At 43.2% G+C, this 144179-nt stretch overlaps 2 protein-coding genes across 2 annotated transcripts; one reads left to right on the plus strand and one right to left on the minus strand.

Annotated features, from left to right (window-relative positions):
- The first annotated feature begins 13631 nt into the window (after positions 1-13631).
- On the plus strand, positions 13632-50102 carry LOC129825174 (patched domain-containing protein 1). The gene is made up of 3 exons (XM_055885055.1): positions 13632-14511; positions 16967-17447; positions 37481-50102. The coding sequence occupies exons 1-3, from the start codon at positions 13912-13914 to the stop codon at positions 39160-39162; spliced, it is 2763 nt and encodes a 920-aa protein (XP_055741030.1). The 5' UTR covers positions 13632-13911; the 3' UTR covers positions 39163-50102.
- An 11480-nt stretch (positions 50103-61582) lies between these two features.
- Positions 61583-100228, minus strand: LOC129825175 (opsin-5-like). The gene is made up of 6 exons (XM_055885056.1): positions 99072-100228; positions 74152-74271; positions 72675-72845; positions 67346-67680; positions 66368-66612; positions 61583-65876 (listed from the first exon to the last, which is right to left on the minus strand). The coding sequence occupies exons 1-6, from the start codon at positions 99202-99204 to the stop codon at positions 65810-65812; spliced, it is 1071 nt and encodes a 356-aa protein (XP_055741031.1). The 5' UTR covers positions 99205-100228; the 3' UTR covers positions 61583-65809.
- Between the last annotated feature and the right edge of the window lie 43951 nt (positions 100229-144179).

Below are 144179 nucleotides of genomic sequence, written 5' to 3' on the forward strand. Positions count from 1 at the left end.
CGGGCGGCTCTAGCGGCTCCTGTCTGGCGGGCGGCTCTAGCGGCTCCTGTCTGGCGGGCGGCTCTAGCGGCTCCTGTCTGGCGGGCGGCTCTAGCGGCTCCTGTCTGGCGGGCGGCTCTGTAGGCTCATGGCAGACGGGCGGCTTTGCAGGCTCATGGCAGACGGGCGGCTTTGCAGGCTCATGGCAGACGGATGGCTCAGACGGCGCTGGGGAGACGGATGGCTCAGACGGCGCTGGGGAGACGGATGGCTCAGACGGCGCTGGGGAGACGGATGGCTCAGACGGCGCTGGGGAGACGGATGGCTCAGACGGCGCTGGGGAGACGGATGGCTCAGACGGCGCTGGGGAGACGGATGGCTCAGACGGCGCTGGGGAGACGGATGGCTCAGATGGCGCTGGGGAGACGGGCAGTTCAGGCATCGCTGTGCAGACGGCAGACTCCTGCCGGCTGAGGCGCACTGTAGGCCTGGTGCGTGGTGCCGGGACTGGTGGCACCGGGCTGGGGACACGCATCTCAGGGCTAGTGCGGGGAGCAGCAACAGGACGCACACGACTCTGGGGACACACAGGAGGCTTGGTGCGTGGTTTAGGCACTGGTGGTAAAGGGCTGGAGACACGCACCATATGGCTAGTGCGTGGAGGAGGCACTGGTGGTACTGGGTTGGGGCGGGGAGGTGGCGCCGGAAATACCGGACCGTGCAGGCGTACTGGCTCCCTTGAGCGCCGAGCCTGCCCAACCTTACCTGGTTGTATGCTCCCCGTCGCCTGACCAGTGCGGGGAGGTGGAATAACCCGCACCGGCCTATGTAGGTGAACCGGGGACACCATGCGTAAGGCTGGTGCCATGTACGCCGGCCCGAGGAGACGCACTGGTGACCAGATGCGTTGGGCCAGCTTCATGACATACGGCTCAACGCTCAGTCTAGCCCGGCCGATACGTGGAGCTGAAATGTACCGAACCGGGCTATGCACGCGTACAGGAGACACCGTGCGCTCTACTGCGTAACACGGTGTCTGCCCGTACTCTCGCTCTCCACGGTAAGTACAGGGAGTAGGCGCAGGTTTCCTACCTGACTTCGCCACACTCCCTTTAAGGCCCCCCCCAAGAAATTTTTGGGTTGTACTCACGGGCTTCCAGCCTTGTCTCCGTGCTGCCTCCTCATATCGCCTCCTCTCGGCTTTAGCTGCCTCCAGCTCTTCACGAGGAAGGCGATATTCTCCCGGTTGTGCCCACGGCCCCTTACCATCCAGTATCTCCTCCCATGTCCAAGAATCCTGTGTAGGTGGGTCCTGTTGCCGCTTTCCATGCCGCTTGGTCCTGTATTGGTGAGTAGTTCTGTCACGATCGTGTGGAGGATTGACGGACCAAAACGCAGCTTTAGGAAAATAAGCCATCTCCTTTTTATTTAACGAAAAAGGCAAAACGAAACAAAAACACTTAAACACTAAACAAAACAAGAAAACGATCGTGAAGCTAAACAACGATGTGCACACACTGGCTACAAACGTATCACATAGACAACTACTCACAACAAATGAAAGCCTATGGCTACCCTAAATAAGGCTCCCAATCAGAGACAACCGAAATCAGCTGTCTCTAATTGGGAACTCATTCAGGTAACCATAGACTCTCCTAGATAACTAAACATACATAGACAACGCTAGACACCTGAACTCAACACAAACCCATACACTACACCCAATAACCCCTTTACCATAGAAACACCCAAAACCAACAAAACACAAACATTTCCCATGTCACACCCTGACCTAACTAAAATAATAAAGAAAACAAAGAATACTAAGGCCAGGGCGTGACATTGAAACATAGCTTGACCTTATCACTGTTCAAACAGGATGTGCTGCAGTCACAGCTTAAGGTATTAGAGGTTTTAAATGTCAAAGCATTACCTCTGTTTGTCATGCTGCAGACCACATGGAGATTTGTGTTTGAACAAGTGCACACGCATATATCAACAAAACCATTGTGACGTACTGTACAGTATGCTTGGCAAGGCCAACCACCCTCTTGACAGTGACTGTCATCTTTCATAGAACTCCACAACAAAGGAGAGCAATCCGTAATTCAGTGGTTAAACGTGTATACACTCTCTCTCTCTCTCTTTCTCTCTCTCTCTCTGTGTCTGGGGCTGTTGATGAATAGGGGTGATTAGTTGTGAGAGGCAATGTGAGAGCCTTAATAGCAGTTTGCAGGATTACAAGCCATCACAAGGGTGGAAGACGATCACTGAGGCAGAAAATAACTTTCATAAAGAGTCTACATTTAAATAATACACACCACATACAAACAAGACCTGATAGGCCCAGGGTGCTGTAGTGGGTTTCGTAAAAACAATTTCAACATGGACAGCGAGGAACAAATTAAACCCCAATGCTGGTTCCCAACAAGAAATATAAATCAGAAAAAATCATTGCCATTGTAACGAATGTTCTCCTCCTCGTCTGAGGAGGAGCAGGGATCAGACCAAAACGCAGCTGGTGATGAATACATGTTGAATTTATTTAAACAAGACGAACACGAAACACACTTAATAAATTACAAAACAACGTAGACAGACCTGAACATGAGAACTTATAGAACACAAAGAACGCACGAACAGGAACCGACTAAAACAAACGAAACAGTCCCGTGTGGTAACAACACTGACACGGAAGACAATCACCCACAAACAAATGGTGTGAACAGCCTACCTTTATATGGTTCTCAATCAGAGGAAACGTCAAACACCTGTCCCTGATTGAGAACCATATAAGGCTAATTACCAATGAACCTAAACATAGAAACACACAACATAGACTGCCCACCCAGCTCACGTCCTGACCATACTAAACAAAGACAAAATAAAGGAAATAAGGTCAGGAACGTGACAGTAACCCCCCCACCCCCTCAAGGTGCGGACTCCGGCCGCAAAACCTGAACCTATAGGGGAGGGTCTGGGTGGGCATCTGTCCACGGTGGCGGCTCTGGCTCAGGATGTTTTCCCCACCCCACCATAGTCAATCCCCGCTTCCGTAGCCTCCTCCCAATGGCCACCCTCCAAATTAACCCACCTGGATAAAGGGGCAGCTCCGGACTGAGGGGCAGCTCCGGACTGAGGGGCAGCTCCGGACTGAGGGACAGCTCCGGACTGAGGGACAGCTCCGGACTGAGGGACAGCTCCGGACTGAGGGACAGCTCCGGACTGAGGGACAGCTCCGGACTGTCTAACGGCTCTGGCTGGTCATGGCTTGCTGACGGCTCTGGCTGGTCATGGCTGGCTGACGGCTCTGGCTGCTCATGGCTTGCTGACGGCTCTGGCTGCTCATGGCTGGCTGACGGCTCTGGCTGCTCATGGCTGGCGGACGGCTCTGGCTGCTCATGGCTGGCGGACGGCTCTGGCTGCTCATGGCTGGCGGACGGCTCTGGCTGCTCATGGCTGGCGGACGGCTCTGGCAACTCATGGCTGGCAGACGGCTCTAGCGGCTCATGGCTGGCGGACGGCTCTAGCGGCTCCTGTCTGGCGGACGGCTCTAGCGGCTCCTGTCTGGCGAACGGCTCTAGCGGCTCCTGTCTGGCGGACGGCTCTAGCGGCTCCAGTCTGGCGGACGGCTCTAGCGGCTCCTGTCTGGCGGACGGCTCTAGAGGCTCCTGTCTGGCGGACGGCTCTGAAGGCTCCTCACTGACGGACGGCTCTGAACGCTCAGGACAGACGGGCGGCTTTGAAGGCTCAGGAGAGACGGGCGGCTTTGAAGGCTCAGGACAGACGGGCGGCTTTGAAGGCTCAGGACAGACGGGCGGCTTTGAAGGCTCAGGACAGACGGGCGGCTTTGAAGGCTCAGGACAGACGGGCGGCTTTGAAGGCTCCGGACAGACGGGTGGCTTTGAAGGCTCAGGACAGATGGGCGGCTTTGAAGGCTCAGTTGGGCAGACGGGCAGCGCAGTCGGCGCTTGGCAGACGGACAGCTCAGACGGCGTTTGGCAGACGGGCAGTTCAGGCGCCGCTGGGCAGACGTCAGACTCTGGCCGGCAGAGGCGCACTGCAGGCCTGGTGCGTGGTGCCGGAACTGGAGGTACCAGGCTAAGGACACGCACCTTAAGGCTAGTGCGGGGAGCAGCAACAGGACGCACAGGACTCTGGAGACGCACAGGAGGCTTGGTGCGTGGTGCCGGAACTGGTGGTACCGGGCTGGAGACACGCACCATAGGGCTAGTGCGTGGAGGAGGAACAGGGCTCTGGAGACGCACAGGAGGCTTGGTGCGTGGTGCCGGAACTGGTGGTACCGGGCTGGAGACATGCACCATAGGGCTAGTGCGTGGAGGAGGAACAGGGCTCTGGAGACGCACAGGAAGCCTGGTGCATGGTGTTGGCACTGGTGGTACTGGGCTGGGGCGCGGAGGTGGCGCCGGATATACCGGACCGTGCAGGCTTACTGGCTCCCTTGAGCACCGAGCCTGCCCAACCTTACCTGGTTGTATGCTCCCCGTAGCCCGACCAGTGCGGGGAGGTGGAATAACCCGCACTGGGCTGTGTTGGCGAACCGGGGACACCATGCGTAAGGCTGGTGCCATGTATGCCGGCCCGAGGAGACGCACTGGAGACCAGACGCGTTGAGCCGGCTTCATGGCACCTGGCTCAATGCCCAATCTAGCCCTACCAGTGCGGGGAGGTGGAATAACCCGCACCGGGCTATGCACACGTACAGGAGACACCGTGCGCTTTATCGCATAACACGGTGTTTGCCCGTACTCTCGCTCTCCACGATAAGATCGGGAAGTGGGCGCAGGTCTCCTACCAGACTTCGCCACACTACCCTTTACCCCCCCCCCCCCCCCCCCCCCCCCCCCCAACAAATGTTTGGGCTTGAGTCACAGGCTTCCGTGCTAGCCGCGTACCTTCATAACGCCGGTTCCTCTCTCCGGTTGCCTCTGCTCTCCTAGCTGCCCCCTGTTCCCATGGGAGGCGATCTTTTCCAGCCAGGATCTCCTCCCAAGTGTAGCAACCCTTGCCGTCCAAAACCCCCTCCCATGTCCATTCCTCCTTCGTGCGCTGCTGCTGCTTTCTCCACCGCTGCTTGGTCCTTGGTTGGTGGGTGATTCTGTAACGAATGTTCTCCTTCTCGTCCGAGGAGGAGCAGGGATCAGACCAAAACGCAGCTGGTGATGAATACATGTTGAATTTATTTAAACAAGACGAACACGAAACACACTTGATAAATTACAAAACAACAAAACAATGTAGACAGACCTGAACATGACAACTTATAGAACACAAAGAACGCACAAACAGGAACCAACTAAAACAACACTGACACGGAAGACAATCACCCACAAACAAACGGTGTGAACAGCCTACCTTTATATGGTTCTCAATCAGAGGAAACGTCAAACACCTGTCCCTGATTGAGAACCATATAAGGCTAATTACCAATGAACCTAAACTTAGAAACACATAAAATAGACTGCCCACCCAGCTCACGTCCTGACCATACTAAACAAAGACAAAATAAAGGATGTCACGCCCTGGCCTTAGTATTCTTTGTTTTCTTTATTATTTTAGTGAGGTCAGGGTGTGACATGGGGAATGTTTGTGTTTTGTCGGTTTTGGGTGATTATATGGTAAAGGGGGTGTTGGGTGTAGTGTATGGGTTTGTGTTGAGTGCATGTGTCTAGCTGTGTTTATGTTGGTTTAGTTTTCTAGGAGAGTCTATGGTTGCCTGAATGAGTTCCCAATTAGAGACAGCTGATTTCTGTTGTCTCTGATTGGGAGCCATATTTAGGGTAGCCATAGGCTTTCATTTGATGTGGGTAATTGTCTATGTTATACGTTTGTAGCCTGTGTGTGCACTTCGTTCTTAGCTTCACGATCGTTTTCTTGTTTTGTTTAGTGTATAAGTGTTTTTGTTTCGTTTTGCCTTCGTATTCATTAAAAGGAATATGGTTTATTTTCCTACTGCTGCGTTTTGGTCCATCAATCCTCCACACGATCGTGACAGAATTACCCACCAATACAGGACCAAGCGGCATGTAAAGCGGCAACAGGACCCACCTACACAGGATTCTTGGACATGGGAGGAGATACTGGATGGTAAGGGGCCGTGGGCACAACCGGGAGAATATCGCCTTCCTCGTGAAGAGCTGGAGGCAGCTAAAGCCGAGAGGAGGCGATATGAGGAGGCAGCACGGAGACAAGGCTGGAAGCCCGTGAGTACAACCCAAAAATTTCTTGGGGGGGCCTTAAAGGGAGTGTGGCGAAGTCAGGTAGGACACCTGCGCCTACTCCCTGTACTTACCGTGGAGAGCGAGAGTACGGGCAGACACCGTGTTACGCAGTAGAGCGCACGGTGTCTCCTGTACGCGTGCATAGCCCGGTTCGGTACATTCCAGCTCCACGTATCGGCCGGGCTAGACTGAGCGTTGAGCCGTATGTCATGAAGCCGGCCCAACGCATCTGGTCACCAGTGCGTCTCCTCGGGCCGGCGTACATGGCACCAGCCTTACGCATGGTGTCCCCGGTTCGCCTACATAGCCCGGTGCGGGTTTTTCCACCTCCCTGCACTGGTCAGGCGACGGGGAGCATACAACCAGGTAAGGTTGAGCAGGCTCGGCGCTCAAGGGAGCCAGTACGCCTGCACGGTCTGGTATTTCCGCCGCCACCTCCCCGCCCCAACCCAGTACCACCAGTGCCTCCTCCACGCACTAGCCCTATGGTGCGTGTCTCCAGCCCTTTACCACCAGTGCCTAAACCACGCACCAAGCCTCCTGTGTGTCCCCAGAGTCCTGTGCGTCCTGTTGTTGCTCCCCGCACTAGCCCTGAGATGCGTGTCCCCAGCCCGGTACCACCAGTCCCGGCACCACGCACCAGGCCTACAGTGCGCCTCAGCCGGCAAGAGTCTGCCGTCTGCACAGCGATGCCTGAACTGCCCGTCTGCCAAGCGCCATCTGAGCCATCCGTCTACCCAGCGCCATCTGAGCCATCCGTCTACCCAGCGCCATCTGAGCCATCCGTCTACCCAGCGCCATCTGAGCCATCCGTCTGCCCCGAGCCATCAGAGCCGCCCGTCTGTCCCGAGCCGTCAGAGCCGTTCGTCAGTCAGGAGCCGCTAGAGCCATTCGTCAGACAGGATCTGCCAGAGCCGCCAACCAGACAGGATCTGCCAGAGCCGCCAACCAGACAGGATCTGCCAGAGCCGCCAACCAGACAGGATCTGCCAGAGCCGCCAACCAGACAGGATCTGCCAGAGCCGTCAGCCATCCATGAGCAGCCAGATCCGTCAGCCAGCCATGAGCAGCCAGATCCGTCAGCCAGCCATGAGCAGCCAGATCCGTCAGCCAGCCATGAGCAGCCAGATCCGTCAGCCAGCCATGAGCAGCCAGATCCGTCAGCCAGCCATGAGCAGCCAGATCCGTCAGCCAGCCATGAGCAGCCAGATCCGTCAGCCAGCCATGAGCAGCCAGATCCGTTAGCCAGCCATGAGCAGCCAGATCCGTCAGCCAGCCATGGGCCGTCCCTCAGTCCGGAGCTGCCGTCCCTCAGTCCGGAGCTGCCGTCCCTCAGTCCGGAGCTGCCGTCCCTCAGTCCGGAGCTGCAGTCTCTCAGTCCGGAGCTGCAGTCCCTCAGTCCGGAGCTGCCGTTCCTCAGTCCGGAGCTGCCCCTTATCCTGGTGCTGCCCCTTATCCTGGTGCTCTCCCTTACCCTGGTACTGCCCCTTACCCTGGTACTGCCCCTTACCCTGGTACTGCCCCTTACCCTGGTACTGCCCCTTAGTCCGGAGCTGCCCCTTAGTCCGGAGCTGCCCCTTAGTCCGGAACTGCCCCTTAATGCAGTGGGGTTAATGTGGAGGGGGGGGTCATTTGGAGGAAGCTAAGGAGGCGGTTAGGGACTGTGGTGGGGTGGGGACCACGACCAGTGCCGGAGCCGCCACCGTGGAAGGAAGCCCACCCAGACCCTCCCCTAGACTGTGTAATGGTGCGCCCGGAGTTCGCACCTTAAGGGGGGGGTTATGTCACGCCCTGGCCTTAGTATTCTTTGTTTTCTTTATTATTTTAGTTAGGTCAGGGTGTGACATGGGGAATGTTTGTGTTTTGGCGGTTTTGGGTGATTATATGGTAAAGGGGGTGTTGGGTGTAGTGTATGGGTTTGTGTTGAGTGCATGTGTCTAGCTGTGTTTATGTTGGTTTAGTTTTCTAGGAGAGTCTATGGTTGCCTGAATGAGTTCCCAATTAGAGACAGCTGATTTCTGTTGTCTCTGATTGGGAGCCATATTTAGGGTAGCCATAGGCTTTCATTTGATGTGGGTAATTGTCTATGTTATACGTTTGTAGCCTGTGTGTGCACTTCGTTCTTAGCTTCACGATCGTTTTCTTGTTTTGTTTAGTGTATAAGTGTTTTTGTTTCGTTTTGCCTTCGTATTCATTAAAAGGAATATGGCTTATTTTCCTACTGCTGCGTTTTGGTCCATCAATCCTCCACACGATCGTGACAAAGGAAATAAGGTCAGGAACGTGACAGCCATGTTTCAAATCAAAACCAGCAGTCACTGGTGAGATCAGTGTGTCAGTGTGGTATTCAAAACTCCACAGCTGAAACAAAATAACACTGTCCATAGAAAGTTTATGGAAGAAAAACTGAGCACTGTGAAAGAGGTAAAAAATATATACTATAATAACTGCATGTTTACAACAACATTGGTTGGCTTGACTGTCATCTGTATGCTATGTATTTAAGAAATGCATAACTTATGCAAGGCTTACGATCATTCAAATCAATTGTTATTTGTCACATACTTTGTAAACAGCAGATGTCGACGAACAGTGAAATGCTTACTTAGGGACCCTTCCCAACAATGCAGAGAGAAAGAAAATAGAGAAATAATAGAAAAGTAAAAAAAGTAATAATAAAAGTAATAATAAATACACGAGTAACGATGAATTGGCAACATGCACAGATGTTGTGACTTTACTTTCATTAATCTGATGACTGTTATTTATTTAATCAAATAACTATGTTTTTTAATGTTTATATTTATTTAACCTTTATTTAACTAGGCAAGTCAGTTATGAACAAATTCTTATTTTAATTGTTACCCGATTAAATGAATCATGTAACAATTAACTCATTAATATATATAATAAAGTCAGCTCTTGATCTTCTGAGGCTTCTCAGAGAGAGAGAGAGAGAGAGAGAGAGATTCACACAAATCAATGCATATTATTATCGTGTATATATTTCAGAACTATCCTCACAGTAGTCAAATAGTTTTGCCGAACCGCCGCCCGTTTGGAATAAGAAATCATGAATGTATCTACGTGTGACTGCCTTTGTTTTCTGTTTATCTCTGTCGGGAACAAGCCCACCTTAGGAAGGTTGTTGGCCTTTCAGCAGCAAGATTGTATGGCTCTGACTGTCCGAAAGGGGTCCCCCCTTTCTTGTCTTCCACTGTTGTTCACTCTGGAAGATAGCTAGCCAGCCGTGTCAACGGTTCCCATTATGTGATGAGCATAGTAGGATAGTCTCACTTAGATCAGCTAATCAGCTGTCTCAGTGATTGTCTGAGAGGGGAGTTTGTTTTCTACCTTGTGTTGGTATTCAGGATTCGGACCACAATGGACATGAGCTGCAGCTCACCGTCTTTCTGGTCTTAAGGAAGGAGAGTTTATTTCTTCACCTCATGTTGAGGTTCAAAGTTCAAACCACTTCAAACGTGTAGCTCCTGCCTCACATATCCTGGTCTCTGAGATTCAGTGTTTAAACCACTTTAGACGTGGGCTGCAACTCCCCGACTTTTCTGGTCTGAAATGTTAACTCTCAGCCAGTCCTTTTAAGCACTCTGGTCGAAAAGGATGGTCCCATCATGCTGAAACACTCTTCTGACCTCACTCGGGGCATGGCTACTTACTATGCACAAAGTTATGTAAAACTATTTTATCTTATGGCTCATAAAATCATGTACTTATCTTAACAATAATAATTTCTTCATTTTTCATATTACTTGCACATTGTATTGGATGGAAACTTGACAGATAAAGTGGACATACTTTCCAAGTTACAGTATTTCGTCCATACCATATTTAATGGCATCACAAAATAAAAAACAATATGACATTTGTTTTCTACAGCTCTCCACTGACCATTCCACACATTCTTATGTTTAAATTATTGTTTCCAGTATTCACGTTTGACCGCGTTAAAGTTTCGGGCAGGAAAACTGTCTGTGGAACAAAGGCACATTGCGATGCGCATTTGAAGAGGGAGCGAGAGAGTCTTCTTCTACCTTAATTTACAACAGGGTGTGGATGTGTTAAAACCCCCACACCAGTTCCCTCCTCCCCTCTCCTGTGGGTGAGAGAAGGTCTGGTTACTGTCAGCCATTGCCAAGCTGATCTGACCCATTCTGATCCTCATAGGACAGTACCTGAGTACCTGTGCCTAGTCAATGTGTAGGGGTACAAGGTAATTGAGGAAGATACACAATATATATAAAAGTATGTGGACACCCCTTCAAATGAGTGGATTAAGCTATTTCTTCCGCAACCGTTGCTGACAGGTGTATAAAATTGAGCAAACAGCCATGCAATCTCCATAGACAAACATTGGCAGTAGAAGGGCCTTAATGAAGAGCTCAGTGACTTTCAACGTGGCACCGTCATAGGATGCCACCTTTTCAACAAACCAGTTCGTTAAATTTCTGCCCTGCTAGAGCTGCCCTGGGCAACTGTAAGTGCTGTTATTATGAAGTGGAAACGTCTAGGAGCAACAATGGCTCAGCCGCGAAGTGGTTGGCCACACAAGCTCACAGAACGGGACCGCAGAGTGCTGAAGCACGTAGCACTTACAAATCGTCTGTCCTTGGTTGTAACACTCACTACCGACTTACAAACTGCCTCTGGATGCAATGTCAACATAATAACTGTTTGTTGGGAGCTTTATGAAATGGGTTTCCATGACCGAGCAGCCACACACAAGCCTAAGATCTCCATGAGCAATGTCAAGCTTTGGCTGGACTGGTGTAAAGCTCGCCACCATTGGACTCTGGAGCAGCGGAAACTCGTTCTCTGAAGTGATGAATTACACTTCACCATCTGGCAGTTCAACGGACTAATCTAAGTTTGGCGTATGCCAAGAGAACGCTACCTGCCCCAATGCATAGTGACAAATGTAGAGTTTGGTGGAGGAGGAATAATGGTCTGGGGCTGTTTTTCATGGTTCGGGCTAGGCCCCATAGTTCCAGTGAAAGGAAATCTTAACGCTACAGCATACAATTACATTCTAGAAGATTCTGTGCTTCCAACTTTGTGGCAACAGTTTGGGGAAGGCCCTTTCTTGTTTTAGCATGACAATGCCCCCATGCACAAAGCGAGGTACATACAGAAATGGTTTGTCGAGATTGGTGTGGTAGAACTTGACTGGCCTGCACAGAGCCCTGACCTCAACCCCATCGAACACCTTTGGGATGAATTGGAACACCAACTGCGAGCCAGGCCTAATCGCCCAACATCAGTGCCTGACCTCACTAATGCTTTTGTGGCTGATTGGATGCAAGACCCCTCAGAAGAAGCTGTTCAGTGTTCTTTTGGTTCCAAACTTGATGCATCAGTACCGCTTGCTGTGAAGAGAGAAAAGTCTATGACTTGGGTGATTGGAGTCTTTGACAATTTTTTGGGCCTTCCTCTGACACTGCCTGGTATTGAGGTCCTGGATGGCAGGAAGCTCGGCACCACTAATGTACTGACTCTACGACCTACCCCCTGTAGCGCCTTGTAGTCGGATGTCAAGCAGTGTCCATACCAAGCAGTGATGTAGCCATGTCAACATAATAACTGTTTGTTGGGAGCTTTATGAAATGGGTTTCCATGACCGAGCAGCCACACACAAGCCTAAGATCACCATGAGCAATGCCAAGCTTCGGCTGGACTGGTGTAAAGCTTGGCTCTCAATGGTGCAGATGTAGAACATTTTGAGGATCTGAGGTTCTGAGCGCCCATGAGAAATCTTTTCAGCCTCCTGAGAGGGAAGAGGCATTGTCATGAATGTATTGTTGTGTGTGGACCATGATAGATCTTCCGTGGACACCGAGGAACTTGAAGCTCTCAAACCAAGCTCTTCATCCAATGCAGATCAGCATGCAGCAAAACCTACTGTTCTACAATAAGGTTTCTTTCTTTCTAGAGTAATTGGAGAACTTACTTTACTAGCTTTGTTGGTGACTTAATTTCTTCCCTGACGTTATTATGATTATTTATTTGAGGTATGCCGTATATGACTTCATTGCCATGATGGATGTCTTGCTGCACTTTCAATGCCATGCTTGTTTTTATGTGCACTTTGGAGAATGCATCACCATAATTAGATCATTTCTCTTATAAGTGAGCTGAATGAAAAGTCATTAGTGTGAAGCAACGCAGACTGGAGGATTGTGTTACACTCTTTCACAACACCATTCATCAGAAAGCGTCACAAACTCAATTCATTAGTTTGTTGACGTGGTGTGACTGGCATTGAGTGAAGGGAGAGTTAGTTAACATTAGCCTACAGGTATTACATTGCATATTTGATCATATTGCAGTAACCAGGGTGGTCTCAGCATTAAGCCTCCACTTCATCCACTTGTCTTGAGATGTTTCCCTTTCACTTATAATAACAGCAGTGTGCATGTGACCATCCCACAGACCTGGTGGATTTTTAAAGAAAACCCTTGGCACATATTTAAAGGCAAGTGATCTGGTCAATCACTGAGGAGAGCAATAGTGAATCCGTTCTCCAAGGAGAGGGCACACTTCACAGTGCACAAGGGAACAAACATGACTATATTAGGCAACAATTTTGTCAATGTGTCTTTTGAATGTATGTATCCTAGTGGAGGTAGTTGCAGCTAGCGTCATGCAAGGATGCAGAGTTCATAGGGTGCCTTCCAGGTTATTCTAGGCGTCTCCCTCTCTATAGGCCCCTTTCCATGTATCCTGGCCTGGGACTCTCCAGTGTCAAGTGACTGTCGCTGTCCACGCTGTTCTGGTGCTGAAAATACGCCTCAATGGGGCTGAATTGGTTGTTTGTTTATTTACTGCCAATGAAACCCAACAGATAAAAGTGAGCTATAGATAGCCTGCTGTAACCCGATGGTATCATTGACAGTATTGTCCCAGATTGTGTGGCTGGTGTAAACAAGTGTTGTATTGAGAGGCAATCCAGCATTGTCTGTACTTTACTTTGCTCCTGTAAGTCACTCTGAATAAGAGCTTCTGCTAAATGACTAAAATGTAAATATAAACTTCCTGAGGTGAAAAAAGTACTTAATCAGCAATCTCCCCATGACTTTGAAAGGCTTTGAAGGACATGCTGTCTCCCCCTCTCACGAGGCTAATTCATTAGCTAGTGTTAAATTTGAGCAAGACTATGTGATTTATCAAATACACCCACGTATAAAATACATCTAGCATAGCCTAGGCTACTGGCTATTTAGCTTTAAGCGCAACAGTATGGTTCTCATTCATGAGGTATTGGGAGTGATTTCAGGAAGTGCATTTGGCCATTGTGCAACCAGTGAATATTTCACGACTCTTATGGCCATTGCGCGTGTTCCTAAAATAACCCACCATCAGCATTTCTCCATCTTCCCCCTTCAACCAGCACATGGTTACAGTCAAGTAGGCGGCACCGATAGTGTAGTTAGAACTTGGTATGCAAGCACATCAGACAGCCGCAGGTTGCTGCTATTGCAGCAGGAGCAATAGGACTAGTCACGGATCTGAGGTTAATAAGTGGGAGAAATGGCTTGAGATTAAACCCCCAAAAAAGCAACGAGAGATGAGCAATATCTGACAGTCTTGTTGGAAATTGCTGCAGTGCTCTTTTTCCAGGTGTAGTGTATTATCATACAGATTGAATAAACTGGTTAACGGAGTCTCATGTCACATGTGCTTCATAGGAAGAAACGGGGCATCTGCAAGCTGGATCTGGAGGAGGATGCTGCGGCAAATGATACACAGAGGGCTCAAAGCTTCTTTCTACTGGCTGGGCTTATTTGTTAGTAGGCATCCGGTTTTTTTCCTAACCGTTCCCGCAGTCTTAACCATCATTTTCGGATCTACAGTGCTGAGCAGATTCAAGCCCGAAACGGACCTCGAGATACTGGTTGCCCCGACCCACAGCTTTGCTAAAGTAGAGCGGAGTCTTGCGAACAGCCTTTTCCCCATCGACCAGTCAAAAAACAAGCTGTATTCCGACCTGCACACCCCCGGCAGATATGGCAGACTGATTCTACTGGCTAAGTCTGGGGGAAATATATTGGAGCTAGCCGACCAGGTCCTGCAGGTTCACAAGCAGGTGTTGGATTTGAGTGTTAATTACAAGGGATTCAATTACACTTTCGCTCATCTCTGTGTCCTGAGCCATCAGGATAAGCGATGCATCTTGGATGATATAATTACGATATTCGAAGATATCCGTTTAGCTATTCTGTCGAATTATACTTTCTCGAAGGTGCCCGTGAGCTATCCAAATACAACCTTAAAGGTAAGAAGGCGAGAATTCGGTTTTATTATAGTAAAATGATAGGCTACAATGTTTATGTTGGCCGCAAGCATCAATTACCGATTTTAGTGTCAGAGAACGTGACTGACACGCTGTGTTATTTAAAAAAAAGAAGAATTACTTGGATTAGCAGTGGGACAATGTTTCTGTAATGAGACCATAACCCACTGTCTGAAACCTGCAATAATTTCTCAATGAACGCAATAGTTGTATTCACTAAGCCTATTATGTAGGCTGCTGATGTCTTCATTTCAGGGAGTCAAGGCAAGGAAACACTCAGAATAGATTGATTGAATTGCCGGTGTGTAGGCTAGTTGTTAGCTGCAGGTTGTGAATTGGCGGCACAGCCCTGCACTGCTCCAGTATACAGGGAATGTCCCCCTTCCTATTCTGATGCAGTGTCTTTCTCCCTCTCCTGCACATATATAATGACATAGCTGATAGACTAGTATGGGCCTGCATCCCGTCTTCCCCTGTAAAATATTGTTATGCCTCCTAAATGTATGCTGTGATTGCAGCCCTCTGCAGATGTATGGCTAGGCTGCTAGGCTACCTCTGCCCATGTCATTTTAAACAGTAGGTTATAAATTAGGTTTATATTTTAATCAGCTGTTACACAGTTACAACAGGTAGCCTAATTTTACAACAGGTGACCAGATCTGTTGCTAGTAACATGGCACTTTGAGCCCATTAAATTAATGAGTGTAGATAGAGCCTTAGGTAATAATCTACCTTGAGTGAGAGTCATTATGCTGGGTAACATGAGTAGCCTAGTCACTGAGTGGAAAACTGTACTGTACTAAATAATGCTTTTGCTACACAGAGCATCTTAAATTGCAAGGCACATGTCTAGCTACTGTGTCTCCTCCAATATGAGCATTTCTAGTGTGAGCTAGCTAATCCTCCTGCACAAGGCCTAGCTGTGTAATGCACTTGGGCCTGCTCTGTTCATTCATACTGGGCTATCCCTAAATCACTTCTAGACAGCACATCCTACTACTGTTCATTCCTCTGCATCCAAGGCCACGGTCTCCATGCATTACTATTGCAGCTAGTTGCCTGATTCCCTATATGTCTCTGGCCCTTGTGCACCCTTTGCCACCAAACCCTTTCACCTCATCGGGGTAAAAGGCTTCCGTTTTAAAAGTTGGAATATACTGACCATATACTGACCTTCTTTTCAACCCCGCTTTGGAAGATACTTCCATGGCGCCATGCGTTGTGTGGTGTCGTCTGCATCATTGATATTCCCCGTCTGTCTGAGCTGAATGTCTTGACACATTTGTTGCTCTTCATTCAGTGCTGTGATATCAGCTGGTGGCTTTATTCATGTGCTTACTAGTCTGATGCTAAAACAAGCCACGTCACTGTACTACCAACGTTTACATCGCTGGTCGGTATGTCAGACTTTCATGTCGTCTGCTTGTTAGAGGAGTCTTTGTGGTGTGGGGTTGGCTATAATGTCCAGGCCCACTGTTTTAACAAGCTCTTACTGATTACCCCATCTACATGATAATGATAGGGAATGAATGGCAGTAATACCAGGCAATTCCCTGTTCTGCTGACAGTGCAAGTGATATTTAATGACAATACCCCATGGAATCATTCATTTTCTGACGTTAGAGTTGTACAATCAACATCAAGTATTGTATTGAAGCGATCCAGGATTGTCTGTACAGTACAGTAGCCTGCAGATTACAAATAGTGATCAAATCAGACCATCTAGGGCCCTTGTCCGAATTGAACAAACAATGCTCTATTACATTTGCATAATTTCACAATTGGCTGACAAGTTAACTGTTCCCCCACTTGTCTATGAGATCCATCTTCTCTGGAGGACAGTTAAGTGGTGTCCTATATCTCATCTCCACATATCAGTCACCTTCTGGGGGAATGAATATCACTGCATCCCTATACTAGTGGCGCACCGATCTGATAGGACAAAATATGCCTTTCTAAAAACAACTAGGCAGCCAGTGATTGGTTTAATGTATGTCTTATTCAACAGTGTTTTAGGAATCATACAGTACAGTGCATGTGCTCTGATTCTGTAGTAGCTGTAGTAATCAGACATGTTCAGGCATGATTCCCAGATACACAATTTACTATAGTATAAATGATGGGAATAGTTTATCATAGTGCAATTTTACTATTGCTTAGTAAATATGATATTATAACATTATTTATCTTACCGTAAAATGTATTAAATGTGTCATTATCTCTCCTGCAGGGAATTCATGCATTATGTAATGGTTGATTGATGGGTCACAGTGTTCAAATCATTCACAAGGTAATCATAATCCAAAAACATAACCGACTGTTGGTATTTCAGGCGACAGAAACCAAACAGCATATCTCCAGCTATGCTCTGTAGGTACTTGAGATTCCTCTGTCAGTGTGTCTGATAGTATCCTGTCTGCTGTGCTCCATCTCCCAGGACGGTCGTGTGTCTTTCATCGGCCACCAGCTGGGTGGAGTGGCCTTCTCGCCCAACAGCCGAGACCAGCAGGTGAAGTTTGCCCGGGCCGTCCAGATCACCTACTACCTCCGCAATCATGGCCCGGTGGTTCAGGACGTCATCGCAGAGAAATGGGAGAATGCCTTCTGCGCCCTCATCACGCGCCTGTCCACGCTCAGCGAGGACCTGCACATCCAGTCTCTCACCTCCTTCAGCCTGTGGAGGGATTTCCACCAGACGGGCGTGCTGGCTAAAGGGGAGGTACTGGTCAGCATGGTGCTCCTCCTGCTGGCAGCCACCATCTCCAGCTCCATGAGGGACTGCCTGAGGGGGAAGCCCTTCCTGGGTCTACTGGGTGTGCTCACCATAGCCATCGCCAACGTGACTGCAGCTGGCATCTTCTTCATCTCCGACGGGAAGTTTAACTCCACGCTGCTGGGGATCCCCTTCTTTTCCATGGGTGAGTCTGGAGCTGCTTAGTCTTATCAGGGGAAGGCATGTTGCTGATTGGGGAGAGGATTAGGGTAATTGGCTGCTGTGGGCTTCCTCGAAGAGGGCCACCCCTTCCTCCACTGATTGTTTTCAGTTTGTTTTGGTGGGAGTGTGTTGAATTGTGTTTGTGTGTGTGTATGTGTGTGTGTATGTGTGTGTGTGTGTGTATATGTGTGTGTGTATGTGTGTGTGTATGTGTGTGTATATGTGTGTATATGTGTGTGTGTGCCTGCCCTGCATATATGTGAGTGTATCTAACATCATTACAACAATGCTCGATATTTCCCAAATAATCATCAGATAAATGTTTTAATCAACTATTAAATCACAATTAAATTCATTGTATTACGTATGTTACAAAGCACTACTGTACATCATCTAATGGCTGCAATAAAAAAGCCTGATTATTTATTTTTTGTATGAAAACTTTGAACTGAGTTATGATAATCTTAACAATCACAAATTGCAGGCTACTTATAACATTTATATTTTCTAAATAGATAAACTCTTTATGAAAGTGCATCTACAAACATCTCCATCTTAATTGTCCCATTGTCTGTGGAGGGTAATACAAGTTTCCTGGCAGAGTTTTTACTCAAACCATTCTAAGCCACAGTATCACAAGGCGATCTCCTGTGTATATGTGGTTTTCTGCCATATACAGTAACCTATTTTCCCAGTCTGAAAGGTTCAGAAGTCCGTCAATCCCTGGAGCCTGACTAAACTACTCTGACGTAAATAAAGTAAGAAGCAGGAACAGGAGGCAGAGGCATCTTGGTGACCTGCAGGTTGTGTCTCACCAGGGAAAGGGAGGAGGAGAGACAGAGTCAGGGAGGAATGGCGGGAGGATAGACATAGGCAGGGAGGAACTTAATTAAAGGGGCAATCTGCAGTTGCTACAACCATTTTTTGTACTTATAAATTAATGATATGTACCCATTTATTCATGAAGAAAATAACTTATTAATGTCTCATGAGCTTAGTTCAACTGTTGTACCCCATCAGAACTCAAAATATAAGCTTGTTTTACTCCAATGTTAGTTAACAATGTAATTTTAAACAAACACTATGCAGCTTTAAAACATGGTTAAAACTAATGTTGATATTGTGGATGGTCAGTCCTTGCATCCATAGCTCAGTCTATTAATTTGAGAGTAGTTACATTTCTCCAGCCCCATCCCTCAGCTTTTACCGAAATAGAGAGCGCTTTGTTATTGTTTCAACTGCTAATTGCTGCTTTAAATCACTAAATACATGTGACAGGTCCTCTGAGACTAAAGATTTCCACCACCAGGGATGACACTGTAGTTTCTCACAAAGTAAACAAAGACTGTACTTGACTCCATCCTTGTACAAAATTTGTTTTGTAGTTATCCTCGAAATGAATGCAACATGATTATTGCCAGACTCAAAGTCCAAATGATATTTTAGTTCTGTGATGTTAAATCATCTGACGAATTGTACTTAACCAATCAACGATAATCTTTTTGGACTGGGCCAACCCCCATGAGGGCAGTCGACTCTCACCACATGTCAGTGGACAACTGTAAGATGAGACAGACGGACAATCTTAACACAGTGCACCTTTTCATGTATTTTACCAACTATGTCCAACTGGGATGTCATCTTAGTGAAGCCAATTACTGTATCGCTGAGCTTGTCAGTTCTCGTCTCCCTGGGTAGATAGTTAACTGGAGGAAAAGAGGGAGAGAGAAGGCTTTGTGCCAGGACTCATGAAACGTACATGGCACCACTGGCAGGGTACTGCCTGTTGTTCTCTCCACCAAATGAGCTGTGGACATTCACCTTACCTACTGTACTGTAACTCACACACTATTCACTTTGCTGTAAATGAGTACTTACTTTCTGCAGTTCTTCTGAACCCACTGTTTTACAACATGTGTTATTCTTTGTCCTAGAAAGATTTCACTCTCACTACTAAAACATAAATCATTGTCAACAAATTGTTTTAAAGGACCAAATTAAAAAGTGTTGACGCTGTGTGTATGCTTAGCAGAATGGTTTTGCAGGCAGGCACGGTGGCCTTTGTGGGAGTTTTACTCCATTTAAAAGTAATTGATCCTGTTTTGTGACTACTGAACACTACCCTTGAAGAACTGGTAAAAGCCTACACCTAGTATCTAAACCATGCCTCCTAAATCTTGTCCACAGTCAGATCAATCACAGTGAATGCTCTACAGGAAGTCCTTTCTGATTTACAGAGTTTGCATTTTCCTTTCTGGAAAACATCATTCTGGAGGAATTGATTTTATCCCACAGGCTAAGACGAATAGTGACACTGGACACGGCTGGTTACAGGCACACAATGTGGTGAACACTGGTCCTCTGAGACCCAGCTGGCCGCTGATGGACTGGAACACTGATGACACGTTCATTAATATTATTGTCATGAGCGTAGGATGATGATGATTATGGATGTGACAATTTCTCAGCCATTATGATTAAGGCCATAGTATCATGACACAAGGCGAGACCCAGATGCAGACACAGGAGGCAGATGGTTGGAGTCTTACAATATTTTTTAATCCAATAAGGCAAGAGAATGGTCGTGAACAGGCAAAAGGGTCAAAACCAGTTCAGAGTCCAAAAGGTACCGAAGGACAGGCAGAATCAAGGTCAGGGCAGGCAGGATGATCAGGCAGGCGGGAAAGTAGTCCAGTCAGGCAGGGGTCAAAACCGGGAAGACTATCAAAAGAGAATAGCAAAAGGAGTACGGGGAAAACACGCTGGTTGACTTGACTAAACATACAAGACGAACTGGCACAGAGAGACAGGAAACACAGGGATAAATACACTGGGGAGAATAAGCAACACCTGGAGGGGGTGGAGACAATCACAGGAACAGGGGAAACAGATCAGGGCGTGACACATAGGGAATACAATATTCTTTAGGGCTTGATTAGCAAGAACCTTTGAATTGTACTCAGATTAGTGTCCAGGAACAGTCCTATCAGAGAGTGATTGCAGCAGATATGAGAAACATTCTGAGAGAACTCCACAGTGAATCAATGTCAGGATGAGGGGATGATTTTATTTTAGTGTATGTCAATGCAGACAGTTGTTCCATGTACAGTATACAGTATGGTCGATTTAGAACCGTTTTAATTTTCGAGTGGCGACACTGAAGATACAAGATACGTATATATATTTTGTTGGCAAAAGTCTGTCCACCAGGACCAATGAGAATGGAGAAGGAAGCGGTGGGAAATGCTACAACTGATGTGTTTGGTACCTAATGAGCACACTGAATAATAAGCATGAGTGGAAGTGGGATTTACAGAGAAGAGGGAATAAGTAAACACTGTAGTATAGCTGGTTGAGGATTGATTTTCATTAGTAGTGTGTTGGTTATTATCATTCATGATCAAAAAGTCCATGGAATGAATGGATAATGTCGATACACCACTGAAGAAGAAATCACCACATTTACTCATTCCACGTAACACATTGATTCCTAAGAGCAGTCAAAGCAATATAATGTAGGTTCACAGGCAGCTGATGCACTTCTTGGGCCTGTTTGTCACCACTGTTGCGTCACAGACAAGTCATTTGTATTCAGTGCTGTCACGTTCCTGACCTTATTTCCTTTGTTTTGTCTTTGTTTAGTATGGTCAGGGCGTGAGTTGGGGTGGGCATTCTATGTTATGTGTTTCTATGTTGGGTTCATTTTCAATTAGCCTGTTTTCGTTCGTTTGTTCACGTCGTTTATTTGTTTTGTATTTTGTCAAGTGTGTTTTTCGTCTTCGTTGCTTTATTAAAAGATATGTATTCAACCACGCTGCGTTTTGGTCCGATCCATGCTCCTCTTCAGACGAGGAGGAAGACGAGCGTTACAAGTGCTGTGCTGCTGCTGCCACCAACCTTGAGTCAATGGCCTCAGATAGGGTATGTGTGATACAGACAGACACTTGGTGGGTGTGGCACGCTACCAGAGACAGTCCAGATAGCTCCTCCTCAGTACGTCAGCTCATTGATCCAACTCATTACTGTTATTGGCCTTAGACTGAGGAGGATTGTGTGCTATATGCACACAAACATGGATGCACGTAGACCCATTGCCTCCAGGACACATACATTGCAATTTTGTTTAAATACATACATAAGGGCGCTCCAGCCTGTGACGCCTCCACATATGATTTAAGAAAATCATCAATGATAACACAATGAAGCTTATAAGCTTATTTACATTGTGGTCCAATACATTTTGTTCAAAACATACACTTTCCGATCCAATAAATTGACATCTTTCGGAGAGTAAAAGTGAGAGAGCCTTTCTGTGTGTGGTCACACATGCACACATGCTCACACATGCACTACCCACTCGCACATGCACGAGCACACTAGCAGGCAGCCCCTGTCCTGTTTAAAATTGTAAACATGACAGGGGCTGTGTGGTCATGGCAAACATGTTCAAGTTGCTCCGGGAAGGAATATGACAGTGTCCCCCCCAATCAGTGAGCGAGACCACACACAGGCATGCTCTCTCACTCTTTCTCTCACAAACACAACCACACACACAGAGAGAGAGAGAGATTCACACAAATCAATGCACCTCGTAGAGCAGACCGAAAGATGTAAATGTATTGGATCGGAAAGTGTATGTGTTGAACAAAATGTATTGATCTGCTCCTGCTCAAAGGAGAGAGAAAAATATTCAGGGAGACATTAAAGCCATTCTGATAGAGCTACTTATCGCTAATGTCCTCAAGCATGACATATAGCATGTCATTAAAAACTTCTTAAGGCTAGGTGTCCCGCTAGCGACAACTTCCGGTGAAACTGGAGGGTGTGCAACTCAAATAAATAATCATAAAAATTATGGATTTTAAACATTTAGGTACATACAAGTGTCTTATATCGGATAAAAGTTTAAATTCTTGTTAATCTAACTGCACTGTCCAATTTACAGTAGGCTTTACAGCGAGAGCATGTGTAACGGTAGTCATATTCCTCGGACGAGGAGAGGCGAGACGGATGGGACCAATACGCGGAGTGGTTAGTGTTCATAATGATTTAATAACAAAACTGAACACTGAATTACAAAACAAATAAACGAAGTGCAGAAACCTATACAGTACCGTGTGGTAAAAAACACAAACACGGAAACAAACACCCACAAAACACACGTGAAACCCAGGCTGCCTAAGTATGATTCTCAATCAGGGACAACGATTGACAGCTGCCTCTGATTGAGAATCATACCAGGCCGAACACAAAAATCCCAACATAGAAAATCAACCATAGACAAACCCATCCAACTCACGCCCGGACCAACTAAAATAAATACAAGTCAAAGGAAAACAGGTCAGGAACGTGACAGAACCCCCCCCCCCCTTAAGGTGCGAACTCCGGGCGCACCACCATAAATTCTAGGGGAGGGTCTGGGTGGGCGTCTGTCCACGGTGGCGGCTCTGGCGCGGGACGTGGACCCCACCTTAACAATGTCTTTGTCCGCCTCCTTACTCGCCCCCGTGGCCTCCTCCTAACAACCACCCTCCATGTACGCAGCACCGGACTGAGGGGCAGCTCCGGACTGAGGGGCAGCTCCGGACTGAGGGGCGGATCCTGGCTGGCTGGCTCTGGCGGATCCTGGCTGGCGGATCCTGGCTGGCTGGCTCTGGCGGATCCTGGCTGGCTGGCTCTGGCGGATCCTGGCTGGCTGGCGGATCCTGGCTGGCTGGCGGATCCTGGCTGGCTGGCTCTGGCGGATCCTGGCTGGCTGGCTCTGGCGGATCCTGGCTAGCTGGCTCTGGCGGATCCTGGCTGGCTGGCTCTGGCGGATCCTGGCTGGACGGCTCTGGCTGGTCCTGGCTGGACGGCTCTGGCTGGTCCTGGCTGGACGGCTCTGGCTGGTCCTGGCTGGAAGGCTCTGGCTGGACGGCTCTGGCGGATCCTGGCTGGACGGCTCTGGCGGATCCTGGCTGGACGGCTCTGGCTGGTCTTGGCTGGACGGCTCTAGCTGGTCCTGGCTGGACGGCTCTGGCGGATCCTGGCTGGCTGGCTCTGACGGCTCCTGGCTGGCTGGCTCTGGCTGCTCCTGTTTGGCGGAAGGCTCTGGCTGCTCCTGTCTGGCGGAAGGCTCTGGCTGCTCCTGTCTGGCGGAAGGCTCTGGCTGCTCCTGTCTGGCGGAAGGCTCTGGCTGCTCCTGTCTAGCGGAAGGCTCTGGCTGCTCCTGTCTGGCGGGTGGCTCTGACGGCTCGGGACAGACGGGCAGCTCTGACGGCTCGGAACAGACGCACAGCGTTGGGCAGGCAGGCAGCTCAGACAGCGCTGGGCAGGCAGGCAGTTCAGACAGCGCTGGGCAGGCAGACAGTTCAGACAGCGCTGGGCAGGCAGGCAGTTCAGACAGCGCTGGGCAGGCAGGCACACCTGTAGGGAGGAGACGGAGAGACAGCCTGGTGCGTGGGGCTGCCACAGGACCCACCAGGCTGGAGAGACCTACAGGAGGCTTGATGTTAAGAAGAGGCACCTGAAGGACCGGGCTGTGGGGGAGCACTGGAGCTCTGGTGCGCAGCCTTGGCACCACTCCCCCAGGCTGGAATACTACTCCAGCCCGTACCCTCCAGAGTGCAGGCACAGGTTGAACCGGGCTGTGGATGAGCACTGGAGATCTAGTGCCTACTACGCGCACCTCTCCCTTAGGCTCCACTCCCACATTTGCCCGTTACGAGCGGAGCGTAGGCATAGGACGCACTGCACCCTCCCAGCGCCCCGGAGACACAGCACGCAGAGTCGGCGCAGGATACCCTGGACCGAAACTGCGTACCGGAGACCAGACGCGCTGAGCAGGCACAATACGCCCCGGCTGGATGCCCACACTCACATGACACTTTCGGGGGCCTGCCTTATAGCGCACCGGGCTATGGGCACGCACTGGCGACACCGTGCACTTAACCGCATAACACAGTGCCTGACCAGTAACATGTTGCTTATGATAAGCACGAGGAGTGCGCTTCCTCCAGCTCAGCTTTGGGGCGGCGATACTCCCCATCCTGTGTCCAGGGTCCTTCAACCATAGACAAACCCACCCAACTCACGCCCTGACCAACTAAAATAAATACAAGACAAAGGAAAACAGGTCAGGAACGTGACAGCATGCCATGCGATTGTTTGAGGACGGCGGCCCACATCAACATATTTTCCACCGGCACAGGATTCATAAATTCACAAATAGCGATTAAATATTCACTTGCTTTTTGAAAATCTTCCTCTGATTTGTCATCCAAAGGGCCCCAGCTATAACATGTAGTGTCGTTTTGTTAGATAAAACCCTTCTTTATATTCCAAAAGTCTGTTTAGTTGACGCCATTGATTTGAGTAATCCACTCGTTCAACATGCCAAGATAGGAATCCGAAAATGTACCCCTAAACTTTGTTTCATAAAGTCAAAATATGTTTCTATTTAATCCTCAGATACCCTAAAATGTAATTATACTATAATGTTTCAAACGGAAAGAAGTATGTTCAATAGGAAAGCGATATTATCAGGTGCGTGTCCTCTGTCGCGTGCATACACGAATTTCCAAGTCTGTATCCCTGTAGAAAAACTCATATTTCTTCCTCATTTTGGAAGAAACAAGCCTGAAACCTTGAACAAAGACTACTGGCATCCAGTGGAAGCTATAAGAATTGCATACTGGGAGCTAGAATGAATGATTTCCCTATGCGGTCCATTGGAAGAGCATAGGCTCAAAAACAAACAAATCTGGTTGGTTTTTCTTTGGATTTCCTCCTACCATATCTATTGTGTTATAATCTCCTACATTATTTTAACATTTCTACAAACTTCAGAGTGTTTTCTTTCAAATGGTACCAATTATATGCATATCCTGGCTTCAGGGCCTGAGCAACAGGCAGTTTACTTTGGGCACGTCAGTCAGGCGGAAATTGAGAAAAATAGACCCTAGCCTGAAGAAGTTTTTAAGCTAGCGGCTATTTAATATCCCATTGCCGTGTTGGGCAGGACGCAGGGAGATTTCTTGGCAATGCAGCAGCTAGTATGGCATTTCCATGTTCATCCAGGCAGAGAGAGGAACCACTCATCGTGCAAGTCAAATCAAACTGTATTTGTCACATGCGCTGAATACATGTGTAGACCATACCGTGAAATACATACTTACAATCCCTTAACCAATAGTTGAATACAGGTAGATGATGGGTAGATGACGCCTACTTTCCTCTATCTGAACTTTTGCCCATACTATAGCCATACTAGGCCTATGTTTTGCCCATACTATAGCCATACTAGGCCTATGTTTTGCCCATACTATAGCCATACTAGGCCTATGTTTTGCCCATACTATAGCCATACTAGGCCTATGTTTTGCCCATACTATAGCCATACTAGGCCTATGTTTTGCCCATACTATAGCCATACTAGGCCTATGTTTTGCCCATACTATAGCCATACTAGGCCTATGTTTTGCCCATACTATAGCCATACTAGGCCTATGTTTTGCCCATACTATAGCCATACTAGGCCTATGTTTTGCCCATACTATAGCCATACTAGGCCTATGTTTTGCCCATACTATAGCCATACTAGGCCTATGTTTTGCCCATACTATAGCCATACTAGGCCTATGTTTTGCCCATACTATAGCCATACTAGGCCTATGTTTTGCCCATACTATAGCCATACTAGGCCTATGTTTTGCCCAGATTCATTCACGTCATCTATCTTGTCTTTGGTTTTATGCCTGTATAAAGACATAATGAACAAACATCAAGCATCTCTTTTCTGTATTTTCTCACCATTTACTCCAGTTTAAAGCAGTAAGAATTAGCTTGATGCTGTTTTAAGTGATCTGCCTTGTGGTAAATAAGCAGACGAGTATCGACTGAGGAGGAAGACACTAAAGATGAGAATCAATGCGGTGGTATGTTAGGGTAATCCATCTTTAATTGAACAATCAGCAGGAAATGTACTTTGACTTGACAGATGTGTTCCTGCCAGGGCTGTATTTCCTTCTTTTGGCCTCCCAAGCCAGGTCGCTCCAGTTCATGATAAGATCTAGAACAGCCACCATGCATTTATGTCTAGACGCCAATTTATGCTATTATTTTCTAGACAAATACTGTGTTGATACTGCAAGGTTTATAGTCTATTTAATCAGCAACAACAAAAATGATATAACTGTGAGAATGTTTCCAACAAGTCATCTTGAATCCCACAGGGTTATTTAGCTTTTTGTGGTAAAACATACCTTGAAGATATGTCTGAATAGGTCCTTTATTTGGTTCCATTTCTGAAGTGGAATCATAAAGACTCTCCCCCCACTGCAGTCATGTATGATGTCTGAGAGAGCAAGTGTCAATAAAACTTTACAGCAAAACTGCATCCAATAAGTTGTTCTTGAATTTATGTGACCCAAACACTGTTTTGCAGTACAGAGTAAACTAAAGTGCCCATAACTGGAGAAACTGTTTTGAGTGTTTTGGAGCATTATTCTTTTGGTGTAATATTGGTAAATGTACCAACATTTTTACTCAGAGTTTTAAATCAGGATGATGCTTGGCTGATATTGTCACGGCTATTGACATGGTAACTGTAATGCCATTTTATGGGCTGATAGGCAATAGTTGGATGTTGAAGGTGCTTCTTTGTTTCATTGTGAAATCATCAGATGGAAGCCACACATGCACGCACAAGCACACTCCCTCTCACTCACACTCACTCACTCTTACAAATCAACTGTCTTTCTGGATTGGTGTATGACTGGAATCAAATTACAGACATCAAATCCAATAGAAACCAATATACCTTGTGTTCCCTCAGGAACGTCATAACCCTGCACAATACGGAGATATGTTCTAACTGCACACAAACATACAGACCTACAGAGTACAGAGGGTTTCTTCTCCTCCTTTGAATTTCTAGTGCAGCCACCATGAACACAAGGTTTTAACAATTCATGCTAATTCGTTTTCTTCCAGGAAGATAAACCTTCAAAATGCAAATGAAAGCATTTGCTGTTCCATACCCGCAGGAATGTTTCCGGATCTGTTTCTGCCAAACGGGACTCCTGCCAGTTTTACCGTAAAAACATACAGTTGAAGTCGGAAGTTTACATACACTTGGGTTGAAGTCATTAAAACTCGTTTTTCAACCACTCCACAAATTTCTTGTTAACAAACTATAGTTTTGGCAAGTCGGTTAGGACATCTACTTCGTGATTTTTCCAACAATTGTTTGCAGACAGATTATTTCACTTATAATTCACTGTATCACAATTCCAGTGGGTCAGAAGTTTACGTACACTAAGTTGACTGTGCCTTTAAACAGCTTGGAAAACTCCAGAAAATAATGTCATGGCTTTAGAAGCTTCCTATAGAATAATTTACACAATCTGAGTCAATTGGAGGTGTACCAAGACCTCAGAAAAACATTGTAGACCTCCACAAGTCTGGTTCATCCTTGGGAGCAATTTCCAAACACCTGAAGGTACCACGTTCATCTGTACAAACAATAGTACGCATGTATAAACACCATGGGACCAAGCAGCCGTCATACCACTCAGGAAGAAGACATGTTCTGTCTCCTAGAGATGAATGTACTTTGGTGAAAACGTGCAAATCAATCACAGAACAATAGCGAAGGACCTTGTGAAGATGCTGGAGGAAACAGGTACAAAAGTATCTATATCCACAGTAAAACGAGTCCTATATTGACATAACCTGAAAGGCCACTCAGCAAAGAAGAAGCCACTGCGCCATAACCGCTATAAAAAAGCCAGACTACGGTTTGCAACTGCACATGGGGACGAAGATCATACTTTTTGGAGAAATGTCCTCTGGTCTGATGAAACAAAAATAGAACTGTTTGGGCATAATTATCATCGTTACGTTTAGCGGAAAAAGGAGGAGGCTTGCAAGCCGAAGAACACCATCCCAACCGTGAAGCACGGGTGTGGCAGCATCATGTTGTGGGGGTAGATGGCATCATGAGGAAGGACAATTATATGGATATATTGAAGCAACATCTCAAGACATCAGTCAGGAAGTTAAAGCTTGGTCGCAAATGGGTCTTCCAAATGGACAATGACCCCAAGCATACATCCAAAGTTGTGGCAAAATGGCTTAAGGACAATGAAGTCAAGGTATTGTAGTGGCATTCAGAAATTCCTGACCTCAATCCTATAGAACATTTTTGGGCAGAACTGAAAAATTGTGTGCGAGCAAGGAGGCCTACAAACCTGACTCAGTTTCACCAGCTCTGTCAGGAGGAATGGGCCAAAATTCACCCAACTTATTGTGGGAAGCTTGTGGAAGGCTACCCGACACGTTTGACCCAAGTTAAACCATTTAAAGGCAATGCTACCAAATACTAATTGAGTGAATGTAAACTTCTGACCCACTGGGAATGTGATGAAAGAAATAAAAGCTGAAATAAATAATTCTCTCTACTATTATTCTGACATTTCACATTCTTAAAATAAAGTGATGATCCTAACTGACCTAAGACAGGGAATTTTTACTAGGATTAAATGTCTGGAATTGTGAAAAACTGAGATTAAATGTATTTGGCTAAGGTGTATGTAAACTTCTGACTTCAACTGTAACTGGCTTTACCAGAGCGAGCCTGCTATTGTGTGAGCTCACATTTGTAATAATAATTTATCACCCTTAATGAAACTCAGACACAAGTCAAAGTAATTGATTTAGAGTGATATGGATATGGGTCACAGAACTATGAAATGGGTGTGATCCATCCAGAGAAATAATGAATATATAATGTACCTATGTTTGACAGATACATGTAGATATGCATAGACATAGAACCAACCATTCTGTTCCATACAGTATTTCATGTTATAAAGCAGTTCTATTGATCTTACTGAGCCTGCTTCCGATGAACATAGAACTAATTAACTGATTACACTAACCTCTTTTCCATCCATAGTTTTTATGCGAGTAAAGTCATATTGTATATAAAAACAAATCTCGACAGCTGTAATGGAAACAGGAAGTTTCGGTGTAATTTTATAAATGTCAACAGATAATTTGTTTATTCGACATGGTGGGATCTTTTTGTGTCGGTAAAATTAATTATTGGGGAAATGGCGGTGGGAACGCCTTTAAGTAAATATTGATATAATAACCATTATCTCGAAGTACATTTGGAGTTACCCGATGATATGTTGTGTGGTCCTCCCACTACGACTCGGGAAGCCATGCAGTTTATTAGGCAACAGATGGAATAATTTATGATGAACTTCACAGCGTGGTGAAAGTGCAAGGTGATGAACGTGATGCTGTTTTCCAATAAATATTGAGGGTCTTATTCTGGTGACATGGTGATCGATGCTTCACTGCTGTTTGACAAGTAAAAATATTCTCGCTCTTGTCCAGAGCACCTAACAAATCAACGCTATTGGACATTATTCTAACGAATACCCCTCACAAATACACATGGACTGGGATATTCTGTAATGATGTCAGTGATCGCTGTGTTAGAAATAAAAAAATGACCAAAGCCAAACCCTGTTATATTTTTAAAAGACATTTTCGACAGTATGATGAGCAAGCGTTCTTACATGATCTGTACCATAATAATGACAGACTAAGTCTGATTCCCCATGTTGACACTGCCTGGGACTATTTTTATATAAAATTTGTGTCGATTTGTGATAAGCATGCCCCTGTGAAGAAATGTAGAATCAGTGGAAGGGACAATCCCTGGTTTTCAGATAACTTGGCAGAATTGATTAGAAAGAGAAATATCTCTTGGGCTCAAGCTAGACATACAAATGTTCCTGTTGACTGGGCCTCCTTCAGAGCGCTAAGAAACAAATGCACAGGATTGATCAGGAAGTCCAAATCAGATGACTATTTAAATGCAGTCACAAAGAACCTAAACAATCCTACCAAGTTCTGGAAGCTAATCAAATCAGTGTCAGGTTCTAATGTATCCTCTGGCCTTCCTGACCATTTAATGATGGATTCTAATGAAGTGAAGGATAAAGCCAATATTTTAGGGTTTTTTAACAAGCACTTCATATCTGCTGGTTCAGTTGTTGATAATGGTGGGGCCCAGGCCTCTTATTGTCAGCTCTGTTATAGGGGTTTTTAACAAGCACTTCATATCTGCTGGTTCAGTTGTTGATAATGGTGGGGCCCAGGCCTCTAATGTCAGCTCTGTTATAGGGGTTTTTAACAAGCACTTCATATCTGCTGGTTCAGTTGTTGATAATGGTGGGGCCCAGGCCTCTAATGTCAGCTCTGTTATAGGGGTTTTTAACAAGCACTTCATATCTGCTGGTTCAGTTGTTGATAATGGTGGGGCCCAGGCCTCTTATTGTCAGCTCTGTTATAGGGGTTTTTAACAAGCACTTCATATCTGCTGGTTCAGTTGTTGATAATGGTGGGGCCCAGGCCTCTAATGTCAGCTCTGTTATAGGGGTTTTTAACAAGCACTTCATATCTGCTGGTTCAGTTGTTGATAATGGTGGGGCCCAGGCCTCTAATGTCAGCTCTGTTATAGGGGGTTTTAACAAGCACTTCATATCTGCTGGTTCAGTTGTTGATAATGGTGGGGCCCAGGCCTCTAATGTCAGCTCTGTTATAGGGTTTTTTAACAAGCACTTCATATCTGCTGGTTCAGTTGTTGATAATGGTGGGGCCCAGGCCTCTAATGTCAGCTCTGTTATAGGGTTTTTTAACAAGCACTTCATATCTGCTGGTTCAGTTGTTGATAATGGTGGGGCCAAGGCCTCTAATGTAAGCTCTGTTACAGTCAACTATGATATAGGCCCTCATGTGAACCATTTTAACTTTGAGCCTGTTTCTTATTCTGAGGTCTATAAAGCACTAAAGGCAATAAACACAAAAACATCTGCAGGTCCAGACAACCTGGACCCCTACCTCTTAAAGATAGCAGATGGTATTATTACTGAACCTGTGGCTCACATTTTCAACTTGAGTCTCTTGACTAATTCCATACCCCTCCCAGTGCTAAAGGGTGGAGATCCCTCAGATGCTAATAACTATTGTACCATCTCTAAACTCCCTATCCTGGCCAGTCTATGAATCCCTAGTGAACTCACAGTTAAAAAAATGTCTTCATTGAAAAGAACATACTGAGCAGGGTTCCGTCTGGCTTTAGATCGGGGCACAGCACCACAACTGCAGCTATGGCAGTGGCAAACTACATCATTAATGCACTTCATAAAAAGCAACATTGTGCTGCTCTGTTTGTGGATTTATCAAAGGCCTTTGAGTCAGTTGACCATTAATTGTTGCTAGCTAGACTCAGAAACATTGGTCTCAATGAAGGGGCAGTAAATTCGTTTAGGAACTATCTTTCTGACAGAACACAATGTGTATATACTGACAATCACAAGTCTAGCTTTCTTGAGATTAATAGAGGTGTGCCCCAGGGTTCCATTTTAGCTCCTGTGTTGTTCTCAATTTTTCTTAATGATTTGGGAAATGGGGTGCAACCAGCAAAGTTGCATCTATATGCAGATGATACAGTCATATATTCATGTCCACCTTCTCTGGTTCAGGCTGTTGAAGAGCTCCAGACTGCTTTTCAGTCACTGCAGGCCTCCCTTTATGGTCTCAAACTGGTCTTGAATGTACAAAAAACTAAATTCATGACCTTTACCAGAGCTAGAACTCTGCCAGAGAACGTTAGCATTGTCACATCTGGTGGCTTACCCATTGAAAAAGGGTCATCCTACAAATACCTAGGTATTTGGTTGGATGACAAATTGTCCTTTAAAGTTCATGTGGATGATCTTGTGACAAAGCTTAAATTGAAAATGGGTTTTTATTTTCGGAATAAGGCTTGCTTCCCGCTTATGGCTAGAAAGAAGCTTGTTCAGGCCACATTTCTCTCTGTAATTGATTATGGTGACTTGTTGTATATGCATGCAACCTCCTCCGTCTTACAGAGACTGGACTCTGTTTATCATGCATCCTTGCGCTTTATTACAAATGCCAAGTCACTCACCCACCATTGCACCTTGTACCAAATGGTAGGTTGGACCTCACTTTATATGCACAGAAAGATACATTTGTATGTGTTCATCTACAAAGCCCTTTTGGGTAAACTCCCTCTTTACCTCTGTAGTCTGGTCTCCTTCACCACCAGCAGTTACCATACCTGGTCTGCTAGGTGTTGCTACTTAAAGTCCCCAGGACATTCACAGTATTAGGCAAGACTGCCTTCTCTTCTTGTGCACCAGACGCATGGAACAGTTAAAAATATTGATGGGAGACTGTTACAGAGGAGTGTCAATGCTTTTGTTAGGCTGCATCATGTTGTATTGTATTGTTGTATGTTTTAATTCTGTAATGTATTGATTGTTGCTGCCTTCTTGGCCAGGTCTCCCTTGAAAAGGAGACTCTGGGTCTCAATGGGCATTTCCTGGTTAAATAAAGGTCAAATAAAATAATCATCTCATCATGTAGACTAGACAACCCGCACAGCCTACTGGCAATTCATTTTTTTGTTCAACCTTTATTTATACAGGTTTTTCTCATTGAGATAACATTTATTTTTCAACAGAGACCTGGTCCAATAACAGCAGGGGGAACAAAGTTTCAGACAAAACAACTTACATGCACTAACACAACATTAAACAAAACTATAGACACACATACAGTACAGGGGACAGTATTTATTCCCTTCCAATTAATTCCTTTTATTTGTCCCCCATTTTAACTCTGTAACAGTAATTTATGATTTCCCATGTATTCCTGAAGTATCAAACATTCAGTTCTATCTTCCCCATCCACACAGGGACACACTCCTAAAGACACGTCACACTCCTGTTGGAAATATCAAGATTCACGGCTGAAACTGAAAGTTTACAGTAGAGCAAACTCTGCCACTTTTGGCAGACAGAAACAACATAAAAGAGCCACGAAACAAACTTGTCTCTGATTCTGTTTGTACAGTATATCATACATTTGTCAAAGGTATTTGAAGATGATTGATGTTCCAAGTGCAGTGAAATCTTTATTTACACAAGGTGGCTCTGTTAGTCAGCAGATTTTTTTATTTTACTAGGCAAGCCAGTTAAGAACAAATTCTTATTTTCAATGACAGCCTAGGAACAGTGGGTTAACTGCCTTGTTCAGGGGCAGAACGACAGATTGTTACCTTGTCAGCTCGGGGATTTGATCTTGCAACCTTTCGTTTTTTATATCTTTCAAATATTTTCCAACATGCTGCAGGTTTAAGGAGTAGCCTGATAGTACCTGTGTGTGTGTGTGTGTGTGTGTGTGTGTGTGTGTGTGTGTGTGTGTGTGTGTGTGTGTGTGTGTGTGTGTGTGTGTGTGTGTGTGTGTGTGTGTGTGTGTGTGTGTGTGTGTGTGTGTGTGTGTGTGTGTGTGTGTATGTTTGTGTGTCTCACATCCCTCCACTTCTGACCGTTAGTGTTGAGTTTCTCCAGATGGCTGGGCATTCCCTCTCCATGCCTCAGGGCAGGCAGTGAGTGGATGTGAATGTGCTGTACTGTGCTGCTGGCAACACATGTGATGCCCATGTGTAGGTTAGCTAGGCTGCCGCTGTGTTTGTAGGTCTGTCTTCATGGCTTCCCTCTATCACTCATACAGTACTGTAGGCTTCACTCATTGCATCTGTAATCCGCTGCAGAGGGATTAGCTCACCTACAGAGAGAACAAATGCTGCTAACTAGGCCAGGGTTTGGACAAAAGGCATATTTTGGAGTAGACAGCACTGGGAAATCTGTAGCCTCATGAAAGACATGCCTCAAAAGTCTAGCAAGAGCTAGTTTGTTGTTCTGAGGGAAATAGAATGATACAAAAATATTTAAAAGCAGGTTATTATCTAAACACCTCATTGTATTAGAAATGTTGTCAAGATATTACATTTGACATTAGTTTACTTCGATATTAGTAAGCTATACTCCGCAAAGACGCATTCTCTATTACATACTACTCATCTGTCTTTTTACTCACAAAAAAAATCCAATATTTGCTCTGTCACATTACCTGTGACAAATGTATGTGGTTTATAAATCCCTTTCCTCATCTGAGATTGATGTGTTTTCTGCCTGTGTGCCACTGAAGTTTTAGAGCTGTAATTTGGTTTAATGACTCAGGCTCGGGGTTGCGGTCTCCCTACTTCCAATAAGGGTTTCAGTTCCTCAGTGTCGTGCCTGAAATGGTCCACCAGAGGCCTTTGACAAACTGCCCTCTTAAGCTCAATGGAACGTTGTACCTGGGAGCTGCGGTGGACATGAAGTACAACCTTTCACCTAACCGCCTGCCTCCTCTTGAGACACCGTTGGCCACAGCCTCATGGCACGCCGCATCTGAGATCATTCCCCAGGTGTTGTCCTCCGTCCGTCTGGAACACAATTTACAGCATCATAAAATGTTTCCCTCCTCCTGAGAGAGTGCGGCAGGTGTGCCCCCCTAGCCTATTGCTCATGGCTCTAAACGTCCTGAGATGTGTGGCTGTCCTGTCGGTTACAAAGTGTCTTGACTGTTTGGCTAAGGGTTGTCCGTCCGTATGGCGATAGGACAATCGTTAAGATGAGATTGTGAAGGATCAAGAGGCACTGGTTTTGTTTGATTGGCAGATTGATCTGAGTTGAAGCAATGCTAGGCCTTAACCTCAGCCCATTCTGTATGAGCTGCCAACAGTATGGATCTACAGCGCATGAGGGTTTATGGCTGGGAAGGCCAGTGGACTGCAAATTGAACATTCTGAGCATAACATTCTCTGTCTAGAGGAAAGCTTTGAACAGTCCTGTTTTCAGACCTCATGTTTGATTGAGGAGTTTGGATTCTTTCAGACATTGCATTTCAGACATTGTGTGCATATTGGATGTGAGAGTGTCTCCTCAACTGTTTGAGGTTGCTCTGCTTGAATGAGTATCACACTCGTGAATATGTTGTTTCTGAAAGTGCTCTCACCCCTTAATTTGAATTCTGTTCAATTCCCTGTTTTACATAGTGGTTTCTTGTTAAAGTAGCAGAATTCTAAAAAGTAAACCTCAAAGTAATCAAGGTGAAACTGTAATCTTCCAAGTGTGTGTTCATTAAACAGTATTATATCAATACGATCAAGTTTTTGCCCAGAGGCAAAAATTGATTGAACATATTCCCCAAACTACAGTCTTGTTCTTCACTTGTTTCATAACTCTACCTATACAGAATGATTAGATCAAAGAAAGAACTATGCCCATGTGCTCAATTATATAATTATATATGATCTTTCGACCCAAATTCCTGGCGAGTTACCAGCTTCCATAGCCCTGCATTCTCTGCCTCAAACAGTAAAGACAGATAACACCATACCTCAGAGAGATCAAGCATCTTCATTACTGGGGGAGTGTATCTCCTTCCCTCCCCCTCCTCTCTCCCTGGTGCTTCCCTCCCATGTGTTGCTGCATCACAGGCATCCACAGTGTATTCCCACTAGCTCCCTTCACACACAGCAGCCACAGTGAGCAGGCAGGCGGAGTGTCAGAGGGAGGCAGAGCAGCAGACTTGTATGAATCAATCAGCCAGCAGTGCTCCTGACCTTGGCCAGCCCGGCACTCAGCCATGATTAGAATATGCAACAGGGATTCATACAGCCACGTGGGACACATCTGTATCACGCCGAGAGTGCCTCCTGGCGTCGCATGGCGTCTAGTCCTCTTTATCCAGATCCTCTCCCTGCTTATGGCCAGCTTCACATCTTACATTAGCTAACAAATGCAGCGTTATAGCAGCATCTGAAGGGAGTGATAACATACTGTATTTATCTCTGTGGAAAGGGTCCTACATGGAACCCAAACGGGTTCTACCTGGAACCAAAAGGGTTCTACCTGGAACCAAAAAAGGTTCTTCAAACGGTTCTCTTATGGGGACAGCCAAAGGACCTTTTTAGGTTCTAGATAGCACCTTTTTTTCTAAGAGTGTAGAGTTTCATGATAATGGCCCTGTCAGGGGTTCGGTGGAATGGAATGAGAGGAGCTTTGTTATTGGCTGTGTGTGGAGGCTAATTCATTCCCCTTTTTCTTGCACACATCTTAGTCTGCACAAAGTGAGTGGAAACCCTGTCCCAGTCTTCCTTTATGAAGTCTTTATGTTTTACATCAACATGGTGACATCAGACCAAGGCTTTGGTAATGGAGATATTATCTGGGGATATTTTACCAGATGGGCCCAACATTATTATCCATTCCCCACCGGTGACTCATAAATCACATCCATGTAACCCAGGGCTTTTCCAATCATACACAGAAATGCCAGATATGTAGAACATGGAAATCATGGGTACCATCCTTAGTGAATAATGTTAGTAAACTGCTGCATATACTGTCGTGCAAAATTCCCACACACCATCTAAATGAACTGACACTAACTAATTGACTTGTACCGCAGCTTAATAAAACTAAAAGCAAGCCAAGTAAATCCACCTGACTCATTATATTGGCCTAATCCTTTATAGTTAATTAACTTTTTTTCATTGAGTCAAATGAGTCTAAATTTATGACGCCGTCGAGAGTGAGGAACCAACCAGGCAGATTTTTCAGGAAATCTTTAAAACAGTGTGGACACTGCAGACGAGCCAAATCCACAACTCCCACTGAAATATTTAGGAGATGGAGGAGCGTTAAATTTATTCAAATGTTTCAAAGCCAACACATTCATGGCAGGCAACTCCCAGCCAGAAATATGTCAAAATATGGGTGTGTGTGTAATATTTGTGTGTGTGTGTGTGTGTGTGTGTGTGTGTGTGTGTGCGCCTGTGTGCGCCTGTGTGCGCCTGTGTGTGTGTGTGCGCCTGTGTGGGTGAATATGGAGAATATGCCCCTGAGTGCGTCTATTCATGTCTATTTTTATAGCTCATGAGCAATCCCACAGATTTAACTCACATGCATTTTTACAAGGCATGTGCTGTATTATATTAATTTTAAAATGTTACCATACTTATACACAGATCATGAGTACCGTACTGTGTATTCACTGGCATTGGCATTAACAAAGTATGTGTTCCTGTCATTTCAGGTCATGGAACCAAAGGAGTGTTTGAGCTCCTGGCGGGCTGGAGAAGAACTCGAGAGAGCCTTCCCTTCAAGGAGCGCGTGGCAGACGCCTTCGCCGACGTGATGGTGTGCTATACCATGACCAGTTCCCTCTACATCATCACCTTTGGCATGGGTGCCAGCCCCTTCACCAACATCGAGTCGGTGAAGATCTTCTGCCAGAGCATGTGCGTGGCTGTCCTGGTCAACTACTTCTACGTGTTCTCCTTCTACGGTTCCTGCTTGGTGTTCGCTGGTCAGCTGGAGCAGAACCGCTACCACAGTGTGTTCTGCTGTAAGATCCCCTCAGTGGAGTACCTGGACCGCCAGCCCACCTGGTTCAAGACCATGATGAGCGACGGCCATGACCACGTCACTCACCACGAGGTCTTGCCCTACCACAACCACTTCATCCAGCACTTCCTGAGGGAGCACTACACGGAGTGGATCACCAACACCTACGTCAAGCCCTTCGTGGTCATCCTCTACCTGATCTACGCCTCCTTCTCCTTCATGGGATGTTTACAAATCAGTGATGGATCCAACATCGTCAACCTCCTTGCCAGCAACACGCCCAGTGTGTCCTACGCCACGACCCAGCAGAAGTACTTCAGTAACTACAGCCCCGTGATCGGCTTCTACATCTATGAACCCATCGAGTACTGGAACTCCACGGTGCAGGAGCACCTCACAACGCTGAGCCATGGCTTCAACAAGATCTCCTGGATGGATAACTACTTTCAGTATCTGAAGGTGGTGAATGTGAGCGCCTCGACCAAAAGTGATTTCATCACCATCCTGCAGGGCTCCTTCCTGCGCAGCCCGGAGTATCAGCACTTCATGGAGGACATCATTCTGTCCAAGACAGATGGGGATGAAATGGAGATCATTGCTTCCAGGATGTACCTGGTGGCACGGACCACGGAGAAGACCAGGGAGGAAGTGGTGGAGCTGCTGGAGAGGCTCCGCCCACTCTCGCTCATCAACAACATCAAGTTCATCGTCTTCAACCCCACCTTCGTCTTCATGGACCGTTACAGCTCCTCCGTAGTGTCGCCCATCCTCACCTCAGCTTTCAGTGTGCTCACCATCCTCATCCTCACCTTCTTCTTAGTCATCAACCCTCTGGGGAACTTCTGGTTGATCCTGACCGTCACCTCTGTAGAGCTGGGGGTCCTGGGCCTCATGACCCTCTGGAATGTACACATGGACAGCATCTCTATCCTGTGCCTTATTTATACTCTAAACTTTGCCATGGATCACTGTGCACCCCACCTGTATACCTTCGTACTGGCCACGGAGCACACCAGGACCCAGTGCATTAAGATCTCGCTGGAGGAGCACGGGGCGGCCATTTTGCAAAATGCCTGCTGTTTCGTTATCGGGATGTTGCCCTTGGTGTTTGTGCCTTCCAATCTGACCTACACACTGTTCAAGTGCTCGCTCCTCACCGCAGGCTGCACAGTGCTGCACTGTTTCGTTATCCTGCCTGTGTTTCTAACGTTTTTCCCCCCATCCAAAAAAAGGCACAAGAAGAAGAAACGGGCCAAACGGAAAGAGAGAGAGAGGGAGCGGGAGATGATGGAGAGGGAGAGAGTGAGGGAAAGGGAGGAGATAGAGTGCATTGAAGTCAGGGAGAACCCTGATCATGTGACTAACGTCTGAGAGGCCGTGTGTCTGTGAGCGGCGAACGTTGAGCGTCAGCAGGACGGTCTTCAGTGATTGGTGGATGAGGTGTTGGAAGCCTTTCCTAAAGTGAAGGTGGCCATGTGGTGTAGCACCTCACAGGGCCCAAGGGGTTAGAGCTGACCGCTCCTCAGAGGGAGGAGGGAGAGATAGGCTAGCAGCCATGACCCAGCCAGACAGCCAGCAGCCATGCTGTCCAGAGTAGAAACCAGACCAGATCAGACCCATAGATCAGCTACGCCTTCAAACTGGATGGGACAGTGTATATTATCTGCACAGTCTGCTCATGGTTCCCTCTGCTGTTCATACAGACACATGCACACAGCCAGGATGCAACTACAAACGCCTACATTCACTTACAGTGTTATGTGTATGTGAATAATACATCTTATTTTAACAATTGTAAATCTACAGTACCTTGAGCAAAGCATGCTAGCATGACAATGAGAGACATGTCTACCTCCAGGATGGTTGTCAAAGTTATCTAAATTGTTTTCTACCATTTGTCATAGTAAATCTGGCCATTCACTGGCATATATGACCACCCTTATAGTATGATTAGTTTGATGAATGACAGGCAGAAGGATCTATACATTAGAATTTGTTTGAGAGTACACAGAGATAATGAATACCAACAGTACATTCCATTCTGTCTTTTCGGTGAACACCCAGGCGAACAGCTGAACTGGACAGATGGCATACACTGTGTCCATTATTAAGAATTATCTTGCACAGTACAATTGTCAAGGTACATTTTAAAGGAAGACAAGTATATCTGCTTTATTTCTGTTTTCACATCTGTTCTTAGCCAACAATTACAGTGGAACTGCAGCAAGGTACGTCATTTAATAGAGTCATGCATGTTCTAGAAATCCTAGCAGAATGAACTAGGGCCTCTTTAAAGCAGTAAAACCAAAAGGATGGAGTACTGCAGAGGTTGAAGATTGTATTGCCATAATAACTGGGCTCGGATATGGGGTCATCTGAACATCATGGTTGACGAGGCATGGTTAGTGTTTAACACATTTCAGTGTCACATGTTTTATTGGCCCATGATTATGGGTCATGAACAAAATAAATGATTGGGTGGGTTAGAAACGACAGGCTACATGTTAGGTCATCATTTAATCAGAGATACTGTATATTAGCTCTTTTTGTTTTTGTGAAATTCTATGGTGCCAAATAATTAGAGGGAAAAACAACTTTTGGGTGCAGATAAAACACTTGATTTGTTTTGTAAATGTGGACATTCTGTCAAATGAAATCTGGAAGTAAAAGACGTCTTATTGGTTCTAACCTCAAAGCAATGTCATACATCACAATTATTCTAGTTTAAGCAACCATTGGTATTCATATTCCAGTGGCTTTTATGGCCCCATGCTTGATGTACTTTAGAACTTTCCAGAGAATATCAACGTTCTCCTCCAGTAGCCTCTCTACGATCCAGAGTGGCCAAAATGTAGACCCTCTCCCCTGGGGAAAACCAAGCGCATTAACTAGCTACGTCTGGATAAGATCTCTGTAAGGGCTGAGAAGCACACTCTCAAGGTCAGATTGCAGGAGATAGTCATCACTGACCTCTGACACAATCTTAGAGTGGCTTGTGGCATGTTACAGAGTGCCTCTCATGTAAAAGGATGTGGCTGTCCTTCGGTTATGCTTATTTGAAAGTCATGACTGTGAGAAAGCATTGCTTTCTTTATATGATGCTTGAAAGGTTTGAGTTACTCCTCAAAAAGGACAGATAAAGCTAGCAGGGCAGCTGAAGCAGATTTGTGTGTGTTTGGACCAAAAGTTAGAGAAGCTTACATGAGAAAAATGGTTAGTAGAATTAACCATCATGAAAGCATCATGTTGTAGTAGAAGAGTGGTTTATACTTCAGTATGATAGTGCGCTAGTTATCAAGATAATGCCTTTAACTGCACATGGGCTTTCCCATTCCTCCGTTAGTGAAATAAATGCAATTACAGGGGTCCTCCATCATTAAACAATCACCCTCCTTACAAAATTCTTTGTCTCAGAGTTATTAGCAAAGAATGAATCTCTCATGTTAAAAATGTTGACAAGTTAAACCCCTCGTTTCATTCTCAAATCTCTTGTCTGTGGGGATGATTAATCATAAGCATTGAAACCTAAATAGCAAGAGAGAATCTGGTACCTTTGAACCAGACATAGTTTAGTGAGTGGTACAGGCTAGCTACAACACCTGTAGCTGTTGGTATCTCTGCATTTTGTAAAAGCCATGTCATGTATGTATAGCAAGAAAGCATGAACATTTAATATAATGGGAACAAAATGCCAATTGAAATCATTGACTTCCCAAAATGACTGTACGCATGGCACTGTAATGTATGTATGCATGTATTTAATTTTTGTACATTTCGTCTGTGTATCCTCATTTTGCTACTCTGTAGTAACCTATTTCAATGCATATTCTATAACATCTTGTGCAAAAAAAAAGAACTTAATGTCCTTTATGTTCAACAAGACAAAAGCCAGAGAATCATATGATGACATGTAATATAATTGTATATGATTTTTTTGTAAGATTTTATAAGAAAAATAGGAAAAAACTCTATAATATAAGATTTTTTTTAAGCTGAAATGTTATTATAAAAAAGCAATAAAGAAAAAAAAGGTTGAACACAGTAGGCCAGTAATAAACTGTGGAATGGCAGCAGTATAGAGAATAGGTCGACCCATCGCACACTGCACTGGACATACATGTTTGTTGTCCTTCAACAAATGTAACATCTTTTCTATGGGGAGACTTCTTTGTTTGTTTATTTGTTTGTTTGTCTATTCCTCACTACCTGGCCATTATATTACAGGGAAATATTACAGCCTCTTTTTACTACACCACAATTTTATCTGGCTTGGTTAGTCTACCGGAATAGTTTGCAAAATAACAAACATTAACGACAAAGTATTTACATTTTATACGCTGAAAATGTCTAAGACTGAGCTTAAAGGCTTGCCGTGCTGTTATGACCCATATGTACATAACTTCTGTTGAATATTCAGATTACAATATGATTATACATGATCCATGAACATGCTTAACCCTACAATAACTTTCATTGCTTTTTTGCAAGACTCTCATGATACAGGATAGTCGATTCATATTTTCAAATACTCTGCTTGCTGTGGTTACTTTGTACAAGTCATCTCAGATGAAGCTATGTTTAATGCTGTCTTTCTGAGTCTACTGTGTGTTCAAACGTGCGACCAATCATCACTTGTCTAACAACTTCACTGTCTGCTCCGCTGAGAAAGTCAGTACCTCCACCAATGTTTAATTTGTCATCATTAAGTATTCAATATCCAAAATACACTACGTGGCTGTCCAGTGTCCAAATCCTCTCGATCTCCAAACTCCCTTGCTTATGGTTTTATTTATCCCTTAAAGCAGGCTGTCTGATGCAGTCATTTGTTGGTGCTTACTGTGTGTGTGGTAGGGTGTAATTTTGAGTTTGGCGTTTGGACAGAACGTGGTCGTTTGAGGACATCGGTGAAGACGTCATTATCTGAGGTTTGGTATTGATCACTGTGGTGTCTGATGCTCTGTGTGTCAATATAAAAACCCAAACACTGTTATTGAGTAGCAGGTGATAGCAGGCTACTTTAACATTCCACCACACTTTGTTATACTAAGGATAGGCATCAAACCTGCTGCAGTTGGGCTCATGATTCTAGCTTATATTACTTGCCAGGAAAACACTGCAATAAGATGTGTGAAACAACCATTGAACATGATGACTGGATTAGAATATTGAAAGATGCATAGGAAAGTCAGAGTAACCCAAGCAGCAGGTGAATTAATGTCTGCCCCTCGATCATACACAAGGTTAGTTACGTTTGCATGTTCAGGTATACAACAACACAGTGCAATACGATTATGCAATTATAAACTGCAGTTGACTACGCTGTATTACTGTTATAACAGCAAGAACACATTTATTCTGTATTGTTAGGTATCCATTTCCTCATTGGTTGTAACCCCGACAGTGGAGGCTGCTGAGGGGAGGACTGTTTATCATACTGGCTGGAATGGAGCAAATGGAATGGCAACAAACTATGTGTTTGATGTATTTGATACCATTCCACTGATTCCGCTCCAGCCATTACCACGAGCCCGTCCTCCCCAATTAAGGTGCCACCAACCTCCTGTGAACCCAGCCAATGTATTTTCTGCTCATTCATCAATACTGTAGTCATCCCCTTTTTTACATTTGCAATTTCGTACAGCATTTCTACACCACATGTCAATGTCAACAATTGAGTACTGCAGTAGGATTTCCCCCCTTAGAATAAGCAAAAGACTGAAAACGGAACTGTCTCATAACGACTTGTGTGTGCTAGGCCAGTTTAAATACAACGCTACTAACACAGTGAACATGCATGTCAGCCATCTTTCAGACAGTACAAAGTGCTCAGTGTTAAAGATAGAAAGTGAATGACTTGATGATTTATTTGGAGTCTGGATTAGGTTTAAAAACGCTAATGTCTGAGGCTATGTACGTGTCATCATAAGCTTGAAATAACATGTCTTTGTGCACGTCATAAGCTCTACATAAGGCTGTGGGGTCCAGGATAGATGCACACCATTTATCTACAATAGAATGACTTTTGATTTGTCAGAATGGTTTGGTTGCATTACTTTACTTTTCAATGCTTTATGTGTCTTTTATGCAAAATAACTGTTTGGATTCTGGTGAATGGTTTGTCGGTGCTGTTGTGATCCTGTCAGACAGAGTTGAAAACTGGTGGTGGGTTGAGCTGACTGTACATCAATCCATACATGGTATTTGGAGTTTGATTGTGACCAAGGTTGAATGTTATGTTGGAAATGCTGTACATAGATAGGATACATAGAATGTAGGCCCTGAATCAAGCAGCTAGTGTAAGGATGTGGTTATGACAACAATTTGTGTTTGTGTACTATAGTTAACACACCCCCTAATCCCTAAAATTACACTTAATTCACTTTGCATACACCAACTGTGACCACTATGCTGCTATGAGGCTTATGGTGAAAACAGATGACATTGCATGAGGAGTAATCACAGCTTTGTTTAAGTGCACATCAGTGTAGGCTCCTCAGAGGAGGAAGGGGAGGACCATCCTCCTCAGTGAATTTCATGAAAATATAAATTGTGAAACATTAAAAAAGTACTGCTTTTTAGATAAAACTATACTAAATAATATCACGTCACCAAATAATTGATTAAAACAAACTATTTTGCAGTGGAGGTCTACAGTAGCCTCAACAGCACTCTGCAGGGTAGCACCATGGTGTAGCCGGATGACAGCTAGCTTCCTTCCTCCTCTGAGTACAGTGACTTTAATATAAAACCTAGGAGGTTAATGGTTCTCATCCCCTTCCATATACGTACACTAATTATGACAACTTCCAGAGGATGTCCTCCAACCTATCAGAGCTGTTGCAGTAATAACTGACATGTTGTTGACCCAATCAAAGGATCAGAGAATTAATCTAATTGTGAAAGCATAATCTACAGCTATCTAGCACTGCAGTGCATATAATGTGGTGAGTTTTTGGCTCAAAGAGAGAGAAAGACGATAGTTGAACAGTTTTGAACAAATTAATTTCTTAAAAAATAAAGGAGAAGCAAGAGAGAGAGAGAGAGAGAGAGATGGCTAGCTAGCTACATTTCATAGTATTTTTCTTTCACTTTGAATTACCTAGCTAGCGAATGCAGCTAGCTAGTTTAGCCTACTCAAGCAGAGCTGGCTATGGCTATCCAACACTGGAACTCTTCTAAGTCAAGAGTAATGGAAAGTAGATCAGCTTCAATATTTCAGATAAATTATAGCTTACATCAATGTAACACATATGGAATCATGTAGTAACCAAACAAGGGTTTAAACAAGTCAAAATATATTTTATATTTGAGATTCTTCAAAGTAGCCACCGTTTGCCTTGATGACAGCTTCTTGGCATTCCTTCAACCAGCTCCATGAGGTAGTCACCAGGAATGCATTTCACTTGGTAAAAGACCAAGTCCATATTATGGCAAGAACAGCTCAAATTAGCAATGAGAGATGACAGTCCATCACTACAGTCCATCATTGACTGACATGAAGGTCAGTCAATACAGAAAATCTCAAGAACTTTGAAAGTTTCTTCAAGTGCAGTCGCAAAAACCATCAAGTGCTATGATGAAACTGTCTCCTTTATGGGGACCGCCACAGGAAATGAAGACCCAAAGTTACCTCTGCTGTAGAGGATAAGTTAATTAGAGTTACCAGCCTCAGAAATTGCAGCCCAAATAAATGCTTCACAGAGTTCAAGTAACAGACACATCTCAACATCAACTGTTTAGAGGAGAATCAGGCCTTCATGGTCGAATTGCTGCAAAGAAACCACTACTAAAGGACACCAATAATAAGAAGAGACTTGCTTGGACTAAGAAACTTGAGCAATTGACATTAGACCAGTGGAAATCTGTCCTTTGATCTGATGAGTACAAATTTGAGATTTTGTGTTCCAACCGCCATGTCTTTGTGAGACGCAGAGTAGGTGAACTGATGATCTCCACATGTGTGATTCCCACCGTGAAGCATGGAGGAGGAGGTGTGATGTTGGGGGGGTGCTTTGCTAGTGACATTGTCAGTGATATATTTAGATTTCAAGGCACACTTAACCAGCATGACATCTGGTTTGCGCTTAGTAGGATTATCATTTGTTTTTCAACAGGACAATGACCCAACACATCTCCAGGCTGTGTAAGGGCTATTTGACCAAGAAGGAGTGATGGAGTGCTGCATCAGTTGACCTGGCCTCCACAATCACCTGAGCTCAACCCAATTGATATGGTTTGGGATGAGATGGACCACAGAGTGAAGGAAAAGTTCTCAGTATATGTGCGAACTCCTTCAAGACTTTTAGAAAAGCATTCCAGGGGAAGCTGGTTGAGGAAATGCCAAGAGTGTGGAAATCTGTCATCAAGGCAAAGGGTGGCTACTTTGAGGAATCTCAAATATATTTTGATTTGTTTAACTCTTTTTTGGTTATTACATGATCCCATATGTGTTATTTCATAGTTTTGATGTCTTCCCTATTCTTGTACAATGTAGAAAATAGTAAAAAAAGAAAGAAAAACCCTTGAATGAGTAGTTGTGTCCAAACTTATGACTGGTACTGTATATATATATATTTTCCTTTATTATTTTCCCCTAACCCTACCAACCCTAGCCTAATTGGAGTAAACTAGTGAACATCACCACTTAGGCTTCTACTTCCAACTTATACATACTATATACATTTTACGGACACAATTTATTTTACAATAGTTATAATTGTTTTGTTTTGAATCCCATCCTTCAGATTCCCTCAACCCTATTTGACATATTTTTTAAATTGCTGTTTCACAAAAGTTCTGAACCTATTTATATTTTACAGGGACAGTATATTTTACAAATCCATTTTTGATTTGCCATATATTTTTCAACTGTGCTGTGATGTTTCACAAAAGTTCTGAACCTTTCTATTCTCATAGTTTCTACAGATTGTAAATTAAAGATCTTTTTTTTTTGCTAAAAGTATTATTATATTATTGATCGATTGACTATGACTTTTCAAATCACCCAGCAGTGCTATTTACAGACTTAGCTCCAGGTAAATGTTGCAAATATTTAGCCATTCCTGGACCTGCCACCGAAAACAAGTTACATATGGGCAGTACCGAAACAAATGATATAATGATTCTGTCTCTTCACAGCTAAATCTGCAGAGTTGGGATGGTTGTATCCCCCATATACAGTGTATAACATTCTATTGGTTGCAAGAAGTTTTGAGTTCGGTGTCATTTTGCATAAACCATGTACCGTGGAATCGGTACATCGGAAATCCTTCCCAACTATATGGCACAACTGTCAGTTTAGGTTCTTAAATTAAACTGGTATACTTTTTTATGTATCACAATTTTCTTTAACCAATTTTGATCTTTAATGCAGGGCCGACAAACAAGTTCCTTACTTTATCCCCCTTCCACTTCCCTCTTCCATTTTTGCGGTAATGCTGCAATTAGTTGGTTGTAATTTTGGGTAGAACAGACATTTCCATATATTTTTGTTAGCTGCATGTGTGACATAACTGAACCAGTCCTATGATATCATTTACAAAGATTATACTTTATTTTAAAAAAAAATATCAATTAGTATATTTGAGTAACCATAATATATGTTGTATTATTTGAAATTGCAACCAACTTTAGAAATAGCGATATTTTGGAGATAACTGAAAGTGAGAGGTTGTAATCTGAATAAAAGGAAAAAGGCCATTCTTGACTATGAGGTGAGACATTCTTACTCATCTGCTAGAGAACCAGCTTGGATTTAAGTACAACTTTTCTATGACTGAAGCCTTTAGTAAAAGTTCTAATGCTTTAATATTTCCTAATTTCTGTCCTCTTAATTCATATGCATTATATAAATAGGCCATTTTAATTTTGTGTGGCTTGCTGTTCCAAATAAAATTGAATATATTATCAAGGTAAGATTTTGGTTTTATACATTTATTGCCACTGGGGCCTGCCGGTGTAACTGCTAAACTGCTTGCTGTACATTGTATTGCATTATCGTAGCGGGTTTATTAACGCGTTAGTTATAGTAGCTAGCTATGTTGACTATGACGTTAGCTAAAATGGCAGCAACGATGTATGCTGTGTGTAGCTGCTAGCATTCCACAAGCCAAGGGGAAAAGTGAGATGAGGAGAGCACGTAGATGCGAGAAGGAATTGTACAAAGAGCAAATTGTCATGGTGTTTGTATATGGCTGCTATGAAAGTGAACTGTTTGAGGTTATCAGGGGTGTATTCATTCCACCGATTCTGTTGAAAAACGTTTCTTAAATGGAAGCACACGGAAGGGAACGGGGATAAACATACCTGAATTTCTCCAATAGAAACTCTCGTTTGCAACTGTTGGACTAATGATTACACCCTAGATCAGCTAGATGCAGACAAGAGTGTGCAATGCAGCATTGAATGTGTCACTGTCTGTCACCTTGAATACACAAATATTTATCTTAACCTGTGCACCTACATTGTAAACTTTAATTCGTAGCCTAGGTTGTACAGTAGCAACCTCATGATGGGTATATGGAAAATTTGAGTATCATGTAGTAGCCTAAACCTATTGATGTTACAGTCATCTAATATGCTATAATAGAAATAAGGCCATGCTCATTAAAAAGGATTGTCCTCTCTCATTTTAAACGGCACCGACCGCCAATGTTTAAGCTAAATCACTTAGCATATTTTGTCTTAACCATTGTATATAGGGACAACGTTTCTCCATGTGTAATCACCCCAAATGTAATCCATGTACTGTAATGTAAATGCAAATGTGGTCAGTCATCCATTAGGTCTTCCCATGGCTCAGAGACAATCGGCCCGGCGTACAGAGAATTATGGAGGGAGGAGGGAGGCACAGGGGTGTGAAGTGAACAATACCACAGGAACACTGGCTAGTGACCCTGTGACTACCACAATGTTCTTTTGCCCTCAGTAGCATAGACAAGGGAGCCCTCAGACCAGGCCATTAGTGTTGAAATGTAGAACTATCATTTCTGATGCTCTACCCAGCTCCTCAGTGGCTGACTGAATAGGCTTTTCTAGGCTCCAGTGCTGTGGTAGCAAGCTGGCAGGGCTGACAGCAATCCTCTCTCTCTCTCTTTTTCCTTATCTTGTGGCAGCAGGAGAATATTTAAAAGATTCAGAGAACTGGAGAGGTAAGCCCTCATTTTAATCTCAAACGATTTTAGCAGCTAGCGCAGGAAGGAAACTGTGATAGTCATTACAGAAGATGACTGCAAGCTGTCTGATTGCTGCAACAGCAGAAGGACTCTCAACCAGCAACGTTTACTCCTCATGTTGGAGAGTTGAATCCAAACACCCAGAGTTTCCACACTCATTTTTTAAATCTCCATAGACTACCTGAGAGGAAAAGTTGGCAGAATGAAGGGTGGTTTGTGTCATGTATTTGATTTGTGTCTTTACTGTTCTGTATGCTGAGAGGGATATTCTTGGCTCCTGTTTTTGATTCTGCTGAGGCTTATGTGTGCTGCGTCTCTGGCTCTCCTTCCCTCGTCACCGGCCTGTCTGTTGGACTGCTTGGGCCCGGTGTGGCTACTGCTGCCCGCAGGTGGCTAATTCAATTAACTGTTCCCATCACACTCTAGTGGTGGTAAAATTCTTCAACCAAGTTACAGTGATTTCTTCCCCCTCACTTCTGCCACTTTCTTTCTTCGGGGGATGTCAAACCAGCTGAACACTGTGTTTTGGGGCAGAGTATTGACTGTTTAGTATGAGTGAGCCTTGTTGTGGTCAGACAATGTTCTGATTTATGTTTCACTGTGGCTGGATGATGACAGTGTTTAGAGTGAGTTGATTTTGAACTTTTGTTGCAAGCGTGCTCATTCACCTGCTCTCAAAGACCACATTCGGTACGGTTGTATCTTCAATGATATATCTACTTAAGCAAAATACTACAAATGGTCATAGCACCAAATGAACTACAGTCTTCCATAAATGCAGAAATCACCGTAATAAATGGTCTCTAGGACAGTATCGTACATCTCAGCTGACGTTCTCTAGACAAAAGTTTAGCTATGCAGGTGTCTAGCTGAATTTAAGTAATCCAACTCCAGGAACATCTTTACATTTGAATTGTAACGTATAACAACCTGACCAGCCAAAAATAAAACCATAGTGAATTGATTATGTAAAGGAATGTTTCAGTGTGAATTTATTAGAAGTATGCTTTTGAATGCTATTCATATTTTCATTGTAAACTATTTTCTACTGCCTGCTATGTTGAAGCTATAAATAGTATGCATATGTGACATTTTTATATGACCAAAACATTTTAATTAAAACCTTTGTCTATTTAACTGACTGTGATTCTTTACTCACAACCTAACTAAAGTGAAAATGTTTAATCTTCATTTATTATTTGATGAATCTTCATTTAGTATTAGCCAACAATGTTTTCATATATTATACAGCAGGCAACAAGGTCCCGCGTGCGCTCATTAAGCCCTATTTATATCTGCTTCTAACTTGCGTCCTTTGTCCTGATCTTGTCCACATTCTGATTGTGCCCACATTTTTAGTCAGGTGTAGACAATCAAAAGACACATTGTGGTCTGATTGTGATCAGATCAACCTGCCCACCTCCGGAGGTGGTCAGACACGCATTGTGTCTGTATATCTTACAGGTGTAGACAGATCTGGACAGAGAAACCATTTAAATCATACTTTTCTGCACTCTAAAATCATCGACAGGTGGCGCCACTGACTAATTACATCCATATGTGTCTTACATTAAATAAATAAACCATATTTTGAATTAATATCTGTGAAATAATTTGCATAAAGGAAGGGACCAGGAAATCTGGTCACAATGCAGACACAGTAGATGGATAACAGACACATTTTAATACCATGTGTAGACACATTTCTGGAAATATGGGTACAATCAGAATGTAGACAAGAGCAAGACAAAGGTCCCATGTTAGTACCAGGTATAAACAGGGATTGAGTAATTGGCCCTGATTCTCAGCACAATTACAGTTTGACTCACCCGTCTGCCTTTTTATAACATTACAGGCCACCCAAAACATTTTTTAAACTATTTCAGCTGAACACATTTCCACTTTACTAGGAGATCGGTCTCTGTTTCAGACTGGAGCTGTATCAGAAAATAACTCTGCTCTTCTGAACAACTCACGCATGCACCTAAGCACGCACATATTCATGCACACACACACACGCAGGCACATACATACGCAAGCAGGCATGCACACACACACACCCCCATTGAAACCCCAGAGTCTCTGTGTCCTTGTTTCTTCAATATGTGGTTCAAACCATTACGTTTGTCTGTCCATCCTGGGAATGTGATGTCATGTGATTTGTATTTGTATTTATTTGTGTTTATTAAGGATCCCCATAAGTTCCTGAGGTTCAAACAAGATTAAGGCAATTGCATCACACATGCAACACATTATTACACCACTCTACCTGTCACGGTGTGCGCTACTGGTGGAGAAGTCAGGTGCAGGAGAGCAGAGAGTTGTGAACAGGCACACACTTTATTAAGGCAGAGGCAAATAAAACAGACAGACGCCAGTGCGTCAAAACCTCAAGCCAAAGGTAAAAGGTTTATGCGCGAAACAATCACAAAAATGTGGCAAATGTTGTACAATAAACATCCCTCCTGAAAAGCCACGGAAATAACGGGGAAAAACCCAGCCTGGCATGTACACACGAACATGTAACAAAAACAAATTCACACAAAGACATGGAGGGGAACAGAGGAATAAATACATGCAGTGTGATTAGGGAATGAAAACCAGGTGTGCAGGGAACAAGACAAAACAAATGGAACAATGGATAAATGGAGCGGCGATGGCTAGAAAGCCGGTGAGGTCGACCGCCGAACGCCGCCCGAACAAGGAGAGGAGCCGACTTTGGCGGAAGTCGGGACACTACCACTACATTACTACAATACAACATTTATAATACCACAATATTACAACATTGCAATGTACATGTGTGTAGAGTGCGTGTGTGTGCCTGTGTGTGTGTGTCTTCAAAGTCCACGTTTGTCCATAAGGTACAGTTTTATCTGTTTTTTAAATCTGATTTTACTGCTTCATTGAGTTACTTGATGTGGTATTTCCCAGAGTCTGTTCTGGACTTGGGGACTGTGAATAGAACCCTGGTGGCATGTCTTGTGGGGTATGCCTGGGTGTCTGTGTCACGTTCGTTGAATGGAGGAGACCAATGCACAGCGTGATGTGAATACATTCTTCTAATTATTAAAAAAGAAACACTAAACAAACTATACAAAAACAACAAAACGAATGTGACGCTATATATAAACAAGTGCAGACACAGGCAACTAACCATAGACAATCACCCACAACCCACAATGACAAAACAGGTTACCTAAATATGGCTCCCAACCAGAGACAACGACAAACACCTGCCTCTGATTGAGAACCATATCAGGCCAAACACATAGAAATAGACAAACTAGACATACAACATAGAATGCCCACTCAGATCACACCCTGACCAAACAAAACATAGAAACATACAAAGCAAACTATGGTCAGGGCGTGACAGCTCGGTGCTTTCAACATGTCAATATTTTACAAAGACAGGTACTGATTCAGTCAATCTCTTCTCTACTTTGAGCCTGGAGAGATTGACATACATTTTATTGATGTTAGCAATCGATTAACATTTAAGGGCCAGCCATGTTGCTCTGTTCTGGGACAACTGTAATTTGCCTATGTCCCTCTTTGTGGCACTTTACCATATGACTGGGCAGTAGTCCATGTGCGATAAAAGTAGGTTATGTAAGAATTGATGACAAACTTCGTGGTAAATGGTAACATTTTCTACACAATATTTTAAAAATAAGGTACAGTCATCGCTGCACTTTGAAATGTATGTGGGGGAAATGTACCTGTGGGACTCATTAGCATATTTGGGACACGCTGTCTGTGTGGGTGGACCATTTCAGTTTGTCCGTGATGTGTACGCTGAGGAACTTAAAACATTCTACCCTCTCCACTACTGTCCTGTCGATGTGGAAAGGGGGGTGCTTCCTCTGCTGTTTCCTGAAGTCCACGATCATCTCCTTAGTTTTGTTGACGTTGAGTGTGAGGTTATTTTCCTGACACCACACACCGAGGGCCCTCACCTCCTCCCTGAAGGCCATCTCATTGTTGTTGGTAATCAAGCCTACCACTGTAGTGTCGTCTGCAAACTTGATGATTGAGTTGGAGGCGTGCATGGCCATGCAGTCGTGGGTGAACAGGAAGTACAGGAGAGGGCTGAGAACGCACCCTTGTGGGGCCCCAGTGTTGAGGATCAGAGGGGTGGAGATGTTGTTACCTACCCTCACCATCTGGGGGCGGCGCAGTCAGGAAGTCCAGGACCCAGTTGCACAGGGTGGGGTCAAGACCCAGGGTCTCGAGCTTGATAAAGAGTTTGGAGGGTACTATGGTGTTAAATGCTGAGCTGTAGTCAATGAACAGCATTCTCACATAGGTATTCCTCTTGTCCAGATGGGTTAGGGCAGTGTGCAGTGTGATTGCGATTGCGGCGGGCCGTGTCCGTTGCACTGTAGTGTCCTCAAAGCGAGCAAAGAAGTAGTTTAGTCTGTCTGGGAGCAAGACATCCTGGTCCGCGATGGACCTGGTTTTCCTTTTATAGTCTGTGATTGACTGTAGACCCTGCCACATACCTCTCGTGTCTGAGCCGTTGAATTGCGACTCTACTTTGTCTCTATACTGACGCTTAGCTTGTTTGATTGCCTTGCGGAGGGAATAGCTACACTGTTTGTATTCAGTCATGTTTCCGGTCACCTTGCCCTGATTAAAAGCAGTGGTTCGCACTTTCAGTTTTGCTCGAATGCTGCCATCAATCCACGGTTTCTGGTTTGGGAATGTTTTAATAGATGCTGTGGCTACGACATCGCCGATGCACTTGCTAATAAACCCGCTCACCGAATCATCGTATACATCAATGTTGTTGTTCGCCGCAATGCGGAACATATCCCAGTCCACGTGATCGAATCAATCTTGACGCGTGGAATCTGATTGGTCGGAGCAGTGTTGAACAGACCTAAGGGCGGGAGCTTCCTGTTTTAGTTTCTGTCTATAGGCAGGGAGCAACAAAATGGAGTCATGGTCAGCTTTTACGAAAGGAGGGCGGGGGGGGCCTTATATGCGTCGCGGAAGTTAGAATAACAATGATCTAGGGTTTTGCCAGCCCTGGTTGCACAATTGATATGCTGATAGAATTTAGGGAGCCTTGTTTTCAGATTAGCCTTGTTAAAATCCCCAGCTACAATAAATTCAGCCTCAGGCTATGTGGTTTTCAGTTTACATAGAGTCAAATGAAGTTCGTTCAGGGCCATCGATGTGTCGATATATGCGGCTGTGATTATAATCTAAGAGAATTCTCTAGGTAGATAATGCGGTCGGCATTTGATTGTGAGGAATTCTAAGTCAGGTGAACAGAAGGACTTGAGTTCCTGTATGTTGTTATGTTCACACCACGTCTCGTTAATCATAAGGCATACACCTCCGCCCTTCTTCTTACCAGAAAGATGCTTGTTTCAGTCTGCGCAATGCGTGAAGAAACTAGCTGGCTGTACCGACTCCGATAGCGTGTCTCGAGTGAGCCATGTTTCCGTGAAACAAAGAACGTTACAGTCTCTGATGTCTCTCTGGAAGGCTACCCTTGCACGGATTTCGTCTACCTTGTTGTCAAGAGACTGGACATTGGCGAGTAGTATGCTCGGGAGCGGTGCGCGGTGTGCCCGTCTACGGAGCCTGACCAGAAGACCGCTCCGTCTGCCCCTTCTACAACGTCGTTGTTTTGGGTCGCCGGCTGGGATCCATTGTCCTGGGTGGTGGCAAAACAGAGGATCCACGTCGGGAAAGTCGTATTCCTGGTCGTAATGTTGGTGAGTTGACGTTGCTCTTATATCCAATAGTTCCTCCCGACTGTATGTAATAAAACCTAAGATTACCTGGGGTAACAATGTCAGAAATAACACATTGTCACGCCCTGGCCTTAGTTATCTTTATTTTCTGTAATATTTTGGTTAGATCAGGGTGTGACAGGGGGGATGTTTGTGTATTTGTCTTGTCTTGGGTGGTTGTAGTGTCTAGGGGGCTTTGTTAGAGTGTATGGGTTTGTGTTGAGTGTAGGTATCTAGGTATGTCTATGGTTGCCTGAATGGTTCTCAATCAGAGACAGCTGTCATTCATTTGTCTCTGATTGGGAGCCATATTTTAGGCGGCCATAGGCAGTAGGCTATTGTGGGTAATTGTCTATGTGTAGTGTTTAGTGTCAGCACTATTTGTTTGAATAGCTTCACGGTCGTGTGTTTGTTGTTTTTGTTCGTCTTCAAAAGAATAAAAGAAGATGTCGTTCTATTACGCTGCGCCTTGGTCCTCTATTCAAGGTTACGATGATCGTGACACACATAGAAAAACAAAATACTGCATAGTTTCCTAGGAACGCGAAGCGAGGCGGCCATCTCTGTCGGCGCCGCACTTACAAAGACTATAGAACTGGGAGAGGACAAATTAATAAATATAACAATAATGAACCACTTAAACTGGTACAACACTTCCACTAACGGTTGGCACAAATACATCATATTTTAAACCATACCCCCAAACATGTTAAATAGCCCCTGTCAGCATATTTCTCCCGCCCACCTTTGTTTCAAAGTGCAGTAAGGTAAACAACAAGTTATTTTACAACAATAACTCCTTAATTCAACTGTAAAAATACTGTATTTTTACTACAACTCAGTAGCCAGTAACTTACTGTCAAATTATAGGTACTTTTTAACAGTGTCTGCCATAAGTACATCAGAAGTATCCTGGAAGTATAACTGTAGAGCCTGTCATTGGTTCTACCTGGAACCAGAGGCTTCTTCATGAGATGATTTTAAATGGAACTCAAAAGTGTTCCCCTACAGTGGCAAATCAAAGGGTGCTATGTAGCACCCAAAAGGGTTCTCCCTAATGTCTATTGGTTCTAATATTTTAACAATCTTTATCATACCCACATAACAGGAAATTCAGGTCACTGGCAACCAAGAGGTAGTCAACTCAACTCCCCAGTGAGATTGATGCCCAAGTAATCTGAATTGGCAAAACCACTCCGTCATTAGATTTTTTGAATTGTTTGTTGCAGTATCTGTGTTTTTGCATGTACATTGATTGGTTAATTAAACAATTAATTTGTTTTATGCTACACAAAGATAGCATAAATTTTCTAAACTAATCCAATCTGTTAGTTTGATTTATTGCGCTCATTACTGAAATGGTTGTTCCACTTTATATGGTTTAGGTAGTCTCATTCATTCATCTTTCAAACCTTAGTGGTCATTCTAAATGCAGATTGTGGGATCCACTCTAGGAATTAAACATCACTTTGTAAACCAGCATAATGTGACTTGATGCTGATTTCACTTTAGCTTATACTGGTCACCAAACACAGCGAAGGCAGGTCACCAGCAAAATCACAACAAAGGATGATCTGACAGAAAAAACAGATAGACCATGCTGGTCGGCCAGCATAACCAGCTAGACCGAGCTGGTCGGCCAGCATAACCAGCTAGACCGAGCTGGTCGGCCAGCATAACCAGCTAGACCATGCTGGTCGGCCAGCATAACCAGTTAGACAAGCTGGTCTGTCAGCATAACCAGCTAGACCATGCTGGTCGGCCAGCATAACCAGTTAGACAAGCTGGTCGGCCAGCATAACCAGCTAGACCATGCTGGTCGGCCAGCATAACCAGTTAGACCATACTGGTCGGCCAGACGAACCAGTTAGACAAGCTGGTTTGCCAGCATAACCAGCTAGACCATGCTGGTCGGCCAGCATAACCAGCTAGACCATGCTGGTTTGCCAGCATAACCAGCTAGACCATGCTGGTCAGACCAGACTCAGCCAGACGAACCAGTTAGACAAGCTGGTCAGACCAGCTTGACCAACATCGAACAGCAAAGATCAGCATGGAACAGCTTGAAATGTATGCTGGTCTATGCTGTTTTTTTTGTTTTTTGGCAGGGCTGAGACATCTGTTAGAGCCACATTGATTATGTATGTGGACTAGCACTGCCTAAGGCGGGGAATATTTATAACCTCAATCAATTCACAATGCATAGCACTACTCCTACAGTTCAGTTCGCCTCCCATACACTGTGTGTGTTTTTTTACTCCTGTGTAGCTACAATGAGGGCTTAGATGAATTCATATTTAATGGCACTATAGTTTTTATGATATATTTCATAAAAGAACAGTCAGAGTGGAATTCATTCAAACCTGCCAGTCATATTTATCATATATATTAAGTATCTTTGTTTACAAAATTATTCCTGGCACTCTTACTATGAATCCAGTGGAAATGCGAAGCCAAGGAATTATCAATCCATTTATCAATCCTCGCCGTGCTGAAGCATACGATGTGATTTGACTCTACTTTGAATTAACATGGGGATCACGGCTAGACAAATTAATGTAATCATCTGACAGGACCCAATATTTGAGTTTCTCCACACAAACACCAGCGCCCAGGTTTTCCCTATTGTCTTCCAATGAACCAGATCCCTGCTACACCAATGAAACTGACTAACTGGAAATATCTCCCTGGCACATCTAGCCATGCAAAGAAGAATGACAATCTCATGTCTGATTCAAAATGAATTACGTTAGAGGGAATTTCATCTGTACTAATTATAAAATCCCATCAGATTATGAAAACAGTCCATTTGGCTTGGCGTAGGCAAAGGGAGGCAGAGGGAGACAGGGAGTGCTGTGGCCTGGAGATTTAGTATCGCTCATCAGCTGTGCGTGTTTGTGCTGTTGCTATGTCAAGCTATGCCCCTTCTCTCTCTCCCTCACCCCCTCACTCATCTACCCTTTCCCTCTCTCTCGCTCTCTCTCTCTCTCTCTCTCACTCTCTCTCGCTCTTTCTGCTCCTCACCCACTCCACTGTCTCTCAAGGAATGAAATATTGATGGAAGACCTGGATTTTATCTGCTGCCTATCATACAGCCGTCCCCCACCGAGTTCACACAGTGTATTATAAGAGCAGAGCCCTGGCAACGGCAACCTCTATCCATCCTACTTCCACTAAAAGAAATGCAAAAGCGTGTCACGGAAATGGATAATGAATGAATGCATCTCCAGATGTCTGCTGCCAAGGTGGAGCTAGTCATTCCTAGTAGCAATCACTTGACTGTTTCTACAACACAATATATTTTTCTTTATTTAAGACAGATTTTTTTCCACACCCCCATGCTGAATTTAATGATACAATCAAAAAGTTTGGAATAAGTGGAATGAAGTAAAGGCTGCTGAGGGGAGGACGGCTCATAATAATAGCTGGAATACGGAGTAAATGGAATGGCATCAAACACACAGAAACCATGTGTTTGATGTATTTGATTCCATTACAGAGTGAAAAACAGTAGTTGTTTTGTTTTTAAAGCCTTGGAAGATGGCTCCCTCTACAGGGCTTAAAAGCATATTTAATCGTCAGTCTCTCATTTTCTTTGCAATCTTTGTTTTTGGGGTTTAAATTGATTTGTGACTAATTACTTTGTAAAAGCTTTACAAGTTAAATGTATTTGATTGTTGATGATGATGGGTGACAATGTTGACAGTAGAATTGATCATTTAAATATGTTTACTTTTTTACAATGTTAAGATTGTTTTACAGGATTATCACATCAATGTTCACAGAAGCGTAGGGCAGATGTATGAAGGGAAAAACTTCACTCTGAGATGAACATCTACATCTACATCTAAATAAAACCACCCTAGTGAGCATCAGGGAATACACTTTGCGAAACAAAAGGATCTAAAAAAACAGCAACCATACAGCCATACTAGGAGTTACTGCTGGCTACTGCCTTCGATATATTTCATATTTGTAGAATGTCTACACAAAATAACGTAACTTGCATCACCAACCACTTCCATCCAGGAGGCAAATATGGTGTAGTTCATCTCAGTTACCAGCTGGTGGCAGTAAAGGATAGTGGATAGAATATATCCAATGGACGCCTAGCGACCCAGTCTCCATCCGAAGCAGGCCAAGTATTACAGTAGGTCACAATTATCTTATGAGTTTGAATTTTGGGAGACCCTATCTTTTAAAGCCACAATCTCATCAGATCATCAGATGTCATTTAAGAATGGCATTTAAAGGGCATGATGCAAAAAACGATGTCTCCTTGGATCTCCTTGCTAATTATGAAATTCAAATATTTCATCTTCTCCCTATTGATTGTGTTGACCATCTGATTATAGGACATAGTAGACGTACAGTGGATTCGGAAAATATTCAGACCCCTTCCCTTTTTCCAAATTTTGTTACGTTACAGCCTTATTCGAAAACAGATTAAATACCCCATAATGACAAAGTGACCCCATAATGACATTTTAGATATTTTTGCAAATGTATATTAAAAAAAACAAATATCTTATTAACATAAGTAATCAGACCCTTTGCTATGACACTCAAAATTGAGCTCAGCTGCATCTTGTTTCCATTGATAATCCTTGAGATGTTTCTACAACTTCATTGGAATCCACCTGTGGTAAATTCAATTGATTGGACATGATTTGGAAAAGCACACACCTGTCTATATAAGGTCCCACAGTTGACAGCGCATGTCAGAGCAAAAACCAAGCCATGAGGTTGAAGGAATTGTCCGCAGAGCTTCGAGACAGGATTGTGTCGAGGCACAGATCTGGGGAAGGGTACCAAAAAATGTCTGCAGCATTGAAGGTTCCAAAGAACACAGTGGCCTCATCATTCTTAAATGAAAGAAGTTTGGAACCACCAAGACACTTCCTAGAGCTGGCTGCTCGGCCAAACTGAGCAATCTGGGAGCAGGGCCTTGGTCAGGGAGTTGACCAAGAACCCGATGGTCACTCTGACAGATCTCCAGAGTTCCTCTGTGGAGATGGGAGAACCTTCCAGAAAGAAAACCATCTCTGCAGCACTCCACCAATCAGGCCTTTATGGTAGAGTGGCCAGACTCAGAAAAAGGCACATGACATCCTGCTTGGGGGCACCTAAAGGACTCAGACCATGGGAAACAAGATTCTCTGGTCAAATGAAACAAAAATAGAACTGTTTGGCCATAATGACCATTGTTATGTTTGGAGGAAAAAGGGGGAGGCTTGCAAGCCGAAGAACACCATCCCAACCATGAAGCATCATGTTGTGGGGATGCTTTGCTGCAGGAGGGACTGGTGCACTTCACAGAATAGATGGCATCATGAGGGAGTAAAATTATGTGGATATATTGAAGCAACATCTCAAGACATCAGTCAGGAAGTTAAAGCTTGGTCACAAATTGATCTTCCAAATGGACAATGATCCCAAGCAAGTTTTGAAAGTTGTGGCAAAATGGCTTAAGGACAACAAAGTCAAGGTATAGGAATGGCCATCATAAAGCCCTGACGTCAATCCTATAGAAAATGTGTGGGCAGAACTTTAAAAGCATGTGTGAGCAAGGAGGCCTACAAACCTGACTCAGATACACCAGCTCTGTCAGGAGCAATGGGCCAAATTTATCCCAACTTATTGTGGGAAGCTTGTGGAAGGCTACATGAAATGTTTGACCCAAGTTAAAGAATGTAAAGGCAATACTACCAAATACTAATTGAGTGTATGTAAACTTCTGACCCACTGGGAATGTGATGAAAGAAATAAAATCTGAAATAAATAATTCTCTCTACTATTATTCTGACATTTCACCTTCTTAAAATAAAGTGGTGATCCTAACTGACCTAAGACAGGGACTTTTTACTATGATTAAATGTCAGGAATTGTGAAAAACTGCGTTTAAATGTATTTGGCTAAGGTGTATGTAAACCTCCGACTTCAACTGTAGGTACAAGTGTCTGAATGTCTTTGAGTGGCTCAGCCAGAGCCCAGACATGAACCCGATTGAACATCTCTGGAGATACCTGAAAGTAGCTGTGCAGTGACGCTCCCCATCCAATCTGACAGAGCTTGAGAGGATCTGCAGAGAAAAATGAGAGAAACTCACCAAATACAGGTGTGCCAAGCTTGTAGCATCATACCGAACAAGATACAAGTCTGAAAACCCTACCAAAGGTGTTTCAACAAAGTACTGAGTAAAGGGTCTGAATACTTAAGTAAATGTGATATCAGTTATTTTTTTAATACATTTGCAAACATGTCTAAAAACCTGTTTTTGCTTTGTCATTATGGGGTATTGTGTGGAGATTGACGAGGGGGGAAAAAATTCATTAATCAATTTTTAAATTAGGCTGTAACGTAACAAAATGTGAAAAAAGGCAGGGGTCTGAATACTTACCAAATGCACTGTAAGCATGTAGTTAAAACTGAGGAAAATCTGCTATCTTGGTACTGGATATCCATTTCTACAGCAAGATCTTGAGCCTTTGCCAAAATAAATCAAAATGGTTTGCTGTTAAGTGCCATTGTCAGCAACTAAATACAGCAATAAAATGTTTAGACCATGCTTGCTCAAAGGCATGGAAATGTTCAGCTAAAATTCTGCAGAAAATATTAAAATATATATATGCTCCACATAAATATTATACAGATATCTTACATTTTAGGATCAATTTATTGTAGGGTATTGTGCATGTAACTCATGATGATTGAATCAGACTTTCCAGTAGCAGTGTTATGTGACTGAATTAAGTGTGTATCAACATGGGAGCCAGACTATTTGTGTACCATTCTATTCTCTCCTCATGAGGGTGTTGAATGCCTCATGAGGCTGCCTTATCAAACATAAATAAAACATATATATATCATCTAAATATATGTGCATAACTGCACCTTTTATTTTCATCTTTATTCAACACAACAGATTTGCAATGGCTATGGAATGCTGTACTTTTTCTTTACAAAATAAAGGAACAAAATGAATTCCTCAAAGAATGTGTAATGAAGTATAAGGTGTGACATGTGGTACTTGAAAGCAAACTACAGGTAGTATAAATTAATACAATTACTGTATGCTTTTAGGAAATTCATATGACAATAAGCAATGTGACATATTCCTCCTGGACCACAGTACTTGCTTCTTCAGATGATGTTCTTCATGATAAAACATTAAAACAAAACACTTTCAGTGATTTAGATTGGAAAATGCAATGAATGACAGATGTAGGATCTTAATTTGATCACACTGCTGCAGGGAATTTAAAAAGTCTTCTGAAGTTTGTAATTTCCACTTTGAAATTTCAGACTTGATGTTCCCGCACAAAAAAATGTATCAACCCCAACAAAAATGAACATTAAATATAATCCACAAAATAATTCAATTTTTCTCCTGCTGAATAATTACTTTCCGGCTGCAGCAAACTGTCTCAAATTAAGATCCTACACCTGTAGAGCAGCCTTCTTTTCTGAGACACAATCAAACCCTGTTGAAGTATACTAGTGCATCATCCTTAAACCCCTTTAAGAAACCCAACAGAGATGGTGAGATTAATACTGTGATGTGGAGACATACAGACAGCCCACCAAGGAAAAAAATTACACCTCGTCTTAACCTATACCTGAGATCAAATAACGACATCATATTAGCTATCTCCTTCCTCATTCATAATTTTTGTACATAAGCAAGATGTGATGACAGGTTAGCATTTCAGTTGACTACTACCTCTTTGACATCAATATTAAGCTCTTAGTTGACATACATTTTGTACAGATGCAAATCTCAAAAATGGAAAGAAAATGCATAACATCATAGAACATTTGATATCAATAAGCTCTCCTAATACTGTCATTCACAACTTTACACAATAATAAACAAATCAAATCAAATGATTAGCAAGGCAATGAAAGAGTACAAACTGAAAATCATACAAACAAACAAAAACACAGATCCAGTAAGACACTGAGAAATGTGATATTGCTTAAGTGATAATGCCCTTGAAGCCGGTGTTTGGAGGATATATTGGCACGGGTGTTGTAAGTCGAGGGCCGGCTAACCGTGCCAATATATCCTCCAAACACTGGCTTCAAGGGCATTATCACTTTTATACAACGGGTAACCAACATATTCACATAACGGTTGACATATTTTCATTAAAAACATTATTTTGATGAATTTATTCATACTATTTCATCCTTCCACAAGATACAGTCCCGACACAAATCTAGAGTTGCTACCCAAGCCGTCTGGTCGTTCGTTCTATCGGTTCGGTTGACAGAGACGCGACCCATTCGTTCAGTCTTTTTGTTCTGTATCTATGGACGCGACCCATTTGTTCTAAATGTTCCATTGCCATACTGGCTGGCAACGTACTCATCCCTTGCTTTCTAGATATCCAACTATGGCTAACTTATAGTCACGTCAAACAGTGCAGCTAGAATAACAACAGTAGCTGCATTTGCCTTTTTTAAATGTTTTCTAGAGACATTTAATCGGATACATCCATAACAATGAGCTAATGAGGAGCGATTTTGCCTGGCATAGAAAATGTGCTCTCTCCTCAGGAAACTGTTGTTCAGAGAAGCTAGCCAACAACACAGCTAACATAATCACTTCAAACTGCAGCTAGAAAGACTGCAAACGTTTCGATTGACCAGTTTTCTATTGATAGTTCTTTGTATATATCCATAAAAATTATGCTGATTCATGATTTCGATTGTCTGAGAAAAGTTGCCTGCCTGTCTCGTCCAAACATGTGCTGGAGATCGAATTTGAATATTGAAGCAATGTTGTAAATGTCGGAGAGACAGACAGCAAGGTTTATACAAATCTCCGCTGTTGAAAACTAAATGTTAGTCTAAAGGAAATATGAGATAATGTCTAGATGCTTTTTATAGTGGAGATCAAGTTTATAAATTGCCTGGCTGGGCTGATGAGACAGTGGATTGCACTGTCAGATGGAACAGAGTAAATAGGCATTTTAACATCATAGATTTAGCCGGTGGTAACTTGTGGAATAGACGCTATCTGGAATGCGGTTTTCCAATCAGCATTCATTATTAGACCCACCTGTTGTATAATTTTGAATAAATCCCGTCAAATAAAGATTGTTGATTGTTCTTGCCAATGTTAGGACCTTAGGCTGAGTGCAGATGTGTTGATCCTTCTGCCTTTCTATTGTTCTAAGGAGGTCAGCAAGACTATGTCCTCTTTTGTTTTTACCGTGTGTTGAATGCAGACACCCTCAGTTAGAGTAAAGATGAAAGATTTAAAAGGCAATAATAGACAATATGACAGTTGTAATAATAACCAATAGGATCATTATTTGCACTGACTGTTTACGTTTTTCTAAAGATTGTTTTCTTGCGTATAACTCAAAGCCTGGACTCCATACACAAGCACACACAGTATAAATACTTTAAAACAAAACATGTTACTCAAAAGAAAACTGACTTTGATCTTAATAGCACCTCAACTTACTTTAATTCATTGAATTACTTTAATTAATTTAGTAATTGAAAGGTATACAAGCAAAAAACACATTTATGGTTGTCTTATTCTTTCTGATCATGTGGATTTTTATTTTTATTAAATTGTGCTTTGTCAATCAACATAAACTGAGTGTACACAGCATTAAGAACACCTGCTCTTTCCATGACAGAGACTGACCAGGTGAATCCAGGTGAATCCAGGTGAAAGCTATGATCCTTTATAGCTGTCACCTGTTAAACCCACTTCAAATCAGTGTAATCGGAATGGAGGAGACAGGTTAAAGAAAGATTTTTAAGCTTTAAGACATAGATTGTGTATGTGTGCCATTTAGAGGGTGAAAGTGCAAGACAAAACATTGAAGGGCCTTTGAACGGGTTATGGTAGTAGGTGCCAGGCGCACTGGTTTGTGTCAAGAACTGCAACGCTGCTTGATTTTTCACGCTCAACATTCCCTGTGTGTATCTAAAAATGGTCCTCCACCCAAAGGACATCCAGCCAACTTGACACAACTTTGGGAAGCAATGGAGTCAACATGGGCCAGCATTCCTGTCGAACGCTTTTGACACCTTGTCGAATCCATGCCCCCACAAATTGAGGCTGTTCTGAGGGTTAAAGGGAGGGTGTAACTCAATATTAGGAAGGTGTTCTTAATGTCTTGTATATGAGACGTAAAGGCTAACATCTGCGCATACAGAATGGATAAAGATGACAGGAGCATAGTGCTGTACCACATAGCCACTACTCTTAACAGATATTGTTGTGCTGTGACTTGATATTTGGTCCAATTAACATACGCTGGTGGATACCTCGCAGTGGAGCATGCAGTTTGTGCATGAGCTAAAATAGCATTTTGTTTTATGATGTCAATGACGTCTCTAAACATGTATCCAGTGACACTAAGAATCATATGATGACTTTGACCGTTGATAAAAAGTGCTGCTACGGTCAAACCTGCCTGAAGCAGGGAATAACACTTAACCCCAACATCAACACCACAGTCTCTCCAGCTCTCTGTACAGATATGGTATCTTAATTTGATCACTTTGCTCCACAGAACATTTTTAAGAGTCCTAGTAGTACCATAATGTCCCTGAAAACCTGCAGTTTCTCTTTCTGTCACTAGATCTCACACCTAAACTATAGCCTACTGTAGCCTATCAAAACAATGTTCCTGTTAGAAATAACTTTTTGGGGAGAATAATCAAATAATCCTCCTCCTGCTGCAGGGTTATTTTACTCCTGCAACGAAACTGGTCAAATTAAGATCCAACATCTGTATATCATACCTCATTCTTAACAACACTTTAGATCTTACAGGAGCACATAAAGGTTAAAGTTTAAATATGGATGTCACAGGTGTCACAATGCACAATCTGTACAAAGTGTAAAAATACATCTTGACAACAGCCTTGAGCTGTAAACACAGAGGGACGTGAGGTAGGAGAGTACAGAGAGCTGTTTGAAGCAGGAACATAGATACAGCAAGGCTGGGTAGCGTACAGTAAGTCTGGGTGATGAGCGGTGGTCAATATCTTTGCAGATGATAGCAGGGTTGTGATTGGACAGGTGTCAAATCATAGGAGATTACCACTGTCTTTCTCTCACATTTCAATATGAGACTCATTACTGGACGGACTGACTTTAAGTGAGCCAGAAATTGTGTAAAACCTGTGGAAGATACAATGGGAGAAAAGTTTCATATGTTAGAAAAGTTGCATTGAAAACTATGCAGTTTTTATAAGGTATAGCGGCGATATGACGTACATGCAGAAAGTAAACAGCATAGTGGGTCAATTTCCACAACAACTAAGAGCATTGAAGCATGAGGCTCAACCTCAGCTGTTTTGGTGCCCTGACTACCACACTGTGAACAGCGTGAAGCGAACCCGTGCACATGAGCAGATATTATGTATGACTGTGTGAGAGCAAAGTCTTGCATCTCGCTCATCTTAATATCTGCGATGCTGCTTGTGGCAACGTCATTTAGCATTTAACTTTAGATCTAGCAAGCTGTTTGAGAAAATTTTAAACTATATTGTTTTAATTCTTGCAAGCCATTAAACAAGGGAAATGTTAAACTAGGTCTGTACAGTTTTAACTGTCATTCCAGGGGAATAGAAAGTAGAAGAGAAAGCCATGAAATGAATAGTACTCCATACCGTGACTTTTTTAAATGTGTGCGCTTCTTCAGAACTTGAAAACAGGAGGATTTAGCGCAGGAGTGTTTCAGGTCGATGACCTGGTAGATGATGGGGTTGTACATGGCAGAAGACTTAGCAAGCAGAGTGGGGATCACAGAGACCGAGATAGGCACTGAGTCGGGCTCGCCAAACGCAGACACCACTGAGACCACTGCATAAGGGATCCACGCTATCAAGAAACCGGCACAGATCAGCATCGCCACCTGGAGGACACAAGTAGAACCACATCACTGGTCAGTCTCACAATAGTTAAAGTATCTCTGAGGTGAGGTTCCGTGCACACACGCCCACACACACACACACAAGATCTGCTAACCGACTCGAGCCCGACGGGCCCTGACATTATACATCGGGTTAGGGCCAGGTAGGGCCTGTTTTTTCCTCAATAACTAGGGTACGGACAGGGCTTGGGTATCCATAAATTGATCACTAACATTTTGAAGCTGCGCAGTACAGTCATATCTAACTAAGATCATAACATTGTGTCAGAAGTTATTTTTCAAATATAAGACAGGAGAGATTATTTCACAGAAAATAATGATGTTCCTTGAGTTTTGTCAGAGTTTAGAGTGACAAAGTTGCTAACAGCAAACTGCTCTCTCATGTCTCATAATTGAGCAGAGGAGCCCAAGTGGAGCCGTTGCTATGGATACTCACAGACTCAGATTCGTCATGAGCAGAGAGCATGCAGAGTGAGCAGCGCTCAGGGAGCGAGTGACAGACAGAGAGGAGCAGCTAATTGATTTAATAACAGAGGATGTTATTTCTGATTTCGGGTTTCGGGTAGGGCCTTATATTTGGCAGAAGCAATCGGGCCTGGGTAGGGTAGAGCCTGAACATTGAAGGCATAGGTAGGGCTCGGGCTTAAAATTCATGTCTGTTCAGGGCTCTGACACACACACACACACACAAACACACACACACACACACACACACCTTGGTCAGTTTCATCTCCACATTATGGCTGTTCTGGTTCCTGGTGTCAAAGTGGGAGATTTCCTTGGCTGAGGACTTGACCTTGAAGATGATCATGACGTAGGAGAAAACGATGATGCCGGTGGGGAAGATGAGGCAGAAGAAGAGGATTGCAATGACGAAGCTCTGGCCCGCCACGGAGGCCTGGGCCAGCCACCAGTCCAGAGTGCAGGAAGTGCCAAAGGGCTCGGGAGCATAGTTGCCCCAGCCTACCAGGGGCATGGTGGCCCAGAAGCCTGCATACAGCCACACAAACACCATACTCAGGAAAGCATGTTGCCTCTTTAGCCACGTCCCTGTGGGTACAATTATGGGCAGAAAGATTGATAATTAATTGGTTCATCATAATAATAAAGTGTCCAGATATCACAGATCATAATTTCAATTAACTTATTCATGAAAAAGTGCTCATTCATTCTTATAAAGGTCTTGTGTTACTGTAAACAGGGGTGTCAAACATACACTCCGGGTCCAATCTGGCTCCCGGGTGGTTTAAGTAAAACAAATACAACTTGTAAAGTTTTTTTATACTTTAAAATGACTAAATCAAACTGTGTAGAAATTATAATGGACCTACAGTACATTCATAAAGTTTGTTGACTGTGTCTAGCTCGATAATAATCACTCAATTGAAAGCTAAACAGTCAGGAAGTATCTACAATTTTTTTTAAACGATTAGATGATACACTGTACCGCCCAAACATATCCACAGATGACACAATCTCTATTGCACTCCACACTGCCCTTTCCCACTATGTGAGAACGCTGTTAATTGACTACAACTCTAACAGTAAGCTAAGGACCCTGGGACTGAACAACTCCCTCTGCAACTGGATCCTGGACTTTCTGACAGGACGGCCCCAGGTGGTGAGGGTTAGGCAACACACATTCGCCACGCTGACCCTTAACATGGGAGCCCTTCAGTGGTGCATGCTTAGATGCCTTCCTCTATTCCCTGTTCACCCGCTACTGCGGGTAGAGCACAACTCCAACACCATCATTAAGTTAGCCTGATTTCCGACAACAACGAGACAGCCTATAGGGAGGAGGTCAGAGACCTGGCAGTGTGGTGCCAGGACAACAACCTCTCCCTCAACGTCAGCAAGACAAAGGAGCTGATTGTGGAGTACAGGAAACGGAGAGCTGAGCACGCACCCATTCACATCGACAAGGATGTAGTGGAGCGGGTGGAGAGCTTTAAGTCACGAGATCCTGAGGCCTATTGTTGTGCCATTCATCCCCCGCCATCACGTCATGTTTCAGCATGATAATGCACAGCCCCATGTCGCAAGGATCTGCACACAATTCCTGGAAGCTGAAAATGTCCCATCTCTTCCATGGCCTGCATACACACCAGACATGTCAACCACTGAGCCTGTTTGGGATGCTCTGGATCGACGTGTACGACATCGTGTTCCAGTTTCCGCCAATAACCAGCAACTTCGCACAGCCATTGAAGAGGAGTGGGACAACATTCCACAGGCCACAATCAACTCTATGCAAAGGAGATGTGTCTCGCTGCCTGAGGCAAATGGTGGTCACACCAGATACTGACTTGTTTTCTGATCCACGCCCCTATCTTTTTTTAAGGTATCTGTGACCAACAGATGCATATCTGTATTCCCAGTCATGTGAAATCCATAGATTAGGGCCTAATGAATTTAGTTCAATTGACTGATTTCCTTATATGAACTGTAACTAAATTGTTGCATGTTGCATTTATATTTTTGTTCAGTGTGGTTAGGTAAATAGTTAACGAATAGCTATCCAGACTATCTGCATTGACTGCACACATTTATTTACCCATCACATACACTGCTGCTACTGTTTAAGATTTGTCACTTTATTATTTTTTTTGTACATATCTACCTCAATTACCTCATGCCCCTGCACATCGACTCGATACTGGTACCCCTTGTATATAGCCAAGTTATCATTACTCATTGTGTATTTATTATTACTTATTTTATTGTATGTTTTACTTTTCTATTATTGTCACGCCCTGACCATAGAGAGCCTTTTTATTCTCTATGTTGGTTAGGTCGGGGTGTGACTAGGGTGGGTAATCCTAGGTTGTTCTTTCCTATGTTGGCCTGGTATGGTTCCCAATCAGAGGCAGCTGTTTATCGTTGTCTCTGATTGGGGATCATATTTAGGGAGCCATTTCCCCACTGTGTTTTGTGGGATCTTGTTTATGTGTAGTTGCCTGTGAGGACTCCATAGCTTCACGTATCGTTTGCTGATTTTTTTATTGTTTTGTGCGTTTCACGAACAAAAAGTTGTGGAACCCATATCACGCCGCGCCTTGGTCCGAATGTTGTTTCGACGATCGTGACAGAAGATCCCACCACACCAGGACCAAGCAGCGTGCCCAGGAGGAGAAGGTATCCTGGTCTTGGGAGGAGATCAAGGAGGAGAAGATATCCTTGACTTGGGAGGAAATAATGGGAGTACACGAAAGCCTTCCTTGGAAGCAGACGCAAGGAGAGAAGGGAAGACAGCGACGACGCCAGGCTTTGCGGCCACAACGAAAGGCCAAAGAAAAGCCCCAAAAATGTTTTGGGGAGGGGCTCACGGGGTGGTCGGCGGAGCCGAGGAGTGAACCAGAGCCAATCTGGGAGAAGATGGATAAATTGGAGGAGAGTGAACGGAGAAAGTCAGAGACCGTCAGTGAGTTGATGTAGAAATTGGAGGAGAGAGAAATGAGAGAGTTGTTGTGTTGGTGTATGATGCATGACATTCGCCCTAAGGAGCGTGTTATTAGTTTGATGCCACCTGAGTCAGCTCTCCGTACTCGTCCTGAGGAGCGTGCTAGCAGTCTGGTAAAAACTGTGCCGGCACCACGTACCAGGTCTCCAGTACACCTCCACAGCCCAGTACGTCCTGTGCCAGCTCTCCGCACTCGCCTTGAGGAGCGTGTCATCTGTCCGGTACCATGTGTGCCGGCTCTATGCACCAAGTCTCCAGTACGCCTTCACAGCCCAGTACGTCCTGTGCCAGCTCCCCGCACTCGCTGTGCGAAGTGTGTCATCGTTCCGGTACAATTTGTGCCGGCTCTACGCACAAGACCTCCAGTACGCCTCCGCAGCCCAGTACGTCCTGTGTCTCCTCCTCGCACTTGCCCTGAAATGTGTGTCACCAGTCCGGTACGACCTGTGCCGGCTCCACGCACTAGGCCTCCAGTGTGCCTCCCCAGTCCGGTAAGTCCTGTGCCTGCTCCTCGCACTCGCCCTGAAGTGCGTGTCACCAGTCCGGTGCCACCTGTGCCAGCTCCACGCACCAGGCCTCTAGTGCACTTTCCCAGTCCGGTACGTCCTGTGCCTGCTCCTCGCACACGCCCTGAAGTGCGTGTCACCAGTCCAGAGCTTCCGGCGACGGTCCCCAGTCCAGAGCTTCCGGCGACGGTCCCCAGTCCAGAGCTTCCGGCGACGGTCCCCAGTCCAGAGCTTCCGGCGACGGTCCCCAGTCCAGAGCTTCCGGCGACGGATCCCGGTCCGGAGCTTCCGGCGACGGTTCACGGTCCGGAACCTCCTGTGACGGTCGTCCGGAACCTCCAGCGACGGTCCATGGTCCGGAACCTCCAGCGACAGTCCACGGTCCGGAACCTCCAGCGACAGTCCACGGTCCGGAACCTCCAGCGACAGTCCGGAACCTCCAGCGACAGTCCACGGTGGTCCGGAACCTCCTACAACGGTCCACGGTCCGGAACCTGCTACGACGGTCCACGGTCCGGAACCTCCTGCGAAGGTCATCCGGAACCTCCAGCGATGGTCCACGGTCCGGAACCTCCAGCGACAGTCCACGGTCCGGAACCTCCAGCGACAGTCCGGAACCTCCAGCGACAGTCCACGGTCCGGAACCTCCTACGACGGTCCACGGTCCGGAACCTGCTACGACGGTCCACGGTCCGGAACCTCCAGCGACGGTCCACAGTCCGGAACCTCCAGCGACGGTCCACGGTCCGGAACCTCCAGCGACGGTCCACGGTCCGAAACCTCCTACGACGGTCCACGGTCCGGAACCTGCTACGACGGTCCACGGTACAGAACCTCCTACGACGGTCCACGGTCCGGATCCTCCAGCGACGGTCCACGGTCCGGATCCTCCAGCGACGGTCCACGGTCCGGAACCTCCAGCGACGGTCCACGGTCTTGAACCTCCAGCGACGGTCCACGGTCTTGAACCTCCAGCGACTGTCCACGGTCCGGAACCTCCAGCGACGGTCCATGGTGCGGAACCTCTAGCGAAGGTCCACGGTCCGGAGCTTCCAGGCAAGGCGTCCAGTCCAGCTCCAGGGCAGGAGCCTTTCTCTGCCCCAATGTCCAGTCCAGGCACGGCATCCAGTCCCGCTAAAAGGCCGGAGCCTTCCTCTGCGCCGGTGCCCAGTCCAGGCACGGCGTCCAGTCCCGCTCCATGGCAGGAGCCGTCCTCTGCGCCGGTGCCCAGTCCAGGCACGGCGTACAGTCCCGCTCCAAGGCCGGAGCCTTCCTCTGCGCCGATGTCCAGTCCAGGCACGGTGTCCAGTCCTGTTCTATGGCTGGAACGTTCCTCTGCGCCGGTGCCCAGTCCAGGCACGGCGGCTAACTCAGCTCCATGGCCAGGGCCTACCTCCGCGCCGGTACCCAGTCCGGGTGCGGCGTTCAGCCCAGCTCCATGGCCGGGGTCTTCCTCTGCGCCGAGGCCCAGTCCAGGCACGGCGGACCCTCCCCTATGGAGTCAGGTACTTTCACGCCCTGACCATAGAGAGCCTTTTTATTCTCTATGTTGGTTAGGTCGGGGTGTGACTAGGGTGGGTAATCTAGGTTGTTTTTTTCTATGTTGGCCTGGTATGGTTCCCAATCAGAGGCAGCTGGTTATCGAGATCATATTTAGGCAGCCCCACTGTGTTTTGTAGGATCTTGTTTATGTGTAGTTGCCTGTGAGCACTCCATAGCTTCACGTATCGTTTGCTGTTTTTTTATTGTTTTGTGCGTTTCACGAATAAAAAAATGTGGAACGCATATCACGCTGCGCCTTGATCCGAATGTTATTTCGACGATCGTGACAATTATTTCTAGATTTTCTTTCTCTCTGCATTATTGGGAAGGACCCGAAAGTAAGCATTTCACTGTTAGTAATTTATTTGTTAGAGGATATTCTTTGCTAATTCTTTGCTAGGCACGGAAATGTAAGCGATTTTCAGTGCAGCCCTACGGACACCATTGAAGACCGAATGCGACCCGCGGGACAAATTTTAGTTTGACACCCCTGCTGTAAACCAAACACAAACTGAGAACATAGCCCACTGTACCGTATCTGAGATGGCAGATCTTGAGATATCTGTCTAGGCTGACTACGGTCATAGTGATGAGGCTGCCAACACCGAAGAAGAAGCCAGCCCAGCCATAGAAACGACAGCCCTCCCAGCCAAACAGCCAGCGGTGGGAGAAACTGGACGCCACAAAGAACGGCTTCCCTGTGACTTCAAGACCAAACACACACAGTTGTTAACTACCTCAAATGATCAGTGTGTGCTGTGAAGACATGCGAATATATAGCATACATGTACAGTAACATAGTAACGCAGGCCTTAAAATGCATGAGAATTCCAATGAAAAACCATCATCTTCATCCACTTGACATAACAGAAGTGCTGTTTCTTCAAACCCCACAATGATAACAGATACAGTAAAGTTACAATCATGAGGCATAACATGTGACAGAAGAGGTGATAATGAATAGTGTTTCTATCGTGTGAGGAGAAAGTGGCATCCTCACCGGTCTGACGCCACAGAGGTTCAGAGAGCACAGTTATGACCCTGTCTCTATGTACATGTTGACGTACACACACTGCACTCTCCACCAACACTCATAGTTAATAAAATAGTCTTTCTCTCACTTTATGACTCCTACAGTATTACGGTAAACTGGCTACAAAATATTCTGGCCCTCTTTTCATTTGGACCTCCAACATCTGAGTGATATTCCCAAGATGCAGGCAAAGCTGGCAGACACAAATAGATCATGCTTGTTGTCTGCTGTGGACGTTGGCTCAAGTCCTAGAGAGCAATGCAGGCGTCTCATACAGAGAGACATAGTTGGCCCAGAGACCAAGAAATGAACAGATAAACAAGTGAGCATCCCGTGGTTGTATGAGACACAGAGAGAGCTGGCCAGAGATTGTTCTGAGACTGAGACATACTGTTGTGAATTCTGCTTCTGGCTGGGTCACAGGGACTCTTTGAGAAACTAGAATATTCTCAGATAAAGGGGATTTTTAAAACGAAATTTCTTAACTAAGATGACTGCTTACAGTGGAACTAAATATCTTGTACATCAAAGGCCTAGTCTTTCGATATAGTGTGATCAATATGCCAGGTAGAGTAATATTAGAGGTGAGTTCTTTTTACGTGATGCTGTTCCTCTAATATCCAAACGATGGCGATAAAGGACTAATTCCAGATTAAACCACAATTTAGCAGTTACCAAACATGCCTAAAAAGTTATGACTTTAAAGCAACTCAGTGATTCTCTCTCTCTCTCTTACTCTCTCGCTTTCTTGTCATTATATTCCACCACTTCATCTTCTTCCAACCATGACAACCATTCCCATGTGTCAGGATGTACAGTACATGAGTAAATGTTAATGCAGCGCTACCCTTGTTCATATCCACGCTGTTCTGAATGGAAATACACAGACTACACAGGACCAATCCACCATACACTGTTCTGTACAGAAACACACTGTACATGGACATACTGTATGAAGAGAATGCGCAATGGTTTACCTGATATGCCAAAGTCAAATATGGCTAAGTTGACTGTCATGAGCTCAGGCGGCCTTAGCTTTGTCTTGCGTTTGATGGTCATGTATATAACATAGCCGTTTCCTATGGCTGACATGATCCCTGCAGAGAAAACAGAGGACAAGAGGAAGACATGACAAGTTGTAAAATGCAACATGACAGGGTGTACCTACAGGTTAGTCAAGTTACATACTTAGGCCTATGGCATAATTGGTTTAATTATAATGCTGTAATACTTTAAAGGGGCAATCTGCAGTTGCTACGTCCATTTTTTGACTTATAAATGAATGATATGTACATATAGATTTTTGAAGAATATAACTTAGAAATGCCTCATGATCTTAGTTGAACTGTCGTACCCCATCAGAACCCAAACTATAAGCTAGTTTATTTTACTCGCCAATCTCTGGATAATAAAATTGATGAGCTCAAGGCGAGAGTTACTTTTCAAAAAGACATCAGGGATTGTAACATACTCTGCTTCACAGAAACGTGGCTCTCTCGAGATATACTGTCTGACTCTGTAAAGCCAGTTGGGATCTCAGTACATCGCGCCGACAGGAACAAACATCTCTCCGGGAAGCAGAAGGGTGGAGGTATATGTTTTATGATTAACGTCTTATGGTGTAACTGTGATAGCATACAGGAACTCAAGTCCTTCTGTTCACCTAACCTAGAATATCTCACAATCAACGGCCGACCGTACTATCTCCCAAGCAGAGGGAGCACCCCCCTATCCACATCGATGGTACCACAGTGGAGAAGGTGAAAAGCTTCAAGTTCCTCGGCGTACACACCACTGACAATCTGAAATGGTCCACCCACACAGACAGTGTGATGAAGAAGGCACAACAGATGGATTACCAGGACGTGTACTCTGAGCATGCGTTGACCAACTGGCAAATGTCTTCACTGACATTTTCAACCTCTCCCTGTCTGAGCCTGTAATACCAACATGTTTCAAGCAGACTACAATAGTCCCTGTGCCCAAGAACACTAAGGTAACTTGCCTAAATGACTACCGACCTGTAGCACTCACGTCTGTAGCCATGAAGTCCTTTGAAAGGCTGGTCATGGCCCACATCAACACCATTATCCCAGAAACCCTAGACCCACCCCAGGTTGCATGCCGCCCCAACAGGTCCACAGATGATACAATCTCTATTGCACTCCACACTGCCCTTTCCCACCTGGACAAAAGGAACACCTGTGTGAGAATGCTATTCATTAATTACAGCTCAGCGTTCAACAGCATAGTGCCCTCAAAGCTCATCACTAAGCTAAGGACCCTGGGACTAAACACCTCCCTCTGCAACTGGATCCTGGACTTACTGACGGGCCGCCCCCAGGTGGTAAGGGTAGGCAACAACACATTCTCGGTCCCCTTCTGTACTCCCTGTTCACTCATGACTGCATGGCCAGGCATGACTCCAACACCATCATTAAGTTTTCTGATGACACAACAGTCAAATATGATCACCGACAACGATGAGACATTTTACCTCAATTACCTTGACTAACTGGTGCCCCCGTACATTGACTCTGTACCGGTACCCTCTGTAAAAAGCCTCGCTATTGTTATTTTACTGCTGCTCTTTAATTATTTGTTACATTTATGTTTTATTTTTTACTTTACAATTAATTTTCTTAAAACAGCTTTGTTGGTTAAGGGCTTGTAAGTAAGCATTTCACTTTAAGGTCTACACCTGTTATATTCGGCGCATGTGACAAATAAACATTTATTTGATTTGATCTGCTTGCTTGGCAGAGTGTCACTCTTTCATAGAAACGCTGTGCATGTATTGGCTGCAATGACTGCAAATCTTATGAATCTGGTTTTGCTACCAATATTAACTGGTAGAACAGTCATCTCCAAGGAGAATAAGGGAAGGATCTAGTGGTACAGTCATATTAGTGACCTGTGTTAAGATCTGAATAATTCTTCCCAATAATTGCCTAGTTCAGGGCAGGACCACCCCTGTTTTACAAGGCCCATACACATTCACAATGGTAATGGGCTCAGTATTAATACAGCCCTGAATGATCACATACCTACCTCCTTTGTCTTTAATCTGAGATTGAAGCTGAAAGAGGCATTGTTTATTAATGAGAATGGCCACCCCTCTTGCCCGAGAGGTGAAAGATGAATAGTACACTTGACCCACCCACTCTCTCTTCAGTGTATCTCCTGAATCTCCTATGTCTCCTGAAGAAGAGCTATATCAACCTTATGCTGCTTTAGATAATTCAGAATGCGTTTGCGCTTGACTGGGCATTTAGTACCCCTAATGTTAGTTGTCATAAATGTATACATATTAGGTGTCGACATCTTTAAAGAAAATAAGAAAGAGGGAAAGAGATGCAACTAAAATTGTGTTGTCCGTGTACAAATTGTACAAAATGAAAGTATAAAATAGTCAACATCTCATGGGCTAATACCCTGACCCTACCACAAACCCACCCAACCCCCTCCCAAACTGAGGGAGTTAAAAACCCATACCCCTAGACACTAGTCTTTAAGCTAGATGCATCTGCTATGCATAGCATCGCCTGAAGTAGGTCAATTCTAAATTATATGTACAAGATAGCACATAAAAGTGCATTGACTGTTCACTGTAATATGAAAATGTTGTCAGTCGAGTCACAAAATCAATCAAAGCGGAAAATGTCGTCAACAATGATGACGGGATTATTTAGCCCCACATGACCATGTCAACAACAAAAAAACAGAGGATTCATTCATGGTCACTAGCAACACCTACCCGCACACACAACTGTCAACCAATCGTCATTCCCCAAGGCACCCTGAAACCTGTGCCGCACGGTGACAAAAGTGTTGACCACAAATGCACCCAAGCAGCACAGGAAAAAAGTTATCAAGCTATGATGAATAAATGAAAACCTTTACCAGATGAGAACTATCATCCCGTATATGAAATAGTGATAATTAGTTAAACAAATCACAATCATCCTGAGTCCATATTATGGCAAGAACAGCTCAAATAAGCAAAGAGAAATGACAGTCCATCATTACTTTAAGACATGAAGGTCTGTCAATGTGGAACATTTCAAGAACTTTTAAAGTTTCTTCAAGTGCAGTTGCAAAAACCATCAATGGCTATGATGAAACTGGCTCTCATGAGGATCGCTACAGGAAAGGAAGACCCAGAGCTGCTGCAGAGGATAAGTTCCTTAGAGGTACCAGTCTTAGAAATCAGCAATTAACAGCACCTCAGAAATTGCAGCCCAAATAAATGCTTCACAGAGTTCAAGTAACAGACACATCTCAACATCAACTGTTCAGAGGAGACTGTGTGAATCAGGCGTTCATGGTCAAATTGCTGCAAAGAAACCACTACTAAAGGACACCAATAAGAAGAAGAGACTTGCTTGGGCCAAGAAACAAGATCAATGGACATTAGACCGGTGGAAATCTGTCCTTTAGTCTGATGAGTCCAAATTTGAGATTTTTGGTTACAACCGCCATGACTTTGTGAGACGCAGAGTAGGTGAATGGATGATGTCTGCATGTGTGGTTCCCACCGTGAAGCATGGAAGAGGAGGTGTCATGGTGTGGGGGTGCTTTGCTGGTGACACTGTCAGTGATTTATTTAGAATTCAAGGCATACTTAACCAGCATTGCTACCACAGCATTCTGCAGTGATACACCATCCCATCTGGTTTGCGCTTAATGGGACAATCATTTGTTTTTCAACAAGACAATGACCCAAAACAGGACAATGACCCAAAATACACCTCCAGGCTATTTAAGGGCTATTTGACCAAGAAGGAGAGAGATGGAGTGCTGCATCAGATGACGTGGCCTCCACAATCACCCGACCTCAACCCAATTGAGATAGTTTGGATGAGTCGGACCGCACAGTGAAGCAAAATTAGCCAACAAGTGCTCAGCATATGTGGGAACTCCTTCAAGACAATTGGAAAAGCATTCCAGGTGAAGCTGGTTGAGAGAATGCCAAGAGTGTGCAAAGCTGTCATCAAGGCAAAGGGTGGCTACTTTGAAGAATCTAAAATCTAAAATATATTTAGATTTGTTTAACACTTTTTTGGTTACTACAAAATTCCATGTGTTATTTTATTGTTTTGATGTCTTCACGATTCTTGTACAATGTAGAAAATAGTAAAAATAAAGAAAAACCCTTGAATGAGTAGGTGTGTCCAAACCTTTGACTGGTACTGTACATACATACACACACACAATTTTAAAGCTATCGTCTAGCTGGCAATTAGGCGGTCAGTCACATATTAGTGCCAACTGGTGTACAGCTTATCCCTGCCTCGGTATCACTAACGCTAGCATACATCTCTAACAATAAACAAACCAGCAAACATTAGTAGCTAAAATTCCCTGAAGTAATATAAACAACATAGTTTGGCTTGAAACCCAGTCAAAAGCCACATAGCTATTTAACCAAACCCAACTGGACCACTATGCGTAAAAGAAAAGTATACAGAAAAATGTAATGTAGCTATAGCTATAGTCACAACCTTGTAAACTTAGTGAGCTGGCTTAATAGCGCAGCCAACATTAGCTATGATCCAACATTACCTCGCCAGTCATTATCAAGCTAGCCATCTAGCCAGCCAACCCTGACAGCCAGTCGATCATATAAGTAATTTCATGGTATCCTCATGTTTCACTAGTGACGGGCCACCCCCAGGTGGTAAGGGTAGGTAACCCACACTGGATCAAAATTCAAAAGACAGTTCCTTATGATGTAGTAGGAGCGAACAAGTCAGGGAGTTCTTTCCTCATGTATGTTTCAGCCGTCTTCACAGCGTCAAATGTGCACTCACCATTCCTGGTTTCGATCCACAAAGTCACCGGGTAGCGCAGGCCGTATGCCAAGCCAGCCTGCTGCAGAAGCCTCTTCGGTGGGGAGAAAGCCATCCTCCTCTTGTGTAGTATGGGACAAATATCAGGAAATATCATCATTCTGGCATCACCGTACTTGAGCTCTCACCTTGCTCGGACAGCAGAGAGGATGCGGACATTGCCCTGGTACCGTAGAAATGTTTTGACAAATTCCCTGGGTGCAACCTGGCCAGGCAGCCGCCTCCGTAGCGTGAGATGGGCCCTCTCGATTTCCAGTGGGTACGCGGAGGAGGGTAAATCCAGAATTTGGGGAATTCATTCCTGTAGAAAGGAGACTCCCTCAACAGCCTCAAATTCGAGCGCTTTTGTACATTTTCGCAATAATCTAATTTCTCCTTGAGTTTAGAAATGGTGTCTCCAAACTTCTTGTACTTCTGGTCCACATCCTCGCAGATGTCGAGAAGGAAGCCTGGTGGTCAGCATGGTCTTTTTCTAACTTTGTCACTCGCCCCTTTGTGACTTTCTGGTCTTCGTGGAGTTTATCGACCAGCACATCAATCTTGATGAGGCGTTCAGAAAGTGTCTCTTGGATTTTTGTTATACTCTTCTCCATTCTGAACCATGCTAGTGCTTCTTCCAAGCTAGCATCCGTCGAGGTCGAAAAGGACTGTAAGAGGGGGTGCACTTTTCCATGCCTCGTCTGTGGATTTGCAAAAATATATGTTTTAACTTCCAACTCACTATTAATGAACAGGTAAACCGTGTCAAAATGCCTTAAAAGTTTTCTAAAGTTTGAGGACGCTACGCAGACGCATCTTGTTAGAGCTTCGCCATTGCCGGAAGTCTGCACATGCCATCTTAATAGGCTTTCCATTGATACTGATCAATAGTTAATTGTTATTCACAAACATTGTATTTATCTGTCAATACTGACGTCAGTGTGCTGCTAACAGCTTTGCTTCCTCTACGTCCCTGTCCCCTTACTGGGCTTGAACCGGTGGCAGCAATTACAGAGTCTTTTGGGGTACGACGCTACAAGCTTGGCACACCTGTATTTGGGGATTCTCCCATTCTTCTCTGCAGATCCTGTCAAGCGCTGTCAGGTTGGATGGGGAGCGTCACTGCACAGCTATTTTCAGGTCTCTCCAGAGATGTTCGATCGGGTTCAAGTCTGGGCTCTGGCTGGGCCACTCAAGGACATTTATAGACTTGTCCCAAAGCCACTCCTGCTTTGTCTTGGCTGTGTGCTTAGGGTTGTTGTCCTGTTGGAAGGTGAACCTTCGCCCCAGTCTGAGGTCCTGAGTGCTCTGGAACACGTTTTCATCAAGGATCTCTCTGTACTTTGCTCTATTCATCTTTTCCTCAATCCTGACTAGTCTCCCAGTCCCTCCAACTGAAAAACATCCCACAGAATGATGCTGCCAAAACAATACTTCACCGTAGGGATGGTATTGGCCAGGTGATAAGCGGTGCCTGGTTTTCTCCAGATGTAACGCTTGACATTCAGGCCAAAGCCTTTAATCTTGGTTTCATCAGACCAGAGAATCGTGTTTCTCATGGTCTGAGAGTCCTTTAGATGCCTTTTGGCAACCTCCAAGCAGGCTGTCATGTGCATTTTACTGAGGAGTGGCTTCCATCTGGTCACTCCATAAAGGCATGATTGGTGGAATGCTGCAGAGATGGTTGTCCTTCTGGAAAGTTCTCCCATCTCCACAGAGGAACTCTGGAGCTCTGTCAGAGTGACCATTGGGTTCTTGGTCACCTCTCTGACCAAGGCCCTTCTCCCCCGATTGCTCAGTGTGGCAAGGCGGCCAGCTCTAAATAGAGTCTTGGTGGTTCCAAACTTCTTCCATTTAAGAATGATGGAGGCCACTGTGTTCTTGGGGACATTCAGTGCTGCAGATATGTTTTGGTACACTTCCCCAGATCTGTGCCTCGACACAATCCTGTCTCGGAGCTCTATGGACAATTCCTTCGACCTCATGGCTTGGTTTTTCCTTTGACATGCACTGTCAACTGTGGGACCTTATATAGACAGGTGTGTGCCTTTCCAAATCATGTCCAATCAATTGAATTTACCACAAGTGGACTCCAATGAAGTTGTAGAAACATCTCAAGCATATCAATGGAAACAGGATGCAACAGAGCTCAATTTTGAGTCTCATCGCGTAGGGTCTGAATACTTATGTAAATGCTGTTATGTACCTGTAGCACTAACACCTGTTTATTTTATTGTCATGTAAACCATGATCTACAAGTCCATTGAAACACCCATGAAAAGAAGACAAAGAGACGCTTCATGTTTGGGTAGACAGACATTATCCTCTGCTCTATTCTATGATATGTGATGTGAGCATATACACTGTAAAGCAGGGTTTCCCAAACTCAGTCCTGGAGCCTCCCATGGCTGCATGTTTTGTTTTTGCCCTAGCACTACACAGCTGATTCAAATAATCAAAGCTTGATGATGAGCTGGTTATTAGGGCAAAAACCACATGCGCCTGGGGGGGCCCCAGGACCGAGTTTGGGAAACCTTGCTATAAAGTGAAGGCTCTCTAGCTCATTCTCTGGTAAAATTTTCCATTCACTCTGGACTGCATCAGCTGAATGACCCTGGTTTTACACACAAAGCAAGTTATTGAGAGAAATTTAGGAGGGGAAAAATGAATTATCTATTGCATTCCAATTCTATCATATGATTAACAGATTACAGAAAGACTAAACAAATGGGTTATACAGTTTATTTTTTCAGTTATCGAGGGCACAGGATATGGACAGAACATCAGGGCGTAACCACATTTGATCTTCTTAATGATTAAGTCCATGTCTAGCTTAAGGGTTAAATGGAAAATGTTAGTATGGCTGCACACATTTGTTTGTGCCATGCAATATCAATGTGACCACGAGTTGTTTGACTTTTGTGATTAATTTATACCTAAGCAGAAAAGTAAAGAAAACATGCAAAGAAACATGCAAGAGAACAGTACACTGTCCTTCTCTCAGCACATATTCTGTAAACTGGGACACTGTAAAGTCCATGGAGAATAAGAACACCTCCTCCCAGCTTCCAACTGCACTGAAGATAGGAAACACTGTCACCACCGACAAATCCACTATAATTGAGAATTTCACTAAGCATTTTTCTACGGCTGGCCATGCTTTCCACCTGGCTACCCCTACCCCGGTCAACAGCACTGCCCTCCCCTCTGCTATTCGCCCAAGCCTTCCCCATTTCTCTTTCTCCCAAATACAGTCAGCTGATGTTCTGAAAGAGCTGCAAAATCTGGGCCCTTACAAATCAGCCGGGCTAGATAATCTGGACCCTTTCTTTCTAAAACTATCTGCTGAAATTGTTGCCACCCCTATTACTAGCCTTTTCAACCTCTCTTTCGTGTCGTCTGAGATTCCCAAAGATTGGAAAGCAGGTGCGGTTATCCCCCTCTTCAAAGGGGGGGACACTCTTGACCCTAACAGCTACAGACCTATATCTATCCTACCCTGCCTTTCTAAGGTCTTCGAAAGCCAAGTCAACAAACAGATTACCGACCATTTCGAATCCCACCATACCTTCTCCGCTATGCAATCTGGTTTCAGAGCTGGTCATGGGTGCACCTCAGCCACGCTCAAGGTCATAAACGATATCTTAACCGCCATCGATAGGAAACAATACTGTGCAGCCGTATTCATTGACCTGGCCAAGGCTTTTGACTCTGTCAATCACCACATCCTCATTGGCAGACTCGACAGCCTTGGTTTCTCTAATGACTGCCTCGCCTGGTTCACCAACTACTCTGATCGAGTTCAGTGTGTCAAATCGGAGGGTCTGTTGTCCGGGCCTCTGGCAGTCTCTATGGGGGTGCCACAGGGTTCAATTCTTGGACCGACTCTCTTCTCTGTATACATCAATGATGTCGCTCTTGCTGCTGGTGATTCTCTGATCCATCTCTACGCAGACGACACTATTCTGTATACTTCTGGCCCTTCTTTTGACACTGTGTTAACAACCCTCCAGGCGAGCTTCAATGCCATACAACTCTCCTTCCGTGGCCTCCATTTGCTCTTAAATACAAGTAAAACTAAATGCATGCTCTTCAACCGATCGCTGCCTGCACCTGCCCGCCTGTCCAACATCACTACTCTGGACGGCTCTGACTTAGAATATGTGGACAACTACAAATACCTAGGTGTCTGGTTAGACTGTAAACTCTCCTTTCAGACTCACATCAAACATCTCCAATCCAAAGTTAAATCTAGAATTGGCTTCCTATTCCGCAACAAAGCATCCTTCACTCATGCTGCCAAACATACCCTTGTAAAACTGACCATTCTACCAATCCTCGACTTTGGTGATGTCATTTACAAAATAGCCTCCAAAACCCAACTCAATAAATTGGATGCAGTCTATCACAGTGCCATCCGTTTTGTCACCAAAGCCCCATATACTACCCACCACTGCGACCTGTACACTCTCGTTGGCTGGCCCTCACTTCATACTCGTCGCCAAACCCACTGGCTCCAAGTCATCTACAAGACCCTGCTAGGTAAAGTCCCCCCTTATCTCAGCTCGCTGGTCACCATAGCAGCACCTACCTGTAGCACGCGCTCCAGCAGGTATATCTCTCTGGTCACCCCCAAAACCAATTCTTCCTTTGGCCGCCTCTCCTTCCAGTTCTCTGCTGCCAATGACTGGAACGAACTACAAAAATCTCTGAAACTGGAAACACTTATCTTCCTCACTAGCTTTAAGCACCAGCTGTCAGAGCAGCTCATAGATTACTGCACCTGTACATAGCCCATCTATAATTTAGCCCAAACAACTACCTCTTTACCTACTGTATTTATTTATTTATTTTGCTCCTTTGCACCCCATTATTTCTATCTCTACTTTTTTCTATCTCTACTATCTCTACTTTTTTTCTTTTTTTTTACTTGCTATATTGTATTTACTTCGCCACCATGGCCTTTTTATATTTTTATTTATTTATAAATATATTTTGTTTGCCTTCACCTCCCTTATCTCACCTCACTTGCTCATATTGTATATAGACTTATTTTTCACTGTATTATTGACTGTATGTTTGTTTTACTCCATGTGTAACTATGTGTTGTTGTATGTGTCGAACTGCTTTGCTTTATCTTGGCCAGGTCGCAATTGTAAATGAGAACGTGTTCTCAATTTGCCTACCTGGTTAAATAAAGGTGAAATAAAATAAAAATAAAAAACATATCAAAGCTGCAGGCTAAAGTTATATCTAGACTTGGTTTCCTCTTAAGTAAACGCTCCTCTTTCACCCCAGCTGCCAAACTAACCCTGATTCAGATGACCATCCTACCGATGCTAGATTATGGAGATGTAATTTATAGATCGGCAGGTAAGGGTGCTCTCGAGCGGCTAGATGTTCTTTACCATTCGGCCATCGGATTTGCCACCAATGTTTCTTATAGGTCACATCACTGCACTCTACACTCCTCTGTAAACTGGTCATCTCTGTATACCCGTCGCAAGACCCACTGGTCGACGCTTATTTATAAAACCCTCTTAGGCCTCACTCCCCCCTATTTGAGATATCTACTGCAGCCATCATCCTTCACAAACAACACCCGTTCTGCCAGTCACATTCTGTTAAAGATCCTCAAAGCACACACATCCCTGGGACTCTCCTCTTTTCAGTTCGCTGCAGTTAGCGACTGAAACGAGCTACAACAAACACTCAAACTGGACAGTTTTATCTCAATCTCTTCATTCAAAGACTCAATCATGGACACTCTTACTGACAGCTGTGGTACTTTGTGTGATGTATTGTTGTCTCTACCGTCTTGCCCTTTGTGCTGTTGTCTGTGCTCAATAATGTTTGTACCATGTTTTGTGCTGCTACCATGTTGTTGTCATGTCGTGTTGCTACCATGGTGTGTTGTCATGTGTTGCTGCCTTGCTATGTTGTTGTCTTAGGTCTCTCCTTATGTAGTGTTGTGTTGTCTCTCTTGTCGAGGTTTGTGTTTTGTCCTATATTTATATATTTTTGTTTTGTAATCGCAGTCCCCGTCTTCGCAGGAGGCCTTTTGCCTTTTGGTAGCCCGTCATTGTAAATAACAATTTGTTCTTAACTGACTTGCCCAGTTAAATAAAGGATCAATGTAAAAAAAAAAAAAAAAAAGTCCATGTTTTGCGCTGCTACCATGTTATGTTCCTACTATGTTGTTGTCATGTTGTGTTGCTACCATGTTATGTTGCTACTATGTTGTTGTCATGTTGTGTTGCTACCATGTTATGTTGCTACCATGTTGTTGTCATGTTGTGTTGCTACCATGTTATGTTTCTACCATGTTGTTGTCATGTTGTGTTGCTACCATGTTATGTTGCTACCATGTTGTTGTCATGTTGTGTTGCTACCATGTTATGTTGCTACCATGTTGTTGTCATGTTGTGTTGCTACCATGTTATGTTGCTACCATGTTGTTGTCATGTTGTGTTGCTACCATGTTATGTTGCTACCATGTTGTTGTCATGTTGTGTTGCTACCATAGTGTGTTGTCATGTGTTGCTGCCTTGATATGTTGTTGTCTTAGGTCTCTCTTTATGTAGTGTTGTGTTGTCTCTCTTGTCGTGATGTGTGTTTTGTCCTATAAGGCCTTTTGCCTTTTGGTAAGCCGTCATTGTAAATAAGAATTTGTTCTTAACTGACTTGCCCAGTTAAATAAAGGTTAAATGTTAAAAGTAAAAATAAAAAAGTTTTTATGAAGAACCAATACAACTTCCCACAATACCATTTGGAGAACCTTTAGCAAACAAAGGAATGGTCTGAATGTCCTGAACCTGTTTGGTGGGACTGAGGTCACCAAGAAATGCCAAGCAGACCTGAAGTTGTATGTCATTTATATCCCGAATGTCCTTGTACACAGCAACTCATCACTTTAATGTCAAAGCATCTCCCGTCTCTCTGTTAGACACTTTAGGGTGAATGGGATGTCCCTGTTCACTGCTGCCTGCCTCTCTCTCTTTTCCCATCACCACCTTCCAGACTCTGCTCAGTACACCTAAGTACACACATCTTTGGAGGTTAGCGAGGAGCCTCAATGTGGAAGTTACCTCTGCCTGTTGTTTATTGTGTGCCAGTTTTGGGTCAGTCATATTTTCTTATGATCTCCTATTCCATAGAGAGGCCTGACACACATTAAAATCAGTCAATCGTTTGGGGTAATTTATGGCATTGCTAGTGGTACTACTGTTTCTAGCGGGAGAGACTGTGAGGGGTTTATAGAATGGTCTTGTACACTTAACTTGCAATGACAACTCTTTCAGAGAAAACAACTTTCAGAGAAAACATATAGAAACATAACATCTGAAAATGTAGCTACACTCTTACCCGTAAAGATAGATGAACTCTTCATGGCAACGTATCTTTTACAACTAGCTACAGCTTATTTGCGCCGTTGTTGTGTCAGTCACTCCGGTTCACACTGACCGTGTGCAGAAAGTAGCCCATCACAACTTTTTCCCACTGATCTTTGTCAATAGCGCCTGAAATTCTGGGCAGCAATGATGTAGAAAGCAGTAGCAACACTTTTGCAGTTCTCCTTGGCTAACGTTAGATCTTTGAAAAAAGCTGCGGTAACAAGGATTATCTACACATACTGAGCACCTCTGATTCAGAAGGGTTGGGTTAAATGCGGAAGACACATTTCAATTGAAGGCATGCAGTTGTACAACTGACTAGGTATCCCCCTTTCCCCTTTCATGTTATAGACAGAAGCGTGCTACATGGCAGACCAATCCAAACCCAGCCCATCCATTATCTCAGCTAATCATGAATAGCAGGGTTCCTGTCTTTTCCGTGGCTAAACAAACTAGGCTCGCAGTTTAACAATGTATTTGTATTTACAGATGCCTACACGTTTGTTATTAAGGCACATGAAATTTTGATTAAAAATAAATTAAATAAAAAATGTTAAAATGTCTCTCCTGTGAAGTAGTGATGTGCGACATATGCCTAGTTTCTTGAAACGGGTCATCTATCTGATGCTGTCTGGTCATAAAGAGGAGGACATTGTTGCCGCCCGTAGCATTGAATGCAAGGAAGTCAGCGAGCATTTGGGGTCCCTTGATAAAATAATAGTCTAGTGTTGGGCTAAACTGAGTGAGCACAACAATGAATGGTCCTGGCACACTAAAAAAAGTGTCAAGGGACGCCAGTTTGGATTTGGCTTCACTGCTCTCACATCACATCAAGAGAATTACGTCATTGACAGAAACAACTTGAATTGCTGCATCTCATTGTGTTTTTTATTACCGGGGGCTAGCTAGCTAAAATTGGCCCTTTTGTAAATTAGCCATGGATGGAGATAGGGATTTGGACTTGTGGCTTTACTTAATTCTCCGTACTGGCCAATGATTATAACGTTGATTCTGTTCCAACCGTAAATTAGTACATTGTGCCCCTGGAATGAGAGGATGTAAGTTCAATTTGTAGCTAGATGTAGAAGGCTAATGTTAACTAGCTAACGTTGCCCATGAAAGGAAGTTAGGCTAGCAGGCATGCAATTTAGCCAGGTAGCCTAGGACAACAAAATATAGTGTGTACTCTATGACAGGGTCATAGACTGTTTTGTCAACATGAAACAGAGGAGGATGGCATTCGCAATTCTCTACAAGTAGGGTGAGTCAACATGTTTTTTCTACTTGCACGCACATACACACATACACATAAGATGGCGCCGAAGAACATGGCTGACGTTTTACATTCTCCCAACCAATTGTGTTATTTTGTTAGTTTTTTTTGTGTTTTGTGTAACTTATTTTTTTACTTATTGTGTACATAATGTTTCTGCTACCGTCTCTTATGACCGAAAATAACTTCTGGACATCAGAACAGCGATTACTCACTGCGGACTGGAAGAAACTTTTTCCTTTAACGAGTCCGATGAGAAGGATAAACTGCTTTCACTGGAACAGGCCCAGATCCCCGCCTTTTGCGAAGAAAAGATGCATGAAAAGGGGCCGCAGATCGGGCAGCCTTCTGAGAATCCGTAGGCGAGTAAACTCCCACTGCCATCCGTTCTTCTTGCTAACGTGCAATCATTTGAAAATAAAATTGATGACCTACGATTAAGATTATCCTACCAACATTAAAAACTGTAATATCTTATATTACACGAGGCGTTCCTGAACGACGATACGGGCAATACATAGCTAGGGGGATTTTCCATGCACCGGCAGAACAGAGATGCTACCTCTGGTAAGACGAGGGGTGTGTGTCTATTTGTCAATAATAGCTGGTGCGCAATGTCTAACATTAAAGAAATCTCGAAGTATTGCTCGCCTGAGGTAGAGTACCTTGTGACCTTGCTACAAAGAGAGTTCTCATCTATATTATTCATAGCCGTCTATTTACCACCACAGAATGAAGCTGGCACCAAGACCGCTCTGAATCAAATCTATAAGGCCATAAGCAAAAAAGAAAATGCTCACCCAGAAGCGTCGCTCCTAGTGCCTGGGGACTTTATTGCAGTCAAACTTAAATCAGTTTTACCCAATTTTTACCAGCATGTCACATGTGCAACCAGAGGGAAAAAATCATGGACCACCTTTACTCCACACACAGAGATGCATACAAATCTCTCCCCCGCCCTCCATTTGGCAAATCTGACCATAATTCTATCCTCCTGATTCCTGCTTACAAGCAAAAACTAAAGCAGGAAGTACCAGTGACTCGCTCAATACGGAAGTGGTCAGATGATGCGGATGCTACACTACAGGACTGTTTTTCTAGCACAGAAAGGAATATTAATCCCATGGCATTGAGGAGTACACCACGTCAGTCATCGGCTTCATCAATAAGTGCATCGACGACGTCATCCCCACAGTGACTGTACGTACATATCCCAACCAGAAGCCATGGATTACAGGCAACATCCGCATCGAGCTAAAGGCTAGAGCTGCCGCTTTCAAGGAGCGGGAGACTAATCTGGACGCTCATAAGAAATCCCGCTATGCCCTCAGACGAACCATCAAACAAGCAAAGCGTCAATACAGGATTAAGATTGAATCCTACTACACCGGCTCTGACGCTCGTCAGATGTGGCAGGGCTTGAAAACTATTACGGACTACAAAGGGAAACCCAGATGTGAGTTGCCCAGTGACGCGAGCCTACCAGACGAGCTAAATGCCTTTTATGCTCGCTTCGAGGCAAGCAACACTGAAGCATGCATGAGAGCACCAGCTATTCTGGATGACTGTGTGATAACATTCTCGGTAGCCGATGTGAACAAAACCTTTAAACAGGTCAACATTCACAAAGCCGCTGGCCCAGACGGATTACCAGGACGTGAACTCAAAGTATGCGCATACCAACTGTCAAGTGTCTTCACTGACATTTTCAACCTCTCCCTGACCAAGTCTGTAATACCTACATGTTTCAAGCAGACTACAATAGTCCCTGTGCCCAAGGAAACTAAGGTAACCTGCCTAAATGATTACCGTCCCGTGGCACTCATGTCGGTCGCCATGAAGTGCTTTGAAAGGCTGGTCATGGCTCACATCAACAGCATCCTCCCGGACGCCCTAGACCACATATGTCAGAGTCAAGGCCCGCGGGCCACATCCGGCCCGCGAGAAGGTTTTTTACGGCCCCTGGGATGATCTTGATTTATTATTAGAACCGGCCCGCAGACCGCAGCAAGCCGGCAGCCCGCAGATCTTTTACACGCACCAATACTACATTTCCCACAATGCAACGGTGACGCACCGAGCAGTAGGCTGCTTCATTTCAATATTTATTGGCACAGCAGTCGTCAGCATCACAGTAAAATTAACTTTCAGATACCCATCAAAAATGGCAAAACGGAAGGTGGACACTGAGAACCGGGGGTTTCAAACAAGGTGGGAGTCGGAGTATATGTTCACGGAGGTAGCTGGAAAACCTGTGTGTCTTCTGTGTGGAGAAAGTGTGGCGGTACTGAAAGAGTATAATCTGAGACGACATTATGAAACGAAACACGCGGACAAAAACAAGAATATGGACATGGAACAAAGGCTACAAAAGGCAGAGGAATTAAAACGAGGCCTCAAATCTCGACAGGCTCTGTTCAAAAAAGCCAAATCACAAGGCCAGGCTGCTGTCAAGGCCAGTTTTATTTTGGCAGAAGAGATCGCTAAATCAGCCCGGCCATTTACGGAGGGGGATTTCATCAAAAACTGCATGATTAAAGTTTGTGACGAAGTTTGCCCAGAAAAAAGGCAACTCTTTTTAAATGTGAGTCTGAGCAGAAACACCATTGCCGAGAGAGTAGACCAGTTGTCCATCAATCTAAAAGAGCAGCTTGTGAAAAAGGGAAAAGATTTCATTGCATATTCCTTGGCTGTGGATGAGAGCACCGACATTTCTGACATTGCCCAGTTGTCAATTTTCATCCGCGGAGTGGACTCCAGCCTAAGCGTGACAGAGGAGTTTTTGGCTTTACGTCCTATGCATGGCACAACTACGGGGCATGATTTGTATGAAGAGGTGTCAAGATGTGTAAATGAGATGGAGCTGCCTTGGGAAAAACTTGTGGGTTTGACAACCGACGGAGCACCTGCGATGTGTGGACACAGGAGCGGACTGGTGGCGAAGATACGGGAAAAGATGCAAGAGGAAAACGCGACAGGTGAGCTGACAGCTTATCATTGTATCATACACCAGGAAGCGTTGTGCGGTAAAGCCTTGAAAATGGAGCATGTAATGAGCATCATCACGCGCACAGTTAACTTTATCAGAGCCAAAGGTTTGAATCACCGCCAGTTCAAGGCATTTCTGACGGAGTTAGAAACGGAGCATGGTGATTTGCCTTATCACACAGAGGTGCGATGGCTAAGCCAGGGAAAGGTGCTTCAAAGATGTTTCGAGCTTCGTGAGGAGATTTGTCTGTTCTTGGACAGCAAAGGGAAAGACACAACACAACTCCGAGACGAAATGTTTCTGTGTGAAATGGCTTTTCTGTGTGACATTACGAGTCATCTGAATGCAATGAACTTGCAGCTGCAGGGTCGGGATCATGTCATCTCTGATATGTACAGTACAGTGAAGGCATTTAAAACCAAACTGACTCTGTGGGAGACGCAGATGCGGAAAGAAAATTTGAGCCACTTTCCCAGCTGCCAGACCATGAAAGAGAAGCTCTCTACCAGTGCGTTCCCGAGCGCACAGTTGGCTGATAAAATAGGTATGCTTGCCGCTGACTTTCGACGCCGATTTGCTGACTTTGAAGCACAAAAAAGCAGGTTGGAACTGCTCGGTAACCCATTTGCTGTTGACGTGGAAAGCTCACCACCAAACCTCCAAATGGAGTTGATTGACCTCCAATGCAATGATGCACTGAGGGCAAAATATGCGGCAGTGGGTGCTGCGGAGTTCGCCCGTTTCCTCCCCGACACAATGCCCCAGCTGCGCATCCAGGCTGCTCAAACGTTGTCTATGTTTGGCAGCACATACCTGTGTGAACAACTGTTTTCTTTGATGAACCTGAACAAAACATCACACAGAAGTCGACTTACTGCTGAACACCTCCACTCAATTCTGAGGATTTCCTCAGCTCAGAGCCTTACCCCGAACATTGATGAACTTGTGGAAAAGATGGGACACCACCAAGTATCACCCTCAACCTCAAACAAGTGAACATTACTGTGCAATCACATATTTAGAGTTTTTACTCAGTTCAAGTTTAAAAGTTAAAGTTTAATATTTGTTTTCACTGCATGTTACTTCTCCTTAAACAAAGTGTTGTTTTTGATTAATAGATTTTTGCACTTTATTTTATTGTATTTCAATCCAATTATATTTTAAAAATATTTCAGTTGAGTGGATGATAGAAAATTGCTATTATTGTTTTTTTCTTTGAAGTAAATTTAGCCCACTTTTGCTAAAATAGAAAATATAGGCTACTGATGGTGCCTTGAATACCGGTTTCTTTCATTTAATGTTCATGTTATGGGGATTTTTATATAAAGGAAATTTGTCTTTTGTGTCTGTTGAAAATTAAAGATTACTGACAGAGCCATAAGAAAATATTGCTTTATTTATCTGATCATATTGGAATATATTTGTTAGGTTTTCAGTAGGTTCAATTAGGTTCACTAGACTATATGCGTCATTTAAAAAATTTTCAATGAACATTCGAACAGTCCGGCCCTCGGCTTGTAGCTAAATTTTTTATTTGGCCCTCCGTCCATTTGACTTTGACACCCCTGCCCTAGACCCACTCCAATCGCATACCGCCCCAAACAGATCCACAGATGATGCAATCTCAATCGCACTCCACACTGCCCTTTCTCACCTGGACAAAAGGTGAGAAAAGTGAAAGACTAAAGTTACATACATGGGATGCTTTAGTGAATTTCAGAATGTCTGGAATAGAAAAGGCAGAAATAAAACAATTCAATAAGCATTCTCAGCCAGTCATCCAAAACATAGTCCTATGCAGTCGTTAAATTCCTATAGAAGGCTGAGGATGTGTGTTCAACAGGCAGACAAGTTTCAAACCATTTAAATGTATTCAAATCATTTTTGTGAAGAACTTTAGTGTTATTGTGGCATACAAAGTTCAGCTAAGTAATTGGCTCCTCTTTGGTTGCCATCTAACCCATGAGACTGCCCAGCTCATTCAAGGTTCACAACTTATCAAATACAACATGGAGAAGAAGTCTTCTTAGTGATGGACAAATGCAGAATATATAGTTTGTGAGAATGCTGAGAATGTGAGAATGCTGTTCATTGACTACAGCTCAGCGGTCAACACCATATTGCCCACGAAGCTCATCACTAAGTTAAGAACTCTGAGACTAAACACCTCCCTCTGCAATTGGATCCTGGACTTCCTGACGGGTCGACCCTACGTGGTAAGAGTGGGCCACAACATGTCTGCCATGCTGATCCTTAACAGGGGTGTGTACTTAGTCCCCTCCTGTACTCCGTGTTCCCTCCTGTACCTCCTCTTCCTAAATGTGAGCAAGACAAAGGAGCTGGTCGTGGACTACAGGAAAAGGCGGGCCGAACAGGCCCCCATTAACATCGACGGGGCTGTAGTGGAACAGGTCGAGAGTTTCAAGTTCCATGGTGTCCACATCAGCAACCAACTATCATGGTCAAAACATACCAAGACAGTCGTGAAGAGGGCACAACAAAACCTTTCCCCCCTAAGGAGACTGAAAAGAATTGCCATGGGTTCTCAGATCCTCAAACGGTTCTACAGCTGCAGCATCAAGAGCATCCTGACCGGTTGCATCACCGCCTCGTATGGAAACTGCTCGGCATCTGACCGTAAGCCACTACAGAGGGTAGTGCGAACGGCCCAGTACATCACTGGGGCCAAGCTTCCTGCCTTCCAGGACCTATATAATAGGTGGTGTCAGAGGAAAGCCCATAAAATGTCAGAGACTCCAGTCACCCAAGTTATAGACTGTTTTTTCTGCTACCGCACGGCAAGCAGTACCGAAGCGCCAAGTCTAGGACCAAAAGGATCCTCAACAGCTTCTACCTCAAAGCCATAAGACTGCTGAACAATTAACAAAATCGCCTCCGGACAATTTACATTGACCCCCCCTCCTCCCTTTTGTACACTGCTGCTACTCGCTGTTTATTATCTATGCATTGTCACTTCACCCCTACTTACATGTACAAATGACCTCAACTAACCTGTACCCCCGCACACTGACTGGGTACCGGTGTCCCCTGTATATAGTCTCATAATTGTTATTGTTATTGTGTTACTTTTTATTATAATTTTTTACTTTAGTCTACTTGGTAAATATTTTCTTAACTCTTCTTGGACTGCATTGTTAAGGGATTGTACGTAAGCATTTCACGGTAATGTCTACACTTGTTGTATTAGGCGCATGTGACAAAGTTTATTTGATTTAACACACACACACACACAAACACACAGAAATCAGAACCATCGACAGCCACATCATATTTAGCTTAAGTTAATTGAACTAAATAGTTTTTTGTATGTTTTTGTTGTCACAGTATTAGACTAAGCATAGGTGATTTGAAAACAAAGGTTTCTGTACCAAATATTAAGTTCTGCTTTTCTGATGTATCAAATACTTATGTCATGCAATAAAATGCTAATGAATTACTTAAAAAATCATACAATGTGATTTTCTGGATTTTTTTAGATTCCGTCTCTCACAGTTGAAGTGTACCTATGATAAAAATTACAGACCTCTACATGCTTTGTAAGTAGGAAAACCTGCAAAATCGGCATTGTATCAAATACTTGTTCTCCCCACTGTATATACACTGCTCAAAAAAATAAAGGGAACACTTAAACAACACAATGTAACTCCAAGTCAATCACATTTCTGTGAAATCAAACTGTCCACTTAGGAAGCAACACTTATTGACAATAAATTTCACATGCTGTTGTGCAAATGGAATAGACAACAGGTGGAAATTATAGGCAATTAGCAAGACACCCCCAATAAAATAGTGGTTCTGCAGGTGGTGACCACAGACCACTTCTCAGTTCCTATGCTTCCTGGCTGATGTTTTGGTCACTTTTGAATGCTGGCGGTGCTTTCACTCTAGTGGTAGCATGAGACAGAGTCTACAACCCACACAAGTGGCTCAGGTAGTGCAGCTCATCCAGAATGGCACATCAATGCAAGCTGTGGCAAGACGGTTTGCTGTGACTGTCAGCGTAGTGTCCAGAGCATGGAGGCGCTACCAGGAGACAGGCCAGTACATCAGGAGACGTGGAGGAGGCCGTAGGAGGGCAACAACCCAGCAGCAGGACCTCTACCTCCGCCTTTGTGCAAGGAGGAGCAAGAGGAGCACTGCCAGAGCCCTGCAAAATGACCTCCAGCAGGCCACAAATGTGCATGTGTCTGCTCAAACGGTCAGAAACAGACTCCATGAGGGTGGTAAGAGGGCCCGACGTCCACAGGTGGGGGTTGTGCTTACAGCCCAACACCGTGAAGGATGTTTGGCATTTGCCAGAGAACACCAAGATTGGCAAATTCGCCACTGGCGCCCTGTGCTCTTCACAGATGAAAGCAGGTTCACACTGAGCACATGTGACAGTCTGGAGACGCCGTGGAGAACGTTCTGCTGCCTGCAACATCCTCCAGCATGACCGGTTTGGCGGTGGGTCAGTCATGGTGTGGGGTGGCATTTCTTTGGGGGGCCGCACAGCCCTCCATGTGCTCGCCAGAGGTAGCCTGACTGCCATTAGGTACCGAGATGAGATCCTCAGACCCCTTGTGAGACCATATGCTGGTGTGGTTGGCCCTGGGTTCCTCCTAATGCTGGACCTCATGTGGCTGGAGTGTGTCAGCAGTTCCTGCAAGAGGAAGGCATTGATGCTATGGACTGGCCCGCCCGTTCCCCAGACCTGAATCCAATTGAGCACATCTGGGACATCATGTCTCGCTCCATCCACCAACGCCACGTTGCACCACAGACTGTCCAGGAGTTGGCGGATGCTTTAGTCCAGGTCTGGGAGGAGATCCCTCAGGAGACCATTCGCCACCTCATCAGGAGCGTGCCCAGGCGTTGTAGGGAGGTCATACAGGCACGTGGAGGCCACACACACTACTGAGCCTCATTATGACTTTTTTTTAAGGACATTACATCAAAGTTGGATCAGCCTGTAGTGTGGCTTTCCACTTTAATTTTGAGTGTGACTCCAAATCCAGACCTCCATGGGTTGATACATTTGATTTCCATTGATAATTTTTGTGTGATTTTGTTGTCAGCACATTCAACTATGTAAAGAAAAAAGTATTTAATAAGAATATTTCATTCATTCAGATCTAGGATGTGTTATTTTAGTGTTCCCTTTATTTTTTTGAGCAGTGAATTTAAATCACAAAACATAGGTTGTAATATGGATATTTTTTCTAGCATGGCTTCTCCAGTGATTTTACCCACGCACCACTACTGGTATTTTGACAGGATGTATCAGCTAACAGAATAATGCAATTGCAGGGATTTCTAGTGGCGCAGATATGAGTTATGATAAAGCACAAGCACAGAGGAAGTTGTCTCCATAGTTTCCTCATTTGGCTTCCGTGTTTTAAAAGCATGCAGAAATGAGGTGGATACAGCAGAAAACGCCAACAGTAAAAAGATGGAACTTTATCCCTGAATTCACATTTTTCCATCCAGTAGCTAAAGCTATGTCTACATTAAAATGCATTTTCAAAGTAGGATGTATTCAGCTTTGATGTTGAGCAAACATCACTCCATTTACAGTACCTTCCTCTCCTAAATCAATCTGTTGATAATCGATCTAAGCACATCCTTCGAATACATTTTATATCATAACATTCAAATTCCTAAGGTTTCATTTAAGTGTTATGTACTTGAATGACCACAATAATGTATGTTGATTAACATTGGTTGATAGAAGAACATTCTTGATTGACGGACGGATCAAACAACCTGGTGATCATATAGCATGATATCCCACAATGAAAGCTCATCAGAGCTGTTGACCAATCAGGATGCCAGAACATTAATCAACAGAGAGCTTCTGAACAGCCTCTAACAGGAGTCTCCTATACCCCGTACAGTCTGGCTTCTGAACAGCCTCTAACAGGAGTCTCCTATGCCCCGTGCAGTCTGGCTTCTGAACAGCCTCTTCGGGCTAGGGGGCGGTATTTTCTGGGCCTACTCAGGCCCAGACGCTAGGATATGCATATAATTGGTAGAATTTGGATAGAAAACACTCTAAAGTTTCTAGCTGTTAAAATTATGTCTGTGAGTATAACAGAACTTATTTGGCAGGCGAAACCCCGAGGACAAACCATCCAGGATTTTTTTTTTTAGGTGACAGTGTTTCCAAGAGGTTTCTATGTGGATCTAGATTTCTAAGGCACTTGCTTGCAGTTCCTATCCCTTCCACTGCATGTCAACAATCTTTAGAAAATGGTTGATGTTGTTCCTTTGAGAAATGAAGAAGTAGGGCTGTTCAGAACGAGGGTCTAGTCTAGTGTACTGTTGTGGTTGGGGCGTGACCTGAAAGCTCGATCCACTTTGTTTTTATCCGCTATTGAACACAGTTTATCCCGTCTTAAATTTGATTGATTACTTACGTTAAAAAATACCTAAAGTTGTATTAGGAAAGTTGTTTAAAATGTTTAGATCAAGATTACAGGTAATTTATTAGATATTTTGTAGTCATGTTGCGCGAGTTGGAACCGGTGTTTTTTTTAATCAAAGCGTCAAATAAACGGACATTTTGGAGATATAAAGACGGAATGAATCGAACAAAAGGACCATTTATGATGTTTATGGGACATATTGGGAGTGCCAACAGAGGAAGATCTTCAAAGGTAAGGCATGGATTATATCGTTATTTCTGACTTTTGTGTCGCGTCTGGCGGGTTGAATTATGATTGTCATGTGTTTGTTTGATGGGGTGCTGTCCTCAGATAATAGCATGGTTTGCTTTCGCCGTAAAGCCTTTTTGAAATCTGACACGGTGGCTAGATTACCAAGAAGTTAAGTTTTAATTTGGTTTAGTGCACTTGTGAATGTATGAAAGTTAAATATTTAAAAATATATATATTTGAGTTTCGCACTCTGCCATTTCACCGGATGTTGTCGAAACGTTCCGCTAGCGGAACCCCTAGCCATAAAAGCAGTCCCCTATGCCCGTGCAGTCTGGCAGACCAAATAGTGGCCTTTACAACTCAGGAGCCCATAGTCAACATGTCTGGAGGCTGTCATAGATCAGTTTGTGTACAGTATGTCCTGTAACTGTGTTAATTAGCATGAACATTCAAACCTTTCTTAATGTGATTACATTTATAGAAAGGCAGGGGCACATTAGAATTCATTTAACCTGTTAATAGACTAACCACTAACCATCACCATTTGTGTGATACATTGCTGTCAAAATTTCATTTTAATCGTTTTAGAGGGTTTCCATTTCCAAGGCAACCTAGCCAACCTAGACAACTTAGCCAAATAAATAACCTGTAATTACTACTGTACCCTTTAGAGGAGAAACACACCTTGGTTTCCAGTGGGGAGTCTGTCTGTATATAAGGAGACGGGCATCTCTTTCTAACTGCATGTTAACTGCTGATACACAGCCACCTCTTGAGTGTTCTATTAACGTCCTTTCATGTCAATGTGCCACATAGCTGATAATAGCAGGTTATCCAGTAGATGTATGTCTATATTATCCACTTTCTCTGTAACGTAGGCAACAGCTACAGTACTCTTCATGTTGTCCACGTAACATCTCCCTTTGGTCCACACACAAATTGATAGAGGAGGAGAGGGGTACGTTTATAAATTAAACTTTCTATCGTCTTTGAAAAGGTGCAATGAGTGATGGAAAAGTATGTGGAATCATTACAACCAGATTATTGCTATCAATTGAAGCAAAGCTGAAAAGCTACTGAATATCGGATCTTCTACATTTGAAATTAATATAATCTTCTATCCCTTTTCAAATACATTTTGAATGTACAATGTCTTACAGATATAGGCAGTGCTTGACTTGGGCTGAAATATGTCCCGGTACTCATTTTGGGTGCCGGTACTGTTTATATCTAGGTGCATGAGCTCCAGAATAGTTTTGAGCAAATATTCTATTCTATAGGAGGAAGAGGAGCATAAGCAGTATTCAGCTCTGGTGAGCTCCTGCCCAAGTCAAGCACTGGATGTAGGATCTTAATTTGAGCCAGTCTCTTAGCAGGAAAATTTGAATTATTATGTGGATTATAATGAATGGACATTTTTGTAGCGGTTGATACATTTTTCATAAGGGAAAATCAAGTGGAAAATGTAAAACTTTCGAAGCCTTTTTAAACCTCAAATACACTACAAGTTTAAAATGGAAAGGTGTCCTGCAACAGGGTGATCAAATTAAGATCCTACATCGGTACACAATGGACAACCTTGATGAATCACAATTGATTGCAAACATAATCGAATCAGAATGGCTCTCCTTGAGGTGAAGACCGGTTAGGCTATGTCTCAAGGGAGATGATTGAGCAGAGGATATGAGTGAGTCTATTGATGAGTCTACTTCCCTATGCAGTCTACATCCCTGTACTTTATTGACACTTACCTATGATGCAGATGTAGAAAGCAGCCACGATGTCGGCCTCCTTGGACAGCTTGGAGGCAAAAGGGTCGCCCGCCAGGAGGTAATGGGGAACATAATCGGGGCAAGCTGAGGTTTCATTTCCTATCAGAGCCATGATTAGGAGTGTCAGCCGCTTCCTGGGGAGCCAAAACAAAAAAGAAAAAGCAGTAACACACCTGATTACTAGCTCACATTCTATTACTGCATTCGTAAAACTCAATCATGTCTTGAATTATCAGTCTGTACCTCCATGATGTTCAGTGCTGTATATTGCCTCTAATGGAAGACAGCGATAAGAGAGAGAATTTAATCAAACACTTGGCCATGAAGAATAAATCCCAGATTAGTCACCATGGGGTTCAGTCTAGTTTCCTGCTTACTGTCCTTGGCTATCGCTCCCTCCACACACTGCACCATCTCACCTAGGGTGACCACATGTCCGGCATTTGATCAACAAATTCAAAATCTGTCCAAAATAAGCCCAATGCATTTTTACTGTCTTATGTTGGACCTAAGCTGGTCCACTGCCTTCCCGCCTTTGGGATAACAACTCCCATTGTTAGGGCGGAAACATGAGCATCTCGTCATCTTGTCTCTGTTTGCAGTCACGTTGCGCTTTTGACAAGTTAATTAAACAGTATATCACAAGGATGTGGTACTGGAGATGTTAAACACTTATCCAATCGTTGTTAAGATCTGATATTCAGCGCAGCGCAAGGCGAGACGTAGGCCAATGTCATTTCGTCAACAAATCACTGTCAAATCCTTTCGGTCTCAATTCCAGCTAAAATTGGAGACAGTTAACTACCTACAAAAAGTTGCTTCTGATGAAGATCTACAAAGTAAGTAAATAGCAATATTAGACTGAAAGATATAACATAATTTCGTCAAAATTGTGAGGCGCTCCATGCTTATTAGTTGCTCATTCAACATATTTTCTGCTACTTCTCTCAATTTGATTTTCAATGTCTCCCTTCCAAACTTTTTTACATTCCTTGAGACCAACCAGAAATGTTTGATTGGCCAACTATTCCCAAATTTTCATAAAAAGTCACACATTTGGTCTCTCGTTTCTGCATGACCAGATTTTGCACGAGGCAAAGGAGTAACCTATAGGCACACATAAATTAGCTCCTTCAGTGAATTGGGAGGGGGATTTATGAGTAAGTGTGGGGGCGATGACTATAGGTCATCCCTGTGTATGACCTATAGCATATAACTTTAGGCAGGTGCTCCTACCCCCTGCAGGCTACTGTGGCTGACTTGAATCTGGAATGCATTTGCTTGCTTTAATAGGCTACGGTAAATTCATGAATAATTATATAAGATTAAATGAGGAGTTTACAGATTAAGACCATGTTAGTCAAATGTGCGTTGTGGATGTATTATTTTTCTCTGATTGGCTGCCTGCACTATACATCTCTTGACCTGAAGTTACAGGTGATTGTTGGTATTCAACAAAATAATCAGGACTGTATGCTTGATGTTTAATCAAACCCAGTGAATTGCATGATGAAGTATTGACTGTGATGTACTTTGAGAATTCTGTCATACATCAGAATTTTCAAAGTACATCCGAGACACACCATTTAAGTAACCATCTGTCTTATGTACCCATACCAAACGTGACATATCGTACTAAATGGAGTGTCTTGGATTTACTTACAGAATAATACAAAATGTTCTGAGACCAGGTTGCTGTCTATGGGGACAAACATCTATAGCCATCCACAGCATACATAGTGTTGACTGCTTTGACTGCTAAACTACTTCAGATTGGAGCTGTTATATAGAGGTTAGAGATAGAATGTGGGGGCAAGTTGCCACATGGATTATGGATTTCAATGCAAGATTTTTCAGAAGTAGTCTGTGCAGTTTGATTGAGGACACCATAGCAGCAGAAACCCAATCAACGTGATATTGTGGTCTAACGACGTCTCGTCTAATGATCCTCTGTGGAGATGGATGATCATCGATTATGTACAATTTGGTCTTTCGACAAGAACAATAAGAGGAGAAACATACCTGATGGGGCTCCATTTGAATGAGGAAGACTTCAGAACATGACATTGCTGCATCAGTCACAGTAAACATTCAGTAATCTGAAAGTACAATGACTACACTTCCACCTTCCCTTTGGTGCTTTTGCAGGTGTATATAAAGGGCAGAATTAAACACAGGGGAGACATCAGAGGAGGCTGGTGAGGGAAGGATGGCTCATAATAATGGATGGAATGGATTAAATGGAATTGTATCAAACACATGGAAAACCAGATGTTTGATAATAAGAAAGAGAGTTCCAAACCTCTCTGCTAATAATAACTAGTTTTCAGTTTTACCCTCCACATTAAGACCACTCCCAGAAAGTCCTTGCAAAAGTTTGTGATTGAGAAATTTCTCTTTGCTAAGAAGTAAATTGTTTATCTTTTTGACCATTTTAATGGAAGACAATCACGGTAAGGTATTTAATTGTTACCCAGAAGTGATTTGATATTGCGATTAAAAACTACCTTTAAAATATGTAAAGATAATATATCCACATCTCACTGCTACTATATTGTTACAAACAATGCAACTTCCATGGACCAGATATTTCCTGAAAATAAATGAATGAGCATATTTAATCAGATTTGTGTCTGTGGCCACAGCTGATAAACAGTACCAGTCAAAAGTTTGGACACACCAACTCATTCAAGGGTTTTTCTTTATTTTTACTATTTTCTACATTGTAGAATAGTGGTGAAGCCATCAAAACCATGAAGTAACACATATGGAATGTAGTAAACAAAAAAGTGTAGTACCACCCTTTGCCTTGATGACAGCTTTACACACTCTTGGCATTCTCTCAACCAGATTCATTGTTTGAATGGTAAGATGCCAATCTTAGTCATCTGGAATGCATTTCAATTAGCAGGTGTGCTTTGTAAAAAATATATTTGTTGAATTTCTTTCCTTCTCTGCTGCAGAGGATAAATTCATTCGAGTTAACTGCACCTTAGATTTCAGCCTAAATAATTGCTTCACAGAGTTCAAGTAACAGACACATCCCAACATCAATTGTTTAGAGGAGACTGTGTGAATCAGGCATTCTTGGTCAAATTGCTGCAAATAAATCACTACTAAAGGACACCAATAAGAAGAAGAGACCTGCTTGGGCCAAGAAACACGAGCAATGGACATTAGACCAGTGGAAATCAGTCCTTTGGTCTGATGAGTCCAAATTTGAGATTTTTGATTCCAACCGCCTTGTCTTTGTGAGACGCAGTCGGTGAAGAGAGGATCTCTGCATGTATGGTTCCCACCGTGAAGCATGGAGGAAGAGGTGTCATGGTGTGGGTGACACTGTCAGTGATTTATTTAGAATTCAAGGCACACTTAACCAGCCTTGTTACGGTTGTTTTCCTCCTCTTCGTCTGAAGAGGAGGTTTAGGGATCGGACCAAGACGCAGAGTGGAAAGTGGTCATTATTTAATGAACACTTCAAGATACAAAAACAATAAACGTGACCAAACCGAAAACAGTCCCGTGTGGCACGAACACTGACACGAGATACAAACACCCACAAACACACACGTGAACCCCGGCTGCCTAAGTATGATTCTCAATCAGGGACAACGATTGACAGCTGCCTCTGATTGAGAATCATACCAGGCCGAACACACAAAACCCCAACATAGAAAACAACACATAGACAACACGCCCAACTCACGCTTGACCATACTAAATAAATACAAAACAAGAGAAAACAGGTCAGGAACGTGACAAGCATGGCTACCACAGCATTCTGCAGCGATACAACATCCCATCTGGTTTGCAATTAGTGGGACAATAATTTGTTTTTCAACAGGAAAATGACCCAACACACATCCAGGCTGCGTAATAAGGTGAATGCACCAATTTGTAAGTCGCTCTGGATAAGAGCGTCTGCTAAATGACTTAAATGTAAATGTAAATGTAAGGGCTATTTGACCAAGAAGGAGAGTGATGGACTGCTGCATCAGATGACCTGGCCTCCACAATCACCCGACCTCAACCCAATTGAGATGGTTTGGGATGAGTTGGAATACAGAGTGAAGGAAAAGCAGCCAACAAGTGCTCAGCATATATGGAACTCCTTCAAGACTGTTGGAAAAGCATTCCAGGTGAAGCTGGTTGAGAGAATGCCAAGAGTGTGCAAAGCTGTCATCAAGGCAAAGGGTGGCTACTTTGAAGAATCTGTTGTTTAACACTTTTTTGGTTACTATATGATTCCATGTGTTATTTCATAGCTTTGATAACTTCACTATTATTTTACAATGTAGAAAATAGTAAAAATAAATAACGTCACTATTATTTTACAATGTAGAAAATAGTAAAAATAAATAAAAACCTTTGAATGAGTAGGTGTATCCAAACTGATCCTGTATATATAGTGCTGTGCTGTTTTGATTATCTCCAAATATGATGCTGCAGTTCTGCATCAACTTTCCCTCCAGAGTCATATGTGCACTGCAGACATCATATAGCTATTTTAAGAGTAGGTCTTCCACCTGCAATGTATTATGAATGCATGCATTATATATACGACTACGTAAAAAGTACCGTACAGCAATAACCTGTGTGCACGCGTCGTGACGCATTATGTACACCAGATGCGCAAGGTGTTTTGCCTTGCACATTTTCTGTCTAGTCCGCATTTTCCATACTTGATGCACATGTGCTTCGCAAGGCTGCAGAATGGAAAAGGTTATTTTCGCCGTCTCTGGGTTTCCTTCCGTGTTCGACCAAAGCGCAGATTGCTATCGGGACTGCCATGCTAAAAATGCTGCATGGAGACACATCACCAATAAAATTGGATTACATGGTCAGTTGACTGTTAAATAACAAAACTGGAAAGTGGAAGCTATGTGCTGGTAATTTCTTAGCTAAGCTATCTAGCAAAATGGTTGGCTTTGTAGTTAGACAGCTAGCTAGCTTGACTGTTTATGAACTTCCGTTTGTACCACTGCACGGTAAAGCGACGCACAAATTGAAAATATTGAACGCATGCGGTACACAGAACGCAGCGCAGCCTAGTGCGGCATCCCCAACACAGTTTTGTGGACTGCTCCATTGACAAGGCATGACTTCCATCTGAACACAAAGAGTTGACACATCTGGTGGACATGAGGCTTTCTTGTACACCAACTGTGTCAAACTGTATGCGTTCTGGCATAAGTTAATTTCAATGGGAGGCAATCCGCACCGCTGCGACTCATCTGCTGTTATATGTTGTGGTGTGGCATGTGTTGGACTTTGCCAACTTGTGTCTTTGCCGCGTGTTATCGGAATCGGACGTAGATAGACAACCGAAGAAGGTGCTAATGTGTAGGGTAAATCTTTTTGTTGTGATGCTGCACATGGATTTCAGGTGTACCCACTTTTCTTTCTACAAAAAGGTCATTTTGTCGGCAAGACACATCAATTAATTTGAGTGTAGACCTAATGACAATCGCAGAATGTCATTACACTTTTTGGTGTTTTGTAACAGATGTCTCTTACCATTCAACAAATGGCAGGTGCACAGTGCACTTTTTGAATTCTGGAATTGTTTTGGAGTGGCGGATCATGCGCAGGTAACCTACTTTTTGAAGTGATTTGTTTGACAATCAGATGAAAACATCGTAACTGGTTGTGTTCATGCCTCATTAAAAGGTACAACTTTTTTACCGTTAAATTACATATTTACTATTAGGCCCATAAATTGTTGTCGTGGACACATAGGAGTTCCAGTGAAAAAAGAGACCCCTGAATGTCACTGTATAATTTGTACTCTGCTTACTTCGAATGCACTATACCCCTTGCGTGTAATGCAGAATAAGCATCTGTGGATTCATAAATGCTGTTAGTTGTATAATTGATTATATTAAGTTTTGGTTGAACTTATTAGAAATCTATTACAGAAAGTTCTAACAATATGCACTTAAGATGGTGACCTTTTAGTAAATCCAATCAGTTCACCACGTTGGTCATCACATTGATTGTTTTGGTTGAAATCACGTGAAATAACGTTGAGTCGAGTCGGCCAGTTTTTGCCCAGTGGGAAGGGATTATACTGGTGCTATAGTAGTCTATACAATGCATTGTTGGCTCTCATATGACTGATTTACCAAAAATATCTGCAGAAGTGATAATGATGTAGCCTATAATAAAGACTAAATCGATGCAACACATTCCCGCTTCTTGAAAGCGCATTGAGCGAGGTTTGTACACTGTCCAACATTTTTACGAGAAACAAACTGAATAGCCTACATTGCACATTCATGTCAATATTTTTTCAACTTTTGTTTTGAAAATAAATCTAAGTCTTCCACAAAGACTCACAATAATGATAGTATAATATAGAATAATAATAACAATGTGAGTGAGTCTTAGTAGAAATGACTTGCCTTTACAAGTCTTCAGTCATTCCCGGTAGTTCCGTTCACTTTCCGCCAAAATAATACTGTCCAACTGCCTCCTTCCGCAAAATTAAAAATAAAGAACCGACAACCAACTGTAGCAAATACTTTGTAAGTGTTCTTGTGATGGTACACCGGTTGGACAGAGATTGCACTCCGTGTAACAGCCTGTTTTCTTCACAGCCTGTTTTCTTCACAGCCTGTTTTCGTCGTCCTGGTGGGGGATTCTCAGTAGAGCGCTTTGGTGATGCGCGGCGCCTCCAAACTACCGCTGCGAGTAAATCAACCACAGCTGAATCATTGCGTTCAGTCATCTACAATAGTGTCATGTGTTGACTTCATTACGGAATTAAACACATCCCATCTAGAGTGTAAAAACAGGAAACCTCGCGGCCTCATCTTTGGATGCAACTGAAATCCATAACCACAACGGGGATAAAATAGGACGTCATCAGGCGTATTATCCATATAATCCAAAGAAGTGAATCAGGTTGCAGTCGAAGAGTTTGATTCTCGTTCGTGAGTGGAGTATCCAAACTATGCCGCATACTTGAATGCACACTGGAGCCTATTCATTGTATAATGGATTGAGCACCACCCATCTTAATCAGGCAATGTAATGTAAAACAGACAGCAGGCTACATGAAGCTGCCAGATGTGGAGGGTATGTGCCATAGGTGCTCATATAGGATATTGCTAGGAGGCTGTAGAAATAGGGATGCATGGAGCTCACTGGACCCATTTCTTACATTTAGTAAACAATCATCATATCAACCAAGTTATACTTTAGATGTTGCACTAAACTCTAGGGAGCCAAGTCTGAAAACATAACCCTTGTATCTAGTAAACAAAAAGACATTTATTCAAACTGCCCAGAGCTATCATGGTCTGAGAAGTCACATCTAGGCCTACAACTTGTGGCTTCTGCAAACTGCACTCTGCTCAATGACAAAAAAATCATGCATGCAGAAAAAACTATTTCTATTGAATGCTTAGCAGATAAGGCTAATGAAATGAGAGAGAGCCTTCCTTAATCCCCTTTTGTGATGTGACTGAATAAGTCATTTTCACAATGCTGTATCACTCAGAATTACTCAACCCACCTAATGGCATAGGCCTATACAGCGCACACTGTATGTCTCAATGTTTCCCCTTATTCGTCTGTTTGTGAATCAAGCCTGTGAAGTCGTGGATGGTGAAATCTTAACATATCTCCAATGTCCTCGGGGTTATGTTTGTAGCACCACAGATGCTGCACGTCCTCCTCAGTGGATGGATATGACTATCGCAAAGACCACATGGAGTAATAAATAGCACTCGTTTTCACATGACCCTTTCAACTGTTGTCTATCTCCTCTGAAAGAATGCTGTCCACTGTGCAGTTAGTGAATGATATCCTGGCGTGAAGCACAACAACCAAAGCGGTTACATTGCTTTTACTGATTGCACTTCAGTTAATATCCAAAGGATCAGTGGTGGAAAAAGTACTAAATTGTCATATTTGAGTAAAAATAAAGATACCTTGTATAGAAAATGACTCAATTAAAAGTGAAAGTCAGCCAGTAAAATACTACTTGAGTAAAAGTCTAAAAGTATTTGGTTTTGATAATACTTAAGTATCAAAAGTAAATGGAATTGCAAAAATGTACTTAAGTATCAAAAGTAGAAGTATAAATCATTTAAAATTCCTTATATTAAGCAAACCAGACGGAATCATATTCTTGTTTTTTTTGTATTGACGGATAGCCAGCGGCACACTCCAACACTCAGACATCATTTACAAACAAAGCATGTGTTTAGTGAGTCTGCCAGATCAGATGCAGTAGGGCTGACCAGGGATGTTCTCTTGATACTTTAAGTATGTGAATTGGACCATTTTCTGTCAAAATGTAACGAGTACTTTTGAGTGTCAGGGAAAATGTATGGAGTAAAGAGTACATTATTTTCTTTAGGAATGTAGTGAAGTAAAAGTTACCAAAAATATCAATAGTAAAGTACAGATACCTGAAAAAACTACTTAAGTAGTACTTTAAAGTATTTTTACTTAAGTACTTTACCCCACTGCAAAGGATAGACCCTATATTGTAAATCAAGTCTGCTTCTCAACACAGATCAAATCAAATGTTATTGGTCGCGTACACATTTAGCAGATGTTATTGTGGGTGTAGCAAAATGCTTATGTTCCTAGCTCCAGCAGTGCAGTAACACCTAACAATACAAAATAATATATGGAAAACCTAAAAAGAAAGGAATTAAGAAATATAGAACAAGCAATGTCAGAGTCCAGAATATAAATATACTGTATGATGATGTGTATAGACATTATGGACAGTATATGAATAGAACAGGTGCGTACAGCAGTAGTTAAATAGGCTGAGCCATGAACACAGTAAACATCAGTCTTGTTTCGTCCCTCTCCTCGCTCCAACCTGGGTTTGAACCAGGGACCGTCTGCACACATCGACTATGGTCACCCTCAAAGCATCGATACCTATCGCCCCACAAAAACCACGGTCCTTGCAGAGCAAGGGAAACAACTACTTCAAGGTCTCTGAGCAAGTGATGTCACTGATTTAAATGCTACTAGCGCACACCGCTAACTAACTACCCATTTCACACTGGTTACATGAACATTTGTGAGAGATAATTTTCTTTACACAGTGTCTTCAGAAAGTATTCACACCTCTTTACTTTTTCCACATTTTGTTGTTACAGCCTGAATTTAAAATTGATTACAGTTAGATATTTTTGTCACTGGCCTACACACAATACCCTGTAATGTCAAAGTGCAATTATGTTTTCCAATTATTATTATTTTGAATTAATTTTAAAAAATGAGTCAAATATTCAACCCCTTTGTTATTGCAGCCTCAATAAGTTCAGGAGTAAACATTTGCTTAACTCTGTCACATAATAAGTTGCATGGACTCACTCTGTGGGCAATAATAGTTTTTAACATGATTTTTGAATGATACCTCATCTCTCCATCTGTAAAGGTCGAGCAGTGAATTAGAAGCACGAAGAACAGGGAGGTTTTCCAATGCCTTGCAAAGAAGGGCACCTATTGGTAGAAGAGTAAAAATGTAAAAAGCAGACATTGAATATCCCTTTGAGCATGGTGAAGTTATTAATTACACTTTGGATGGTGTATCAATGCACCCATTCACTACAAATATACAGGCGTCCTTCCTAACTCAGTTGCTGGAGAGGAAGGAAACCACTCAGGGATTTCACCATTATGAGGCCAATGGTGACTTTAAAACAGAGAGTTTAATGGCTGTAATAGGAGAAAACTGAGGATGGATCAACAACTTTGTAGTTTGTCTACAATACTAACATAATTGACATAGGGAAAAGAAGGAAGCCTGTACAGAATAAAAAATATTCCAAAACATGCATCCTGTTTGCAACAAGGCACTAACGTAATACTGCAAAACATGTGGCAAAGCAATTAACTTTTTGTCCTGAATACAAAGTGTTATGTTTGAGGCAAATCCAATACAACACATTACTGAGTACCACTCACCATATTTTCAAGCATAGTGGTGGCTGCATCATGTTATGGGTATGCTTGTAATCGTTAAGGACTGGGCTGGGGAGTTTTTCAAGATAAAAATAATTATGGAATGGAGCTAAGCACAGGCAAAATCCTAAAGGAAAACCTGCTTCAGTCTGCTTTCCACCAGACACTGGGAGATTAATTCACCTTTTAATCAGGACAATAACCTAAAACACTGGAGTTGCTTACCAAGACAATGAATGTTCCTCAGTGGCCAAGTTACAGTTTTTACTTAAATCTACTTGAAAATCTATGGCAATACCTGAAAATGGTTGTCTAGCAATGACCAATTTTACAGAGTTTAAAGAATTTTTTAAAGAATAATGGGCAACTGTTGCGCAATCCATGTGTGGAAAGCTAGAGAGACTTACCCAGCAAGACTCACAGTTGTAATCGCTGCCAAAGTATTGTCAGTGGTGCGAATACTTACAGTACGTCAATCAGATATTTCTGTATTTCATTTTCAATAAATTTGTGAAAACTTTAAAGCAGTGGTCGCCAACCGGTCAATCGCAATCGACTGGTCGATCTTCAAGGCATTCCTAGTCGATCACCAAATATTTCTGTAGAAAAGCCAACGAATGATAAAGGCTTGTGCTCCTTTTTTAAAATCATGTTGAGCTGTTGCCGGTAGGTGCGCTTGATTCAAAAGTTCTGCGCACTGGGTAAGCAATACAAAAAAGAGCTGCTGTTTTTATGAGTTCATGTTTAAGTTTATATTCATCACTGTCACTGTTTTTATTCAACACTATTATAAAACACGCTTCTCCGTACTTCCGCTCGGTTTGCAGCTGCAATGAATAAGTAGCCAAGTATCGATAGCCCTGCGTTTTATTATTATTAGCAGCTCGTCGTGTCGATTTTAATATTAAGGAATTTTTAACCTTCTCTGGTCATAGGAACAACGTGAATTTGTGCATGTGGCAGATGCGGTGCGACTCGAGTTTTGCCATCAGGTGGAAGACTGTGTCCCCTTTCTCTGGTCAGTCTCACCGGAGGAAATTAAGGGGAGAGCAGGGACTGTGAGAGGCGGTTGAGAAAAATCGGAAACTCGGGCATCTTTCTAGAACTCCCGACTTTTCGACCTGAAGATCACTTACATCATGATTTGACCTAGTTGACCATCAGATGCAGGTACCAAAGTACAATGGCGCCGACAGAGATGGTCGCGTCGCTTCACGTTCTTAGGAAACTATGCAGTAGTTTGTTTTTTTATGTATTATTTCTTACATTACTACCCCAGGAAATCTTAACTCTTATTACATACAGCCGGGAAGAACTATTGAATATAAGAGTAACGTCAACTTACCAACATTACAACCAGGAATACGACTTTCCCGAAGCGGATCCTCTGTTTGGACCACCACTCAAGACAATGGATCGGATCCCAGTAGGCGACCCAAAACAACGACGCCACAGACGGAGCGGTCTTCTGGTCAGGCTCCGTAGACGGGCTCACCGCTCCCGAGTATACTACTTGCATATGTCCAGTCTCTTCACAACAAGGTAGACGAAATTCGAGCAAGTGTTGCCTTTCAGAGATTGTAACATTCTCTGTTTCACGGAAACATGGCTCACTCCGGATATGTTATCAGAGTCGGTACAGCCACCCGGTTTCTTCACTCATCGCGGCGACAGAAACAAACATCTCTCTGGTAAGAAGAAGGGTGTTATGATTAACGAGTCGTGGTGTGATCATAACAACATACAGGAACTCAAGTCCTTTTGTTCACCAGACCTATAATTCCTTACAATCAAATGCCGACCGCATTATCTACCAAGATAATTCTCTTCGATTATAATCACAGCCGTGTATTTAACACCATAGTACCCTCCAAACTTGTCATTAAGCTCGAGACCCTGGGTCTCGACCCCGCCCTGTGCAACTGGGTCCTGGACATTCTAATGGGCCGCCCCCAGGTGGTGAGGGTAGGAAACAACATCTCCACCCTGCTGATCCTCAACACTGGGGCCCCACAAGGGTGCGTTCTCAGCCCTCTCCTGTACTCCCTGTTCACCCATGACTGTGTGGCCATGCACGCCTCCAACTCAATCATCAAGTTTGCAGGCTTGATTACCAACAACGACGAGACGGCCTACAGGGATGAGGTGAGGGCCTTCAGAGTGTGATGTCAGGAAAATAACCTCACACTCAACGTCAACAAAACAAAGGAGATGATCGTGGACTTCAGGAAACAGCAGAGGGAGCACCCCCCTATCCACATTGATGGGACAGTAGTGGAGAAGGAAAGTTTTAAGTTCCTCTGCGTAAACATTACGGACAAACTGAAATGGTTCACCCACACAGACAGCGTGGTGAAGAAGGCGCAACAGCGCCTCTTCAACCTCAGGAGGCTGAAGAAATTTGTCTTGTCACCAAAAACACTCACAAACTTTTACAGATGCACAATCAAGAGCATCCTGTCGGGCTGTATCACCGCCTGTTACGGCAACTGCTCTGCCCACAACCGTAAGGCTCTCCAGAGGGTAGTGAGGTCTGCACAACGCTTCACCGGGGGCAAACTACCTGCCCTCCAGGACACCTACACCACCCGATGTCACAGGAAGGCCAAAAAGATCATCAAGGACAATAACCACCCAAGCCACTGCCTGTTCACCCCGCTATCATCCAGAAGGCGAGGTCAGTACAGGTGCATCAAAGCTGGGACCGACAGACTGAAAAACAACTTCTATCTCAAGGCCATCAGACAGTTAAACAGCCATCACTAACATTGAGTGGCTGCTGCCAACATACTGACTCAACTCTAGCCACTTTAATAATAAAAAATTGGATGTAATAAACATATCACTAGTCACTTTAAACAATGCCACTTTATATAATGTTTACATACCCTACATTACTCATCGCATATGTATATACTGTACTCTATACCATCTACATCTAGCCTGTCGCTCGGCCATTGCTCATACATATATTTATATGTACATATTCTTGTTCATTCCTTTACACTTGTGTGTGTGTGTAAGGTAGTTGTTGAGAAATTGTTAGATTACTTGTAGATATTACTGCACGGTCGGAACTAGAAGCACAAGCATTTCGCTACACTCGTATTAACATCTGCTAACCATGTGTATGTGACCAATAACATTTGATTTGATTTGACCATCAGTCCAGTAAAATAAAAAAGCAAATTAATTCAATTCATGCTCCACAGTTCCTCACAAGTGCTAAATGAACTGATCTATTTTGTTATCAAAGCTCGAGTTTTGAATTATAATATGGTCTGATTAACAATATTGGCAGGCCAGTCATATAGCCAATATGCTGTGATAATGTATTAGGCCCACTGCCCAAAACTCATTCCTACAAAACTGTTTGTGTGAGTTTAATGTAAAAAAACAAAAAAATCTGAGGAGAAGATCTCCGCATGCTTTTTGACTGCGAAAGTGATCTTGACTCAGAAAAGGTTGGTGACCACTGCCTTAAAAGTATTGTGTGTTAATGGGTGAGGAAAAAAATCTATTCAATCCATTTTGAATTAAGGCTGTAACACAACAAAATGTGGAATAAGCCAAGATGTATGAATACTGTCTGAAGGCACTGTAGGTATAGGAGCATAAGGCTGGCCATCCTACTTTATTTCAAAGGTGGCACGTAATTTACCCAACACTCCAAAGGTCAGCAAATGTTGTATACATTATTTTATAACAGAGATTGTGTAAAAAGTCATTATGAAAATTCAATTCCAAAGACAAATTATTATTGCACTGTCAAACACTCACTCCCTGATAATGAATCAATTAAGTGTATACACCACTCTCATTCTGTGGGTGGCACAAAGCAGTACAGAGCACATTCCATTCTGTAGGAGAATAATTCATCCTGTCTGAATAGGTTGACAATGGTTTTGATTATGGTGATGAATGAGAAAAGTAATGTTACCCAAAAAGTATTGTCGAGAGTGCAATTTGAGAATGAGAGAGAAAGCGGGTGAAATTTTGATTTATGACATCCTTACGATGAGCTAGTCATAGATTGGAATGGGCAGGCCCCAGATTAGCTATAATGTCTCGTCACTACCCTGATATTTTCATCCTGGAAAGCTACAGAATAACTACTGTACTACCTCCAAATTAATATAAAATATCGACTATGTCACGTTCCTGACCTGTTTTTTGTTGTTTTGTATGTGTGTGATGGTCAGGGCGTGAGTTTTGGGTGGGCAGTCTATGTTTTCCGTTTCTATGTTGGTTTTGGGTTGCCTGGCATGGCTCTTAATTAGAGGCAGGTGTTTTGCGTTTTCCTCTAATTGAGAGTCATATTAAGGTAGGAGGTTCTCACTGTTTGTTTGTGGGTGATTGTCGCTGTGTCTGTGTATTTTGCACCACACGGTACTGTCTCGTCTCGGTCGTTCCTGTTTATTGTGTTCCTCGTTTCATGTAAGTTCATAGTTTAGGTCTGTCTAGTTCGTTTTGTTATTTTGTAAATCATTCAAGTGTATTTCGTTTCGTGTTTTTCCGTCTTGTCATTAAAACATTACTTATTCATCACCCGCTGCGCCTTGGTCAACTCACTCACCGAAAGAGAGCCGTTACAGACTACCACAAAATCACTATGCCAGGGCGCAGGAGAAAGCTCAGCCGAACTGATTTTTCATTATAGTTTTCTCAATCATGTACGAGCATTTTTTGGAAACTGTAGTCAAGCATACCTAGCAAAACAACAATGATCAAATGGTTAAATACATGTGCATCATTGTCTGATCATTTTCTTGCTTTTGTACCTGGATTGCAAATCATAGATTCACTTTTGCAAACTTTAAATACAATTGTCATGAATGATTCCAAATTCTGTGTAAAGTGAATATCACAGAATATCAACTCTTTGTTTTTTCAGAAGAGAATTGTTGCAATGTGGAAATAATGAAAGGTGAATACAATGGAAGAACACAACTGATATGAATGTATAGACCTACATACACACCAAAGCAAAGCTCTACACTCTTAGAAAAAAAAGGTGCTATCTAGAACCTAAAATGGTTATTTGACTGTCCCCATAGGGGAACCCTTTGAATAACTATTTTTGGTTTCAGGTAGAACCCTTTTGGTTCCAGGTGGAACCTTTTTGGGTTCCATGTAAACCCTTTCCACAGTGGGTTCTTCCTGGCAAAAAAAGGGTTCTACCTGGAACCAAAAAGGGTGCTCCTACGGGGATAGCCGAAGAACCCTTTTTGAACCTGTGTATAATGGAAGGTCACAATGTTGAAGATGATGACTTAAGAGTAACCCAAAGTTACATAGAAGTAACTCAACTTCATTCTCTACATGACCTCAATATTGTAAAAAAACATAACAATTAGACAGTCCCCATTGGCTAGACCTTTCCAAATATTCTACATGGTAGGACACTGACTGGATTATTTAGAATTGTGTGCATTAATATTTACTGATTGCCAGAAAGAGTGAACACAATGCCACACATTTCTCTTGATGAAAACAATGTGCTAATATTCTGTGAACAAAACATTATATTCACTGAAAAAGAAGATTCCTATAAAAAACTATCGGCCTATATCGAATCTTCCATTCCTCTCAAAAATGTTAGAAAAAGCTGTTGCGCAGCAACTCACTGCCTTTCTGAAGACAAACAATGTATACGAAATGCTTCAGTCTGGTTTTAGACCCCATCATAGCACTGAGACTGCACTTGTGAAGGTGGTAAATGACCTTTTAATGGCGTCAGACCGAGGCTCTGCATCTGTCCTCGTGCTACTAGACCTTAGTGCTGCCTTTGACACCATCGATCACCACATTCTTTTGGAGAGACTGGAAACCCAAATTGGTCTACACGGACAAGTTCTGGCCTGGTTTAGATCTTACCTGTCGGAAAGATATCAGTTTGTCTCTGTGAATGGTCTGTCCTCTGACAAATCAACTGTACATTTCGGTGTTCCTCAAGGTTCCGTTTTAGGACCACTATTGTTTTCACTATATATTTTACCTCTTGGGGATGTTATTCGAAAACATAATGTTAACTTTCACTGCTATGCGGATGACACACAGCTGTACATTTCAATGAAACATGGTGAAGCCCCAAAATTGCCCTCGCTAGAAGCCTGTGTTTCAGACATAAGGAAGTGGATGGCTGAAAACTTTCTACTTTTAAACTCGGACAAAACAGAGATGCTTGTTCTAGGTCCCAAGAAACAAAGAGATCTTCTGTTAAATCTGACAATTCATCTTGATGGTTGTAAAGTCGTCTCAAATAAAACTGTGAAGGACCTCGGCGTTACTCTTGACCCTGATCTCTCTTTTGACGAACATATCAAGACTGTTTCAAGGACAGCTTTTTTCCATCTACGTAACATTGCAAAAATCAGAAATGTTCTGTCCAAAAATGATGCAGAAAAATTAATCCATGCATTTGTTACTTCTAGGTTAGACTACTGCAATGCTCTACTTTCCGGCTACCCGGATAAAGCACTAAATAAACTTCAGTTAGTGCTAAATACGGCTGCTAGAATCCTGACTAGAACCAAGAAATTTGATCATATTACTCCAGTGCTAGCTTCCCTACACTGGCTTCCTGTTAAGGCAAGGGCTGATTTCAAGGTTTTACTGTTAACCTATAAAGCGTTACATGGGCTTGCTCCTACCTATCTTTCCGAGTTGGTCCTGCCGTACATACCTACACGTACGCTACGGTCACAAGACGCAGGCCTCCTAATTGTCCCTAAAATTTCTAAGCAAACAGCTGGAGGCAGGGCTTTCTCCTATAGATCTCCATTTTTATGGAACAGTCTGCCTACCCATGTGAGAGACGCAGACTCGGTCTCAACCTTTAAGTCTTTACTGAAGACTTATCTCTTCAGTAGGTCATATGATTGAGTGTAGTCTGGCCCAGGAGTGTGAAGGTGAACGGAAAGGCTCTGGAGCAACGAACCGCCCTTGCTGTCTCTCCAGGGCCGGTTCCCCTCTCTCCACTGGGATTCTCTGCCTCTAACCCTGTTACTGGGGCTGAGTCACTGGCTTGCTGGTGCTCTTTCATGCCGTCCCTAGGAGGGGTGCGTCACTTGAGTGGGTTGAGTTACTGACGTGAACTTCCTGTCTGGGTTGGCGCCCCCCCCTTGGTTGTGCTGTGGTGGAGACCTTTGTGGGCTATACTCGGCCTTGTCTCAGGATTGTAAGTTGGTGGTTGAGGATATCCCTCTAGTGGTGTGGGGGCTGTGCTTTGGCAGAGTGGGTGGGGTTATATCCTTCCTGTTTGGCCCTGTCCGGGGGTTTCTTCGGATGGGGCCACAGTGTCTCCTGACCGCTCCTGTCTCAGCCTCCAGTATTTATGCTGCAGTAGTTTATGTGTCGGGGGGCTAGGGTCAGTTGGTTCTACCTGGAGTACTTCTCCTGTCTTATCCAGTGTCCTGTGTGAATTTAAGTATGCTCTCTCTAATTCTCTCGTTCTCTCTTTCTCTCTGAGAACCTGAGCCCTAGGACCATACGTCAGGACTACCGGGCATGCTGACACCTTGCTGTCCCCAGTCCGCCCGGCCTTGCTGCTATTCCAGTTTCAACTGTTTCTGCCTGCGGTTACGAAACCCCTACCTGTCCCAGACCTGCTGTTTTCAACTCTTAATGATCGGCTATGAAAAGCCAACTGAGATTTATTCCTGATTATTATTTGACCATGCTTGTCATTTATGAACATTTTGAAAATCTTGGCTCTCTCTAATTTTCTCCTTCTCTCTTTCTTTCTCTCGGAGGACCTGGGCCCTAGGACCATGCGTCGGGACTGCCGCCCGTGGTGACTCCTTGCTGTCCCCAGTCCGCCTGGCCTTGCTGCTATTCCAGTTTCAGCTGTTCTGCCTGCGGTTATGGAACCGCCACCTGTCCCAGACCTGTTGTTTTTCAACTCTTAATGATCAGCTATGAAAAGCCAACTGAAAATTATTCATGATTATTATTTGACCATGCTTGTCACTTATGAACATTTTTGAACATCTTGGCATAGTTCTGTTATAATCTCCACCCGGCACAGCCAGAAGAGGACTGGCCACCCCTCATAGCCTGGTTCCTCTCTAGGTTTCTTCCTAGGTTTTGGCCTTTCTAGGGAGTTTTTCCTAGCCACCGTGCTTCTACACCTGCATTCTAGCTGTTTGGGGTTTTAGGCTGGGTTTCTGTACAGCACTTCGAGATATTATCTGATGTACGTCGGGCTATATAAAATAAAATTGATTGATTGATTGATTGATGACATTTGTATTTAATGTTTTCCAAAAGGTGATCTAAGATATGCAAGTTGGGTACTAAGGCAAGAAAATGATCAGAAGTTCTGTAAATGTTTCAGCATTTGATCATTGCTGTTCTACTATATTTACAGTACCTACTCATTCAAGGGTGTTTCTTATATTTGAGATTCCTCAAAGTTGCCATCCTTTGCCTTGATGACAGCTTTGCACACTCTTGCCATTCTCTCAATCAGCTTCACCTGGAATACTTTTCCAACTGTCTTGAAGGAGTTCCCACATATGCTGAGCACTTGTTGGCTGCTTTTCCTCACTCATCCCAAACCATCTCAATTGGGTTGAGGTTGGGTGATTGTGGAGGCCAGGTCATCTGATGCAGCACTCCATCACTCTCCTTGTTCAAATAGCACTTACACAGCCTGAAGGTGTGTTGCATCATTGTCCTGTTGTAAATCAAAGGATAGTCCCACTAAGCGCAAACCAGATGGGATGGCGTATCGATGCAGAATGTGGTAGCCATGCTGGTTAAGTGTCCCTTGAATTCTAAATAAATCACTGACAGTGTCACCAGCAAAGCACCATCACACCTCTTCCGCCATGCTTCACGGTGGGAACCACACATGCTGAGATCATCAGTTCACCCACTCTGCCTCTCGCAAAGACACAGCTATTGGAACCAAAAATCTCAAATTTGATCTCAGACCAAAATACAGATTTCCACCGGTCTAATGTCCATTGCTCATGTTTCTTGGCCAAAGCAAGTCTTTTCTTTGTAGTTCTTTGCAGCAATTTGACCATGAAGGCCTGATTTACGCAGTCTCCTCTGAACAGTTGATGTTGAGATGTGTTAACTGTAGGTCTTCCATTCCTGTGGTGGTCCTCATGAAAGCCAGTTTCATCATCGCGCTTGATGGTTTTTGCAACAGCACTTGAAGAAACTTTCAAATTTCTTGAAATGTTCCGGATTGACTGACCTTCATGTCTTAAAGTAATGATGGAGTGTCATTTCTCTTTGCTTATTTGAGCTGTTCTTGCCATAATATGGACTTGGTCTTCTAACAAATAGTCATCCTTGTTTTCAGCACCCTCCCATGCAAGGATAACGGCACTTAGCCTTTTTCTGCACTTTTTGTTAGTTGTATTTCCAATTTTTATCAACATGATGTATTATAGTGACTGCATTAAAAATCAATCAATCTACTGGGAGATTTTGTCAGCTTAGACTCGAGATGTACAGTATGTTTGTGTTAATCTTTTTGTAGACAGTCAGGTTCGTTTGATGAATGTATTTGCAATGTTGATGGTATAATTTAGTTTTGATGAATGTATTTATGTTTTGAGGCAACTACAATTGTAACATGTATTTACTGTTTTGCAAAAGGCCACAGAGTTCTGTGTCTTGTGAACACTGTTTTTGAAAATTGATAACATTGTTCTAAAAATAGCTTGTAAATAATTGAGAAAAATGTCAAGTCAAATAGCTCATCCTTTTTACTTGACAGTTGGGTTGTTCCGCCGATTCGGTGGAGTGTAATTTGGTCCCGGAAAAAAACATTTGATTTCACTTAATTTTAACATTCTATCATAAAGAGAACATGTTCAACTTAATAAAAACATGTATTCCCATCTCATCCCTATTAAGTGCCAAATAAAGTAACAGCGTTGATTGTAACAGTGTTGCCAATTTAATCTTAAATCAGTCATAAATCCCCTCGTGACAAAGGTAATGGAACTTTGTGTGCACCAGGGAGCGGAAATTGAATGCAAGCTTCAAAAAAATGGAAATGAACATTTCTAGGCTGTCTATCTATGGGTAATAGGATTGATGTGTTATGCTTGACCGTCTTAGTTTCCCACCACAAAACACCAGAACATTTTCAAAAATAGTAAACCCAGTTCACCTGCTTTAAACACTTGACTTGACTATTAGATGTTCAGTGTTTCTTTTGAAAAAATATTTTTAAAGGAATAGTTTCATCATATCAAACAAGAATTCAGTTCACGTAACAAAGTTAACCTTAAATGGGGACAGATGTAAATGACTAATAATCTTCAGAAATGACTTTGTCAAAGCAACAAAATAACTAGGGCTTTACAATGATGGTTAAACTTGTTAAACAATGTGTGGGTTGAAATCTTTCCAGAAGTGACACAGGGTTGAGAGGGACATGTAAAAATGCACTTTAGCAAGCCTTTATTCATATTAAAAATCTGATTTATGGAATGTTCCATATGGTCTACATTAAAGGGCACTTCATTTAATATAACAGGCTTTTAAAATCCAATATTGGTGCACATTTTCGATTTAAAATATAAAAATCAAATCAAATTGTATTTGTCACATGCGCCGAATACAACAGGTGTAGTCCTTACAGTGAAATGCTTAATTACAAGCCCTTAACCAACAATGCGGTTTTAAGAAAAAAAAGTGTTAAAGTATTTACTCAAATAAACGGGAGTAAAAAAAAAAATACAATAAAATAACAGTAGCAAGGCTATATACAGGGGCTACTGGTACAGAGTCAATGTGCGGGGGTACCGGTTAATCGAGGTAATATGTAGGTAGAGGTAAAGTGACTATGCATGGCTAATAAACAGAGACTAGTAGCAGCAGTGTAAAAATAGGGGTGGTGGGGGGACAATGCAAATAGTCTGGGTAGCCATTTGAAAAGCTGTTCAGGAGTCTTATGGCTTGGGGGTAGAAGCTGTTAAGAAGCCTTTTGGACCTAGACTTGGTGCTCTGGTACCGCTTGCTGTGCCGTAGCAGGGAGAACAGTCGATGACTAGGGTGGCTGGAGTCTTTGGCCATTTTTTGGCCTTCCTCTGACACTGCCTGGTATAGAAGTCCTGGATGGCAGGAAGCTTGGCCCCAGTGATGTACTGGGCCGTATGTTCTACCCTCTGTAGTGCCTTGCGGTCAGAGGCCGAGCAATTGCCATACCAGGCAGTGATGCAACCAGTCAGGATGCTCTCAATGGTGCAGCTGTAGAACTTTTTGAGGATCTGAGGACCCATGCCAAATCTTTTCATTCTCCTGAGGGGGAATAGGTGTTGTCGTGCCCTCTTCACGACTGTCTTGGTGTGTTTGGACCATGTTAGTTTGTTGGTTATGTCTACTGACATCAACAGTTATCCATTAGCATTCTCATTATATGGCAGGACATACTCCAGGCAAGTACCCTGACACCCAGGCAAGTACCCTGACACCCAGGCAAGTACCCTGACACCCAGGCAAGTACCCTGACACCCAGGGCATGCAATACTCCAGTGATCAATATCAGCATCCTCTCAGCATGGTGGTACTGGGCTGATTACAACTCCTACCAAAGTATTGATGTCATAGACAGCCAAATCCAGCTGTCATTCTGCCTCTCATCCACTGAAAGAATATCATCAATAGACAGATGGACCTGTGTCAATAGACAGATGGACCTGTGTCAGGACAACTCCCGATGAGATCTATTTTGTGGCAAAAAATACCTATCTGAGATCAAACTTGAACTATGTACAGTATAATGAACTGAAGGGTAAAAATAAAAAACACCCATCACAAAAGTTTGGGTTCACTGGTGAAAAAAAGTTGAATCAATCGTTTATCCATTGGAGACACATCTGAATGTGGTGTTTGCAAAGAGTCACAATCAGCACTCTGAAAGTAGGACCAAAATGGCCGGACAGCAGGTGTTGACTTTTCTCTTTCTTATCACAATGTTTTGATTCTGTCCTGAAGTGTGTCAGTAGCACTTTGGAACTAGCACCTCTAATGGAAACCATGACCAGGTCTGAGTGTGTCGTGGTGGTGTGAAGTTCAGATCTTGGCAAGTTGAAACCGATATGTTGTTCATCTTTTTGTGATTGATTGTTTACAGAAATAGTTATTGGCTTTACTCTTTATTTTGGTCTCACAAGACGTGTTGAATGTAACTTCATATGGATGGAAAAGAACATGTGTTTGACACATTTTGCTCCAAGCTAGGATGTAAAAGGAATAAGTAAAGTCAAGCCAGTAAGGCTACTTTTACACAGACAGACCAATTCTGATATTTTTTTTCACTAATAGGTCTTTTGACAAATCAGATCAGCTCCTTTGCCAATATTTGAGCAAATTTGGGTTGTCTGTGTTAACGCAGCCTGAGTCACTGCACTGTATGTGATATAGGCCTTATGTAATTACTGTATATGAAGTTCTTCCCTCCCTCTCCGTAAGACTTCCCCATATGCTGTATGCTCCAGTATTAGCTCTGACTCACTAGTTCATTCTGACCGAATGGTTAAAATGTTGTTATGATAGGCACACATAGGAGGAGTATAGCCTATATTATACAAAAACATTAAGAACATCTGCTCTTCCCATGACAGACTGACCAGGTGAATCCAGGTGAAAGCTATGATCCTTTATTGATGTCACTTGTTAAATCCACTTCAATGAATGTAGATGAAGGTGAAGAAGGATTTTTAAGCCTTGAGACAATTAAGACATGGATTGTGTATGTGTGCCATTCAGAGGGTGAATGGGCAAGACAAAACATTTCAAAGGGAATTTAATGTTTCACATATGTTTCACATATATTTGGCTAGTACATGGCTTCATGGGCTGAATGATACACCCTATGACGGCTTCCCATGTATTGGGGGGGGGGGCGAGATCAAAAAATACATGTAGTCCTGCTTTGTGGCATTTCACAAAGTCTCTGTAATACTGATCGCGCAATACGTTTTTGTGTGTATATATATGGTTGTTCTTCTTTGATACATCCATTTGACATCTTTCAGCGATGTTCCTATCAGCTGATTAATTGAAAAGTATATACGCATTTTTCCAGTCTCTGAAAGACTACATCTTGTGTTGGGCGGTGCTTTGTGCTCTGGCCTCCATACCTCCCACAAGGCAGGCTTTTTTTTTAAAGGAGGCGGACAACAATTCTTTGTGCAAAACTGAATGGACTGACCATGCGTAATGGCTAAAAGTAATTCCTCTCATCAATTCAACGATGGAGCATCTGTTAGCTACATGGTTACATTCAACTATCTATGTTTCAACCAGAATATAGCAAAGAGAATTTGAAACAAAGAGTTGGATTTAGTGAACTTTAGAAGCTCAGCTACAGCCGATGCCAGCACCAAGACAGCTATGCACCATATTTGTCATCTGCCAAGCAAGTTATTTTTCCAGCAAGCCACCTAGCTAGCTAGCTAACTTGAGTTTATCTACTAAACTCCATATTGTGTATTGCTGGCTAACGTACTCTCTACTGTGTTACAGTGGCAGGAAATAAAATAATTTTTCTGTTTGCTAAGTTGGCTAGCTAAACAACTACTGGTAGCCATATCTATGACTAAAAATAGATGTTTTACAATCCGAGATCTTTTGTATCTCGATTGCTAATCTCTTCTCTTTTTAGTCGTAGATGTGGCTAGCTTCTAAACAGCAAGCAACAACATTACAACCAGCCACCTAAAGCTAGGTTTACCAGCAAACGTTAGTGCATGACTGCAAGCTGGTTAGCCTGGCGCCTGCTAACTTGTTATGCACCATGCCTCACATTTGTAACTTGTTAGCAAACGTGTAACATCAGCAATTGTAAATAATATTACTAGCTAGCTGTGTAACAATTGAGGGTTGACATTGGTTATGATTATGTGAGATTGAAATGCATCCAAGGTCATAATTACAGGAATGACGGAAGATAGGATTTCAAACAGATGTAAATAAGTATTGTATATCCAGCAAGCTAGCTAACTAAGTTTACAAGCAAACAGTGAGGAGAAACAATAATTCAACAATTTACTGTTGTGAATCTGAAATTTAAACTGTTGTAAAAACTGAAACTGGTTTTATAATTAAAACAATTTGCCTAAGCATGCCGGATAGACATGGCTGTAGGTTGTACCCTGATGAAGACAGCTTGCCTGTCGAAACGTTGGTAATTAAATATTTTTGCATCTGAGCTCCTAGAGTGTGCGGCTCTCCTTTATTTTCAAGATACTGTCTGTCTACCTACCTAGGCTCATTTGTACGGTCTGGTCACTGTGCAAAGGTTGAGGGTTATACCATAATGTTGTAAATGTAATCTCTGTGCCTGTGCACATATACTGTCGGTTCTTGTTAGACTTCAAACAACTACGTGGTGGTCTTCATGGCTCCGCGGCTGGAGACGCCCCTAGGAGGGGTGGGTACTATCATGGTTCCTCCTGGCACCAGAGGGTGGCAGAGACCGCCCTAGAGACTTTTATTGGACTCAGGTGTGTCGTATTATTTCATGATTGTGTCCCTGTTAAAAGAGGTGGGTTTGCTATAGTCCTTTGCACAAGTTTGAATTGTTTACCGTGTGCGTTCGTTCCCTGAGTGAGTTTGAGTTTTTTCAAGTATACTGTGATCCTGCGGCTACCGTATCTCAGTAAAGTATTATGTTTTTCTGATTCCTCATCTAGTCTCTTCTCTGCACCTGGGTCCAACCTTACCACGACACACATATGGCATGCCTATATAGCGCATGTCTGCTCCTTACAGTATATCTAATAGATTGAGAGAGATCTGACATTTTATCTATATAGAAAAGATATCCTCTGATATTGACCCTTTCCGCCCAGTGTTACGATAGCTAGCGTCAGTCAAAGATAGAACGAACAAACACGTTTACTCTGCTAAAGGTGTCTAATTGAGAATCTTCTGTTTTGTTGTGAAGGATTGATGGTATCGCATCACTTCTCAGCTGCCGTCAAAATGGATTCCTCATCAGTTCAGACTGAAAATCCCTCTGATAATCTTTAGTCACCACATCATTCTTGATAGCCGCAAGCCACTGGCAGAATCAGGGTGAATCTCTGGTAGGTAGAATGGTGAAAGCTTGTTTGTAATTAGCACAGCCAGGCACAGAACATCAGAAAGGCATGATGACAAACAGTGAAAAACAAACGCTAAAAGAAATCTTGCATAGAAAAGTTCAGAGATTGAACGACCAACACACAAAGTAAACAATGACATTATTGCTGTTTGTGGGCACACCCCCTCTCATCCACTTTCAGTTTCAGTCAACATGGGCCAGCATCCTTGTGGAATTGTGTACCTAATGTTTGGTATACAGTACTTAATGTGTCACAGTTTTCATTTTAGCTGATCCTGGTTTAAGGCCAACATCATAGCGCATGAGAGCTAATTTAATTTAGTATAGAGTAGTAATGGGGAAATTAGATTTTAAATTAGCCCAATAAACTGAAAGTCGATAGTATGAAACACACACATCCAGTAGGATTTCATGATAAAACCTACTACTTGTCTAACCATCACAGGTACAGCATTAGAACAGAAAGAACAGCTATATAGACACCATAGATGCATCTCTTTTCTATTAAACGCGACTGCTTGGCACACTGTAAACTCACATTTATTATATTTTCTTTGCACATCTTGGTCCATAAATTAGCATCAAGACAGATTTTCAGAATTGGTTAATTGATTGCAGAGGTGAATGTGGGGTGATTGCAAGCTATGTGGAGCAGTGAAGTTGTCCAGTGGGAAGAAAACAAAGGGGCATGATCAAACAAAGTCTATGGGCTGTGAACGTGATGACCAGAGGATAGATGGTTGGAACACCCCTGATTTGATGACTGACTCAAATGATTATATGGATAAAAATTCCTATGATGCATTCACCTTAGTGGCAAAGATGATTTGATGTGTTGCTTGAAGAGACTATTACATTACATTTTACTGGTCAGGAAATGTAGGGTTTTGTTCCCATAACCAATCTAAAATTAAATACACGCTCCCAAGGAACCAAACAACCAAATTCCAAGGAACCAAATGTGCTGGCTGGGTAGTTTCAATCATGAGCTTTTGCCTTGGGATTCTTTCCTTTTCTTAAAAATCTATATTTATGTACTGGTAAGATAATTCCGTCAGTTTTTTAATCGTATTGCAGTAGTCTTATTGAACATGGTAATTCTGATAATTCCCCATCACAGTACAGTTTGTCATGAATCGTTCTGTTTGTTTGTGCTGCTGAACTGTCTCAGTAATCTGGTGTCAGTGTCAGGCACTTATCTGTGAAAACCATACAGAGAGGTGCTGCATCAACTGTGCGTGCACTTACGTGGGCTGTTTTTGTAAGTGGCTCAACCCTCCAGTTCTGAGGCCCGAGGCGAAGCCAAGGCAAAACCTGGATAATTCCCAGGATCCAGGGCATTATTGCTTTTATAAACATACTTTTGATCGTGTAGTGTATGTTGACACGTGCTCGTCTTACATTTAATTCCAAAATCATCATGCCTGATGTTTCCATTGATGGCACGTGTGGAAGAACTGTCCCTGGCGCTGGTTGGTGACAGCCAGTGCTTGCCTCTTCTGGAGAATGGGACATCCCACTCACATTGTTGCCAGGTAAAATCACACTCCAGCACTGCTGAATTATTAGTTTAATGTTCATTCTTGGGCTAGCTTGAATACTGGCACAGGAGAAATCACATTTGTAAAATGATACATTGTTGGACAGGTCGTAAAGGAAGACAGGTAGGTTTATACAACCCCAAACTGTTGCAAACCAAATATTAGCATGGGAAAATAATGTGTAGATGCTTTTTTCCCCCGAGGGAGAGGAAGTTTATGAATTTCCTGTCTGGGCTGTGGGACAGTGGAATTATGACATTAACTGGTATTGGTATTTTGCGGGAGTTGTCCCACAACATATCCACCAATCAGCATCAAGGATCAAAACAACCCATTTTATAAATGGTACATTTTCATTAAACTAAGAACAAAATGTAAATGTTATTTGGATGTATTTTTTAAAATAAATTCCTTAATGTCACTGAATGTGTCAACTTTTAATAACAGCGCTAGCTTATTTTGGGTTAACTTTTTGAACTCCAAGCAGAGGACACATGGAAATGAATATGCTTAGATGTTAATCATGAAAACACTTTTTATTGTGACAACATTAGTGAGATTCGAACCTATGATCTTCTCTCCAGAATGGACATTCTTAGAATGTTCTCTGTCACAAACGTTGTGTTTTTTAGAACATTCCCAGAATATTGCCAGGAACTGACATAAGAGAACCGAACATTCTGAGAGCATAGCTTAAGTCACACCATTTTTGAGAACATTCCCAGAATGTAGTAAAAATATTACATTAAATAGAACCATATGGGGAGAATGTTGTCTGTTCAGAGAACTTTAAGAATCCACGTTCTTTCGTTGGAATTTCAGTACTTCAGCATAATGTTTCCTCGTGGTTCTATTTAAAGTCATGTTCTCAGATTCTTAAAGTTCTCTGAACTACTTTAAATAGAACCATGAGGAAACATTATGCTGAAGTACTGAAATTCCCACGAAAGAATGTGGATTCTTAAAAGGTCTCTGGACAATTTGAGAACATTACATTAAATAGAACCATGCAGTAACCTGTGGGAAACATTATGCTGCAGTACTGAAATGTCTTCAGAAGAACATTGTTTCTTAAAGTTACCATGTGTGAACCTTTTGGGAAAAGGTCTGTTAAAGTAATGAAATACCAAAGAAAAAAAGTTTGGGGGTGAAGTTCCTTAAATGTGCTGAGTATGTTCCAAAACTAAGCAACTATCCTGCATCATTCCCAGAATGTTGTGGGAAGTTTGTATGCAAAATAACCATAGAGCGTGTTTGTCCTAACAAACACATTTTGATTAGAACGTTTTGTGCTAGCTGGGCTTGAATTAGATTAAAAGTCATCAAGATGTGAAAAATATTGACATGTAGTGGATTCTGGGCTTACATCCACAGTATTAGGCAAGACTGCCTTCTCTTCTTGTGCACCAGACGCATGGAATAGTCTAGAATCCATGTTTCATCTAGATATGTTAGTGCCACTGATTGAATTAAAAATATTGATGAGACTGCTACAGAGGAGTGTCAATGCTTTTGTTAGGCTGCATCATGTTGTATTGTATTGTTGTATGTTTTAATTCTGTAATGTATTGATTGTTGCTGCCTTCTTGGCCAGGTCTCTCTTGAAAAAGAGACTGGGTCTCAATGGGCTTTTCCTGGTTAAATAAAAGTTTTTAAAAAATAAACATCCCCCTGGATTTTCTTTCCCAATTGAACTCAACTTGAGGCTTTCCCGCCTTTTCTAACTACTACAGAAGAAACAATGAGAGATTTTTATTTATTTTCTTTCGATAGTCCTGGGTTTAGGTCTCTACACTCTTGAAAAAAAAAAGTGGAATCTAGAACCTGAAAGGGAGAAGAACCCTTTGAAGAAACTATTTTCGATTCCATGTAGAACCAAAAATACTGTACTTCCCCTCCTAAAGCTGGTGACCCAGCAGCCTCTGAGTTTTCACTGATGCTGCTTCAGTGGGTAGAGAAGAACAGACACACAGCTCCCTGCTTCACCGAGACAGCATTCAAGATGTCAGTGAGTCTGAAATTCAAAGCCCCTTAAAATCAAATCCATGCTTTACCTGTAACAGGGCTCCTAGCTAAAATTCTCCACTGCTATGAAGAGAAAGAATCAAGAGTCTCCTCAAACTACTCCATGGGCTGGCTAAAGTCTTTAACCTCGCTGCTGCTGTAAGACCAGAGGAGATTGGCAAATTGCACACGGTTGCACCCTTAAGGGGGAAAAGAAACACGTGTGTGTGCGGTGGGGAGAGAGCGAAAGAAAAAGTGAGAGTATAAGAGAAGGTTATGGACGAGATTTATTTATCACATACATACAGGGAGTTGCAGGTTTCTCTCACAGCAGGAGGAACTTTTGCAGGTTCATTAGTAGAGGAAATTAAAGGTGATATGGAAACAATACTCTATTACAGACTAGCTGTAAGAATGCTATAGAGCCTACTTGGAACTCTGGTGCATGCAATACATCATTTTACTTATCAGTTTGGTTCCTGGCTGCTCTCATCGTGATGTCTTGCTTATTTAAATAGAAAAGTCAAGGGCAAAGAGAAAGAGAGTGGGAGAAACGAAGAATGCATATCACCATCTATTAAAGACAACTTTGGCGACTAGTAAGTATTTTTTAAACCTTCCACTTTGTGCTGGATGTGTCAATGTCTCGTTCATACTGTACATGCATAATCTATGAGCAGAATTCAGAATGCTTACCTCCATTAGCCACAAAATCCCTAGTTTGAAAGCAACTGTTTTCTGGAAGCTGTGCGATACTATTTTCCCCCATGTGGACCAGCTCCCAAACTATTTTAGTTTCAGCCAATGACCTTTGCGATTTAAGTGACAGCTAGCATGATGCACACACAGCAGAAGGATAGAGAGAGCAATGACGTGATGCACATACAGTATCTGGCGTAGTATCCAATTTTCAGGGACCACTTTTGGCTCGAGTGCTACTTTCAGAACTGGATAAAAAGTATACAAAAGTACAGAAGAATCTCTAACAATATGAATACCAATGTTTCGGGATGAAACCAGACATGAAAGGTTTAAATGTCAATTGCTCTCTTGTCATGCTAAAATGACAAAGTTGCTTTTGGGTCACATTGGTGCATGGTTTCCATATTATTTTCCTTCTAAACTGTCCATATCTTCGCTGTCATTGGCTAAGGGAATTAACATATGACCTACATTTCCTCAACAGCAAAGCTAGGGGGATCATCGACACCTTGAATATTTCATTTTCTTTCTTTAATTTGTCAAACTGAGCTAAAGGCACTTGTAAACACATTAAATACCAAAACACTGAACGGGAGAATAAAGCACTCAAGGGGATGCCTACCCATGGAGGAATTCAGTTAAATGCGTTTTATTCAGGCATATGAGTTCAGGCTGACTGATATGTTCGCCGTAGCTAAACACAAACCCTGTAAGTCAAACCTTGACAGTGTTGCATTTGGCCAGTTACCATACAAACGGTTCTGAAACAATAATTACACTAATGGAAGAGACAAAGCAAACATACAGTATGTGGTGCCAGCTGCATTTTCACTTTTAATGGCTGTTTGTTGAGAGCATATCTAAAGTGTTGGCCTTCAACAACAAAAATGCTTTAGTAGCTTCAGACATTGTGTGTGTTTAATCACACAAACACACACAGAGTTATTTATCACAAATAAATATCGATCTGTATTTAACAAAAGGCACCCAGTGTATTAGCTAATAACTAGTCGAACTGCTAAAGCAACACACTGCCAGAGGTCAGAGGTGGACCTATTAAATACCATGAAATAACCCACTGAGCACAAACTGGTTAAAGAACACATTCTTATTTTCAATGACGGCCTAGGAACGGTGGGTTAACTGCCTTGTTCAGGGGCAGAACGACAAATTTGTACCTTGTCGGAACGATGGGTTAACTGCCTTGTTCAGGGGCAGAACGACAAATTTGTACCTTGTCAGCTCAGGGATTCAATCTTGCAACCTTACGGTTAACTACTCCAACGCTGGAACCACCTGCCTTACATTGCACTCCACGAGGAGCCTGCCTGTTACGCGAATGCAGTAAGAAGCCAAGGTAGTTGCTAGCTAGCATTAAAGTTATCTTATAAGAAACAATCAATCAATCAATCATAATCACTAGTTAACTACACATGGTTGATGATATTACTAGTTTATCTAGCGTGTCCTGCGTTGCATATAATCGATGCGGTGCGCATTCGCGAAAAAGGACTGTCGTTGCTCCAACATGTACCTAACCATAAACATGAATGCCTTTCTTAAAATCAATACACAAGTATATATTTTTAAACCTGCATATTTAGTTAATATTGCCTGCTAACATGAATTTCTTTTAACTAGTGAAATTGTGTCACTTCTCTTGCAACAGAGTCAGGGTATATGCAGCAGATTGGGCCGCCTGGCTCGTTGCGAACTGTGTGAAGACTATTTCTTCCTAACAAAGACAGCCAACTTCGCCAAATGGGGGATGATTTAATAAAAGCGCATTTGTGAAAAAAGCACAATCGTTGCACGACTGTACCTAACCATAAACATCAATGCCTTTCTTAAAATCAATACACAGAAGTATATATTTTTAAACCTGCATATTTAGCTAAAAAAAATCCAGGTTAGCAGACAATATTAATCAGGTGAAATTGTGTCACTTCTCTTGCGTTCATTGCACGCAGAGTCAGGGTATATGCAACAGTTTGGGCTGCCTGGCTCGTTGCGAACTAATTTGCCAGAATTTTACGTAATTATGACATAACATTAAAAGTTGTGCAATGTAACAGGAATATTTATGGACTTATGGATGCCACCTGTTAGATAAAATACGGAACGGTTACGTATTTCACTGAAAGAATAAACGTTTTGTTTTCAAGATGATAGTTTCCGATTTCGACCATATTAATGAAGTACGGCTTGTATTTCTCTGTGTTATGTTATAATTAAGTCTATGATTTGATAGAGCAGTCTGACTGAGCGATGGTAGGCACCAGCAGGCTCGTAAGAATTAATTCAAACAGCACTTTCGTGCGTTTTGCCAGCAGCTCTTCGCAATGCTTCAAGCATTAAGCTGTTCATGACTTCAAGCCTATCAACTCCCGAGATTAGGCTGGTGTAACCGATGTGAAATGGCTAGCTAGTTAGCGGGGTGCGCGTTAATAGCGTTTCAAACGTCACTCGCTCTGAGACTTGGAGTAGTTGTTCCCCTTGCTCTGCATGGGCCGCGGTTTTTGTGGAGCGATGGGTAACGATGCTTCGAGGGTGGCTGTTGTCGATGTATTCCTGGTTCAAGCCCACACTGGCAATACTAAAGTGCCTATAAGAACATCCAATAGTCAAAGGTATATGAAATAGAAATCGTATAGAGAAATAGTCCTATAATTCCTATAATCACTACAACCTAAAACTTCTTACATGGGAATATTGAAGACTCATGTTAAAAGGAACCACCAGCTTTCATATGTTCTCATGTTCTGAGCTAGGAACTTAAACGTTAGCTTTCTTACATGGCACATATTGCACTTTTACTTTCTTCTCCAACACTTTGTTTTTGCATTATTTAAACCAAATTGAACATGTTTCATTATTTATTTGAGGCTAAATTGATTTAATGATGTATTATATTAAGTTAAAATAGGTGTTCATTCAGTATCGTTGTAATTGTCATTATTACAAATAAATTTAGAAATCGACCTATTAATCGGTATTGGCTTTTTTTGGTCCTCCAATAATCGGTATCGGTATTGAAAAATCATAATCGGTCGACCTCTACTCTATGTACATAGGGCAATGCAGTCTCTAAGGTGCAGGGTAGACTACCGGGTGGTAGCCGGCTAGTAAGCGTGACTAAGGTTCAGGGCAGGTTATTTGGGCGGACTTGGACTTTTTCACAGTCTGATGGCCTGAAGACAAACAGCTTATATCAGTCTCTCTGTCCCAGCTTTGATGCACTTCTACCGTCTTCTCCTTCTAGATCAGGGATGGGCAATTGGCGGCCCTTGGTCCTCGGATCAATTTCCATGACAACAACAAATACTGTTGTGAGAGAATACACAAGGTGCAATTTAGACATTTGGTGGTACATCAAAATAAAATCTCTTGTTATGTCAGTCACTCAATTAGCCCATGTCAGCTAAAAGGTTTTTGAATTGGTAAGTTGGTCTAGCGGCCAGCTATCTAAACTTGTAGTAATCAAGATCAAATTTATTTTGTTCGTCAGTCTCTCTATTAAAAACAGCAAACATTTCTCTCCGCCACCATGGAAAAATGAGTAGAATTGCACAATATTAACTCTAAATCTTAAATCTTAAAAATGTGCAAGGGGGGGGGAAGCAATTGCAGCCCCTCATGATAAGTTCTGTTTTTTTTGTAACCCCCACCCCATCAAAGTTGCCCAACCCTGTTCGGGGTGAACAGGCCGTGGATCGGGTGGCTGAGGTCCTTGATGATCTTCTTGGCCTTCCTGTGACATTGGGTGCTGTAGATGTACTGGAGGGCAGGCAGTGTGCCCACGATGATGCGTTGGGCTGGCCGCACCACCCTCTGGAGAGCCCTGCAGTAAGGAGGGTGCAATTGCTGTACCAGGTGGTGATACAGCCTTGACAGGATGCGCTCAATGGTGCATCTGTAGAAGTTTGAAGTTCTTCGAGGCCAAGCCAAATTTCTTCAGCCTCCTGTCTGTGTGAAGGGACCACTTCAGTTCGTCAGTGATGTGCACGCCGAGGAATTTGAAGCTCTCCACTGCCGTCCCGTTGGTGTGGATGGGGTGTGCCCTCTCTGGTGTCTCCTGTAGTCCAAGATCAGCTCCTTTGTTTTGTTGATGTTTTTCCTGGCACCACTCCGCCAGGGTGCTCACCTCCTCGCTGTAGGCTGTCTCGTCATTGTTTGTAATCAGGCTGCTGTGTTGTCTGAAAATTTGATGATTGAGTTGGAGACTTGAGTGGTCACACAGAAATGTGTGAACGGGGAGTACAGGAGGGGCTTAGCAATCACCCCTGTGGGGATCAATGTTGAGAATCAGCGTGGAAAGGTGTTGTTACCTACCTTCACCACTTGGGGTAGGCCCGTCAGGAAGTCCAGGACCCAGTTGCACAGGTAGGGGCTCAGACCCAGGACCCTGAGCTTAGTGATGAGCTTGGAAGGCACTATGGTGTTGATAGTTGAGCTGTAGTCAATGAACAGCAATCTTACATAGGTATTTCTCTTCTCCAGGTGGGATATGGAAGTACGCAGTGCAATGGCGATTGCGTCCATGGATCTGTTGGGGCGGTATACAAATTATATTGGGTCCAGGTTGTCGGGTAAGGTGGCGGTGATATGCTCCTTAATAACTAGCCTCTCAAAGAGTTTCATGATGACAGAAGTGAGTGCTACGGGGCGAGTCATTTAGTTCAGTTACTTTCGCTTCCTTGGGTACAGGAACAATGGTGGACATCTTGAAGCAAGTTGGGGACAACAAACTGGGATATGGAGAGATTGAATATGTCCGTAAACACTCCAGCCAGCTGGTCTGCACATGAAGACAAGATGGCGCCGACAGACAGGTCAACTTGTTTCTAGCTCCTAACCAACTTGCTGTATGTTTTTTTGTGTTTGTTATTTCTTACATTATTTGCACAGAACGTTTCTTGTATTATTACCTACATCCAAAAATAACTTTTGGACATGAGATCGGCAGTGACCAGAAATTCAAATACTAATTCGACTTCCCTGATCTGGAAATTGTGTTAGAACTTCCCGAGGCAGCTATATTCATTCTGAGGGCTGCACCAAAATGCTAACGGAGGGGTTTGTTTCGTACAGGAGTCCGGTTGTTCTCCCAATCTGGAATACTTCACCATCAAATGCCAACCACATTAACTCCAGAGATAAATTTCTTTGGTCATCGTCACTGCTGCGTATTTTCCCCCCAAGCAGACACCGCGACGGCTCTCAAGGAACAAGACTGGACTGTGTGCAAACTGGAAACCGGATATCCTGAGGCCACATTATTGTAGCTGGGAGCTTTAATAATGGAAATATGAGGAAAAAGCTACCAAATTCTATCAACACATCTCCTGTGCTACACAAGCATCACGTGCCCTGGATCATTGCTAGTCTCATTTCCGGGACAGCTACAAGGCCCTCCCCTGCCCTCTCTTCGGCAAATCCGATCATGCCTCCATTCTGCTCCTCCCAAGCCATAGGCAGAAACTTAAACAGCCTTGGTAAGGACTGTTTAAAGTTGGTCTGACCAATCGGAATCTATGTTTTGATCACGCGGACTGGGAAATGTTCCGGATTGACTCTGAGAATAGTATCGACGTATACACTGACTCGTGACATCAGGAAGTACATAGAGGATATTGTTTCCACTGTGACGATTAGAACTTATTAAAACCAAAAACCATGGATAGAAGGCAGCAGTCGCACAAAACTGAAAGCATAAACACCACATGTACCATATCAAGGTGACTGGGAGCATGGACGTGGACAAACAGATCAGCTGACCTCTAAGGCAATCAGAGGCAAAATGACAGTACAGGAACAAAGTGGAGTCGCAAATCAACGGCTCAGACACGAGACGTTTTAGAACACCTCATTCAAGGGTTTTTCTTTATTTTTACTATTTTCTACATTGCAGAATAATAGTGAAGACATCAGAACTATTAAATAACACATATGGAATCATGTAGTAACCACACAAAAAAAAGTGTTAAACAAATGTTATATTTGAGATTTTTCAAATAGCCACCGTTTGCACACTTGGCATTCCCTCAACCAGCTTCACCTGGAATGCTTTTCCAACAGTCTTGAAGGAGCTCCAACATATGCTGAACATTTGTTGGCTGCTTTTCCTTCACTCTGCGGTCTGACTCATCCCAAACCATCTCAATTTGGTTAAGGTCGTGGGATTGTGGAGGCCAGGTCATCTGATGCAGCACTCCATCACTCTCCTGCTTGGTAAAATAGCCCTTACACAGCCTAGAGGTGTGCTTTGGGTCGTTGTCCTGTTGAAAAACAAATGATAGCGGGACTAAGCGCAAACCAGATGGGATGGCGTATTGCTGCAGAATGCTGTGGTAGCCATGCTGGTTAAGTGTGCCTTGAATTCTAAATAGAGCACAGACAGTGTCAACAGCAAGTAAGTGTAAGTGCTGTTATTGTGAAGTGGAAATGTCTAGGAACAACAACGGCTCAGCTGCAAAGTGGTATGCCACACAAGCTCACAGAACAAGAACGCCAAGTGCTGAAGCGTGTAAAAATCATCTTTCCTTGGTTGCAACACTCACTACTGACTTCCAAACTGCCTCTGGAAGCAACGTCAACACAAGAACTGTTCGTTGGGAGCTTTATGAAATGGGTTTCCATGGCCAAGTAGCCGCATACAAGCCTAAGATCACCATGCGCAATGCCAAGAGGTGGCTGGAGTGGTGTAAAGCTCGCCACCATTGGAATCTGTAGCAGTGGAAACCTGTTCTCTGGAGTGAAGAATCACACTTCACCATCTAGCAGTCTGACAGACGAATCTGGGTTTGGCGTATGCCAGGAGAACGCTACCTGCCCGAATGCATAGTTCTAACTGTAAAGTTTGGTGGAGGAAAAATTATCTGGGGTTGTTGTTCATGGTACGGGCTAGGCTCCTTAGTTCCAATGAAGGGAAATCTTACCGCTGTATCATGCAATGACATTCTAGACGATTCTGTGCTTCAAACTTTGTGGCAACAGTTTGGGGAAGGCCCTTTTCTGTTTCAACATGACAATGCCCCCCGTGCACAAAGCGAGGTCCGTATAGAAATGGTTTGTCGAGATTGGTGTGGAAGAACTTGACTGGCCTGCACAGAGCCCTGACCTCAACCCCACCAAACATTTTTGGGATGAATTGGAACACCGACTGCGAGCCAGACCTAATCACAAAACATCAGTGCCCGACAACTATGCAAGAGATTTTGTTGTAGGCAGAAGGCATCAGAGTAGGATTCTATTGCATTGACACGCACTACTCAGCCTCTACTCTACACAAACCGGTGAGGCTTACTTTGAACTGGACTGTGAGTAGATGTGCTTGTTTTGAGATCAAAGCGAGAGCTGCATGTAGCCACGTGTGCACATTTTGTTCATATCCTTTGCTAGTTAGTGAGTTATTAACCCAGTTCTAGATCATTTGTAGTCAGCAATAGGGGAGTAATTGCTTCCTACCAGAGCACAAAATGTGTACATTTCTAGACATATTTGAAAAGCAAGTCAGGTAAAGAGCTTTTTTTCTCTCTTAAAGGGGCAGTGTTGTATTTTCAAACAGGCCTAAATAAGCTAAGTAGCCAATAGGTAGAGGATAGCATAATTTGTCTGATTCTCTGCAGTAATGGAATTTATTTTATAAAGTGGTTTCTTGCATCAAATGCAAAAACATTTTCAGTCACCTCCGTGTGTGAAGGAAAAGTGGTTATAAACAGGTTAATTTTTGAGGCCTGCATATTTTTTTTCTTCCGAAAGTCTCATGGAATGTAGGCCTACATTTAACACCACACATTGGCTGATACTGTACAGTCGTGGCCAAAAGTTTTGAGAATGACACAAATATTAATTTTCACAGTCTGCTGCCTCAGTTTGTATGATGGCAATTTGCATATACTACAGAATTATGAAGTGATCAGATGAATTTCAATTAATTTCAAAGTCCCTCTTTGCCATGCAAATGAACTGAATCCTAAAAAAACATTTCCACTGCATTTCAGCCCTGCCACAAAAGGACCAGCTGACATCATGTCAGTGATTCTCTCGTTAACACAGGTGTGAGTGTTGATGAGGACAAGGCTGGAGATCACTCTGTCATGCTGATTGAGTTCGAATAACAGACTGGAAGCTTCAAAAGGAGGGTGGTGCTTGGAATCATTGTTCTTCCTCTGTCCAACATGGTTACTTGCAACGAAACACATGCCGTCATCATTGCTTTGCACAAAAAGGGCTTCACAGGCAAGGATATTGCTGCCAGTAAGATTGCACCTAAATCAACCATTTAACGGATCATCAAGAACTTCAAGGAGAGTGGTTCAATTGTTGTGAAGGCTTCAGGGCGCCCAAGAAAGTCCAGCAAGCGCCAGGACCGTCTCCTAAAGTTGATTCAGCTTTACTTTGTACTGCGGGATCGGGGCACCCCCAGTACAAAGTTTGCTCAGGAATGGCAGCAGGCAGGTGTGAGTGCATCTGCACGCACAGTGAGGCAAAGACTTTTGGAGGATGGCCTGGTGTCAAGAAGGGCAGCAAAGAAGCCACTTCTTTCCAGGAAAAACATCAGGGACAGACTGATATTCTGCAAAAGGTACAGGGACTGGACTAATGAGGACTGCAGTAAAGTCATTTTCTCTTATGAATCCCCTTTCCGATTGTTTCGGGCATCCGGAAAAAAGCTTGTCTGTAGAAGGTGAGCACTACCATCAGTCCTGTGTCATGCCAATGGTAAAGCATCCAGAGACCATTCATGTGTGGGGTTGCTTCTCAGCCAGGGGAGTGGGCTCACTCACAACTTTGCCCAAGAACACACCCATGAATAAAGATCGGTACCAACACATCCTCCGAGAGCAACTTCTCCCAACCATCCAGGAACAGTTTGTTGACGAACAATGCCTTTTCCAGCATGATGGAGCACCTTGCCATAAGGCAAAAGTGATAACCTAAGTGGCTCGGGGAACAAAATATCGATATTTTGGGTCCATGGCCAGGAAACTCCCAAGACCTTAATCCCATTGAGAACTTGTGGTCATTCCTCAAGAGGCAGGTTGACAAACAAAAACCCACAAATTCTGACAAACTCCAAGCATTGATTATGCAAGAACGGGCTGCCATCAGTCAGGGTGTGGCCCAGAAGTTAATTGACAGCATGCCAGGGTGGATTGCCGAGGTCTTGAAAAAGAAGGGTCAACACTGCCAATATTGACTCTTTGCATCAACTTCATGCAATTGTCAATAAAAGCCTTTGACACTTATGAAATGCTTGTAATTATACTTCAGTATTCCATAGTAACATCTGACAAAAATATCTAAAGACACTGAAGCAGCAAACTTTGTGGAAATTAATATTTGTGTCATTCTCAACATTTTTGGCCACGACTGTACAATGTTATGGTATGCATTTTCTCCATTGATGGTAGGCCACCCTGTTAGGTCTACGTTATGATCAAATAGTTAGTTTTAACAGTGGCCAAGTAGGCTTAAAGCTGGTACAGCCTCAGTGTTCACAGTAAACACGTGCTGGAAGTAGCAAAGAATTTTCACAGCATTCAAGTTTGCACTCAGCAGACCTGAAATGTAATTGTCTATTTTAAGGAACATTGGTGCCCGACCTCACTAATGTTCTTGTGGCTGAGTGGAAGCAAGTCCCTGCAACAATGTTCTTCCAAGAAGAGTGGAAGCTATTATAGCAGCAAAGGGGGACCAACTCCATATTAAAGCCCATTATTTTGGAATGAGATGTTCGGGCACTGATGTTAGGTGATTAGGCCTGGCTCGCAGTTGGCTATCCAATTCATCCCAAATGTGTTCAATGGGGTTGAGGTCAGGGCTCTGTGCAGGCCAGTTAAGTTCTTCAACATAGATCTCGACAAACAATTTCTGTATGATCCTCGCTGACAGGACCTTCCCCAAACTGTTGCCACAAAGTTGAAAGCACAGAATAGTCTAGAATGACATTGTATGCTGTAGCGTTAAGATTTCCCTACACAAGAATAGTTATTGTGCTGACGTTGCTTCCAGAGGCTGTTTGGAAGTCGGTAGTGAGTGTTGCAACCAAGGACAGACGATTTTTACGCACTTCAGCACTCTGCGGTCCCGTTCGGTGAGCTTGTGTGGCCAACCACTTCGCGGCTGAGCCATAGTTGCTCCTAGACGTTTCCACTTCACAATAACAGCACTTACAATTTCCTGGAGCAGCTCTAGCAGAGCAGAAACTTAATGAACTGATTTGTTGACAAGGTGGCATCCTATGACGGTGCCAAGTTGAAAGTCACTCAGCTCTTCAGTAAGGCCATTCTACTGCCAAAATGTGTCTATGGAGATTGCATGGCTGTGTACTCAATCTTATACACTGGTCAGCAACGGGTACGGCTGAAATAGCCAAATACACTCATTTGAAGGGGTGTCCACATACTTTTGTATATACAGTGCATTTGGAAAGTATTCAGATCCTTTTACTTTTTCCACATTTTGTTACGTTACAGCCTTATTCCATCATGGATTCAATAAAAACAAATCCTCATCAATCTACACTAAATACCCCATAATGACAAAGTGAACAGGTTTTTAGAAATGTTTGCAAATTTATAACAAATAAATTAAATTATTATACCTTATTTACATATGTATTCAGACCCTTTGCAATGAGACTCAAAATTGAGCTCAGGTGCATCATGTTTCCATTAATCATCCTTGAGATGTTTCTACAACTTGGAGTCCACATTGATAAATTCAATTGATTTGACATGATTTGGAAAGACACACACCTGCCTAAATAAGGTTCTACAGTTGACCGTGGAAGTCAGAGCAAAAACCAAGCCATAAAGGAATTGTCCGTAGAGCTCAGAGACAGGATTGTGTTGAGGCACAGATCTGGGGAAGGATACCAAAATATATTGGCAGCACTGAAGGTCCCCCAAAACAGTGGCCTCCATCGTTCTTAAATGAAAGAAGTTTGGACCCACCAAGACTCTTCCTAAAGCTGGCCTCCCGACCAAACTGAGCAATCGGAGTAGAAGAGCCTTAGTCAGGGAAATGACCAAGAACCCGATTCTCACTCTGTCAGAGTTCCAAAGTTCCTCTGTGGAGATGGGAGAACCTTCCAGAATAACAACCATCTCTGCTGCACTCCACCAAACAAGCCTTTATGGTAGAGTGGCCAGATGGAAGCCACTCCTCAGTAAAAGGCACGTGACAGCCCGCTTGGAGTTTGCCAAAAGGCACCTAAAGACTCTCAGACCATGAGAAACAAGTTTCTCTGGTCCAATGAAACCAAGACAGAACTATTTGGCCTGAATGCCAAACATCACGTCTAGAGGCAATCTGGTACCATCCCTATGGTGAAGCATGGTGGTGGCAGCATCATGCTGTGGAGATGTTTTTCAGCAGCAGGAATTGGGAGACTAGTCAGGATAAAGGGAAAGATGAACGGAGCAAAGTATAGACAGATCCATGTTGAAAACTTGCTCCAGAGTGCTCAGGATCTCAGACACCAACAGGACAACGACCTTAAGCACACAGCCAAGACAACGCAGGAGTGGCTTCGGGACAAGTCTCTGAATGTCCATGAGTGGCCCAGCCAGAGCCCGGCCTTGAACATCTCTGGAGAGACCTGAAAATAGCTATGCAATAACGCTCCACATCCAACCTGAGAGCTTTAGAGGATGTGCAGAAAAGAAATGGGAGAAACTCCCCAAATACAGGTGTGCTAAGCTTCATACGCAAGAAAACTGGGGGCTGTGATCGCTGCCAAAGGTGCTTCAACAAAGTACTGAGTAAAGCATCTGAATACTTATGTAAATGTGATATTTCCATTTATATATAAAAATAAAAATAAATATTGGGTATGATGCTACAAGCTTGGCACACCTGTATTTGGGGAGTTTCTCCCATTCTTCTCTGTAGATCGTCTCAAGCTCTGTCAGGTTGGATGGGAGCGTCGCTGCACAACTATTTTCAGGTCTCTCCAGAGATGTTCGATTGGGTTCAAGTCCAGGCTCTGGCTGGGCCACTCAAGGACATTCAGAGACTTGTCCCGAAGCCACTCCTGCGTTGTCTCGGCTGTGTGCTTAGGATCGTTGTCCTGTTGGAAGGGGAACCTTCACCCCAGTCAGAGGTCCTAAGTGCTCTGGAGCAGGTTTTCATTGAGGATCTCTCTGTACTTTGCTCCGTTCATCTTTCCCTCGATCCTGACTAGTCTTCCAGTCCCTGCCGCTGAAAAACATCCACACAGCATGATTCTGCCACCACCATTCTTCACCGTAGGGATGGTGCCATCTTTGCTCCAGATGTGACGCTTGGCATTCAGGCCAAAGAGTTCGATGTTGGTTTCACCAGACCAGAGAATCTTGTTTCTCATGGTCTGAGTCCTTTAGGTGCCTTTTTTGGTACCCTTCACCAGATCTGTGCCTCGACACAATCCTGTCTCGGAGCTCTATGGACAACTGTCAACTTGAACTGTCAACTGTGTGACCTTATATAGACAGGTGTGTGTGTGCCTTTTCCAAATCATGTCCAATTAATTGAATCCAATCAAGTTGTAGTAACATCAAGGATCATCAGTTGAAACAGGATGCACCTGATCTCAATTTCGAGTCTCATAGCAAATGGTCTGAATAGTTATGTGAGTAAGATATTTCAGTTTATTTTTAGTATATTTACTAACATTTCTAAAAACATGCTTTTGCTTTGTTTGTGGGGTATTGTGTGTAGATTGATGAGGGGAAAAGAACAACCATTTAATCCATTTTAGCATAAGGAAAAAGTCAAGGGGTCTGAATACTTTCCGAATGCACTGTATAGTGTATTTCTCAGCTGCTCATATTAAGCACATGCTCTGGTATAAAACCGAAGTAGCCTGCCCGGCATCATTGAAAAACAGATCGGCGGGAAAGCATGCTAGATCCATTCGCCTTTCGAGTGCATATGGATAAAATGTATTTCTTTCCCTGTCCCTGTTCCTTCCTATTCGATAATGGGCCATTATAAATCGAAACTAGTTTGACATATTAGTAAAGACAAGGTTAAATTGAGAATAGTCTGATGGGTGAAAATATAACTTCATGAGAGAACAGCTGTGCAGCCTAAGGCAAGGAACAGAGCGCAAGTTTTTTTTGGGACTTTCTCAAATCATCAATAGTCTATAGTCACACCATGCAGCCCATATATGTTTTGATTTCTAAGACATTTTAATGTTTGTACTATTCACCACTAAAGTAGCCAAACAACTCTAAATATAGCGTATGGGACCTGTTTCAAATAATCACTTATGCTCAACCAGCCCAGCCTCACATTCAATTCGCGCATATATGTACAAAATGTATTTCAGCAGATTTCGTGCGTTTTTGTGCATTTTTGGGGTGGTCCAATTCGTTTGAAAATACACAAATTTCTGTGCTACTTAATTCGTGCGAAAAGACACGAATTTAACCAGTAGGCGACACACAACCCGTTGCAAGTGTAAATACATGGCTCTGAGTGTAAGCACCTTTTCACTAGAAACGTTCTTGAGTTCAAATTACCGTCAGTGCGAAATAGCTAGAAAGCTTTCATATTTCGACTTGGCTGCACCTACGGTTAAGAAAACGATAAATCAAGTGCAATACCTGCATCGACCTGTGTCGAGCAGCAAAACACCGGAAAGCTTCTAGCCTACCGGAAAGTTACAAGAAGAACAAGAATAGTTACCTCATCCGGTCATGTGACACTCTGGATGCCCCCTAAAAGAAATTTCAACCGTTTTGAAAAATGACGCCTGGTAACCCCCAAAAAATACCAGGTGCACGAAAAGTTTGGACTTAGAATATTTTTTGAAAACCTCCATAAATCACTCAGGCCAGCACCCATTGATTTGGGGCGGTAGTATAGTGCTCCCAGAGCGGGTATGGAAGTCTGGATCCCCCCTAAAAGCATTTAAGGCTCTGTGTGTCTTTTAGCACCATACTTTTTCACTCCATCCTTGCTGTGTGTGTGTGTGTGTGTGTGTGTGTGTGTGTGTGTGTGTGTGTGTGTGTGTGTGTGTGTGTGTGTGTGTGTGTGTGAGAGAGAGCTTTTCTTTGACATCTGTTTAGAGAAATGACTGATTTACAGTTCATGAGGGTTGACCAATTCACACATTTCAAGTTTTGGAAAGATCTGACTTTTTTAAACCTTCGAAGTAGCACCTATGACCCCATTTTAAGGCACTTCCGGTTGGCACAGGAAGCTATAAATAAATACATATCCTGATCGGGGTATGCTTTTACAGAATCCTGAGTTTTAAGTCTATACGTTAAGAACTGACTGATTTAGACAGGGTTGAATGCACTATATATCACAAACTGCTGGTTGGGTATGGCAAAACACTTTTAGGGTGATTTTATCACTTCCGGTTGCTCCAGGAAGCTTAGAATCAACACAGGTAGACCTCATAGTGGCTTGATGGATTGTCATTGAAGACAGGTTCATTAAACATTCATAACCCACATAGGCTTCAGGTTGAATTTAGGGGTGCAGGCAATGTGTTCCTATGGGGTGAGATGTCATTGTAAACTGTTTGATGTAAACACCTTCTTTTAACTGTTAAGGGTTAACGCCACACGGTCAATGTTAGGCTTGCACAGATCGGGAGGACCTTAGGAACGTTCCTGAGGTCAAATTGTGCTTCTAACCTTAACGGTTCTCTCTCTGTCTCCCAAAAGCAAAGAATATGAAATTGAGGTCAAAGGGTAATTTGGGTCCTTCTTGTCACTGTCGCTGCACTCAGACCGAACGAGCTACGGTCAAGCGGGGCATCTCGTTGAACTCGGCACGGCCTGGAGATAATGGTAATGCCATTGCAGGCTTTGTGTGTCTTTAAGCACCATACTTTTTCACTCCATCCTTGCTGTGTGTGTGTGTGTGTGTGTGTGTGTGTGTGTGTGTGTGTGTGTGTGTGTGTGTGTGTGTGTGTGTGTGTGTGTGTGTGTGTGTGTGAGAGCTTTTCTTTGACATCTGTTGGGAGAAATGACTGATTTACAGTTCATGAGGGTTGCCTAATCACACAAGTGAGGTTTTGAAAAGATCTGACTTTTTTAACCCTTCGAAACGGAACCTATGGCACCATTTGAAGGTACTTCCGGTTGACATAGGAAGCTGAAAGTGAACACATATCCTCCTTGGGGTAGGCTCTTATATAATATTGAGTTTTAAGTCTTTATGTTAAGAACTGACTTATTTACAGAGGGTTAAATGAGTGTGTGTTATTTCTTAAAATCACATAAAATCACATAATTCTCGCAGAGCTTCGAGACCCACTTAAAAAATGTTTGTCTGAACACACTGCAACTGGATCTGTAACTTTTTTTTTTAAACTCCTTTTTGTGAACATTACCAATTTGTCAATGTACGATTTCTCTTAAATTACGATAGATAAATGGCTGGTTCTTTTTTTCCTGACACCGTATGCTTATGTACTTTGACATGAAGCGGTCAAATTAGCACCCTACTTTAAGTTTTTGACCTTTAATTCCAGAAAAATGGCCATAACTCAAAAAGCGTTGAGGCTTCGACGCCATCTTGTTCGGGGCCAACTGTCCATTACGCCAAACCTACGCTCACCAAGTTTTGTCTTCGAAATATTTTCCGTTTAGGAGAAAAGGCCACGTGCATTTGCAATGTGCTTGTGCATTTGCAATATGATTTATTTTCCCTCTGGTGGGAATTTCCGAGACTGCGGAAAAATGACCAAAATGTGTTATTTTTATAAAACGGAAACCGAACGTCCGAGAGATTTTGCTTGATGACTTCCTGAAAGATCTCTCCCCGGCGCACGGCTCGACGCCGTCCGCGAATTTTAGAAACGTT

The sequence above is a fragment of the Salvelinus fontinalis genome, chromosome 27, assembly GCF_029448725.1.
Source record: "Salvelinus fontinalis isolate EN_2023a chromosome 27, ASM2944872v1, whole genome shotgun sequence".
Lineage (NCBI taxonomy): Eukaryota > Metazoa > Chordata > Actinopteri > Salmoniformes > Salmonidae > Salvelinus > Salvelinus fontinalis.

Coding starts and splice junctions, on each gene's coding strand:
- LOC129825174 (XM_055885055.1), top strand. CDS start 13,912: ATGTGCTTCATAGGAAGAAACGGGGCATCTGCAAGCTGGATCTGGAGG. Junction 14,512..16,966: donor ATCCAAATACAACCTTAAAG/GTAAGAAGGCGA, acceptor TCCATCTCCCAG/GACGGTCGTGTGTCTTTCAT. Junction 17,448..37,480: donor GATCCCCTTCTTTTCCATGG/GTGAGTCTGGAG, acceptor CTGTCATTTCAG/GTCATGGAACCAAAGGAGTG.
- LOC129825175 (XM_055885056.1), bottom strand. CDS start 99,204: ATGGCTCTGATAGGAAATGAAACCTCAGCTTGCCCCGATTATGTTCCC. Junction 66,613..67,345: donor TGGAGATGAAACTGACCAAG/GTGTGTGTGTGT, acceptor TGTGTCCTCCAG/GTGGCGATGCTGATCTGTGC. Junction 65,877..66,367: donor ACACATTTAAAAAAGTCACG/GTATGGAGTACT, acceptor TATCTTCCACAG/GTTTTACACAATTTCTGGCT.